Source organism: Melopsittacus undulatus, chromosome 11 (assembly GCF_012275295.1).
Source record: "Melopsittacus undulatus isolate bMelUnd1 chromosome 11, bMelUnd1.mat.Z, whole genome shotgun sequence".
NCBI lineage: Eukaryota > Metazoa > Chordata > Aves > Psittaciformes > Psittaculidae > Melopsittacus > Melopsittacus undulatus.
In genome coordinates, this window is record NC_047537.1 from 6,119,405 (window position 1) to 6,236,444 (window position 117,040).

General features: G+C 55.6%; 10 protein-coding genes and 1 long non-coding RNA gene across 16 annotated transcripts; 3 read left to right on the forward strand and 8 right to left on the reverse strand.

Moving 5' to 3' along the window:
• Positions 1–3,524: 3,524 nt before the first annotated feature.
• On the reverse strand, positions 3,525–8,257 carry TOR2A (torsin family 2 member A). Its single transcript, XM_034067987.1, has 5 exons — positions 8,103–8,257; positions 7,730–7,995; positions 5,553–5,728; positions 5,103–5,230; positions 3,525–4,530 (listed from the first exon to the last, which is right to left on the reverse strand). Exons 1-5 carry the CDS (start codon positions 8,239–8,241, stop codon positions 4,286–4,288), a joined length of 954 nt encoding a protein of 317 aa, XP_033923878.1. The 5' UTR covers positions 8,242–8,257; the 3' UTR covers positions 3,525–4,285.
• A 260-nt stretch (positions 8,258–8,517) lies between these two features.
• Positions 8,518–29,432, reverse strand: SH2D3C (SH2 domain containing 3C). 3 transcript variants are annotated; one of them, XM_034067615.1, is made up of 12 exons: positions 29,382–29,432; positions 26,579–27,191; positions 22,618–22,657; positions 14,492–14,620; positions 13,844–14,292; positions 12,218–12,342; positions 11,401–11,978; positions 11,107–11,222; positions 10,793–10,964; positions 9,976–10,087; positions 9,243–9,449; positions 8,518–9,142 (listed from the first exon to the last, which is right to left on the reverse strand). In XM_034067615.1, exons 1-12 carry the CDS (start codon positions 29,419–29,421, stop codon positions 8,967–8,969), a joined length of 2,757 nt encoding a protein of 918 aa, XP_033923506.1. In that variant the 5' UTR covers positions 29,422–29,432; the 3' UTR covers positions 8,518–8,966. The 3 variants fall into 3 exon arrangements, with proteins under 3 accessions (XP_033923506.1, XP_033923508.1, XP_033923509.1); XM_034067617.1 differs by lacking the exons at positions 26,579–27,191; positions 29,382–29,432 and adding an exon at positions 25,535–25,687; XM_034067618.1 differs by lacking the exons at positions 22,618–22,657; positions 26,579–27,191; positions 29,382–29,432 and adding an exon at positions 19,485–19,659.
• Positions 29,433–30,876: 1,444 nt separating this feature from the next.
• CDK9 (cyclin dependent kinase 9) lies at positions 30,877–37,344 on the forward strand. The gene is made up of 7 exons (XM_005146204.3): positions 30,877–31,052; positions 31,375–31,456; positions 32,206–32,296; positions 34,019–34,185; positions 34,340–34,511; positions 34,586–34,734; positions 35,860–37,344. Exons 1-7 carry the CDS (start codon positions 30,961–30,963, stop codon positions 36,223–36,225), a joined length of 1,119 nt encoding a protein of 372 aa, XP_005146261.1. The 5' UTR covers positions 30,877–30,960; the 3' UTR covers positions 36,226–37,344.
• Positions 37,345–37,949: 605 nt separating this feature from the next.
• On the forward strand, positions 37,950–42,137 carry FPGS (folylpolyglutamate synthase). The gene is made up of 15 exons (XM_034067821.1): positions 37,950–38,003; positions 38,678–38,806; positions 38,891–38,944; positions 39,033–39,097; positions 39,174–39,288; positions 39,381–39,458; positions 39,727–39,788; positions 39,875–39,977; positions 40,054–40,131; positions 40,208–40,352; positions 40,433–40,531; positions 40,648–40,798; positions 40,869–40,944; positions 41,165–41,234; positions 41,303–42,137. Exons 1-15 carry the CDS (start codon positions 37,992–37,994, stop codon positions 41,722–41,724), a joined length of 1,659 nt encoding a protein of 552 aa, XP_033923712.1. The 5' UTR covers positions 37,950–37,991; the 3' UTR covers positions 41,725–42,137.
• Positions 42,138–42,284: 147 nt separating this feature from the next.
• ENG (endoglin) lies at positions 42,285–53,346 on the reverse strand. Its single transcript, XM_034067822.1, has 15 exons — positions 53,205–53,346; positions 49,281–49,438; positions 47,118–47,252; positions 46,460–46,610; positions 46,169–46,325; positions 45,869–46,001; positions 45,482–45,656; positions 45,251–45,393; positions 44,988–45,125; positions 44,710–44,754; positions 44,191–44,301; positions 43,854–44,099; positions 43,623–43,686; positions 43,425–43,526; positions 42,285–42,538 (listed from the first exon to the last, which is right to left on the reverse strand). Exons 1-15 carry the CDS (start codon positions 53,260–53,262, stop codon positions 42,420–42,422), a joined length of 1,935 nt encoding a protein of 644 aa, XP_033923713.1. The 5' UTR covers positions 53,263–53,346; the 3' UTR covers positions 42,285–42,419.
• A 2,595-nt stretch (positions 53,347–55,941) lies between these two features.
• Positions 55,942–60,681, reverse strand: AK1 (adenylate kinase 1). Of its 3 annotated transcripts, none has more exons than XM_034067531.1 (7): positions 60,611–60,681; positions 59,085–59,127; positions 58,003–58,038; positions 57,325–57,488; positions 57,026–57,142; positions 56,436–56,627; positions 55,942–56,176 (listed from the first exon to the last, which is right to left on the reverse strand). In XM_034067531.1, exons 2-7 carry the CDS (start codon positions 59,092–59,094, stop codon positions 56,111–56,113), a joined length of 585 nt encoding a protein of 194 aa, XP_033923422.1. In that variant the 5' UTR covers positions 59,095–59,127; positions 60,611–60,681; the 3' UTR covers positions 55,942–56,110. The 3 variants fall into 3 exon arrangements, with proteins under 3 accessions (XP_033923422.1, XP_033923424.1, XP_033923423.1); XM_034067533.1 differs by lacking the exon at positions 60,611–60,681 and adding an exon at positions 59,482–59,507; XM_034067532.1 differs by lacking the exon at positions 60,611–60,681 and adding an exon at positions 59,342–59,412.
• Positions 60,682–61,326: 645 nt separating this feature from the next.
• On the reverse strand, positions 61,327–65,088 carry ST6GALNAC6 (ST6 N-acetylgalactosaminide alpha-2,6-sialyltransferase 6). Of its 2 annotated transcripts, none has more exons than XM_034067545.1 (7): positions 64,896–65,088; positions 64,443–64,574; positions 63,500–63,564; positions 63,209–63,388; positions 62,705–63,102; positions 62,455–62,562; positions 61,327–62,368 (listed from the first exon to the last, which is right to left on the reverse strand). In XM_034067545.1, exons 3-7 carry the CDS (start codon positions 63,512–63,514, stop codon positions 62,179–62,181), a joined length of 891 nt encoding a protein of 296 aa, XP_033923436.1. In that variant the 5' UTR covers positions 63,515–63,564; positions 64,443–64,574; positions 64,896–65,088; the 3' UTR covers positions 61,327–62,178. The 2 variants fall into 2 exon arrangements, with proteins under 2 accessions (XP_033923436.1, XP_033923437.1); XM_034067546.1 differs by having other exon boundaries at positions 64,833–65,088.
• Positions 65,089–65,784: 696 nt separating this feature from the next.
• ST6GALNAC4 (ST6 N-acetylgalactosaminide alpha-2,6-sialyltransferase 4) lies at positions 65,785–67,959 on the reverse strand. The gene is made up of 6 exons (XM_034067567.1): positions 67,941–67,959; positions 67,767–67,831; positions 67,365–67,535; positions 66,840–67,252; positions 66,598–66,705; positions 65,785–66,524 (listed from the first exon to the last, which is right to left on the reverse strand). The coding sequence occupies exons 2-6, from the start codon at positions 67,776–67,778 to the stop codon at positions 66,335–66,337; spliced, it is 894 nt and encodes a 297-aa protein (XP_033923458.1). The 5' UTR covers positions 67,779–67,831; positions 67,941–67,959; the 3' UTR covers positions 65,785–66,334.
• A 1,305-nt stretch (positions 67,960–69,264) lies between these two features.
• Positions 69,265–72,137, reverse strand: DPM2 (dolichyl-phosphate mannosyltransferase subunit 2, regulatory). Its single transcript, XM_031045890.2, has 4 exons — positions 72,100–72,137; positions 71,757–71,846; positions 69,934–70,036; positions 69,265–69,654 (listed from the first exon to the last, which is right to left on the reverse strand). Exons 1-4 carry the CDS (start codon positions 72,100–72,102, stop codon positions 69,596–69,598), a joined length of 255 nt encoding a protein of 84 aa, XP_030901750.1. The 5' UTR covers positions 72,103–72,137; the 3' UTR covers positions 69,265–69,595.
• Positions 72,138–72,574: 437 nt separating this feature from the next.
• EEIG1 (estrogen-induced osteoclastogenesis regulator 1) lies at positions 72,575–110,389 on the reverse strand. The gene is made up of 12 exons (XM_005145613.3): positions 110,292–110,389; positions 108,271–108,909; positions 88,771–88,891; positions 88,440–88,469; positions 84,873–84,989; positions 84,378–84,424; positions 81,633–81,796; positions 80,407–80,511; positions 79,978–80,167; positions 79,668–79,789; positions 78,530–78,599; positions 72,575–77,662 (listed from the first exon to the last, which is right to left on the reverse strand). Exons 2-12 carry the CDS (start codon positions 108,414–108,416, stop codon positions 77,617–77,619), a joined length of 1,158 nt encoding a protein of 385 aa, XP_005145670.1. The 5' UTR covers positions 108,417–108,909; positions 110,292–110,389; the 3' UTR covers positions 72,575–77,616.
• A 1,606-nt stretch (positions 110,390–111,995) lies between these two features.
• Positions 111,996–114,117, forward strand: LOC115945943 (uncharacterized). Its single transcript, XR_004080121.2, has 4 exons — positions 111,996–112,154; positions 112,261–112,323; positions 112,930–113,043; positions 113,501–114,117. It is a non-coding gene; the product is annotated as an uncharacterized lncRNA (long non-coding RNA).
• Positions 114,118–117,040: the final 2,923 nt, after the last annotated feature.

A 117,040-nucleotide genomic window follows, 5' to 3' on the forward strand; every position in this document is an offset into this window, starting at 1 on the left:
GGGATGGGAACAGTTGGGATGGAGGGAAGGGGGCAGCAGGGATGGAGGGATGGGAACAGCTGGGATGGATGGATGGGAACAGCCGGGATGGAGGGATGGGAACAGTCGGGATGGAGGGATGGGAACAGCCGGGATGGAGGGATGGGAACAGTCGGGATGGAGGGATGGGAACAGTCAGGATGGAGGGATGGGAACAGTTGGGATGGAGGGATGGGAACAGCCGGGATGGAGGGATGGGAACAGTCGGGATGGAGGGAAGGGAACAGTTGGGATGGAGGGATGGGACTTAGAATGGTTCTGGTGTCTGCAAGGGTATGGCAGGGTGAAAACCCAGAGGTCAAGGGGTTAAAGGTCAGAAAGTAATGAGGGTAAAAGGTAATGGGCAAAAAATGAGAGTGTCAATAGGTCACAGGGTCAAAGGTGACAAGGAGCAAAGGTCAAGGGTGACATAGGTCAAGGGTGACATAGGTCAAGAGGTGATGGGAGTCAATGGCTGGGAGGTCAAGGATTAAAAGATCACTGAGGTCAGAGGTCAAAAGGGTCATAGGTACCCGACAGAAAGGTCACAGGAGCAACAGTCACAGGTCAAAGTTCAAAAGGTCAATGGCCAAAGGTCATGGGGTATAGATCCCTCAGTTAAAAGATCACTGGGTGCTAAAGGCCAAACTGTCACAGGGTCAAAGATCAAAGGTTACAGGGTCAGAGGTAAAGGATTATAAGGACAAACATTTTGGGTCAGAGGTCAAAGGTCAATGGTCATGGGGCCCTTACACCTGATCCTATCCTAATGGCTCCTAATCCCTGTTCCCGAGGCAGAGCTCACACCCCCTGATCTGTGGGCACCCCACACCCCGCCCTGCCCCCCCCATCACCCCCTTCCCGGTCAGCACCACCCATGGAAACACCAACAGAGCCCCGGTGATGGGGGGCACACGCACCAGGACCCCCTGCACGCATGGCACGGGCACAGCGGGGCTGTCCCTGCAGCTCCGGTAATGGAGCTGAGCCCATGGAGGTTCATGAAGCCGTGTGGCTGGAGCAGCACCAGCCCCACCACATCAGCATGGCACCCGTCAGGCACCACTCCAGCACCAACATACCTGTGCTGTGCTGTGTCCCACACCACGGGGGTCAGTGGGACTGGGCCCCGGGCATCATCGCACCGGTACCCCACACCCTGCCCCTCACAGCCCCGATACCCCTCGGCTTCCATTGCCTCAGCCCTGAGCTCCCATCGGCCGGTGGGCTCCCCCCTCCTGATACTCCGGTGTTCCCCTTATCCCACTGCCCTGATCCCAATCCCCTGATCCCTCTCTCCCCATCCCGACCCCCTCATCCTGACCCCTTCATCCCAGTCACCTGATCCCACTCTCCTCATCCTAGTCCCTTTATCCATCCCGCTCTCCTCACCCCGATCCCTTTATCCCGATCCCCTGATCCCACTCTCCCCATCCCGATCCCCTCATCCCGATCCCTTTATCCCGATCACCTGATCCCACTCTCCCCATCCCGATACCTTCATCCCAATCCCTTTACCCCGATCCCCCGATCCCGCTCTCCTCATCCCGATCCCTTTATCCTGATCCCCCGATCCCACTCTTCCCATCCCGATACACTCATCCTGATCCTTTTATCCCGATCCCCTCATCCCACTCTCCTCATCCCGATCCCTCTCTCCCCATCCCGATCCCCTCATCCCGATCCCTTTATCCCGATCCCCTGATCCCACTCTCCCCATCCCGATACCTTCATCCCGATCCCTTTACCCCGATCCCCCGATCCCGCTCTCCTCATCCCGATCCCTTTATCCTGATCCCCCGATCCCACTCTTCCCATCCCGATACACTCATCCTGATCCTTTTATCCCGATCCCCTCATCCCACTCTCCTCATCCCGATCCCTCTCTCCCCATCCCGATCCCCTCATCCCGATCCCTTTACCCCGATCCCGATCCCCTCATCCCGATCCCTTTATCCCGATCCCCTGATCCCACTCTCCCCATCCCGATACCTTCATCCCGATCCCTTTACCCCGATCCCCCGATCCCGCTCTCCTCATCCCGATCCCTTTATCCTGATCCCCCGATCCCACTCTTCCCATCCCGATACACTCATCCTGATCCTTTTATCCCGATCCCCTCATCCCGCTCTCCTCATCCCGATCCCTCTCTCCCCATCCCGATCCCCTCATCCCGATCCCTTTACCCCGATCCCGCTCTCCTCATCCCGATCCCTTTACCCCGATCCCGCTCTCCTCATCCCGATGCTCCCACTGGTCCCACCATGACGCGCTCTTCCGCGGCATCACTTCGCCTGCATCCTCCCGCGTGACGTCACTTCAGCGCGCAACCAATGGCCGGCGTCCCCTCCCCTACATCCTGCTCACGGGCAGCACCCTCGGTTTAAAGTCCGGTGCGGGACGGAGCCGGTTCCTCGCACCGGTACCGTCCGGGGGCAGCGCGGTCCCTGCCCGCGGTGGTGGGGGTCAGGAGCAGGAGGTGCCGGGGCTGCCCCCGCTGCTGGGAACGCGGCCCCTCGGTACCCTCCAGGCTCGGGGAGCGCTGGTGCTGCCCTCGCTGCTCCCCAGCGTGTCCCCGGGCTTCACGCTCGGCTCTTTCCCTCTCTGCTCCCGTGGCCGATGGGAGGAAGCCTCCACCTTGCTGCTTGAGAGCCTGGATCCACACAGGGTAAAAGGTCCCCGGGATAAGGCCGCATCAGTGACACAGCTCCCAGCTGCTGCTGTGCCCGTGGGTTTAGCACCCGGAGATGTGCTCTGCAGTGGGTGAGAAGCGCTGTTGGCACTCAGAGCCCCCGTGTCCCTCCTGCACCAACGCCGGCTCCTCTGCAGAGGGCATCTCGCCCCCTTCTGCTGCTGCTGCTGTTGTCTCACCTCCTCGGTTACCAAACTGGAGAGCATCTGTCCCGTGCCACTAAATCCCCAAAGTCCCATTGCATCCAGCAGCTGTTCCCATGCAGCTGAAACCTTCCAAGTGAGGATTCCAGGTAAAGGATGGCTTAGTTCGTAAAGGATTCTATTTTAAAAATAGAAATTGATGACAGCTCTGGAAGAGGTGGAATTCTGGTGGTACCTAAACCACCAGCTCCCGGGCAGCGTTTGGGTGATGTCTAAAGTCACTGTCCCTGGAGCTGGAATGGTCTCAGCTGCTGGCAGCTCACTGCAGTCCAGGGCCTGAGCAGAGCACTGGGAACTGGGAAGTGTCCCTGTCCCCATCCCTTGGGTAGTTTATTCTTAGTGAAAGATTCTGGCTCCTCTGACCTCTTCTCCCATAACTGACTGCACAGAGCAGATTAAAACCAGGGGAAAGGCCAGTGGTGCTGTGCATCCCATGCTCTGCAGCATGGAGCACTGATCATCCTCCCTACTTTGTTCCCAGGTCCCCTGTTGGAAGTGGACACTGACCCAGCCAAAGCCTGCAAGATCTGACCATCAGAAGGGTGTGCAAGAGGTCAGCAGCTCCCAGCACCAGCTCTCAGCCTGCTGTACAAATCAGCACTGAATAAAAGTGATTTTCCAAGCCTTTATTGGCACCATGGGCTTCCCTGGAGGTAGGACTTAAGTTTCCATAGCTGGTAAAGCAAGTGAGAAGTCTTTGTTGCTGTTGTCCCGCTTTGCTGTGCGGAAAACCGTTGCACCTTAGGGGAAAGATGGACAAGGGGGTGTTGTCATCTACCCCCCCCACTTGCTCATGGTGAAGCTGGTCCCTATGAGCACCATTCACAGTGAAAGGAAGCTGGAAAGAAGCTGGCTCTAAGGCTTCCTTGACAAGAAACCATTGCTGCAATGCTGAAGGTGTTCACAGGCAGTGCTGCAGGAGTCAGCTCTGAGTCAGGCTGAGGCACAGCCACCCTTAAGAGGGTTTTAAAGCCTGTTAAAATGCTGTAGGAAAGAGATACTCTTCCATGGGCTCAGAATCTTGCTGTGTTGGGCATCAATAGCTGCCAGGAGAGGGGAGAGCTGCAAGTGGGTGCTGCTGGCCGGTGGACAAACCTCCCTGACACCCTCTTAGCATCATCCCCTTGTTGTCACAGATGTTTTGGGTGATGGATCCACCCTCACCTGGGCAAGGGTGCACCAGTAAAGTGCTTTAAATCACCTCACTTGCACTTGGTCCCACAGCTGCATCCTGGGGGCTGGAGGGATGAGTTTGGGAGGAGAATGCCAGGAGGGAACACAGAGCTCCCACTGCTCATCCTGCCAACCCCAGGCTCTGCTGCTTTGCAGCTCTGCAGCCATTCCCTATGGATCTGAGCTAGATCACCAAGGATTACAAGAAAAAGCTGATTCGAGAGGCCACTGTTTTGCAGCCTGTTGATGAGAATATTTTCTCCTCTTCTGGGAAGTAGGGAATGCTGTCAGCCACCTCCTGGACAACCCCCGGCCGCACTTCGAGGCCTTGCTGCACCAGTTCACTGACCACACACTGCTTCACGTGGTGGTGCTTCAGGGGGAGGAAGGGCACAACAAAATCAATGAGACTTTCATTGATGATCCCAGATTTCCAGAATCCACCTGCAAAAACAAAGGAAGAGACAGGTTTTACCTTCAGGGTCTCTGCAGCCCCTGGGGTTCAAAGAGCTGCTTTGAGTGAAGCCAAAATACTCTGCTGAAGGCAGATCTGCTTTAGGTTTGTATGAGGGGAGAGTTGCACCCATCAGTTGTCCCCCCCTTCATCCCCCAACACACTTGTTCTCCAGTAACTAGGAATTTAGCTTGGCTACTCTGAATTTAAGCTCTTCTCCCTGTGACAAGGGCAAAGCAAAGAGAACCAGGGCGGTGGGGATCACTACATCTTGGCTCACTTGGCTCAATGAGTGTGCTGTGCTGTTTGCCATCCCACAGCCACCTTGTGTCCAAAGAACTCTGCTGCACATGGCAACAGGTCTGCTGGCTTGGAAGACTGGGATATTCCTTCCCTTTGCCAGGAAACCTCCAGGGAATCGCAGTTCCCTTCCCTCAAAACCCCCTTGTCCCTTTCTGGCTGCCTAGGAAGTGGCAGATGGTGTCAGTGGCTGCCTGGAATGGGCCGGGCTCCCTCTGCCGGGCTCTGATCCCACAGGAAGGGCTCTGTGCCATGGACTCACTGTGAGGGTTGTCAAACACGGCTCTGGAGATGGCCGGCTCCAGGTCCTGCAGGCTGATCTCCTCCCGGTCCTTGCGGGCTTGCCACAGATCCAGTGTCATTGCATTGATCTGCTCTCCTCCGGCGTTGCTGCATGAGAAGGAGATGCTTGTTCAGTGTCTATCCAGGGAAAACGGTGCTGCAGGAGAGGTGGCACCTCACAGCCCCCAGCCTGCACGAGGGCAAGCCAGGATCTCCTGCTGCCTGCCCTAAAATGACTCCTGTAAAGGCAGCCAAGCAACAGGGACAGAAGAGCGTTTTCAGGCTCTCCAGGTCTGTATTCACAATGAAACTCTGTCTCTTGGTGCTCAGAGAAGGCAAAGCAGAACAAGTGTGTGCTCTGAAGGAGGTGTGAGCTCTGCCCAACACTGTGCTGGGAGGCCCCGAGACGCCACAGGGCAGCTTCTCTTACCTTATGAAGATGAAGATGGCTTTGCGGTAGTTGGTCCCATACACAACCCATGAGGGTCCCAAGAAGGGCAGGATCACGTCGATTAAACCTGGGTGCATCTTGTCCATCTCATCAAAGAGGAAGGCTGAGCGTCCACAACGTGTCAGGTTCCCTTGGATCCAGTTCTTCAGGCTTTCCTGGGAAAGATACCACCAAGCCATAAGGCAAGGAGATGCCAAAGGAAGTTCATGCTACCCCAGAGCCAAGGCCTGAGCTCCAGCAGAACTGAAGGTGTTGAAAACAGTGTGTTGTTGCACAGCACCACCTCCTCAGAGCAGGAACAGCCAGCACAATGCCTCCTGTATTGTGGGTTTCACACAGTGGCTGTTCCAGGCTTCATGAGCCCTTTGTAGATGTTTTATTATGGATTTAAAGCAGGAAGCAACAAACTAAAGCTGGGGATTTACTCCTACAGCTCCCTATGTTCTGCTCTTTCACTGAGCATCAGCACAACTCCCAGCTGCTGAGTGCTTTTAGCTGGCTCCTATCCTGGTGGAACACCATGACCCAGAAGAGTTCTGGCTCTTTAAAATGCTGGGGTTACTTCAATGTCGATGCCAGCCCACACAAACCCACTCATGTCATCTGTGGGCATGCATTTACCCGTAACAGGAGCGCTGCGCCCAGTATGGGGTTTGCCTTCTTAAAAGCAGTTCTTCAAGGATACAATACAACAAAGAACTCCAAATGACCAAGTGCTGTGCTGAGGCTTTGCCAGGTAACCTTCAGACTTTGATTTCCCCTTCTCAGCCTTAAGAGACAGAGTGGCACAGTCAAGAGCCTAGAGGTGCTGTTCAGGAGCTGCTCCCTGTGCAAGGAGGGGATTACAAGCCTCAGTGATACGCAGGCTTTGACAGCCATAGAGCTGTTGGGAAAGCAGGGGGAATTTTAGTGCCTTTCATCTAAGCAAAGCACTTCTGTCTGTGTGTTCAAAGGGCTGTGTAAATATTTAAGGAATGAGAACGCGATCAGGGCCAGTACTGCTGTGGGAAGATGAAAGTGATACCTCAGTGCTGGAGTGTATCACGGTTACTAGAGGACCCTTCAGCCAGTGTGTGGAGCCACTCACTTGGGGTTTGAGAGGGTGAAACAAAGAGCTTTTATTGCTGCTGTACTCCAGGAAACAGCCCAAGTGTGGATGCACCAAGGAGCAAGACATAACCTGAGAAAACCCAACCAAGCAGCGCTGTGCTAGAGGCATCCCTTACCTCGTACTGCTCTATGTGCAGCATCCCTTCCCTTGTACTGCTCTATGTGCAGCACCCCTTACCTCGTACTGCTCTATGTGCAGCATCCCTTACCTTGTACTGCTCTATGTGCAGCATCCCTTCCCTTGTACTGCTCTATGTGCAGCATCCCTTCCCTTGTACTGCTCTATGTGCAGCATCCCTTACCTTGTACTGCTCTATGTGCAGCATCCCTTACCTTGTACTGCTCTATGTGCAGCACTCCTTACCTCGTACTGCTCTATGTGCAGCATCCCTTCCCTTGTACTGCTCTATGTGCAGCACCCCTTACCTCGTACTGCTCTATGTGCAGCATCCCTTCCCTTGTACTGCTCTGTGTGCAGCACCCCTTACCTCGTACTGCTCTGTGTGCAGCACCCCTTACCTCGTACTGCTCTATGTGCAGCATCCCTTACCTTGTACTGCTCTATGTGCAGCACCCCTTACCTCGTACTGCTCTATGTGCAGCACCCCTTACCTTGTACTGCTCTATGTGCAGCACCCCTTACCTTGTACTGCTCTATGTGCAGCACCCCTTACCTTGTACTGCTCTATGTGCAGCACCCCTTACCTTGTACTGCTCTATGTGCAGCATCCCTTACCTTGTACTGCTCTATGTGCAGCACCCCTTACCTTGTACTGCTCTATGTGCAGCATCCCTTACCTTGTACTGCTCTATGTGCAGCACCCCTTACCTTGTACTGCTCTATGTGCAGCATCCCTTACCTTGTACTGCTCTATGTGCAGCACCCCTTACCTTGTACTGCTCTATGTGCAGCATCCCTTACCTTGTACTGCTCTATGTGCAGCACCCCTTACCTTGTACTGCTCTATGTGCAGCATCCCTTACCTTGTACTGCTCTATGTGCAGCATCCCTTACCTTGTACTGCTCTGTGTGCAGCACCCCTTACCTTGTACTGCTCTATGTGCTCAGCATGGGGGAAGTGCACGATCGGAGAGAACTGGTGCACGTAGGGGCTGCGGAGCCCTCCCTGGAACAGGTAGCGGACGAGCATGGAGCTCACGTAGGTTTTGCCGGTGCCGGTGGAGCCATGGAAGGACATCACCAGCGGCTTCGCCGGGCTCTGCTCCGCCAGGAACTGCCTCACCGCCCTCATCACCTGCTGCCGGGCCAGCGGCTGCCCCACCACGCTCACGGCCAGCTCGCACTCCAGACCTGCGCGAAGGCAAAGCAAGGCTCGGGGTGAGCTCCGTGACCGCAGCCCGGCACCGCCTCAGGAACACCCCTTAACCCCCCCGCAGCCCTGTCCCCCCCCCGCTGACCGCGCAGGTCGGGCCCGAAGCCGCACTCGCAGTCGCCCGAGAAGCCGCAGCGCAGAGCCCGCAGGTCCCAGGCGGCGGTGACGGCGGAGGCGGCGGCCGCCAGCAGCAGCAGGACCGGGACCGCCGCTGCCGGGGCCATGGCGGCCGCAGGCCCGCTGCGGCCCCGCCCGGACTACAGCTCCCGGCGTGCACCGCGAGGGGGCGTGGCCTACGACCAGGGGGCGTGGCCTGTGAGCGGGGGCGTGGTCTGGTCCACATTGCCCCGCCCCTTGCATCGGGATCCGCAGCCCCCGTTGCACCGGGCGCACCCAGCGCGGAGCCTCCGTGGCCAGCGGGGCTGGGGTCAGCACCGCAGAGCCCATCAGCGGCCCTGCCCCGGCACCTGCTCCTTTACATGACACCTCAGCACAGGGGGTCCCCGTGGGGAACAGCGTAAAAGTTTATTGTATGTAAGAACCGAACCCATGGGGTATGTACAGGTATTTACAGGACAACGGGTGAGCCTGACTATGTACAACGAGAGCTGTCCTTCACGAGTCTGTACAGCACGGAGCGACCACAGTGTATTTACAGGTGGGATCCAGTGGCTCTGGGTGGATGGGGATGGAAAGAAATGAAACCAAAGGGCGAGGTGAGGAGCGTGGGGTAGTCACAGACCTCATTGGGGCTGGATGGGGGCCTGCACACTGTCCTCATCCCTTGTCACATCCTGAGGAGGTGGATGGGAGATGGAAGGTGCCTCCTTTTCCTTCTCTGTGCTTCAGTATTGCTGGCCAGTGCCCCAGTGCCTTTCCAGGCCATCTCTCCTTGTGTCACATTCCTGGCCCCATCCCTCGCCCCATAGACCAGGCTGGGAGCTGGGGGTCACAGCTCACTGAAGCGCACAGCCGGCTCCAGCTTGTGGGACAGGGCAGTGAGGACCTTGTCAAACTTCTCATAGCGTTCGGCCTGGCTGCTCTCAGCCCCACGGCTGCCCCACAGCAGCCGCAGCTGGAACTCGGTGCTGAAAATCTCCAGCAGCTCCGCTCTGCCCTGGAAACCTGCAGAGAGAGAGAGTCAGTGCCTAGGGATAATGGGGAGCCCATGGGATGCTCCTGGGCTGGAGCAGAGGGACAGGAGCTCCGTGTCCCCATGGCTTACCCTGCAGCTTCACCTCCGCGTTGGTGTGGTAGAGCCCACCGTGGTGAGCCACCATCCGCGCTGCCTCCAGGTGAGCCATGACCACCTCCACGCCACTGTCGCTGGCCTCCCAGGGCTCGGGGTTGTCCGTGAGAGCCTCATCCCGCTCCAGGAGCGTCATGAGGGGCACGATGTGGGGAAAGGTGGTGTTGGTCAGCGGCGGCCCTTCTGTGGGGAGAGCCACAGTGAGGACCCCGTGCCCATGCATCCCTTCCCCATGGAGCCAGGCTGCTCCAGGGAGCGGATTGGAGGCTCAGCTATAGCACAGCAGCAGCTTTGGCTCCTTATTGCTGTGCCTGGGGCCATCGCTGGTTCAACACCAGCACCTCCCAGCTGGTGTGACAGGAGGGGAATGCTGCTGTCCCTGCTCTGTGTCTGTGCTTGCCAGGGCTGCGATGGGGAGCGGGGAGCAGGCCAGTGGAGAGATGCGGCTTTGCATCCTCCTGCCTCACTGCCCCATCCCCATGCGAGCGCAAGGGCTCGGCTCTGGGTTTGTTTGGTTAGGAAACACTTCCTTGGGAAGGAAGGAGCAACCGAGGCCAAACGGGCCCTGTGGGGGGTTCTGCGGCCACAGGGAAGTGTCTGGTGCTGTCTGGGAGAAGGGCAGAGCTCCCAAACACGTCCCCTCCACAGAGGCTGTGGATGAAGGGGGAAGGAGCAGGGGGATGGGAGACAAGGGAGCTCCTCCCTTTACCTTTCCCTTCATTCAGGCTCTTCAGGAATGGCTTCAGCTTCTTCTCGTAGAGGATCGCGCCCTCCGTGTGCCGCTGCCGCAGCACCATCCAGGTCTGCTCCAGCCGGGAGATCTGGAAGCACATGGGGCACATGGAAGGTGCTGGGGGCACCGAGCGTTGGGATCACAGGGTCCTCCCAGGGGTGCACAGCCCGGCCCTGGAGCTGTGCCCCCCCCATCCCTGCACAGCACCCGCTGCCCCCCGAAACAGGCACATCTCCAGCACCGAGGCTGGGGTCAGGATGTGTCCCCCCTGCCCGTGCCGCAGCACAGCAGCTTCACAGCGGCCTTGAAGATGAGAGGCAGGGAGGGGGCAGTTCCACCTCCTTTGTGCGGGCAGGAAGCAAAGGCTTCCCAGCTGGGCTCCATTTAAAAGTGGATTTTAATCTCCTTTCGTCTCGCAAAGGGAGCAGCGTGGCCCGGAGATGCTGCTGCCTTGAGACTGGTGTGCATTGTGCTGCAGGGCAGATTCATTTCCTCCCAGGAACACAGCCCAGCACTAAACAAAAAGCCCAACCGCTGACAAACAATCGGATCCCAGCGGGATTGGGCTGTGTGCTCTGCGGAGAGGACAGCTCTTCCCCTTCCCTGCTTGCATGGAATCAGAGCATCAACTGCTTTGGAAAGGGCCTTTAAGATCAAGTCCGGCCTTTACCCTGCCCTGGGTGTTTTCCCTTCTTCTCCCACCCCAATGGGTGATGGAGCCTGCAGGATGCGGGGGGCAGGATGTGTTATAGGCTGAGCCCAGGCTAAGAGGATGAAAGGAGCATCCCTGTACCTGTGTCATTTCCAGGGCGCTCATCACAGCCGCGAAGCTGAACATGTTCCCCATGGTGCTCTTGAGCTCGGCCGCCAGCTGGATGGTTTTGTGGAGCAGGGCTGCCCGCTCCTCCGTGCTGCCCGTGCAGCCCAGGATGTCCACGGCGATCATGATGGACATGGTGTGAAACCTGCCATGGGGTGGGACACAGAGCGGGGTCAGGGCAGGGGGAATGGGGATGCTCCAGGGCTCCTCCACCCCGTGGGGTGCAGAGGACCCCCCCGTGCCAAGGTGGGGGTGTCCTATGGGAGCTGTGCCATCCCCTGCAGTACCGTTCCAGCAGGTCAAGACGGAGCTGGTGGCCGTGGGGCAGGGTGAGCAGCTCCATGCCGGAGCTCACCCCCATCATCCGCTGCATCTCCGCTGTCACCCCCAGTATCCGTGCGACCTGGCAAGGAAGGGGAGAGCTGATGAGAGCTGTGTTAACTGAGGGGAGGCTGAAGCAGCCTCTTGCCCCAGCACAGCCTCTGCCTCAGAGCCCAGCAGGGATGCTCCATGCTCCAGGTGCATCCTGCAGCGATGGGAGGGCAGCAGTGTCCATTCCTCCCGCCTGGCCCTGGCCGTACCAGGCAGTCCACTTTGGTGATGTGTTTGGCCAACGTCTTCACATCCACCTCTGCCAGCAGCTCTTTGACCTTCTTGAGCACAGCCATCTCCAGAGGCTTGTTCTCCATAGGGATAAGCAGCGACTGGAAGGCTGCAGGGTTGAAGGAGGAGGTTGTTTCCATGGTGGGGGGCACAAAGCCCACATAGTCCAGCTCTCCCTTCAGCCTCTGCACCGCCTCTGCTTCCCTGGAGCCGTTCTCTATAGTCCCTCTGTGTCCTTCCTCCACCTTTAGCCTCTCCACATAGCTCTTTGTTGGGAGCTGCTTGGTGTCGTGAGCCGGCCGGTCCCTGCTCATGGGTGAGGTGGGATGGAGCTGGCAGTAGTGCCCCGTGTCCGGCTCGCTGTAGCTGTTCACAGAGGGAGAAGGGGAGGCACGGGCATAGCCATGGCACGGAGTCGAGTGGGAGCTGTGGGCAGGGTCTGGCAGGGCTTTGCTGCTGCTCCCCTGGCACAGCTGGGGCTCACTGGACCTTCTTATGACTGGAGAGGTTGGGGCAACTCCAGCTGCTTGGCAGGCGTGGGGCTTTAGCCGGGTAACTGGGGAGAGAGGAGGAGATGCTGGTACTGGATACACACATGTAGGGACCACGGCTGCAGCAGCCAGTCCCAGCCCCATCCCTCTGCCAGGACAGCTCTTTGCCAGGCACAGAACCAGGCATTGGGGCTTGTCTTTACAGCCAACACCATCCCCTCCCTAGGTGCCCACATCACACCTGTGCCAAGCCCAGCCTGACCCATGTCCCCCCATCCCCAGTGGGATGCAGGTTGATGCCTACCTGTGCTGTAGGCAGGTGATGCTGGGTTCTCAGAGATGGGGGACATCGGGGAGTGCAGGTCTTGGATCTGGTCCACACTGACGGCGCAGTTGCGAATGATGTCTCTGTGGTGGGGCAGGGACACGCTGGGGGGGGGCAGATGGGACAAGTTAGCTCCTGCAAACAGGGGCCAGGGGAGGGTTTGCTGCCCCATCACCTCCTTCCACAGACACCCATAATGAGCTGGACCCATAACAAGCTCAGCTGGAGCAAGTCCCTGCAGGCAGCTGGGAGCAGAAGGGATCAGTGCCTTTATAAAGCAGAGACAGCGCTGCCTTTGGGGAGCTTGGCTGTGTGGATCACTGGGAATGGATGTCCTGATGCTGAGGTACATGGGAAAGGATGGCTCCAGGGTGCTGTGGGGAAATGGCCCTAGGAAAGAAGTCTGGGGGTGGTTTTCTATGGTTGTGTTACAAGTGGTACCTGATGGATGCATTGCTTTGTTGCCACCAGAGAGCTGTGCTGGGGTGGTTTGGTGAGCTGCTGCTCTGACCCAAAGCTTAGGAGAGGTGGAAAGTGCCTGGAAGCTGGCCCTGGAGCCCAGCAGGCACCGATGGAGGTGCTGAGGTGCCTGGGCTGGTGCCATGCAGCACATGTGCACAAGCAGCTGCATAGTAAGAAGGTTTTGGGCCTGATGCAAACACTGTGTGTCAGTGGTGCTGCACAAGATGCTGTGCACAGGGAGGCATGGCAGGTAACTCACTGCCATGGGTGAGGACTGGGCTGCAGTGATGTGTTCAGCCTTGAGTGCTGAGCCTCTGTGGTGGGAGCAGGATGGGAGAGCAGTGCAGTGATAAGGGGTTTAGGGTGATGAGGACAGACTGATGGATCTGGGCCCTCCTGGAAGTCTGAGTGCTCTCCATTTCCCTGCCATAGCAGCCGTTTGCCTGTTTCCCACTGGTGTGTGCTCACCCTGCCCTTGGGCTGACAGGGATGGGCTGTGTCCCACGGGGGATGCAGGCACAGATGGGACCCCTCTGCCTGCTCTGTGTGAGGGTTTATGCGTGGCTCTGCCCCCCCAGCGAGGCTCTGAGCAGCCTGGGGCTGCCAAAAGCAAGCGATGCAGAGGGGATCTCCTCCACCTCCGAGGTTAACGTGAGCTGCTCAGCCCAGTGGAGGCTGTGATGTGGTGGCTGTGCAGACCCCCACCAGCACAGCTCCATTAATCTCCTCCTGCCCATCAGGCTTTCAGCTCTGCTGATGCAAATGCTGCAGCTGAATGGAAAGGGCTCTAAACCTAAAAGGGCCCTGCAAAAACCCAACCAACAAACGGCCCCTTGGTGGCTGTGACTGGCCCTCCCCTCACATCCGCCTGGGAAAGCTCAGCTCCCGGCATTGACAAGCCCTGACATGCTGTTAATCCTGGCCTGGGTGGTTGTAAAGCACTCTCTGGCTTCTGGCCTGGCATGCTAATGCCATGTCTGCTGTGGTAACTCAGTGGGGTTGGTACCCAGCGCTAGCTGGGTACTGCTTCTTATCCCAGTCTCTTTCCCATAACTGATCCCAAACCCCTGTCCATTGGGAGCATGGCTTCTTCTCTTTCCCGGGGGCTGGTCCTCTGCCCAGCTAAGCTGGGATGATGCTCACCTGCTCGGGCACCCCTCAGCTCTGGTGATCTTGTCTGCTGTCAGTCCATCAGTCATGGTGATGCTTCTCCTCTTGATGTGCCCCCCTTTCTGCGTGGCGGGGCTGTGGGCTCCCCCATGCTTCCCATTGCCCAGCCCATAGCTGGCTTCCAGGTAGCGCAGGGGGAAGGTGCGGTTGATGGGGCAGTAGATGATGGCCCCGCTCTGCTCCGAGATGGCTTTGCGGTTGCCCACGTAGAAGCGGACGAGGGCGGGCACGTTGTCAAAGCTCTCCTGCTCGAAGAGGTACTGGACACGGGCATGGCCCTCGCCAGGCTTCGCCGTCGCCTTGTTGATCTTGAAGTGGAGGGGCTCATTGCGCCAGCGGCACGTCAGCACATAGTCACCCAGGCTGGTGAGGGAGTCCCGGATGAGGAAGTCACCGTTCCTCTGCACCAGGCTCTCTGACACCTGGAAGGGGATAGAGCAGCTCCTCAGGCACAGCCACACTGGTGGATGCTCCATGAGGGTGGTACTTGGAGCATTGGCTTGTTCCCCTTTGCCCCTGGAAAACCAGGCTGCTCAGAGGCTTCCCATCAGGACACACTGGTTCTCTCCATGAGCAGCCCAAGCAAAGGATGCCCGGAGCCACCCACCTTACCCTGCTCACCTCCCGTGGGATGCGGCCGTGGTACCAAGCGTGGCTGCGCAGGTCAGTGCTGCTCAGCTTCAGCTCCTCTTCCAGCTCCTTGTGAAGCTTCTCCGGTGAGGAATCGAGGATGTATTTCTCCTTGGAGAACTGCACAGGGGAGAGGAGAGCATCAGCCAGTGTGGGGCTAGGGAAGGATGTAAGGACTATGGGACTCTCCATGGCACTGGTGATGCCATCTGCCAGGAGCAGACCTGTTCCTGGGAACAGGTAACCTGGAGCTGAGTGAGGATTGCTGCCTGTGGTGAGGGATGCAGGAGGGGTAATGTGCCTGTTAGTGGTCAGGGTCTCCTGGTGGATTGTCCCCATCACACTGCCCCTCTGCCCCAGCTCAGAGCTGAATGAGGCTGGGCAGCAGAAACCCTACCCCATCCCCTCCTCAAACACCTCCAGGGCAGAACCACTGTGGGAAGCATGTTTCCAGGAGGAGAGCTGTGTTATTCCCTGCCCTGTGCAACATCCACTGTGATCCCTCACCCAAAGGGTTAACTCGCTGTGTTTAGCCTGATGGTGGCATGAATAGTAATGACAAATGTAAAGGGAACCTTCTGCATCGAAATTAGCTTTTACCATCGCTACTGCACCTGAGCCTGGAGGATGCAATTTGCCCCCTCCTTTTCCCCCTGGAGAGATAAGGGATGGCGTCACATCTCCATTGGCCATGCTCCCTGCCTGATGCTTGGCCAGCATTCCCAGAGGGCAGCTGAGGATTCCTGCTTGCAGCACAGTGCTTGTTTAGAGGCAAGAATGGGTTTGGGGTGCACAAGAGGCTGGTTCCCCTGCTTGGCACAGCAGTTTTGAGCCGTGCTGTGGTGCCAACACCACTGCCTTGGACCGGGGAGCTTGGATCCCTATGTAGCCAATGCAGCATCCCAGTGGCTACTGGGATGTCCTGCTCCCATGAGCAGGGTGCCTTGGTGGCCTGGCTCCACTTCTGGTAGCAGTACCAATGTGAGGGAACACCAGAGGCTGGTTCCAAGCTCCTTGGCACTGGTTAGGGCAGGATGCTGGTGGCGTCTTGGAGGACAGACACAGGCTTGAAACCATGCTGGCACTGCTGGAGGAGCAGCCTGGCACTCACCGCCGGCCTTGCATGGAAGCTGGTGCCCCAGAGCACTGCAGGCTGCAGACCCATGGCAGTGCCTCAGACCTGACCGCTTTGCCCTGTGCCTCATCCTTACATCCCATGTCAATTCCTTTTGGCCTCTGCCAGTTGTGAGTAGGGGAGAGCAGAGAGCACTGCGCTGCTCTCCTGCCTTGTACCCACTGATCTGGGTGCTCCTGGGACCCCACTGAGCCCCTCAGCAGGACTCTGACCCCCACTCCCTCCCATCCCTGGGGAAGATGCTTCATTCCCTGTAGTAGCTGCATTCATCCGGCAGCAAAGCTGTCCTGGGACCCTGCTCCAGCCTGGGCACGGGAAGGAGTCTGCCAAGGGCCTGTGTAATGGATCATGCCCTCCAGGGCTTGCCCTCACCAGCCTGGACCTGTCCCTGCTCCTTCCCAACTCCTCTCAAGTCAAAAGGTGCTGGGACAGAGGCAGCAGCCTATGGGAACACCATGGACTGAACTCAGCCTTGTTCATCCAACTGTGTTCACAGTCCTTGTATGCAGGAGCCACAGGGACCTGAACCAGCAGACATGTGGCTTGTCCTCTCCTGACTGAGGGCTGTGGGGATCCAAGTGCTTTCTGCTGCTCTGGGGGCACCATGGAGACAAAGGCACTGAACCCCATTAGGAATGAATGGCAGCGGGTGGATGCTGCGAGGTCCGGTGCCTGTGGAGGGGCCAGGCCGAGCAGATGCCGTTTCCATGACAACCCCTCTCTGCCATCAGCAGCCCTGGCTCTGGAGCAGTGATGGGGAACCTCAGCTCACCCCAAACTGCGGTGAGGGACCCCCGGGACCCTGCCCTGCCTCTGCAGGCTAACACCAATGGAGCAGAGCCTGGAGCAGGGATTAGCGCCTGCTCTGCTCAGTGTTGTACATCTGGGTTTTCCCCCAAATCCTCCCCATGCAAATGTGCAGGATAACAAACACAAACCCAGCTGAGCGGCGCCCGGCGTCTCCAAGCCTGGATTTGGCATCCGTGCCAAGAGCCAGGTGCTAAGCTAGGGGAGTACAGGAGGTTTGGGGAGAGGATGGGATCACAGAATGGTCTGGATTGGAAAGGACCTTAACATCATCCACTTCCAACCCCCTGCACGTCCCGGAGCATCCTGCCTGTGTGCTGCCCGCTGGCTGGGTGCCGAGCTGTGGGTGCTGGCATGGCACAGCCCAGCTCAGTGCTGTCAGCAGTGTGTCAGCGGATGTCTGGGCTGAAAAGGGCACCGCTTGGCACGCTCTGCTGTGCCAAGAGGACATCCAAAGATGCATGGCCTGATGGGAGGTCTTGCATGCCAGTGGGATGGGTGAGGGGGAAAGCCTCAACTCCCACTAGCACCCAGCTGGAGTGTGTGGTGCTGCCCCCCTCGAGGCTTCTTCCATCTAAGTAGGAAGCAGTAGGGATTAGAGTGGTTCTCCGGACCAGACAAACCAGCTCAGGAGCTGCCACAGATGATGCCAAGCTCTGCTTGAGGAATCCCAACCAGCAGCCAAGCTGGCTTGGCTGGAGGAAGGAGAGCTCCTCCATTGTGCTCAGTGCCCTGATTCGCAGTCCTGGGGCTGGGGAATCCTCTGGTGCTGCCATGCAATGGGGGCAGCCCCAATGAGGAGGCAATTCCCAGGTCTCTCCATCCCTACCCACTTCTCTGGCTCTCCCTGCTGCTTGGCTATGGGTGGAAGTGCCTCCAGTCATAGCTGAGGGGCAAGGACTGGAACTAGCAGTGGAAAGCAAGAGCTGGAGGATGGAGGATGCTGTGGTATGAGTAAAACAGTGACTTGTCACTGTGCCTGGTGTGGAGGAGAGCTTCCAAAGCTGGCGTTTGGCTTTGCCTGCAAAGGTAACCTTATGGAACAGGAGGGATTTGCAGCTTCCCTGCTCTCTCCTCCCAGATCTGGAGGAGTGCAGCTGAGGATGAAGTCAGCTTGGAGAGCAAGGTGTACTCATACCCTCCCCTCCATGATAACATCTCACTAACCCCAGGGCACGGAGCGCATCTGCTCCTGCCCACCCGGTGCTGGGACCCTCGCTAGGGAATTCCCAACCCCTGCTCTGGCTGCCTGGGAAGCAGAACTGGGAGGAAATGGGAGTTAAGAAGCCCTTGGGAGCAGGGATATGGGGGAAAGCCCCACAACTGCATGAGGGGACTTCTCTGCTTCATTTGCACTTGGCAAAGGGTTACTGCAGTGAAGTATTTCAGTGCTGTGAGCCAGTCCATCCCCCTCATCTTGATACCTACATGGAAAAGAAATAACTTGTCTTCCAGTGACCCTGGGCATGTAAATGGCCTCTGAGAAAGCATCAGCCCATCTGTCCACCCCACTTGGGTACATCACATCTCCGTTATCCTCACTGACGGCTCAAAATCCTTGTCCTGGTATCCAAAACCCATCCTAGGCTGGTCCTGCTGACCCCCAGGGTCTTCTCTCCCCTTGTCTGTGCTCCTTTGTGGCAGCTCTGGAGCAATTATGTCTGGCTGGCAGGGGTGGGGTGCAGCTGGGGTTGATGGCTGGGAACATCTGGATGCTCCAAGGTGGGATAAGTGCCCCAGGTTGTGTGGTGGGGTGGTGGAGAGCACAGCTACCACTGCCCTGGGGGAGCTGGTCTCCGGTGCAGTGATGGGGTATGGGTACACACACATTTCCATCCATCTATATATTACTTATCTCACTCCAAGACGGCAGCAGCGGCTGCTGCTGCATCCCTTTTCGGAGCTGCTATTGGCCAGAAATGATGTCAGTGCTTCCCAGGCTGGGTGCACTGCCATTGGCGGTGAGCAGGGATGCGGCTGTCAGCTGGAAGCGCTCCAGTCATTCATGGGGACTTCAGTGTGTGTTTGCTGGGCACGCTTGGGCACAGATAGATGGTGAAAGATCTGGAGGAGCCAGGTGAGCACTCAGGGCTTCACTTTTAACTCTTTCTGGGGTCGGGATGGAGCGCCCTCCATCCCCTCTCGCATCCTTGTGGTGAGCCTGACACCCACTTGTCTCTGCCTTGTGCTGACAGCAGCTTGCTGAAACCCCTGCCATGTGCAGCCCAAGGGCTGCTGTGCTGGGGCACATCCTCCTGTAGCCTTTGAACAATCAGGAGAAGCTCTTCTGCTTTCCCTCTTTGCCCCCAATAGCGGTGGAAATCCCTGGCTTTACATTGAGATCAACTGCAACCATGACAAGACTTGAAATGCTGCTCTTGGGCTCTGTCTTACCCAACATAATCTCCAAGGCTCAGCACCTACCTCGCTCAGCAGGGGTACAGAATAACCCTGCCAGCTCTCTTGGCTGCCAGCTCCTTTCTAACTTGCAGTATGCTACAGCTCTTACTTCAGCCCAGAGCCTGCTTGGCTCTTGCAGCCTTAAAACACCTTTGCTCTTGAATTGAGTAAATGAGAGAACCAATTCCTAGCGCTGTGCAAATGCCAGCGTCCAAAAATAGGACACCTGCACTCATGCCCAGACAGCAGCGGTGCTGGGAGCACCCCAGGACGGGTGACGGATGCATCCCACCAGTCAGACCTGTGCAGTGCAGCACACACAGACACCCAGGCCAGGGAGCTGTGCGCTCACCTGCGCTCGGGTTCTGTGCGCTCAGTGATGCTCCCAGACCATGGCATCACTCGGGGGATGCTAACCGAGCTCTGCCAAGGGTGAGGGCTCCCTTCAGAAGTGCTCTGCGGGGGGAACCGGCGGCCCCGCTCCCATGGCTCGGAGGGGGCTGCGCTCTGCCCCGCGACCCCGCACTCGCTGCCCCCTGGCCCAGCGCTGGGGTCAGCGGGGCAGTGGGTTCGAACCCGCGTTCCCAGTGCTCCCATCCCGCCGTCCTTCCGCACGCTGCCCGGTGCCCGTCCCCCGCTCACCTGCACCTGCATGAAGGAGCCGCGGTAGAAGCAGCATGCGGCCGCCGACAGCGCGCTCCAGAGGCTGCACCGCTCCGTCATGGCGCGGCGCGCCCGGCCCGGGCTGCCCCGGCCCGGGCTGCACCTCCGCGGCCGCCGCCACCGCCGCCGGGCTTCAATTTCAGCCGCTTCCCCGATTACCTCATCCCTTGTCGGCAGCGGGAGGCGGGGCCCGAACCGCAGCTCCGCCCCGGAACGCCCCGCGGGGCCGCCCGCACCGGGCCCCGGGGAGCCGGTACCTCCGAAGGGAGCCGGTGTCCCCAAGGAGAGCCGGGTCCTCTGAGGGTGAACCGGGTCCTCTGAGGGGACCGGATACCCCTGAGGGGATCAGGGTCCTCTGAGTGGAACGGGTACCCTGGGGGGAACCAGCGTCCCTGAGGGGAACCGGGTCCTTAGAGGGCAGCAGACATCCCGGCTCCCTGCATCCTTAAGGGAACCAGCATCACTAAGGAGAACCAGCTCCTCTGAGGGGATCCAAGACCCCTGAAGGGAGCTGATTCCTCTGAGGGGACCCAGCTCCTCAGAGGGGATTCATCCCCCCGAGGGGTTTTGTCACCCCTTTGTCACCTCCCCATCCCAATCCGTCTGCTCTCCCCGGTGACACACACGGGTCAGGGACAGCCTCGTCCCCTCTTGCACCCCTTCCTGGTGATGTCCTTCTGAGGGACACCCCGGTGTGTGCCTCGCTGCGGGAAGCTGGCTGCCTGCTTCCCACATAGGCTATATCCGAGTTGTGTTTAATTAAAGCTCCGCTTTGGTTTAATTAAGGCCACGGTTTCATGTATGGGATGTGCGAGGCAGCACTGATGACTCAAAGCATCGCTCCAGTTCTCAATATCCCAGCCTGAACCCATTGCACACAGGCACGGGCAGGGGTCCCCCAGCACCCGCAATGAGCTCTGCACCCCCTTGTCCCGTCCCCTTCCAGGGCTGTCCTGCATTGGCACATGGATCCGGCCATGCCACCGGGGAGCTTTACCCTCCCATCCACAAGCACCCCGGTGCCTCCCGGTGTACCCTCACCTCAGGGGATGCTGTGAGCAGGGAGAGGCTTCCCTGCTGCCACAAAGAGCAGAACCCTGCAGCCTCCCCTCTCATTCATTCAGACGAGCTCCTCGCATCCCCAGGCAGGGAGGCAGCAGCCGGGGCTGACGGGAGACAGGTCCCGGAGCAGCCCCTCCGCGCAGAACAAAGGAAGCTCGGAGGCGCTCGCCGGGCCCCGCGCTGCCCCTGCTTTAGCAGCAGAGAGGAGGAGACAGGGAGCAGACGGGATCTGCAGCAGGACAGGGCTGGAAGGAGGCAGCGCGGAACACGGGGCACTGCGTGCTCAGTGCACCCACTGGGACAGGGTGCGAGCACGGGCTCCTCTCTTGCCTGGGGCTCAGGGACAGACCAGATGGCAGCGCACAAGGAGAGGCTGCTCCAACAGGATTCGATGGTGAATCATCCCCTTGCCAAGGCTTCTCCCCCGCGACGGGCTCTGTGGTTTCCTTCCAAGGCTCTCAGTGACGGAGCCACACGGGGTGATGCTCCCGGCTGCCCCTGTGCAGGGGAAGCTGGAAACCTCTGACTGCAGGGACATGGGACAGCTTTACCCACTGCTGCTCTCCCGAAGGGTAACACCAGGGCAGAGGTGGCTGGGTGGGATGTCCGCAAATGGAGCCAGGCGCATGGATCCCCCAGGCAGCTTGGAAACACCAACCCTCAGGCTATTATTCAAGCACGTTAATTACCAAGTGCTTATTGATCCCAGCTCCGGACCCTGCCTGGCTCCTGGTTGCACCTCTCCTCACAGCAGGCTTGGTGATGGGAGAGCTGACCCTGCCTGGTTTGTGGTTGTAGCTTGAGGGCTGATGTTTGGTGGTGCCTTTGTGCACATCTGGACCTTTGCTCTCAAGGGCTTTGCAGAACACCCTCTCCATCACTGTCTCTTTCCTCCCTGTCTTTGCCCCCTCTGCTTGTTTCCATCGCAGCCACAAAGCAGGGACCTATTCCAGTAGTGGGTCCCAGTTACAGCAGCCACCTTCCCAGCCAGCCCTGGGGCTGAATGCTGCGGGGTGCTGAGCACTCTGCAGCTGCACGGGCTCCCAGCCAAGCCCGGCGCCTGCAATCAGCCCAAGTGCCCCCATCATCCCGGTCACCCACACTCCAGCTAATTACTTATTTGACTGCAATAGCTGCTGTCACTGCAGCCATCACTTGCTTCCGTGACCGAAGGGAAGTGGTGAATAAATCACAGCCCACGGCCTGTGTCAACACCATGGGTGGGAAATAAAGGCCACCAAGCTTGGGTCTGGGATCTGCCTGGAGAGTAGGGAACACTCCTGGCTCACAGAACTCGGATCCCAAAAGCAAACCCATACCCATTGCTGATTCAGTGTATTAACAGCTGTAAAATGCACCCACCTCTGGGTGCACACACGGACAGGGCCACCTCAAGTCACTTCTCAACAACCACATCTGCCCAGCTCATTCCAGCCCCATGGGGTAACCGGACTCCGAAGGCTCCAGCCTCCCTCAAACAAGGCGATTGCATGGCAGCGACCACCGGAGCAGGTTTTCCATGCTCCATCCCCAAACCACGCAGCATCCCTGCCACCCTTCCTCTGCTCCCACCCGGCTCCCATTGTGCCAGCAGCCTCCTGCAAGAGGGCTGCTTCCCTCCAGAGCCAGGCGCCTCGCTAATGAATTTCTGGCCAGACATGAAGAGTCCTCAGGAATGTTAATAGTTTGCTGGAGGATAAGCAAGAGATTTGGAGAGATTTACACCGACTTTCATGTGACAGCCATGAAAGTGGCTCAAAACCTTCCGTTTCACTACGTGGAGGCAGAGGGAGGAGGCTGCCCCTGCGTCTGCAGTGTTCACAAGTGATGGGAACGTGACGCACAGGCAGGGTACCACACAGGGACCATGGATCCTCTGCCTGCATCAGCCTCACTGCTTCCAGCAGGGAATGTCTGCCAGGGTCAAAGAGAGAGCCCAGAATGGTGGGATGGGGATGCAGAGCTGAGCACTGTGCTGGTGTAGGACCCAACCAGCCCCTCTACCACTGTCACCCATAGGAGCAGGCTGTGATTGCACTCAGTGTCTTACCTTCACGTATTCGCTGCCGGACTCCAGGCCATCGTGGTGGCTGGAAAGAAGGGGAGAAATGGAAATACAGAAGTGAAGGGCAGTAATGGTGACAGTTAAGTCAAAGCAGTGGTGGCAGAGGTGTGGGGGTTTGTACCCCTTGTGCCATGGGGCTGAGAGCACGGGCATGGATTTAGGAGAGGTTCCCAGGTCCCAGCACTGTTCCTGCCCGTTCTCAGGGCAGGGCTTAACCTCCCTAATGCTATCAGGGAAGAATGAGGCCTTTTTAGGGGATCTTGCCCTAGATCTGCTTGGGACCATGTGAGCTGAGACCCAGCGGCCAGGCTGGGGTCCCCGCAGGTCACGGTGCAGGGAGTGCATGCCGAGGTGAGGGGCCCTGTGCCCTGTTCCCAGTGGCACAGGTCTGTTCCCAATAGGCTGCTGCTGGGACACAGCACCCAGACAGGAGCTTCTGACTGTTCCCTCTGCAACCCCATGGAAACAAAACCCCACTGAAACCAGGGTGAACTGCAGTGTCCTGGCTGAGACTGCAAGCTTTGCACACGGGCAATAGAAGCTCCCATTCTCCTTGGAGACCTGTTCACTCTTAGCTCTACTGACAACCACCACAACAACCCTGCTGATCCAGCAGCTTCTTTACCATCATTTCATGGGGACAGATGGCCCCTGCTCCTTCCTAGGCAGGAAGCAGATGCTGCTACTGCTTTTTGTGCTCTTGTAGGTTGAGGTATGTGTCTGTATGGATGAATCCAAAGGGAACAACACAGGAGAGAGGCTGTAACAGCCTGGGATGTGCTACCCAGAATGAAAGACAGAACTCCAGACGTCTTTAACCAGAATCCTGTATCTGTCACCTCTATAGTACCAAGCTGCAGCACAGACATCCCACTGCTTGCTGAGGTCAAGAGCACAGGTTCTCAGGCCCTGGGATGCCAGCACAAGCCTAAGAAAGAACCAAATCCCAGGTAACTACAACCCCAGGATCCCCCTTCCCTTCCAGAAGCAGCCTTGCTCCATCTGGTGCCTATAGCCATAGGATCCCTGCCTCACACTGGGATCTGCTGGGGCCCTGCACACAAACCCTTCCTGCAATCCACGCTGGTGCCATCCCTAGGGAGCAGAATTCCTCCTCTGTGGATCCCTCCAGGCTGGGGATGGTTCCTGGTGGCTCAGAAATCAGTCTGTGATTTCCAAAGGGAAGTGGGGACAGAGGAGGTGACCGTTGCCACGCTGGACATGCACTGGACATCACAGTGGGTCCTGCTGGAATCAGCATGAACCCCTTGGTGTGCCCAGCAGGACCCACTCCTCCCGTCCCATACTGGTGAACCCGCATCCCCATTGTCCAGCTTGGAATGGGATAAGGGGCCCGGTAATGGGCAGTGGGCCTGTTCCAGTGCTGCTCTGCAGCCTCTCATGGAGCCCCGGAGCCGCCTGGAGCTGCGAGAGCCGTGAGAAAAGCCGGCAGGAGGATGGGGGCCTCCGGGCAGGAAATCGAGAGCATGGGAGCAGCTGGGAGCCGCTGCGGAGGCCCCAGTGCCGGGGAAGGGCAGCAGCTGGGGCCGCAGCCCCCCCAGTGCTGCGCATTCCTGTAGGAAACGGCATTTTTGGGGGCAGCGAGCGCCTGGGAGAAATTCCAGGGCTGCCTCTGGAGCGCGGCCATGGCTGGGACACGGCACCGCGGCAGCGGCAATGGGGAGCGGGGCTTTGGATGCTCCTTTTGGGCTTGGGAAGGCAGCGCAGTGATTTACACATGTGCTGAGCTCCGGGCTGGATGCTGGGAGCAATCCAGGTTAATGGTGTGGGTCCAGCCCTGGTCTGCCTCATCCCTGCACACCGGTGCCTGAGAACCAGTTCTGGGCACTTGGTGCCTCAGTTTCCCCCTCTGCAGAGCTGCCTCATCCCGGGTTTTGGCTGGCAGGGCCCTGCAGGAAGCAGCGCTTCCCGTGCCCCATGCATGGAGGGAAATCAAATCACATCCGCTCTGTGACCTGCTGTGGGTCATCTCCCGTTAGTCACCATGTCCGTGTCGGCATCACGGCCACCACCTTGTTCTGAGCAGCTCCATGGGGTGGGTGCTGTTCCCTGTCCCATGGCAGTGCAACCGAGGGCCGGATCCTGCAGGGAGCATCCATGGGAGAGCCCTCCCTTGGGCATCCTGAGGCTGTGCTGTCTCTCATCCCCATCCTCCCCAGGCAAGCCAATATCCACCCCAGAGCCACCCTTGTCCCCCCCAAGCTGCTCTGGTCCCTCTGCACAGGCGTGCCCCGTGCTGGGAAGCTGGCCCCCGACATGGGCTGGCGGGGACAGAACGTCCCCATCCCCAGGGATGTGCCTGCAACAGGAGGAAGGGCTGGGGCGCGGCACTGTCCCGGTCCTGCTTCCGCCCGCCCCACAGCAGGGCCCGGCCATGGGGCTGGCTCCAGCAGGCGACTGCTCCCTAAGGCAGAGGTTTTGGGGGGCTCCAAGCAGAGCACAGAAGCACCCCTGATGCCAAGTCCTGCTCCCGTGCCTCAGTTTCCCTGGCAAACAGCACGGCTACACCCAGCACCAGATGACGCTAGAGGGCATTTGGCTATTGAGTTTTGGGGACTCAAGTCCAGAGCCAAGACACCCGGTGACCACACACACGTTCCCTGCTCCCAGCTCCCAGCCCGGTGACCCAAGTCACTTCTGGGGGAGCCCCAAGCACCCTCTATGGGGACCCTGTGCCACCGCTGGGTCTCTGTGCTCACAGAGGACGTGGCACCGCTGCAGCCCCCCCAGACCTCCATCCCCCCCAAACCTCCATCCCCCCCAGACCTCCATCCCCCCCAAGCCGTGCCCCTGGCAGCCGATGCAAACGTCCGAGCTTTGTGCTCGCCCCTTCCCCACCTCTCCCTGCCCGTCCCGTCGGGGTGCGGGGGGTGTCCCTCACCTGCCCTGTCCCAGCGCAGGGAATCTCCTGCCCACCGCTGTCATCACAGCCCCTGCTCCGGGATCGGGAGAAGCTCTCCCGGCCGCTCTCCTGCCTCGCACTGAGCGTTGGGAGCCGGGGCCGCGCAGGGCGGTGCGGACCCTCCTCCTCCTCCTTCCGGTCCCGGCCCTCCCTTCAGAATGTGCGGCCCGGCTCCCAGCGCTGTTCGTCCCGTCCGGGGCCTCACGGGCAGCCCGTGCTGGGGCATGGAGAGCTCAGCTCCGCGGTGGGATGGAGCGGGGGAACGGGAGGCGCTGGAGTGGGGATAGAGTCGGGTTTGGGAAGGGGTGATCCGTTGGGAGCTTGTTCTGGGGGGAGATCTGCAGTTGGTGCCTTCCCCCGTGCCCTCAGTGCCATACACGCTGCTGGGGACACTCGTGGTCCCTTGTGCCCAGACACCCCAGTGATGGGCAGGGGGTTATAAAAATCCTCTTGCTGATTCTGAGGTTAAAACCGTCCAAAAGATCCAACCCCATCTGTAAGTGCTGAGCCCCCAAATTCCCCCGAGGGTGGGAATTTGAAGGCGGGGATTTGTGCCTGGAGCTGGGGGTTTAATGGCAAGTGATGGAAACGGGGACAGGGCAGCTGGTTTTGGGGTAACCCCTGTGCCCTGAGAGAGGAAGCGGCACTCTGGGAAGGGGATAAAGATGGAAGGGATAAGGATGGAGGGGATGGAAGAGATGAGAGTGAGGGGTGGATGGGGCTGGGACAGTGCAGGTCTGAGCTCCTTGCAGCACATCCCAGCCCTGGAGCAGAGCCGCTGGCAGGACAAAGGGACACTGGGGCTGTGCGGGGCTCGGAGATGTTTCCACCCCATCCGGAAACGGGAGGGAGCAGAAATCCCACAGGAAACCTCACTCCCATGGAGCTGCTGACCTGGCCATGGTGTGGAGTGCTCCAGCAGTGCCAGCTGCATCCCTTCTGTGTCCCAGCCCCATACCCTTGCCCTGGGGGGGCAGAAAAGGGGTCCCATAGGAAAGCTGACCAAACCCAATGGGGCTGTACCTGTCTGAGGAGATCTCGCTGGGATGCTCTTGCCCCTTTTGATCCCCATCAGTGGTCCCCAATCCTGCTGCTGTATCAGGGGTCAGGGTTTGGCTGGGATTTGGATCCAGGCTCGGTGCCTCCATCCTGGGGCAGGAGATGCTCCCTGCAGGCTCCTGGTCCATCCTGGTCAGCACTGGAGTGTCCATAGGCTGAGCCTCTTCCTCTTCCTGCTCTGTTTGCCCAGCGGCTGAGGGTGAATCTGTGCCCGGATCAGGGGTGATGGACATCTTGGAGCAGGCGAGCGGGGGCTTGTTACTGGCAATCCCATTATCCCGGCAGCTCTGGCTACTCTTGGCTTTGCCCTGGCTCTTCCCTGCCTTGCCCAGGTTGAGCCTGGGCATGGTGCCCATGTGGCTGTACATGTCCGATGAGCGGGCATAGGGGCCGGGGCTCTTGGGCATGGTGTTGAGATCATCCTGGGTGCTGTCAAAGGGCTCCTCCAGGAAGCCATGGGAAGGAGGGAGACACGGCCCCAGGCTCTCAGCAGCCCTGGGGGCTACGGACACACGCCGGAGGGTGAAGGACCGGGGGATGCTGCTCAGGCTCCCAAAGCCTTTGAACTTGAAGAACTCTGGCAAGGAGAGGGGAGAGATGAATGCGGGGTTATTGCTGGCATGGTGTGATGGTGAGGTCCTGGGCTGGGGTGTGCATGGGGCACTGTGCCATGGTGCAGCCTGGTGCTAACCCCATTACACCCTGCATCTCCAGTCCCAGCCCAGCAGGACATCCCCATGGCCTTGGGTGGATGGGATGCTGGTTGGGGTGTCACTTAGGGAGCAAACAACCCGTGAGCCCTGGCAAATCCAACAGCAGCGTTTCCCTGTTGTAGAGGCAGAGGAAGAACCACCCAGCCCAGTGCCAGGAATGAGTCCAGATCTCTTCCTCCTGCCCCACCGCCTCTCTGCTTCCCACTGGGGACTCTGGGCAGGGCTGTACCCATCCCTGGAGCATCAGGGTAGCCCCTCAGTGCACATCCCCTGCCCTATATAGGGTGAAAGCATGGGACACACCACATCTCCCCAAGGGATGGGGGTCCATGTGTGTGTTCAAGGCCAGGTCGGATGGAGCTTTGAGCAGCCTGCTCTGGTGTGAGGTGTCCCTGCCTGTGGCAGGGGGTTGGAACTGGATGATTTAAAGGCTCTTTCCCACCCAAGCCGATCTGTGATGCTCTGCACGTCGGAGCAGGAACCGGCCATGACCGCGGCTGTGAGCAGGAGGTGATTTCCCCACTTCCTCACAGCCACCTGCAAGCACCGAGCTCTCACAGAGCAGGGTTTATACCCGCAGCAGGCGGGTTTCATGTCACACCTCGGCCCCGGCCCCGCTCTGTGTGTGCAGCCTGCACAAGGATGGTGGCACACGGGGTGATGCAGGCTCTGCAGGGCAGGGTTTCACTGCTGTGCTCCGGCTGCCTCGGGGGGGGTGCAATGATTGTGACACCCCGGGGCTCTGAAACCCTCTTCCCCTGCAGGCAGCACGAGTTTGCTGTGGCAGGAAGCAGCGCTGCGGCTGGGCTGTGTGAGGAGCTCACGGACTCACAGCTGACACCAGCCATGGGCTCTGCAGAGTATCCGCATAGACACACAGCGGCTGCATCAGCCAAAAAAGCGCTTTCATATGTTAGGAACCTCACGGCCTGAGTGAAGCTAAAGGCAAAACTGCTTTGGGTTGAGCATCCCGGCCGAGTCCGAGCATCCTCTGCAGGGGCTGCTCCCAGGGCTGCTGCGGGCTGGGAAAGGCAGCGCTGGGGACGTTTCCCACCTCCCACCATAAAGGCCGATCCCAGCTGCGATGGGGCCGTGGGTTTTGCCAGCGGAAGGGTCCCTGGGGAAGGCAGGGACCGGCCTCCCCCCAGCGCCAGCGCCGCGCAGGAATGCAGGGAGCAGCCCCGCGCTGGGAAGCGGGGTGAAGGCCACGGCTCCGGGGCTGTGAGAAAGAGCAGAGCTCGCTCCCGGTGGGTACCGGCGCTTCCTCCGGGAGCAGCCGCCAGGAATGCGCTCCCAGGCTCCCACCCGGTTCCTTTGTATGGGTCCTGGATGCCCCCGGCTTGCACCCCTGACGGTGCATCCCTTAGGATGTGATCTGGGGAGTGAAGACCTCCACCCCAAACCCCACTGTGCATTCCCCTGCGTGCATCCCGGCACCCAGCTCCTGAACCAACAGCACCTGAGCTCAGCCCCTGCGCTGGGGATGGAGACCCTCAAATACCCTCACCCCAATGAGCTTCCTAATGAGCGCAGAGCCTGTGTCAGCTCCTGATGTACCCAGCTTGGAGTGACACAGGGAGCATGTGAGCACACACACATTCACATTCACAAACTCATTCTCACACACTCAATCACTGTTTCACACATTCCCATTCACGTTCACACATTCTCACACATTCACACACACTATTACTGTTTCCCGCATTCACTCTCACACTCACATTCACACACACTCAATCACTGTTTCACACTCACATCCACTCTCACACACACCATCACTGTCTCACGTTCACATTCACTCTCACACATTCCCATTCACTCCATCTTGCTGCTGGGCAGCCGAGAGTGGGCACTGCAAATTTTGGACGCAAATGGACTTTTAGGTGGGAAAGCGAGGAGTGACAGCAATGCGGGTGGCACCGTTGTGATGCCCGTTCTCTGCAGAGGGGACGCAGCACCCACCCATCCCATGCCACCCATCCCATCCCGTCCCATCCCGTCCCCCCCATCCCACCCCATCCCATCTCATCCCATCCCATCCTCCAGCCACTCACTGAACTTCCTGAAGCCCGCTCGTTTCTGCCCCTCGGCCATGGCTGCGCCGCTCGGAGGCTCAGGGACCAGAGAGAGAAGTTTATAACTGTGAAACCTTCCCTGCCCGCCCCTCCCTTCCTGCCCACCCCAAGTCACTCATCGCTCCAGGGCACTTCCTCCCCACTGCTGTCATCATCTGCTCCTGGCCCTGCCCACCCTCCTCCTGCCCCACAGCCCTCGCAGTACAGGGGACACCTCTGGGACCCTGGTTTGGGGATGCCCGGCAGATGTGGGTACCCAAAACCCTCGGGTGACAGCCATAGAGGAGGGAGCCAGTCCTGCACGGGGGTGGTGGCCCCATGGAGGAGGGTACCAGCCCTACAGATGAGGGTGCCAGCCCTTATCAAGGGTGCACATTCTATGGATGAAGGTAACAGCCCTTGTTGAGGGTACCAGCACTTGTCAAGGATGCCAGCCCTATGGAGGAGGGTACAAGCCCTATGGAGGAGGGTACGAGCCCTATGGAGGAGGGTACGAGCCCTATGGAGGAGGGTACCAGCCCTATGGAGGAGGGTATGAGCCCTATGGAGGAGGGTAGGAGCCCTATGGATGAAGGTGCCAGCGCTATGGAGGAGGGTCCTGCCCTGCAGACAGGAGCCTGCCATGTGCATTTGGGGCTCAGCTCCTGCCCTCACTGTGCCCCATGTGGTGACACCAGATGCCATCACTGCCAATGGAAGCTGCCGTCACCAGCTCTTCTCTCATGCTGGGGGACCTTTGGGTGCCCCATATAGGTGTCTCCATGCAGGACAAAGTAGTCTAGGATCAGCAGGGATATGGTGTCTGTGTTGTCCCCCATTCCCAGGGCGTACCTGTTGGTCCCAGTGGCCAGGACACACATTACTGCCCTGGCCTTTGCTCCCTGTGCTCACAGCCTTGGCAGCGGTGCCAAACAGCCCCAGAACAACCTGTTCTGCACCCAAAAGCGGACACTGCTATGGGAAGGCTTCACCCCAGCCGCGGGTATCTCTGACAGCAAGGCAGCAACTCGGGGACCAGACCCCGGTGTCCTTGCCCGGTGCCCTCTCCCCATCCCGTGGTGCAGCGGCAGGAGAAGGATGCTGTTGTACCCCAGTGACATGGCTGGGGACAGCAGCACCAGTGTCCGCAAGGACTGGTGACAGGAGTGGGAGCACGGCGGTACTCCATGGGGATGGTGAGGCACGGACACGGCCACGGACACGGACACACGGACACGGACACGGACACACGGGCACGGACACGGACACGGACACGGACACACGGACACGGACACACGGACACGGACACACGGACACGGACACGGACACGGACACACGGACACGGACACACGGACACGGACACGGACACACGGACACGGACACACGGACACGGACACGGCCCCAGTGCGCGGGGCGGTGACAACATGGCGGCCGCCGCAGGACTACAAATCCCAGCATGCCCCGCGCGGGGCGGTGACGGTGCGTGCAGCGGAAGTGCCGCGGTGGCTGTGGTGGCTGTGGCGGAGCAAGGGGCGGTCGGACCCGGTGCGGTGCCGTGTGGTGCCGTGCTGCCGGCAGCATGGCCAAGCAGTACGATATGGTGGAGTGCCCGTTCTGCGATGAGGTGTCCAAGTACGAGAAGCTCGCCAAGATCGGCCAGGGCACCTTCGGGTGAGTGCTCCGCCGGGCCCCGCTCTCCGCCACCGGGCGCGGCCTGCCCCGGCCTCAGGCCTTGGCCCCTTCGGTTCGAGCCCTTCCCGCATCCCTCCCTCTGCCTCCCCGGACCCTCGTGTTCCCACCGTGGGGCTCTGCTCTGTGCCAGGATATGGCGGAGTTTACCCTGGATTCAGTCCGGGCATTGCCCCGTGTTCCTCGGGGGGACGTGGCTGTGTCGGGTACGGTGCTGTTTGTGGTGCTCGATTGGGATTGTTCCTGCTCAGGAGCCCTTGGTTCCTTCCTTGTGCTGCTCACGGGTTTGTTTGTGTCGGTACAGGGAGGTTTTCAAAGCCAAGCATCGTCAGACGGGCAAGAAGGTAGCGCTGAAGAAAGTGTTGATGGAGAACGAGAAGGAAGGGGTAAGTGTGTGAGCATGGCCGGGCTCCAAGTGGGGAGGTCGGGACTGGGGGGGAGTTAATATTTGGGAGGGCAAAAATGCACTTTCACTGTGTTCTTTGACAATATTCATGGCTGTAACGTGGGTGTGGGCAGGATCCCAGCCCTGTGCCCTTTTGCCTCCCCTACCTACACTGTGATAGTGTTGGTCCTTGTTGCCCAGCCAAGGTGCCCCTTTTGGCTACAAAGGCACGTGGCAGCAGTGTAGTGCAGTACCTGTGTGGTGACTGGGCTGCAAGGAGCTGTTGCAGTGATGCTGCTCACACGTTCCTCCTCCCCTGCCACCCCGAGCACAGGGCTCCACGCTGGCTGTTGCTTGTGGAGGAACTGGGTAGCGTGTGGGAGGCACGTGCTCAGGGGTGGGCAGAGATGGGGTAAGTTAACAGCTTAAATGGCACAGGCAGCAGCCGGGGAGGTTGGTCTGCAGCTGGAGCCAGGCTCTGCCGTGTCCTGTTGTGAACAGGCACCATGGAAACACCTCTGTCTCATGGCGGAATGTTCATCACCACTGGTGCCTGATGGTAAATAAACTTGGACAATCCTGGTGTTTGTGTTGTATTTTAAACCTCTCATTGCCCTTCAGTGACTTGTCGCAGTGGTGCTCAAACAGGTCCCAAGCCAAGCAGCTATGGTCATGTCTTTCCTGTTCTCTAGGCAGGGGTGCCCTGGTCTCCTGCATCTCTAATCCTTGTTCTCTCTTTCTCCTTTCCAGTTCCCCATCACAGCCTTGCGAGAGATTAAAATCCTCCAGCTGCTCAAACATGAGAACGTGGTGAACCTCATCGAAATCTGCAGGACCAAAGGTAGCTGGCAGGGTCTGCCTTGTGCTGGCTGCTGCCTTTGGTGCATCCCTTCTTTACTGTTGATCAGGCTGGTGTGTTGTGCTGGGAGCAGGGTCCTCCAGCTGAGCATGGGCTTCTGTTCCTGTCTGCGATGTTGGATGCTGCTACAGCTTGGCTGGGAAAGCTCTTTTCAGTCCTGCTAGGATATCCTTGTGCCATGGCAGTGAATGCTGCCCGTGTTGGAAAACTCCCCTTTAAATAAGCCACCACCGGAGCCACTTTGAAGCAGAGAGTTCTCAGCCAGAGCTGATCTTGTGGCTGTTCACAGGAGCTGGAGCTGGCTTACGATGGTTGGGTTTGTGGTAGCTCTGAGCTGAGACCCACTCAGCATCCTTCTGTAGGTGACAGTAACGTGCTGTGAGGGCTAGAGCTCCGGATGGGGCTGTTCTGAGCTGTTGTATCACACACAGTGCTCCTCCACTGCGTGGCTGGCATGTTCAGTGCTCCTGGTCTGGCTCTGTGTCAGTGATACTGCTTTAAAACATTGGCCAGTTTGAATATATCAGTCTCTTAGATACATTTTTACTGGAAAAATGCTTTTGAAAGTGGCAGCCGATGCTGACACCACAACAGCCAGTCAGGCACTGCACTTAAATAAACACCAAGGGGCTCGTGATTGAGTTTAAAGAGCCCGGTCACTGAACTGGGAAAAACCCCTGGCTCAGGACCAGGTATTGCAGTTACACCAGTACTCCACTGCGTGTAGGTTATTGTCTGAACAGGTAGGAGTGAAAACCAGTGACAGGTTAATCTGTAATTCATTGGGAGATTAAGTTGGGATGACTGTGCCTGCCAAACCCAAGGTAAATATTTTTGGAGACATACAAGTTGCATGTGTTTTGTTGGAATTCCACTTTTCATCCAAATCCACCTTGACCTTAGTTTCCAGTGAAGCAGAAACATTTGCTATTCTCAGACTCGAAGGCTTCAGACTGGGCTGTATCCATGTAAGGAATTGCAAACCCAGTGTGGCAGGCAGGGATGTGTTTCCATGGGGGCTGAGCTCAGGCATCCTTTTCTGGTTGGAGTTGCTCATCAGCAGGTTTTGCTGATTACAGCTGATGAAAATCAGCCTTTCTTTTTATAGTGTTTTGCACGTGTGCTCTAGGAACAAAATTGGAATCGGTTGCTTCGTGTGAGGTTTCCTGTTACTGTAAATTGCAGTTGGAACTGGAATTTTTCAGTCCCTTTGATCCAGATCAGTCTACGTAGATGCAGTTTGAGGTTGTGGAAAACCTCACTCTAATCTTATATTATAGAGAGTTTTTCTGTTTCTGCATTTCCCCTGGGGCTGTCTTTGCTGGTGCCTCCTCTATCCCTGATGCCATCAGTGATAATGCTTGCCTGGCAGCGAGGTGTGTGTGCATCTACCAGCCACAGCTTGCAGGGAGGAAACCCCACAGCCGTTACTGCACAGAACAAGCATAAAGTGAAGCTTTCAAAGGATGTCCTTTCCTTTCCTTGCCTGGCTGATGGCATTCACTGCTCATCCTCATCCCCTGTTCTTCTGTTGCTGGTTGTGCTGTCTCAGTGCTTCTCTTTAAGAAGGATCTTGAGGCTCTCTCTGGTTCGCTGTGTTCCTGTGCCCTGAGGTTTTGTCTGGTGAGCAGCAGGGTGGCTGGGGAGGAGCTGTGATGGGGTTAAGGGTCCCTTGCTGACAGTCCCTCTTTGCCTCTCCCATAGCTTCTCCCTACAACCGCTGCAAGGGCAGTATCTACCTTGTATTTGACTTCTGTGAGCACGATCTGGCTGGTCTCCTCAGCAATGCCCACGTCAAGTTCACACTCTCAGAGATCAAGAAAGTGATGCAGATGCTATTGAATGGACTTTACTACATCCACAGGAACAAGGTAATAGATCAGATCCATGCTCTCCATGGCTTTCCAAGGAGCACATGTCTTAGCACAGGCTGGAAGGGAGTCCAGAGTCCAAGTGCCCTCTAGCACTAGGTACCCAAGGAGGGGACCTTCATGGCTTAACCTTTTGGTGTCTGTCCTCGTGCAGATCTTGCACAGAGACATGAAGGCTGCGAATGTCCTGATCACACGGGATGGAGTCTTGAAGCTGGCAGACTTTGGGCTGGCTCGAGCCTTCAGCTTGGCTAAGAACAGCCAACCCAACCGCTACACCAACCGCGTGGTGACCCTGTGGTACCGGCCACCGGAGCTGCTCCTAGGTACGAGGTGCTGGGCTCCACTCTTCTCTGCCCTTCTCCTTCCCCCAGGTGACTAACACGGTGTCTCTGTTTAGGGGAGCGGGACTACGGCCCCCCCATTGACCTGTGGGGTGGAGGCTGCATCATGGCAGAGATGTGGACCCGCAGCCCCATCATGCAGGGGAACACGGAGCAGCACCAGCTCACCCTCATCAGCCAGCTTTGTGGGTCCATCACACCGGAGGTGAGGGCAAGAGCATGGGGAGGGAGGAGGGAAGTGGTGATGTGGGCAATGGGTGGGATCAGTCATCCCTGGGTCTCTTCCCTGAAGTCCCTAACCCTAACTCTGTATGCTGGCTGCTGCATGCTACCAGTGCTGCAGTGTGGCAGGGAGGCTGGGGAAGCTCCTGCACATGCTGTTTGCCTCCTGGTTGCTGGGTGCACTGTGCTTTCCTTGTGTAAGCTACAGCTGACACATTACCTGTGTTCAACCTCCTAAGGAAAAGAGAATGAACCTGGGCTTCCAGACCTCCTTTGGGAAGGGCAAGTCATGTCTTTGAGCACAGAGAAGATGCTGGCTGCTCCAGTGTGAAAGAGCAGAACATTACATGTAGGAATCTAGCCTGTGTTTGGGGGTTGTCTCTCAGACAAACACCCTCGGAATTCCTGATTAAAGAGGAGTGGGGGTTTTTGGTCACCTTGAAAAGCTTCTTGAATTCTGACTTGTGATTCGTGGCATCCATCAGCTTAGCCGGGTCTGAGTGCATAGCCCTTGCTCAGCTCCTTATTTAAGAGCAGCTTGTCCTGCCCTCTGGTGGGGACCGAGCTGAGGGCTCTCAGCCTGTCTTGTGCAGGCAGCTGCAGAGGCCTCGTGGTACATACATTATGTGCATACATTATCTGTGTACACTGAAGGCACGTTCTTTTGTATGTAGATACCTGCTGTGGTTGAGAGAAGTGCTCGTGATTGCCTCATGCTTTGCTTTGTAAGGATAAAAGGTGCCACATATATCCCAGTTGTTATTTAGCAATGAGTTTTGTCACTCAACCTTTCTGGATGTTGTAGCTGGTTTGAGCTGTGCTCTCCAGTAGCAGTTCAGTGGGAGAACCAGAACTCCTGGAGCATCCTGTGTGCCATTCCCACACCGGAAGGACGCTGTCCTGACTTGTCCATGCATCTCCAGGCTTTAGAGCACCTTTTAGTGCCTTCTTCATCCTGTGGGAACAAGATCTGCTGGCTTGGAAGTTATAAACTAGTGTTGTCTCAGCAGACCTTGCCCTGGTTTGCCTGAAGGGGTTCACATCAAGAATGACTTCTTCTCTCCCTAGCTGTATTGTCTCAATTCCCCTTTTTCCTGCCTTTTCCCAGGTTTGGCCTAACGTGGATAAGTACGAGCTATACGAGAAGCTGGATCTCCCCAAGGGCCAGAAGCGCAAGGTGAAGGACCGCCTCAAAGCCTACGTGAAGGACCCCTATGCACTTGATCTCATCGACAAGCTGCTGGTGCTGGATCCTGCCCAGCGGATCGACAGCGATGACGCACTCAACCACGACTTCTTCTGGTCAGACCCCATGCCCTCGGACCTCAAAAACATGCTGTCCACCCACAACCAGTCCATGTTCGAGTACCTGGCCCCGCCGCGCAGGAGGGGTGGGCACATGCCCCAGCAGCCACCTAACCAAGGCAGGAACCCGGCTGCCACCAACCAGACCGAGTTTGACAGGGTGTTCTGAGCAGGGGTGGTCCCCAGCAGGGTCCTGGCTGGGGGAATCCAAAGGTTCCTTTGAGCAGGGATTGTCCCAGTGAGGTCTCTGCCTGGGAAAGGACTTTCTTCAAGGTGAAGTGCCTTGAACCGAGCTCTGTCCTCTCCTCATGCAGCAGCTCAGCCACTGTGGAGCTGTGTGACTGGCAAGACTTGTGTCCCTGCAGCTTTGCACAGAGCCTGCATCCCCTCTTGCAGCAGCCGGTAGTGGTGATGTTAATCTTGCGGAGCCATCATTATGGACCTGGTGATGGAGAAAGTGACTCTGTTGGTGCTGAGGCTCCTGGCAAATGGTGCTGTGACCAGCAGGACTGGGGGTAGCTGCTGGGAGATGTTTCTGCTCTCTTGGTTGATAGTAGCTCCTCTCTTAGCTCCTCTATGGTGTATGTTCTGAACCCTGAAGCTTTGATGTAGGTCGAGGCAGGTGCTTCTGAGTCATGCAGAGCTGTCCTGGGGAAGGCAGCGTTGCTCTAGGCAGCATTACAAACTCACTGGAGTTGGGCTCCAGCCTAGTTTGGGTTTACTGGGTGAACTGGGGGTGGCTGGCAGAGCTTGTTCCATACAGCCATGATTTGCAGTGGGAATCACTGGGCTGTAGCAGCATGCAGTAGCTTCATTGCAGGCTGTCTGCTCTCCCCTGGAGCTCTTGGCTCCACTGTAGATCCAGGGCACTGTGATGGTGTGTGATCGATCACCTTCTGGACCCTTCTGGGACCAACTCAGTCCTTCCCAGCTCGCTGAGCACTTTGTCTTCCATGGCCATCAGCTGCAGATGGCTCACTGAGCCCCATGGATCCCAACCAGGTAATGTATGTGCCATGCAGGGGGTGATAACCTTTGCCATCCGGTGGGTTGTCCGTTAACCAGGCTAATGGCTAAAGCCACGTCGGTAGCTTAAGGTCTCAGGGGAGGTGAGCGGGCCGTTCTCAGGACACAGAGTGAGGCTGATCAGGGGTATGTACAAGGTAAATCTCTTCTTGTGGGGCTCTGATTGTGGGGGGGGGTGTGTGTGTGGGGTTTGGTTCTTTTGGCTAAACCGGGGTTGGTTTTAAGCAATAAGCCAGATGGCTTCAGCCGGTTGTGAATAAACATGATGCTGTCCAAAAGGGCTGGGTTTAACCTGTGTGTCACTGCCGCTGTGCTCAGCACCTCTGGCCCTGCTGAGGGCAGGCACCCAGTTTGGGGCTGGATGGGGGCATTGCCATGCTGGTGCCTTGCTCTGCCTGCCCCTCCCCCCCCCCCCCCCCCCCCCCCCCCAACTGGGGCGTCAGCGCTATCAGTGCTATGGGGGGTCAATGCTGCATGGGCAGAGGGGGTGCTGGGGGCACGGGGTGAGGGTGATGCTGCCGGGGCAGGGGCTCCCCCTTGAGCCCCAGTGCATGGTTGGGGGGTTTGGGGTCATTCCCCTGCACCCGCCCCTCCGCATGGCTCCGGCCCCCCCCAGAGGTCCCTCCATGGTGAGGATCGGAGCTTCCGGCTCCGTTATCCGGTGTCCATCACAAACGCGTCCTTGTCCCCCCCCCCCCAAGACGTGGCGCAAGCGCTGCCCGTTTCCAAGATGGCGGCGGGGGGTGTGTGTGGGGTGGGGGGGAGGTGGGCGTGGCCTCGGTGCGGCGGCGGCGCGGGGCGCGCGTGCCTTGGCGCGGCGGGATGGTGGCGCGGGGCGCGCGCGCGCTGCGCGGGGCTCTGCGGGGCGCGGGGCGGCGGTTCGGCACGCGGCCCGCGCGCGCCCCCGACATGGACTACCAGGTACGGGGGGGGGGGGGGGCGGGTACCGGGGGGCGGAGGGGGTACCGGGGTTTCCCAGGCCTGCGGGGGGGGAGGGGTCTCCACGCTGCTGTGGCTCCGGTACCGGCCTGCGCGGCTGCCCCTGCCCCGCCGCCCGTTGCGCACGCTCCCGGTCCGCAGCCCTGCGGCCCCCGTTGTGGCACAGGGCAGCCCCCGGCCTGCATCGCCGCGGGTGCCCCGAGCCTCTGCACCAGGGCCCCACTGCCGCACGCACAGTGCCGGGGCCGGGCCCATGTCCCCCCGGTCGCGGTGCTCGGTGCCACCTGTAGCGGCGGCACCGGTGCCCCACGTGCTCGTTATTGCCTCATCGGCGGCTCTGTTTAACCACGAGGGGGGCGGCACCGAGCACCGCCCGCGGCACCTTTGGGTGCTGTGGGTGCTGGTGCGGGGCCAACGCCGCCCAGGGAGGTGCGATCCCTCCCACCGATAAATGCGCCCATCCCCGTGGCATCGCGGCGCCGGTGCTGCCGGGGGGTGGGGGGGACACCATGGCGGAGATGCCGGAGGGGTGGCTGGCGGAGGACGCTGAACCCGATGGGGCGCTGCAGCAGGCGCGGGGCGGTGGGTGCAGGCCCGATGCTGCGGTGATGGGCGCCGCTCTAACCAGCCCTATGGCGGGGGGGGGATCGTTCCAGGATGCCATCCGGACCCTCAACACCCTCCAGACCAACGCCAGCTTCCTGGAGCAGGTGAAGCGGGAGCGTGGAGACCCCCAGGCCCAGCTGGAAGCCATGAGGGGCTTCTTGGAGAGGAGCGGGCTCAAGGTGAAGGGGGTACCCCCAGTGATGTGTGCCCCCCCCCCGTGCTGGCAGCCCTGGGGGTCTCACCGGGTGTTTGACCTCCGGCAGGTCGAGGACCTGGATCAATTGAACATCATCCACGTCACAGGGACGAAGGGCAAGGTGAGGCGGGGGGGGGGGTCACCATCATCTGTTCCCTTTGCTCCTGGCCCATTGGGACGGGGGGGGGGTTTAATCCTGCTCCCTGCAGGGCTCAGCGTGTGCCTTCACTGAGTGCATCCTCCGCAGCTACGGGCTGAGAACCGGCTTCTACAGGTGGGTAAGGGGGGTCAGGAGCGGTTTGGGGGGTGCTGGTGGTGCCGTAGTTGACTGTGTCCGTCCCCCCCTTCAGCTCCCCTCACCTGGTGCAGGTCCGAGAGCGCATCCGCATCAATGGGCAGCCCATCAGCAGGGAGCTCTTCAGCAAGTACTTCTGGCTTGTCTACAACCGGCTGGAGGAGACCAAGGTGGGGATGGGGGGGGGCTCCCACCCTTGGGCCCCCCCCCACATTGGGCCATGTGTCCCGTGCTGTCCCCTTACCCCCGCTGTGCCCAGCAGGACCCCGCAGATGGCAGCATGCCGGCGTACTTCCGCTTCCTCACCATCATGGCTTTCCATGTCTTCCTGCAGGAGAAGGTTAGGGGGGGATGGCACCCAGCTTGTGATGGGGCCATGGGGTTGGGGAGGATCCTTGTGGATGGGGGCAGATGGGGTCCAGCTCCATGTTGGGGCAGGACTTGCATCAGTTGTGCTGTAATGGGATGCTGTGCCAAGTGGATGGTTTCCCATGAGCAAGGCACGTGTTCAGGCATGGGTTTGCAGGGCAGTGATGCCTGCACCCCTGAATCCATGGGGACATGCACTGCTGGTGGCTCTGATGGCTTTGCTGTCCCTGTGTCCCCAGGTGGACCTGGCAGTGGTGGAGGTTGGCATTGGTGGTGCTTATGACTGCACTAACATCATCAGGTAGGAGCTGTGGGGCACAACCTGCCCTATGGCTGTCATCCCCATGGTGAAGGGGGCAGCATGGACACCACCGCACTGCATCCCAGGGCACCAGTGGTGTGCGGGGTCTCCTCCCTGGGCATCGACCACACCAGCATCCTGGGGGACACCATGGAGAAGATCGCCTGGCAGAAGGGAGGCATTTTTAAGGTACGGAGACCTCTCCATCCTGCTCTGTGTGTTCGGGGTGCGCTGCCCGTGGTGCTGAGCACCCCTGTGCCCACAGCCCGGCGTGCCGGCATTCACTGTGGCACAACCAGAGCGGCCACTGGAGGTGCTGAGGGACCGAGCGCAGGAGCGGGAGGTGAGCTGGGCAGCAGTGGGGTGGATGTGGGGCACCCCATAGTGGGGAGGGGGGGGCTCAGCCTCCTCTTCCCCAGTGTCCCCTCTACCTGTGCCCGGAGCTGGATGACTTTGAGGACCACGATGCTCTGGAGCTGGGGCTGGCAGGCTCCCACCAGCGCTGCAATGCTGCCCTGGCCCTGCAGTTAGCACGGACGTGGCTGCAGCGCCGCGGCTGCCGGGGTGAGGATGGGGGGCACAGGGATGGGGGGTCAGACCTTGCTGTGGGCCCCAGAACCTCAGCACAGCGCCCATCCCATCAGGTCTTGGGGAGCTGAAGGAGATGCCACCAAGCAGCAAGCTGACGGGGAGACCGGTGCCACTGGCACCTGCATTCAAACCCACCGATGCCATGATCCAAGGTGCAGTATGGACATGCCATACCCCCCATCTCATAGGGCTTTGGTGAGGGCCTGGCTGCCTGTCCCACATGTGCTCCCTATGGGGTCCTAGCCATGCCCTGTGCCCCCCACCCAAGGCCTGCGGGACACGGAGTGGCTTGGCCGGACCCAAGTGCTGCCCCATGGCCCCGTGACGTGGTACCTGGATGGGGCCCACACCACCAGCAGCATCCAGGCCTGCGTGCGATGGTTCCGCCAGGCTGCCCTCAGCCAGGACAAGCCCCACAAGTAAGTAGGGGGCACACGCACACAGGGGGGTCCCCATGGGGCACTGGTGACTCATCCTTTCCCACCACAGCGGCTCCGAGGTGCGAGTGCTGCTCTTCAATGCCACGGGGGACCGGGACACGGCAGCGCTGCTCAAGCTGCTGCTGGTGAGGATTTGGGGTGCAGGGAGGGGGTCACTGGGTTCTGTCTGTGCTGGGACCTGCTTCGGTGTCTGTGTGGGGAGCAGTGGGGTGGAGCTGATGCTCTGTGCTCCTGGTTGTGTCCCACCTCCATCCCTGGGTGCAAGGGGGGACTCGGATCACCCCCTCCCTGGACCCATGTTCCCTGGTCCCATGTATGGGTCCTGCAGGCTCCATGTCCCCACAGCCCTGCCACTTCGACTACGCCGTCTTCTGCCCCAACTTCACCCAAGTGACATCCGTGACCAGCAATGCAGGTGGGTGTTGGGGAGCCGGGGTCTGCTCCATCCCCGACTCCCCTAATCCCAAACCCCATCCCTTGCAGACCAGCAAAACTTCAATGTGACAGTGGAGAACGCGCTCACCCGCTGCCTGCAGAACCAGCAGACCTGGACACGGCTCCTGGAGGAGAAAGGGGGCCAGGACCCCTGGCTCCCAGCCCCACTGCGGGTTGGGGGGCTCCTGCAGCCGGCCCCTTCCCGAGGGACCCTGCTCCTCGTGCCCCCATCCCCGAGACCCCTCAATTCCCCATCCCTGGTGTTCCCCTGCCTGGCGCAGGCGCTGCGATGGGTGGCGCAGGGCCGGGACCCCCACCTGGCAGCACCCATGGGTGCTCACCCGCACCCTGCCGCCAGCAGTGGGGCTGTGCTGCTCCGGGAGGCGGCTGCCATCCGTGTCCTGGTCACTGGGAGCCTGCACTTGGTGGGGGGGGCCCTGCGGCTGCTGGACCCCACTTTGTCCCAGTGATGGGGGTACCCATTGGAACACCCCGAGGATGTTTAGAGGTGGTTGGGGGGTTCAGGGCACCCCCAACCCCATCCTGCCTTCACCCTTTTCACCCCAGTGCCTTTTGCCTGTGCCCCCATGGGGACATTGGCTATGGGGGGGGATGCTCATGGCCCCCAGCCCACCTCATTGGGAGGACCCCTCATTCTGGGGGTTGGCCCATGGTGTATGGGGGGGGGGGTGTGGTTTTGGGACACGGTAGTGGGGAGCCTCAGGCTGTTCTGAGCCCCCCCCGTCCCCCCCCCCATCAGAGTGGGACTAATTTAATGTAGGAGAGATTTTTATTATTATTAATAACAGTTTGTAACTTGGACGTGGAGCTGGGGGGGGGTCTGCCCATGGCCCCCCCATGCTCCCAATAAACCTCTTGCTGCTCCCAATGGTGCCTGCTGCCTGCTTGGGGGGTGCAGGAGGGCTGCAGGGCACGGCCTGGGGACACCCAGTGCTGCCTCCCCTGCCTGTCCCCATTTGATGGGGAGCCTTGGCGGGGGGGCTTTGGCAATAGCTGCTCTCTGCCTCCCCCCTCCCCAGCATGGGCTGCCCTTGGGGGGCCAAAGCATTCACTGAATGAGTAACGGAGGCCCCCACCAGGCTCGGCCTGAGATTTGGGGTAAAAAAACAGCTTAATGGGTCCCCCAGGTCTGTGCCCGGGGGGGTCAGGCCATGCTGCTGGTGGAGCAGGGGGTGCTCTGGGTGCTGCCGATGCTGTGATTGGTGCTGCTGCTCTCCGAGGCCGGGGCCGTGCTGGAGACCGGCTGCAGTTTGGAGATGGGACCTGGCTCACGCCAAGGGGAGAACAGGCTCAGGGGGCTGCTGGTGCCAAGGCTGCTCCCATGGCACCCGCCAGCCCCCAGGCATGGACACTCCTGGGTTGATCCCGTGAGGTGGGTATGGGCATGGTGACGGCAGGAGCAGGAGGGGTGGCAGGGGGGACCCCAGGGCAATAGGGTCCATATATATATATACACACTCTCTCTACATACACATGTGTACACTATATATAGTATACACTTATGCGTATATACACATATGCATAGATATATATATGCATATACATACAGAGTCTCAATATATACACTATATATAGTGTATATATTGTACATCGTATATACACGATATATATAGTGTACACACTATATATAGTGTATATATATATTGTATACTATATATACTCTATGTGTATATGTATATGTATGTATATGTGTACATGTATGTATAGGGTCCATATATATATACACACTCTACATACACATAGGTACACTATATATAGTATACACTTATGCATATATATATACACACATATATGCATATGCATGTAGAGTATCAATATATACACTATATATAGTGTATATAAACTAGATATACTCTGTGTATGTGTATATATATGTGTAAAAATACATACACATATATATGTATATATACACATATATATAGTGTGTGTATATATATGTGTGTATATATATCTATATATTAAAATATCCACCCTGAGAAGGGCTATTCCCCTATGGCATTGCCAAGAGGGCCATAAGGACGCTGGCAACACAGCAGCCTGGCCCCTGGGTACCGTGGCCATTCAGGACATAGACAACCCAGCAAAGGACATGTGTGTGCCCCCCCCCCCCATCCCACGATAGGGGTCCCCAGGGGTGATGGATACTCACGGGTATGCGAGTAGATGTACCAGAGCCCGGCAGTGAGGAGTGCACCGATGAGGAAGGCACCAAAGGTGATGCCCAGGACAGCAGCCAGCCCCAGCCCACGGTCTATGGTGGAGATAGAGCCATCAGCACCGTCACACTGCATGGGGGTCCCTTTCCACCCTATTCCCACCCCAGCCCCTTTCCCAGCCCCATACTCACTATTGGTCAGCCTCCAGCCGTCCTTCACCGTCACCTCCAGGACCTTCTCAAAGATGGTGTTGTTCTGTGAGGTGGAGGTTGGGGTGAGAAGGAGGACACCCGCACCCCTCCATGGGGCAAGGCTTTGGGAAGCAGGGATGCTGCTCCCACACAACGGGATGGGATCAACCCCTTGTGTCACCCCCACCGACGGTGGGACCAACGCGGCAGCATCCCAGGCCCGGGGGTTACCTGCAAGCCTGCCTTGCACTTGAGCGTGGCAGAGAAGGGGACGCGGCCGCCCTCGGGCACAACGTAGGTGAATCGGAAGCGCCAGACCTTCCTTCCGCGGGCGCTGGGGGGACCCTGCAGCACAGCCACCCCTGCGCTGCGAGCCTGCCCCCCCTGCAGCAGCAGCAGCGGCTCCCGGCCCGGCGCCGCCAGCCAGCACTCCTTCAGCTGCAGGTCTGCAGGGTGGTCCTCCCACCGCATGGATGCCTGTGTAGGGATGTGTAGTGAGCGGCACTGGAATGGGGAGGGATGGACCCGACCCCCCCCCTCCATCCCAGCCTGGTACTGAGCCGGGTACCTGCACGAACGCCTCCTTGTTGACCTCCAGCTCTGTCTGGGGGGCCTCGAAGGCGGCCGTGGGGAAGAGGCGCAGGAAGAGCTCCCGTGGGATCTTGCACTGGAAGGCTACCTGTGTGGGGATGCAGCACTGGGGTCACCCACAGCACCCGGCACCCAGCCCCTGCCACTGGCACTGTTATCTCATGATGAGATAGCAAAGAATAGCATAGACCACTATATCATATCCCCATGGATATCATAGAATATCCCCATGGATATCATAGAATATAATAGAATATTCCCAGAGATATCATGGCATCAGAGTGGAAAAGACCTTTCAGCTCGTCAAATCCAGCTGTTCCCCATCACTGCCAAGGCCACCACTAACCCATGGCATGGAAGGCCTCATCTGCTTGGTTTATGAACACTTCCAGGCATGGTGGGTGATTCCACCACTGCCCTGGTTATCCCATTCCAATGCCAAGGAAAATGGGGTCCAGCCCCAGACATCAGGTCCAGTGGCAAACCTGGCTCTTACCCGCACGCTCCGGAGCACTGCACCCTTGGCCAGGTTGAGGATGAGCTGTGAGAAGGGGAGGAAGGTTGGGTCAGATGAGTGGTCCTCAGTGCCAGGGTCTGTTGTCCCCAGTGGGATGGGTCCCACCACGGTGTGGGATGGGATGGGAGCCCATCCACACTCCCCCATCTCCACCAGCACACAGCTGCAGCAGCAAGACTCAGACCTGGTCTGCACAGGGATGTCTCCAGCCACCAAAAGCAATGAGGACCCAAAGAAGATGCCAACCCCTTCCTCACCTCGTTCTTGGCGTGCTCCCACCCCTCCAGCAAGGTGCCGCAGTGGCTCAGGGGGGTTCTCAGCATGAAGTGAGTGGCGTTCTTCTCTGCCTGGCAGCTGATGTCCCGCAGGGTGATGTTCACCACGTCCTTGATGGGCTGCAGGGAAGCACCCGGTGCTCACATTCAGTCTCACATGTTCACTCACACATGCGAGAGTGAGTTTGAGTGTGAATGTGTGAGACAAGGGTGCCAGCCCTCTGGGACCCCCCATCACCCCTCACCTCCAGATGGGACCTGGCAATGATGATCTCCATGGTTTCATCCGTGCACTTCCATGGCTGGAGCATCAGCAGCAGCACGTGGGGCAGTGAGTACGTGGTGGGGGACGGGGCTGTGGGTGTCACGGGCACCCTCCTGACCGCCTCTGTGCCATGGGGAGATGTGGGGATAAGCGGGGGCAGCGGGACCCCCCCCATCCCACCCTGCCATGGGGTGTGCCCATGGGGCCTCACCGTGGTCCTGGATCTCGAGGCTGACGCGGGTGCTGGCAGGGATGGTGGAGTAGGAGGCAATGATGCTGTAGTTCTTCTCAAAGGCTTTGGCAATGAGGCCCCGCTCCGAGTCGGGCAGGAGCTCCCCAGGGAGCAGCAGTGAGGAGATGGGAGCGATCTTGTAGCTCCCAGAGACCTAAGGACAGAGGGGGAACAGCACAGGGGAGCTGAGCAGGGATGGGCACGGCTGGGGATGCTCAGAGCAGGGGCAGCTTCTAGGATCATCCCCATTAGGATGGCTCACAGGGGCTGCCACCTCCCTATACCCAATGTCCCCAGTGCCACCCTCCCCATGCCATTGGCATCCCTTGATGGACACACACACACGCACATCCCACTCAGCCCTACCAGGAACTGGATGTGGCAGTTGTTGACAGAGAGGGACCAGGTGATGTTGGCCCAGCTCTGCAGGATGAGGATCTGGTTGCTCACAGCTCTCTCAGGACAGCTCAGGGTCAGGTTCACCTCCGTGATGGGGAAGCTGTGAAGCCACAAGATTCCCCCTTCCTGCATCAGCATTCCACAGTAGAGGCTCCCATACCCACCTTGGGATGCTGGTGCTCTGCCTATGAGCCACCTCACCCCTTCCCAAGCATCTCCAAGCGCCTCCCAGCCTCCCTGCCACCCCAGGGGGCCCATGTGTGGTACCCGGGCTCAGGCTGCAGACGGATGATGTGAGCAGCCCTGGTGCTCTGGGTGTCTCCTCGTGAGCATCCCTTCATCCCATGGAAGAACACCTCCGTCTCGAGGTGCAGTGTGGCATCAAAGCGCTCCTGGGGGATGCAGTCGGGGGGGCTGGCAGGGTCTATGGAAGCAAAGGGAGGAGTCACCAAACAGGGCTATGGGGTGGGGAGATGCTGAGGGCCGGGGCATTGTTCCCCATAGCATCTCCCTTAGGGCTTTGGAAGACCCCAGACCCCCTAAACCAGCCCCACAGACCTTCTCCAAGGCGGAGCTGCACCCAGCGGGGGTCCCGCAGCTCACTGTAGGATGTGATGCCCCCATAGGCATCCCGAGCCCAGGCCAGCAGCGGTCCCTCGCTGCTGGACACAGACAGTGCTGAGGTGATCCCCGTGTCCAGGCGGGCATCCTGCAGGGCAAGCACAGCCTGAGCTGGGGCAGGGGGAAGCACATCCCTCCCCAGCACCGGCTGCATGGGGCGAGCAGGGAAAGCCTCAGTGTGGAGGATGCAGCCGGTTGGGCATCCCTGGAGCCCTGGCTCCATCATGGCTGGGGTTGGGGTCACCACGATGAATGGGGGGTTCAGGGAGCAGCCGGCAGCATGCGGAGAGCTCGGCCTGCTTTATTATTAGCCACAAACAAAGCAGGAGGTTTATTTTGCTAACAAAGCTCTCGGCCCCAGCTCAGCTCTCTGGAGCCAAACCCATCCCTGACCTTCCTCCCTCCGGCCGGAGGAAACGGGAGCTTTTTCCAGCCCTATGCGTCATTCCCTGCCTGGCTGGCCTCGTGCTCAGGCGCGTCCCCCCTCCCTGGGGTACCACAAGCATTGTCTCCGGAGATAAGGGGACCCATCCAGGAACCACCCCCCCGCACCCCAATCCATCCCCCATCCCTGCCATGGGGATGTGGCACTCACGGTGCGGATGAGCAGGTCCGGGCATGGGGAGGTGATGGTGGCAGAGCAGCGGGAGCACACGAGGATGAGCACCACTGACCGGGTGCAGCCACCGGCTCGTGGTGCGACCGACACCTTCAGTGGGGAGGAAGGGGTCTGTGGGGAGAAGGGAGAGCATCACCACCATGGACACCGTCACCTCCCTGCCTGCCCCCCTGGACACCCCATCTCCCCTTGGGCTGGCTCCGAGCAGGGCACAGGATGAGGGATGTGGAGGTGCCACATGGCTGTGAGCCCACACTGGGGAAGCAAACAGCCCCTGGCTCCCCTGAGTGAGGGGTCAGAGCATCTTCACCTTGGGGACGGTGGCATCGCCACACTGGGGTCCAGGGCACCCCCACACTGGGATCTAGACACCCTCTCCTTATGGACTGGGGCATCCTTGTGTTAGGGACTGGGTAATCACTGTGCTGGGTACCAGTGTGTCATCCTGCTACGGACTGGGGTGTCCCCACACTACAGACTGACACCCTCACACCAGGGACTGAGGCATCCCTATACCAACAGCCAGAGCATCCTCACACCCAGGACTGGGCTGTCTCCACAGCAAAGACTTCATATCCCCATAGAGGGACTGGGGCATCCTCACCCTGTGCACCAGTGCATCCCCACTGTGTATCCCCCATCAAACACCAGCACATCCCCATCCCATGCACCAGAACATGCCCCTGCGGGTTTCCCCATTCCAGCACCGGGACACACGGGAGCACTGCCCAGCAGCCTCCTCTGCACATCCGGATGGGGAACCCAAAACACCACGCGCTAAATCTGGCAACTGCCGCCTGAATCACGGCTCACAAAGTGCTGAGCCAGGCGGTGGGCAGGGAAAACCAGGCTGGGAGCAGCCACCAGTGCCTTGGGATGTGGCCATGGCTGGGCTGGGATGCCTGTGTCCCCATGCTGGAGTGCCTGTGTCCCCATGCTGGGGTGCCCCTGTCCCCATGCTGGGGTGCCTGTGTCCCCATGCTGGGATGCCTGTGTCCCCATGCTAGGGTGCCTGTGTCCCCATGCTGGGGTGCCCAGGGTCCTCGGGTGCTGTTTTTCCTGCCCTGCTGCCGCCTTTTAGGTGATTATTTTCTATTTCTTTTCTTCTGCATCACGGGATCTGCTTATAGAAACCGGCTTCCAGTAATTCTTCTATAAGTGGAGCCGCGTCCCTGCCCGGCTCCCCCCGCAGGGCTGGGTGCCGCAGCCGTGACATCAGTGCTTGTCCCTGCCGCTGATGGGGACAACCTCAGGGCACAGCACACATTGGGATGGGGCAAAACGGGCCCTTGTCAAACCCCCCCCGACCAGCGGCTCCCAGCCCGGCTCCCTGGGAAAAGCAGAACTGGGAGGTGGCGGAGGGGGACGGACGGATGTGGCGCCAGGCAGGCCAGGGCTGTGTCTGCATTGGGTGCTATGGGAAGGGAGTGGGGCTGTGCTGCAGAGCAAACCCATGGGTGGGTGGAAACCCAACCAACAGCACCGGTGCCAGGCAGGGATGTTGGGCCCGGACTCATCTGAGAGATGCTCAGGGCACTGGCAGCTCGGTTATTGACTCTTTGACAGGACATGGTAACACTGACAGCCAGAGTTCTGCTTGCCTGGCTGCTTTTAAGTGATGTTCCTCCTTCGATCCATGCATCCCTATTTCCATCCCTCCATCTCTCCTTCCATCCCTCTATCCCTCCTTTCATCCCTCCCTCTATCCCTCCTTCAACCCCTCCTTCCATCCCTATTTCCATCCCTCCATCTCTCCTTCCATGCCTCTATCCCTCCTTTCATCTCTCTCTCCTCAGTGTGATCCCCACTCAGTGTCCATAGCTCTGTACTTTTAAGTGAAATAGGGGTTCCCAGATGTCCAGCACACGGATTGCTCTGGAATCATGGGCTGCTAAAGAAGTTGCCTCTAAAGACTTTTAACTCCCAGTGAGGCCAGAGACACCAGTGGCTGCATGGAGAAGGGAGGCTTGGACACCATGGAAGAGATGAATCTGGTTCTTCTCACTGCTTCTTAGTTCAAGGAAGCAGTTTTGAGAGCAGGGCCACCCTCCTTGGTGGGAACAGTGACGGGTGATGGTGCTGGGCTGACAATACCGGGGTGACAGCACCAAGGTGACAGCGCCAGCCCCATTTACTCACCTTGGACCACTCGACGCTGAGCACATGGACCTCATGGCCGGTGAGCAGGGAGCTGCTGCTCACGCAGCCCCGCGGCACGGTGCTGGTGGCGTAGGACAGGGCGATGGGCGGCTCCACCGGCACCGGCTGCAGGTCACAGCCCTCGGCTCTCCCGGGCTCTGTGCGGAAAACAGGAGCCATCAGTCCCCACTGCGGACGTGGGGTGACACGGGAAGGGGGGGGCCGCATTGCACGGCCCCAGCGCCGGCACAGCGCCCGAGGGACCATCTGCGACGTGTTTGCTCGGGGCTCATCCAGCGCTGCCAGGACCCCGAGTAATCACACTAATGACCCTGGGATCCGGGATGGAAAACTGCTGCGGCCCTGCCGCCTGCCAAAACTCGCGCCTGGCTGCCCCAGCGGTGGGGCGGTGGCGGAAGCCCCCCCCATATCCCTCTGTGCTGCAGGAAAGTGGGAAGCTCAGGTATGGAAATGGCTGTAAAGCTCATCCTCCGCAGGCGCCGAGGCGTGAGCTTTGCCCCATCCCGAACCCCCCGCGCGGCGCGTGAGTGAGCGGGGCCGGTGAGCGGCTGCCAAGGGAAATCCTGAGTGCAAGCAGCCGTTTGAAGGCCTGATCCTGTGTAAATCCGCATTTGCCTCGGCCATTTCCTCTGCTCCGGGCTGTCCTCGAGCTGGCCCCTGTGATGAGAGGTGTCCCAGGCATCCGTTTGCACCCACTGATGCCCCATTGAAGGATGAAGCCCTGGGGCTTCCCACAGGGAGATGGTGCCTTGGGTGCTGGGTTTGCTTTGCAGGTGGCCACTGAGCTCCATCCTGTCCCGTTCCATCCCTTCCCATCCAGGAGGTGTCTGGTCCTCGCACCAGGGCCACCCAGTGGGGATTGGAGGTGGAGGGTGTGATGCTCCTGGTTGTCCAAGCTTAGGGATGCAGCCGGCAAAGGGCCACTTGTACCATCACAGTGTCCCCATCCCATTGGGATGTTGTGGCTGTGGCCGCAGGGTCACGGTGCAGACCCCCCTGGTGACGCTGCCGCAGACCCACCTATTGTCCATCGCTTCCTCCCCCCCCAGCGCCACGGCCGCATCGGGAGGAAGATAAACAGCCGCTTATCTGAGCTCCGCAGCCTGCGTCCCTCTTCCCCTCCGCTCCTGCCCCGAGGCACCGGGCACCGGCGGGCAGAGGACGGGCAGCTCGTCACACCTCCGGCAGCATCCTGCGGGGAGGTCAGGCAGGGCCAGGGCCGGACCAGGGATGGTCCAAGCGGAGGGGATGCGGGGCATTGGTGCCAATGGGCACCAGCGGCATCAATCCCTGGGGAAGGCAGTGGGGCTCCAGCGCTATGTCCGGATCAGATAAGGGGGCGCAGCGGGGCCGCCCGGGGCGATCAGATAAGGGCACTGTTATTTTTGTACTCCAGGAAAAGGAAAAAAAAAAAAAGAACAAAAAAGAAAGAAAAGAAAATCCATTTTATGTTTTTCCAGCCGCCCTCTCCCTCGCTCTGTCGCGGCCGAGACCAAGGAGCAGGGATGGTCCCATTGCGGGTTAGGGGCCAGCGGGGGCATTCCAGGGTTTTCTGGGAGCGGATCAAAGGCTTTGGGCAAGGAACAACACCCGGGGCTGCCGGGATGGGGGGGGTGCGGGGCTGGGGTGGCTCCGGCGGCGCAGGATGCCCCGTGGGACGGGCAGCGCCACTCCGGCATCCCGGCATCCGGCTGTGCCGCCTCGGCACTTGTGTAACGAGCTGCCCGGCCTCAGCATGGGACAGGGATGGGATGGATCCTGCACTGTGAACCTGACGGGGGGGGAAGGGGGTGGTTGTCACTCTCTGTGACACCGCTGGCTCTTGGACCATGTGGAGGTGGCATCGGGGCTCAGGTGATGGGGTGGATGGGACCGGGGTCTGGGGCCGATGCAGACCACATCATTCCTGCCCCTCTCTAAGTGAGGCTCTCCCCAGGGGAAGGATGGGATGACCCAGCACAGTGCTCACCCTGCAGGGAGCAGCGACAGTCCCTGCCAGGGGGGGAGCACAGAGTTCCTGGTCTCTAGAAGCTGCTGTGTCCGTGAGACCCCCCAGCACTGCACCTGCATGGGTACCCCAGCCCCATGGTTCTCTATGGGGAAGGGGCAGCTGAGTGACAGGAGAGGAAGCTATGTGGCGTTTGTGGCACAGGTCAGGGACCATATGGCACAGCAACACAGGTCCAGGACTGTGTAACAACACTGTGTTATACACAGCTACATAGGATGGTGACCGTATGGCACAGCTAATAGGATGGGGACCATATGGCACAGCTACATAGGACAGGGACAGTATAGAACAACTACACAGGATGGGAACAATATGCCATATAGGATAGGAACCATATAGCGCAACTGCATAGGTGTGGGATGGTATGGCAAAGCTGAGTAGGACATGGTCTATATGGCAGAGTTACACAAGATAGGGACCGTACAGGCACAGTCACATAAGACAGGAACTATATGCCCCAGTTATGCAGGACAAGGACTGTATGGCACAGCTATGTAGGCAAAGGACCAGACAGCATCACTAGGACAAGGACTCCATTACACAGCTCCATAGGACAGGGACAGTATGCAATAGCCGCGTTGGATGGGGACTGTAAAGCAAAACTATGTAGAACAGGGACTATATAACATGGGTAGATAAAACAGGGACCGTATGGCACAGCTACTCAGGATGGGGGCCAAATAGCACAGCTACAGAGGACTTAGTCCATATAGCACAGCCACCTTAGTGCAAGGGCTGCACGGCACAGCCATGCAGGATAGAGACTGTATGGGACAAGTACAAAGCCCACGGACAGTACAGCACAGCTGCATAGGACAGAGATGACATTGCACAGCTGTGTGGGATGGGGACCAGATGGCACAGCTCCATGGTATAGGGACTGTACATCACAGATAGGGAGGACAGGGCCTCTATGTCACAACTACATAAGATGTGGACCATATGGCACAGCTATAGGATGGGACTGTATCGCACAGCTACACAGGACACAGACCTTATTGCACATACACATAAGATGGGGACCTCATGGCGCAGGACATGGACCATAGGGCACAGCTACAGAGGACACAGAACTTACTGTACACTACACAGGACCGAATGACACAGCTAAGGGGACACGACCCATACAGCACAGGGACCCCTGGCACAGTGACCAGCGGTGGCAGCAGGCAGGGAGCAGGCACCGATTCTGGCTGTAGGGACACCCAACCAGCACACATCGGCGCTGGCCACTGCGGTGCCTTGGAGGGACCGGCCCCGGCCTTCCCGGTTCCCCTTCCCTGCACCATGGGGTCACATCCCCGGTCCCCAGCTCCCTGCCCTCCAACCAGTGCGGGTGTCTCCGAGCACATCACCCTTTGGAATCCCCCCTATGGCTTCACAGGGACCTCGGGGTGGCTTTAGTGCTTCCCTGCCCAAACTGCTCCAGGGCCGGATGAGCCCCGAGCTCCATCCCCACGGCCCACACGGGGCTTTCCCACTCTTTACCCCAGCTCCAGGCAGTTTCCCCCCCTTCAACGATGTCGGGAAGCCACCAAAACCACCGAGACCCCCTTTGTGCCATTGCTTCGGCCGGGACACAGCAGCAGCACCTCCGACAGCTTCTGAGCGTGGTGACGCAGCCCGGATTTCGGGGGTCCCGGGGAGCAGCAGCGCTGCGCTCTGTGTGTGCGTCCCTCACCGTGGCTGGGGGGTTCGTCCCTCCTCACCCCTAGGTCTGCCCCCCAACCCTTCCCTCCCGTGAGGTCCCCAGCGGTGTCACCGCCCCCGACGGCACAGCCGGGACCCTTCAACCACGGGGACCGGCACTTCCCACTGGGAACCGGGTCCCGCTGCCAGCCGCAGGTCCCGTGCAGGGCTCCCATCCCGGTGCCCCCCCAGCCCCAACTCACCGGTGCGGCCGAGCAGGGCCAGCAGCAGCGGCAGGAGCGGGGCGGCGCGGGGGCCCATGTCCGCTGCGGCCGCTCCCGGGGAGCCAGCGCCGAGTGCCGGGCGGCGGCGGCGGCAGGAAACCGACTCCCTTCGGAGGAGGGTCCGCGGGCGGCGCGGCTCCGCGCCGGGAGGAAATGCCGCTGGCGGCAATGGGGCCGTGCCGGGGGGGGGGGGGGGGGGGCGGCGGAGCCTGCCCGCAAAGGGGAGGGGAGGAGGAGGGACGGACCGTAAACACCAACACCCCCCCCCGTGCCTCAGTTTCCCCGCAGCGCCGTGAGGGGCATCACCCCCGAGGATGCGCTGGGGATGGCACTGGCACAAGCTGGGGGACACCCCCTGGACTGGCACTGGGTGGGGTACAGGGGTGCACCCCCGCAATAGATACCCGTGGGTGCTGCTGCGTAGGGGGCTGCCCTGGGTGATGGGGATAGGGGCTGTCCCACGGCACCCCGACACTCAGCCCACACGGCTCCCAGCCAGCACCACAGTAGGGTCACCATGTCCCAGGCTGGTGGGTGCCCCAGGGCTCTGAACACCCACCCTGGGGCTATGCTGGAAATGGAGGGTCCATGGAGAGCAGTGCCTCCTGTCCTGCCTGTATCCTTGACCAGGCTGTGGCCAGGGACTGCCTGGACATCCCTGCCTGGACATCGCTGTCTGGGGCAGCTTTGGTGTTAGGAGGTCCCCTAGGACAGGGCAGCCTGGGTTCGGGGGGGCACAGTGAAGCACCACCGAGATGAGACCCACAGGGTGGCTGGGGGCACTCAGGGACCCATTTCTGCATCCCTGTCCCGATCCTCCCATGCATGTCAGTGGGTGCTGCCCAAGCTGAGAGCCCTCACCCGGCTCACGGCGAGGCTGGGACCCATCCTGGTGCTGAGGGTGGGCACAGACGGTCTCCATCCCGAGCCGGGGTCAGGGGCATGGGGACAATACCGGGACCAGCCAGGGAACCAGTGAGGCCTCTCCGCAGGGGCCAGGATGCCCCCGGCGATGTCCATGGCCCTGGGTGAGCAGTGGACACCTCCCATGACAGAGCACTGCCATCTCCTGGGGACCGCGGGGACGGGTGCTCACCCGGGGAGGAGGATGGGGACCAGGACCGGGCACCCGCAGCCCTCTCCCTGCAGGGCAATGAGCAAGAAGCCCTCGATGATGGACGCCGGGGTAATGATGGCTGCAGGGTGACAGACGGCCCAGTGGCTGTGGCAGTGCATGCAGACCTGTGTGCCCTGCATCCCCAGCACAGCATTTCCCCCCCATCACAGTTTACGGAGCAGCCTCAGGCTTTCCAGCGAGAGGAAAAGCATCTAAAACCCATCACCAAGCATGCAGCTCCCATGCTGGGGAGGAGAGCAGGGTGCTGAGCAACACAGCATCCCCCTACCATCCCCACCTGGGGAAACTGAGGCACGCTCACAGCACACCCAAAGAAGGATGGAGGCACAAGGGGCATGGGTTGTCCTCCTCCCCACTGCACGGCTTAGGGCTGTAGCATCCCAGCCTGCCTGCCCCACTGTCCCCTTGTCCCCACCGGCACGAGGCAGCCCCGGTCCTGGCTCAGCCATGCTGGCAGTGCCCCAGCTGCAGCCGGATGGCCGCATCCTTCCTGCCTCCCGCGGTGCCCCCGAGCCCTGCTGGTGGCTCCTGCACCCCCCCCATGCTCGGGGCTGACGTCGGGGCCGGGCGAGTTTGGGTTTGCTGCTTGGGGAATTGATGTTTTTCCCTGCTCGCTTCCTTCCTCCGCCCCGGCCCCGTGGCCTCGGCTGCCCCCAGCGCTGCCGCCTGCCCCCCGGCCCCCAGAGAGCCTGAAAGTGAGAGGAGGGGGGGCCCTGATGGGGTTGTGGTGCTGCTGCGTCTGGCACTTACAGATGGGCACAACCTTGTCCCCACTGCAGCCCCTCTGCGGTCTCATTGTGCCTGGGCAGCTCTGCAGTGCTGGGGAGCCCCCAAATCCAAGTCCCCCAAACCAGCACCTCCAAAAGCCTGCTAGGATCCTGCAATTCATTCCCCCTAAGTACCCTCACCCTATCCCACACTGAGCCTGGTGGCTGGGTGCAGCTGGGTGTCCCTAGTGCGTCCTTCAGCCCCTGGGGACAAGGCTGCATCCTTGGCTCAGAGATGGCACTGATGGCAATGGGTACCAGGGCAGGGAGCACCCCACTCCATGGCATTATGGTACCGCAGAACACCACACTGCAGCCACCACGTACCCCAAAACACCCTGACAGCCAAAAGAAACTAGGAAATGCCAAGGCATGAAAGTGATGGAATTCCCCATCCCATCATGGCTGGGCCTGAATCTGCTATCCCAGTGCCGCCAGAGCCGGGGGGAGAAGGGATGAGTGTGCAGGATATGGCTCAGATGCTGCCTGCAGCTCCAGGGACACACACACAGAGCACAGGGAGGTCCAGTGGTGGAACAGCATCAGGGTGAGTGGGCCCAGCTGTGGGACGTGGCCCTGTGCTCCCCGCAGGCCATGGATTGGGAAGCTGGGGCAAGTGGCCGGGATGCTCCCTCCCTTCCTCCAAGCACAGCATCCCACTGCCCCAGTGGCATAAACACCCGTTTCCTGCCCTTAATCAGCTCCAGAGGGGTTGGGGGCAGGATAAGGGGGGGAGAAGGGAAAAAAAACCCAACAACCTCTGGAAAGAAAAACTCATTTCCTGCGCCAGAAGAAAAGATAAAGTCTGGGCTCATTACAGGGAACTTTACTGGGGAGAGACGGGAAAGAGCCAAACACAATGTCCTTGAAATTTCCTCCGCGCGGCTCCGGCCACGAAAACAGGATAAAGCCGCTTCCGCTGTCTCTGCTGGAGCGTGCCGGGGGGAGCGGGGCCGGGGGGAGCGGGGCCGGGGGCTCCGCTACAGGGCGTCCAGGTGGGAGCAGACCTGCTGGAAGACCTCGTCCACGGAGCCCTCGGCGTTGAGCTGGGTACGGAGGGGGTCAGAGCTGGGGGCTCCCAGCAGGGACAACGCGAGTGGAGCTCTTCCAGGGATGGATGTGGCCGTGGGCAGGGAGAGTGGGGCTGATGTGGGGTGCGGGGCCATGCTTGGAGGGGGTCAGACCCACCCCAGATGAGCCAGGATTGAGTTTTCCTCACCATCCCCATCCATCGCTTCCCCTCCCCTGGGACCACACGCACCCATAGGGCTGCAGGGTGCTGGCATCAGCTGCATCCCTACTTACCTGGCGTACGATGCCTCTGCTCTTGTAGAAGGTGATGACAGGCTCGGTGGCCTTGTAGTAGGTCTCTAAACGCTTCTTTATGGTCTCCTCGTTGTCATCCACCCGCCCGCTGGTCTCACCCCTCTTCAGCAGGCGTTTCACCATCGTCTCCTTCCCTGCATCCACGTAGAGCAGCAGCGTGGGGGGGGCGATCTGCAAGCACAGAGCACACGGCTGTCACCATGGGTCTGCTCTGGGAGGTGGCTGTGGTGAGCACTGGGTCACAAACGTGTGTGTCCCCCCCCCATCCTCTGCATCTTCAGCATGGGTCTATGGGGACATCATTCTGGTGTCCCGGTGGAACCCAGATCCAGGCAGAGAGGGGAAAGGGACACCATAGCCAAGCACTGGATGTCTGCCATCACCATCACGCCAGCACTGTCAGGCCAAGGACCCCTTGAGAGATGTCCCCCATGCACTGTGCCCTGGTGTAGTGTCCCCAAGGCAGAGTGCCCAGTTTAGACCCTGTTGGATGGGATGGGGTCTTCACTGGGATGGAGAGGCCAGGCTCCCATTGGATGGAGTCCCTCTGCCATGGCATCAGCCCTCACCTTCTTCTCAAACTCCTCTCCCTGCTTCACCTCGCGGGGGTACCCATCGATGAGGAAGCCCTTGGACACGTCTGCTTTGGCCACCATGGCATCCCTCAGCATGTCCAGCACCGTGTCCTGGGGAGGGGAGGACAGAGCAGACATGGGACAACACACCCTGCACCCAGCACCCCAAATCCCTGCTGCAGACCCCCCTGTGGTGGCAGGGACAGAGGTGCCCCATGGCCATGAGATGATTATTACCATGGTATCTGGTGTCCCCAGAGCCACCCCTCCCTATGAGTGCCACCATGACTCACCAGAGGCACCAGCTCGCCCTTCTCCATGATGGCCTGCAGTGTCTTGCCCCGCTCGGAGCCCGAGCTGACCTCAGCCCGCAGCAGGTCCCCCGTGGAGAGGTGGGTATAGCCATACTTCTGCACGATCTTCTCACACTGGGTCCCCTTCCCCGAGCCAGGGCCACCTGCAAGTCACACAAGGGCCACACGTGCCCCAGGCCATGGGTAAGGAGCTGCAGGGGTACAGGGAGGCAGCAGCACAGCCTGATGAGATGGGTGAGATGAACATCCCAAGGCCAGCATCAGATGCACGAAGAGAACTGCTCCTGGGATGGGGGATGCCAAGTGCTTGGGGTTGGCACAGGCTGCTGGCAGTGTGGGTACCACCACTCTGATGGCATCCAGGGCATCACCGTCACCATAATACCCAGGGTACCATGACCCCATCAGCACACAGGACGTCACCAGCTCATGCAGGACCCAGGGCATCGCTGTCCCATTGGCACTTGGCCATCAACCATCCCATTGGCATTGAGGATGTCACTGATGCCTGATGGCACTCAGGACATCACCTCCCAAACTGTTTACTATCATATCACCCCACATGCTGCCACATCATGACCAGCTAGAGGTGCCCTCCTGGTCCCAGCAACCCTGACCCACCGTGGCCCCAGCGACAGGGCCCAGACACAGACTTACCCACCACGAAGATGATTTTGTGGTTCTTGAGTTTTTCTGGAGGAGATAAAGGGATAAAAAGAGCTATCAAAAGGCAGAAAGGCCACAGGGGAGCACAGCGTCCCCGGGCGTGCCAGATCCAGGACAGGCATCCCTAGGGATGAAGGGAACCGAGTCCAAAGTCCTGGTGCTGTGGTGCACACAGCAATCGCTGTGTGTCCCCATTGTCCTCATCCCCTGAGCAGGCTATGGCTGAGCACAAAGACCCGGTGGTGCTGCGGCCACGGGGCTGGAATCCCACTGCTGCTTGGTACCCTGGAGACAGTCACTGGGCACAGCTCTAGCATAGGTGGGGATGGCCACATCCATCCCTGTGGTCAGACTGTCACCCAATGGGGGGCTTGGCATGGCCACCTCCCAACAGCCCCTGATGGCAGCACTGGTCCTTGTGGCACAAAACCACCCTTGTGCCCTGGCAGCAGCAGGGCTCCACCTCCTGCAGGACCTGGCCACGGTGCTGGGTGATGCCAGGGGGAGGCAGGGCTAAAAATAAAGGCGAGACACTTTGGGGACACTTTCCCATCTCCTGATTACAGGCGGATGGAATTACAGCTCCTCCGGCACCCGGCGCTCCCCAGTGCTGGGGACCGAGCCAAGCGGCTGGCAGGGACATACTGAGGGGATGTGGGGCACGTAGAGGGCTGGAAGGACGTGGGGTGGACAGAGGGGAGGGAGGCAGGGAGGGGACACAGGGAAGGGTGTAAGGGAGGGATGAAAGGGACAAAGGGGATGGGTCCAAAGGGGACTGAAGCAGTGCGGGTAAAGGGAGTGAATACAGGGGGGGTGGAAGGGATGGATACAGGAGGATGTGGGCATGCAGAGGGGATGGATGCAGGAAGGACCAAGGGGATGGATGCAGGGGGTACCAAGGGGATGGATGCTGTGGGGGGTGGATGCAGGAGGGACCAAGGGAATGGATGCAGGGGGATGGCAATAAAGGCAACGGTGGGGGGCAAAGAGATGGATGCAACAGGGGCTGGAGACAACAGATGCAAAGCAGATGGATACAGCAGGGAAGGATGCAGAGGGAACAGAACACTCACCTGTCGACATGCTGTTGTGGTCCAGGCACAGGAGCACTTAAGGCTGCAAGGGAAGAGCAGGGTGAGCAACTCAACACACCGGGGACATGCAGGTCCCCATCTAGGGACACCAGGGGCCTCCTTTCCCTGCCCCACTGCTGCCCAGCTCCGTGGTCAAGGTGGGGGCCAGGTTTTGTGCCCCACACCAGCAGGGAGGGTGACCTGACCTCAGCCTCAGCCCTCAGACAGGGAGCTCTGCTCCCACATCCATCCCATACCTGGCTCCCGGCACCTGCCGCATCCGGCTGCGGTGAGGGCTTCCCTGTGCCGGCTGACGCGCGGTGACGTTACCGGCTTCCTCCCCTGCCCTCACCACATCCCAGTGCCCAGAGCACCCGCCCGGCAGCCAGGAACCCACCTGGGCTCACCGGCATCACCAGGACACCAGTGATGGACACAGCACCCGATGGACACAGCACCCCCCAGCGCGATGGTTTCTATGGGGGGATGCCTTAAGGGGGGGTCTGGCAGTGCCCCATTGCACCCCATCACCTCGGACACGGGGGTGGCCACCTGCCTGCCCGCACCCAGCCCCGCGGCACCCGACCTGCTTGGCCACAGCGTCACCCCAAACCGGCTGGATGAGGAGCTGGGATGGGGCATCCCAACAAGGTCGTCTTACAGCGGGAAAGGGCAGAGGCTAAGTATGGCCGGGATGAAACCGGCACCGGGTCACGTCCAGCTGCAGGCCCTGGCGTGGGGGCTGCATGGGGTTGTGGGGGGGTGCAGGACCCCCGGGGTTCGCTATTGTGGAGGGTGCTGAGCACCGACCTTGGGGGGGCCATAGGGGCTGGGGGCACCCCTGGCCCTTGGTGGGGACTCAGGGCTTGATCCAGCGCAGCTCTGCACCCATGGGTGCAGGGTGAGGACGATGTGGTCCCAAAGGGGTGCTGGGAGGGGGGTGTTGATGGGGGTGTGAAGCATGGCTCAGGACACCCCAACACAGCCCAGTGCAGGAGGCACCCCGGGGTGCTCCCAGCAATCCCAGCCCAACATCAGCTCCAACAGAGCCCTGCCTCACACCCAGCACCCACCCCCTCCCATCAGCACCCAGCTCCTGCCTCCCTGGGACCCCAAAGCCCAGCACCGAGCTTCTCCAGCACCCATGCAAGCCCCCAGCACCCATGCAATAGATCCAGCACCCCTATTAGACCCCCAATACCCATACAAGACCCTCAGCACATACGCAAGCCTTTCAGCACCCCTGAAAGCCCCCCCCCCCCAGCACCAATGCAATGGCTCCATCACCCCTGAAAGCCCCCGCACCATCCAAGCAGCAGCTCCAGCACCCATACAAGCCCCCCAGCACCCATACAAGCCCCCAGCATCCCCTGCACTCCCCGCCCCGTTCCCCATGGTGTTGCCAACCGGCATCCCCGGGCACCGGCCCCCCCCATGGCCCCGCTCCAGCGCCGGTGCCGCAGTGCCCCCCCCCCCCCCTCCCTCCCCTCCGCCGCTGATGGTAGGTCCGGGGGGCACGCACTGACCTCTGCGGGGCCGGGCGGGCAACGGCTCCGGTCCTGCCGGCCCCGGTACCGCTATATATAGACCGCGGCGCCGCGCTGCACGCCGGGAGCGGGCCCGGGCAGCCGCGGGCAGCAACGGGCAGAGCCGCTCCCCCCCCCGCAGCATTGGTGCGGCCCGCGGGGTCCTGCAGCGCAAACGGGGGCTATGGGGGGACCATAGGGGGGTATGGGAAGGGATGCGGACCCGCAGCACAGGGGGCTGTGATGCACAGAATGCACCCCCCCAATGCCTCAGTTTCCCCATCTGCGGGGGGAGCATCGGCCCTGGTGGGTTTGGGGATGCTGGGACCAGCACCGTGGGGGGGGAAAGCTGTCCCCATGCTCACCCCATCCCTCCACAGCACACCAGTTCCCACCTGCATCCGGCCAGAAGGGGAGCCCCAGGGGTGCAGTGCCCTTACCTGCCTTTCTTCATCCTCCTCCTCTATGGCTGCAGAGACCCCAACCTCTCGCCCTATGGGGTGACACGAGCTGAAGGGGGCTCAGCTGCCCCCTGCTCCAGGCAGGGCACTGGAGGGGATGGCTCATAGCTGGGGTCAGCTGGATGCTGGACATGGGTCCCTATGGGTCTCATTCCTGCCTCCTCCCAGGTGCCCAGGGCCAGCATCGCTGTGGGTCTGTGATGGCCCCACCAGCACCCACTGCCCAGCCCCAAACACCCATCCCGGAGCCAGGGCCCAAGAAAACAGACTGCAGAGATGTTTATTCCTGTACAAACCCTTACAAAACACGGGTGCCCCACGGCTTCCCTGGCACCGCATCCTCCAAAGCCCCAGCATGGATGGGGCAGAGCCAAGGGGAAACCAGGGCACAGAGCACAGCACCCAAGCTCACTGCACTGAGCTGCTTCCCACTCAGTGCTTCACCGATGGGGAATGAACAAACCCCCCTCTGGCTGGGGGTGCTGAGGGCACTGCAGCCCCCACCGGGTGCCACATCCAAAGGGTTCTTAAACAATGAGGATCCTGCTCATTCCTTTGGCCGGGAACCCCAAATACAAACCCTGGGACCAACAGGAACAAAAGAACTTCCCCCCCCCCTCCAAATCCCATTGCTCCATTAGAAAAGGTTTTGGCAGTGTGGGGCGCAGTGGGGCTGGGGGGTGCTGGGGCACCCATGGTGGCAGTGTCACCCCCACAAGGTCCCATTGAAAACTGTGGGGTGCTGCTGAGGGGAGGATGTGGTGGAACAGGATTGGGGTGATGGGGGCGGCAGAGGGGGGCTGAGCATCAAGAGGGTCCTGTCCCCCCCTCGAAACAGTCTGTGTGGAGGCCCCTAAAGTGATGCAACCCCAAAGGGACCTGCAACCCCCCTGTGTTCTCACAGGACCAGGACCATGTCCATGGAGGGGGGGAGCACCCCAAACCCAACACTCACCCCAAAAACCAGCTCAAACCTCAACACATCCCAGTGCGAGGAGCCACCGTGCACAGAGGCAACGGTCCCGTAAGAGGCACCCAATGCTTGGCTCCAACTGCTCCAAATGGGATGCAGGTGAATCCTCATCCATCCCAGCTCCAGAGGCAGCCCTAAGGCCACGTGGGGTGGGAGAAGGTGATGTTGTAGAGGCCGGCCCAGCTGGAGAAGACCCTTTTCTCAGTGATGAAGCGGTGGTGGTTGCCCTTGCGGCTCCGCTCGTTGTGGATGTAGGTCGTGCACTCATCGGGGCCCTTCGGCTCATAGTAGTGGTAGGGCAGGCGGCGCGGTGGGGGCCGGCGGCTGCGGGTTCGGATGGGGGGGAAAGCATGGGGTGAGCCCCACGGTGGGGACATGGGGCTGGGATAAGGGCTCGGGGGTCTCCTCACCCGCAGTAGTTGGGGGGCACCATGCCATAGACATGGACGGCATCGCAGAGCTCCACCGCGATCACCATGGTGAACCAGCCTGTGCTCAGCCACGACCGTGACTTCTCCCTGCGGAGGATGAGCATCATGGGAACAACAGCAGGGAGGTGATGGGGATACAGACCCCAACCCCATGGAGCAGCCCCAGGAGCCAGCTCTGCCCCAGGGACACGCTAAAGGGGGGGATGCGATGCAGGTGGTTCCCAGGTACCTGTCCTTCCCTGTCTCCCCCCGGAACAGGTCATCAAACTGCTTCATGCGGCCGGGGGACACCACATAGGCTGTCATGTTGGGGAAGGAGGTGCTGACGCGCTGGATGATCTTCAGGAGGCTCTTCTGCATCTTGGCAGGGGGTCCCCAGAAGATGAAGATGGTGTCGGGGGTCTTGTTGACGAACTCCTGTGGCCGCTTGAGCACGCGGTACAGGCTGGAATGGGCCACCACACGGAAGCTGGTCTTGTTGCCCACGTCGGCCTCGTAGCCAGTGGTGGGAGCATCATTCATGCGGATGGTGCATTCGGCCCCGTCGATGGCCGTGCCCAGGCGGGTGCCCAGGAGGTGGCTGGAGCTGGTGACGATGACGCATTGGTGGCAGTGGGCAGTGAGGGTCTGGTGGTGACAAACACTGTGACTCCAGGTGTCACAGCCCAGCAGGGAGGGATGGAGCTGGGGCAGGGGATAGGGCATCGCTGTGGATGTCACCCCCAGCTCCTACCTTGTTCCCACACACGGGCAGGTACCCGCTTTTCACCCCCCACTTCTTGAGGTCGGGGGGCCGGCGGGCTCTGCCCCGCAGGCGGCTGTAGGGGAACACCTCGCTCCCATTGCCGGAGCTGTAGATGATCAGCAACATGAGCAGGGCAAAGAGGACCCCCAGGGCTGCGGCGCGCTGGCTCTGCGGGCAGGGGGAGAGCATCAGCCGCTGCCCCCGGCCCTGCTCCCCACAGCATCTCCAGTGTCCACAGGGAGCCTCCCGGTGTCCATAGGGAGATGCTCTGGCACTCACCGTGCTGCCACTCATGTCTTTGTGCCGGCCTCAGTGCACTGCGATCGCCAGTGTCCCACCAGCACCTGCAAGGCACATGGTCACCCCTGCACTGGTCACTTGCCACCGTGCATGGGATGGCAGGGATATGGGATGAGCCACCAAGCAGGGCACCCAGTGGGACACCCGAGCACTGATACAGGGAAGGGAATGCCAATGGGCTCTGTGGTGTGGAGGAGCTCAGCGTGGCCACAGCTCATGCCAGGGAGATCCCTGCAGCGGGCTGGGATCCAGGGATGGATTATCCCCTCTGGCAGGCCCGAAGCCACTCAAACCCGCGGGTCAGCGTGGGTAAACCCGGTGCTTGTGTGGTAAATCCCATTAAACCAAGCACCGCAGAGGCTCAGACCACAGTGGGGAGGAACTGAGACCTGCCCAGCTCAGCTCAGGGCTGAGGCCCCGCATGGGCTCAGCTCAGCTCACGCATGGGCTCAATCCAACCAGAGCCAGCAGGGACCTCTCCAGCCCCAGGGTGCTCAGCCCTGGGGAGGTCCTGCTCCAACCTGCCCCCCCCGGGCTCACAGCCATGGGCTGACCCAGTTTATCCTGTCAGGTCCCGGTTACTGAGGCACAGCTGCTGGGAGCAACCAGGAATGAAAACCAATTGAAGCCTCTTCAGTAACTGCCCTGGGGGGGAGCAGGGATGGAAAATGATGCAGCAGCTCCTGGCTCCAGCCCCAGAGGGGCCCGCAGGGCTCTCGGGGCCGCTGTGGATGGCCGGAAGGTTCCAACCCGGGACAGCCTTGGTGTGTGGGTGCAGAGGGGCCTCGACGTGCACAGGCTGTGGGGGGCAGCACCGGGGCCCCTGCACCTGCATCTCTGCAGTGCTCTGTCCATGGGGGGACCCCACATGGGGGACCGCACATCGGGGACCCCACATCGGGGACCCCACTTCGGGCCTTACCTGGTCGAGGGGTCTCATCTGCGACGGGCAGCGCACGGCGCGGGGAGGGCGGCATCTCCTCCTCGGGCCCCGCAGGGGATGTTGAGGGGGGGTCGGGTCCTGTTTGACGCTGTCCGGGCTCACATCGCGGCTCTGCCGGGGAAGGGCTGATCCAGACCCGCTCCCCCCCCTGCACCCCCGACGTGCCGGGATCCCCCAGCCCCGGATGCGATCCCTGCCGATGCCCGGGAAGGGAAAACCCGCCCCGGAATGCGAATCCTCCCCCGCTTCCCGGTGCTCCCCCCACATCCCCGCACCCAATGGTGCAGCCCTCCCCCGGCGGCCCCGCTCTGCAGGAGCCGCGCAGACGTGGGCCTGTCCGCCCTCCATAACCCCCCATCCACCGCGCACCGGAGCCGTTCCACCCCTGCACCGGCGAAACGGGCCCGGAGAGGACGCAACGTATCCACCGACCGCTCCGCTCCGCAGTGCGCTGCGATGCTGCTGCTACCGGTGCCGGTACCGGTGATGCCGGTTCCGGTGATGCTGATGCTGGTACCGGTGATGCTTATACGGCTGGGCCGGAACCCAGGACCCAGGCAAGGTCCTAGCGCCGCCCGCCAGGATGTGGAGCTCCGCGGGGTCCTAGCGCCGCCCTCCCCGCGCCAGGCCCCGACGGGGCCGGTCGGGGTTTGCTCCCGCCCCTGCGGTCTGACCCGTCCCACCCCCGACGGCACCGGGGCGGGCACCGGCAGCACGTGGGTACTGACCCCTGCAGGGCCGCGGTGCTGGGATGCGGTGGGGCAGGGGAGGGCGCTCAGCACTGCCCCGGGGCCTGCAGGCCCTGTCCGGAGATCGGGGCTCGGCTGTGCAAGCGCGGCCCTTCCCTGTGTGCGGCTGTGGCAATGGGGCAGAGCCCCACGGATCTCGGGTCACGCTCTCCAGGTGACTCGATCCTCACTTGACCCCTGCTGAATGTGGCTCCCTCTGCCCTCCCCGGACACCTCCAGGCCCACCCAAACACATGGCACCTGTCAGGGGCTCCAAGAGCTGCAGTTGGGGTCAGGGCTGTGCACACCATGTCCTGGCAGGACCCAGGCCTCCACAAACACCCTCCCTGCAGGACAAAGATCACCCTGAACCCAGCACAGAATCCACCCCTGCTCAGCACCCATCTCCTGGTTGGGTTCCCAAATGGTCTCTGCCGTTGGCATTCGGCTCCTTCCTCCACACTCAGGCTCAGCTCTACCCCCTCGTCACCTTATTTATAGCCTGGCAGGGAGCAGGATGCTGGCAGCACAGAGAGCAGCTGCTGTCCCGTCCCCACGTCTTTCAGCCCTAAGGAGCACAGCACAAAGCACCATCGAGTTAAAACTGAGTTTAATGGCCACGTTTGCTTTGGTCTGAATCCAAGGGCACTTGTGATGAGGCAACTTCAAGCCCCCCCTGAGCTGTGTGTGACCCCAGGGCATCCAGTTAAGGGGATGCAGGGGACCACAGGGACCTGCCCTGGTGCAGAGCAGCAGAAGGCAGCAGGATGGGGGAGCCCTGCACCCCACATCAAGCACCAGGAAGCAGGGCATCAGTGGGGTGAGGAGCTCCATCGGCTCACGGCCCTGAGCTCTGCCGCTGTCATGCTGGAGCCCAGCAGCCTGAATGTTCCATCCTGCATTAAACATTCACCCCAGCAGAGCAGGTGGAAACCCTTTGTGGTCTCACTGGATCCATCGGAGAGGTGCTTGGTGCCAAAGGGGCTCTATGGGTCCAGCTCATGCCCCTGTGCATCAACATGGGGGGGTGGGGGGTGTCCCAGCCCACCCAGCAGCTGGAGGAACCAGCCCTGCTGCTATAGAGGCACTGGTGCAGCCAAGGCAAGTCACTGCAGGATGCTGCCTCGCCCCATGGCTCACTCCCTACCCGCCTGCCCAGGACGGGTGGGTGAAGGTGATGTTCTTGCTCTTGGCCCAGCGGGAGAAGATGGTTTTCTCGGTGATGAAGCGGTGCCCGGCGCGCTGGGCTCGCTCGTGCATCAGGTACATCCTGCACTCATCCAGCTTCCCCTGCTCGAAGTAGTGGTAGGGCACACTCGAGTGGTTCTTCTCCCTGTTGCGAGGGGATGGGGGTGTGGGACTCGGGGGGACGCTGGGTCACCCCATGCCCGCTGCTCCCCACGTACCTGCAGTAGCTGTCGCTGACCATGCCGAAGACACGGATCTGCTCGCACAGCTCCATAGCCAGGATCATGGTGAACCAGCCTGTGCTCAGGAAGGAGCCAGACTTCATCCTGCAAAGCACCGCGATGTGTGGGAGTGGATGGGATGGGGCTACCAGCCCAGCTGGGGTACGGGTGTCTGACGGGGGGACAACCGGTGCTATGGTGGGGGGACCCAACGGGGGCTCCGTGGGAGGTGGTGGTACCTGTTCTTGCCTGTCTCCTTCTGGAAGATGTTGTCACAATAGTTCATCTTCTCGTCGGTCAGGGTGTAGATCTGCAGGTGCGGGTACATCTGCATCACCTTCAGCAGCGCCTGGTAGGTGGAACCCCCCTTCTCCCTGCTCATCTTCCTCGCCGGCCCCCAGATGATGTACAGGGTGTCCCGGCACTGCTGGAAGAAGTAGCGCTGGTTCCTGAGGAGCAGGGGGACGCTGGTGTGTGACACCACACGCACGGTGCTGCGGGTGCCCACGTCCTGCTCGTAGCCGGCGGTGGGCGCGTGGTTCATGCGCAGGACACACTCCTCCCCATCGATGGCCTGGCCCAGGCGCGAGCCCAGCATCTGCCCCGAGCTGGAGACCATGGCACAGCGGCGGCACTGGGTCCGCTTCAGTGGCTGTGGGGAGATGAACCCATTGGCTCCCATTGCCTCCTGCAGCCCCTTCCGCTCTCATTAAGAAAGGGGAAACTGAGGCACGGTCGGGCCGAGCTGCCCCATCCCCGCTCACCTTCCCGTCAGGGACGCGGCTGTACCCCTGTAAGCGGGGGGCGGTGGATGCTGTGGGGCTGCCCCACTGCGCCGGGGGCCGGTAGCAGTCCCAGGGGCAGGCCTGGTTGCACAGCAGGACGTAGAGCACAGCACCCAGCGCCGCACACACCAGAGACAGGAAGAGCCGGGCCTGGAGCAGAGCGGGACAAGGAAGGTTCCTGCGGGCCCGGCCATGTGCCCCCTCCGTGCGTTGGATGCCGGGGGCTCCATGGGGCCGTGGGCAGGAGCAGACCCACGGGGATGGGCGTCGGGGCGCAGGGGGAGCTCCGGGTGCCCGCACCGAGCTCACTTCCTGCGGCAGCACCGGGGCTCACCCGGGCTCCGTCCCCGCCGGTGCCGTCGGGTCCCAGCGGGTACTCACCAGGGTCTTCATGCTCGGGGGGCACTGCGGGGCCCGGGCTCAGCACGAGGGTCGCGGCTCGCTCCCTGCGCACAGAGCGGGCTCAGCACCCCCGGTACCGGTACCCGAAGCGCGGGGTCCCCCCCGGGGCAGCCCCATCCGTGCCCCGGTGCCCCCGGTTCGGGCCGCACTCACCGCGCCGGGAGCCCCCGCGGCAGGGCCGCGGCCGCCGGGTCCCGCATCCCGCGGGGCAGCGCAGGGAGGGGCGGAGCCGAGCGGGCACTGCCGGGACCGGGACCGCCCCCCCCCCCCCCCCCCGCAGCCCAGCGCCGCCTCCGGCACCGGCACCGGCACCGGGACCCGTTCGCGGGTACCGGGACCGACCCCACTCGTGGGGGTACCGGGGGCAGCGCCTCACGTGCCCCGATGCGGACCCGGCCCCATCCGCTGTGCCCCCCGGTGCCCATCTCCGTTTCCCTCTGCCCCTCATCTGCCCTCTCAGGCTCCCCTCGCTTGGGGTCCCTGCTGTGAACCCCCTGTCCCTGAGCCCCTCCTCACCTGCGAGCACCATCAGCTCCCAGCCAAAGGGATCCGGAGCAGCTCAAACCAGCCCCTTGGTTCCCAGTCCCCACCTGATGCCCCCACCCTCAGCCCTTCTTGCCCCTGGACCATGCAAAGCGCTCCCGCAGAGAGGTGCCTGCTGCCCAGGGTGGGTGCTGGACTTTGTATCCTCCTCCTGTTGACACAGAAACATGAGAAGTAGCCTCAAAACTGGTCCCAGCCCTGCCCTTGGCAAGCTTGGAGCAGGACTGGAGATGAGGTGACAGGGGTGCAGCAGGGCTCTGACGCAGCAGGCGAACCTGGCGTGGGCAGACATGATCCCATCTTCCACCCTCTTGCCTCCTGCCCCAGCTCCCACCCGGCCTCATGGCCTGCACTGAGCCATGTCCAGGTGGAGAGGGGCTGGGAAGGGTTCCTCACCCTGCGGAGCAGCACCAACAGAGAGGCAAGGCAGGAGGGGTGGATGGAGGCCTGGCAGCCTCTGCAGGACAAACCTCCCGTGGAAGCTGAGCCTCTGCACCAAGCACCAGCTCCAGGCACGCACATGGGGTTAAAGCACAGCCAGGCTCAGCCCAAGGCACCTGGAGGCACCAGCATCACCCCTGGGCAGGACTGGAGGTGATGGACATGGTGCTGCCTGAGAAGGATCAGAGCACCCCAACCCTGCCCTCCCCTTGCTGGAGCTGCCCCATGGCACAAGGCTGGGTATGCCCAGGCCGGCCCAGCCAGGCTCTCTGATGTTCCCTGTCCCAGCACAGTGCTCACATGCCACACAAGTGGAAGCTGTCCCTGCTCGTGGCACAGGATTGGAGCTGGATGGGCTTTAAGTTCCCTTTCATCCAAACCCTTCTCGGATTCTATGATCAGCTCTTCCAGCAGGCAAATGGAGAATTCAAACTTGCCTTTTCCATGCCCAAGGTCTCATTTCTTTCCCCTCAAACACCATTAAGAAACCTCCCAAACCATAGGTGAACATTTAATAAGGACACAGGAGGAACACACTGGACCCAACAAGAGCAGCGGGTAAGGATCACCCAGAGGCTGGAGCAGAGGGTGGATGTCAGCCCCCAGCCACTGCAGCCCAGAGCACAGCCCCAGCTTGCAGCAGGTCCCTCACAGCAGGGCTCTGGTCCCTCTCTCGATGAGCCCTGAATGTCAGGATTGGTTCCTTTGGTCAGTACAGTGTAAACGGGTTTGTCTCTGCAGGAAGGAGGGTTTGGTGCTGAGCACTGTCTGCTCGGGGCTGTGGGCAAAGTCTTTTCTTGGCTCTGGCCCCTTCTCACCCCCCTTCAGTCCGATTTCTTGGCAGGTTTCCTGTTCTTCCACATCACAACCGTTATAAAAATACCTGCAATGAGAAAGAGATCAGATTGAGCCAGGAAACGTCGAATTACAAACATCTAATTGAAACCCTAATGAGAAACAGGACCCGAGCAGCGCGAGCGAGACAGCTCCTCTGTGCAGGGGCTCAAACAGCCCATGTTATACACCCAGGCACCAGCCCCCAGAGCCTGTGCCAGCAGTGGCCACAGGGAGCATGGCACAAGTGTCACAGAGGCCCCAAGCAGCCCTCTCCTCTCTTCCTAATTTAGCAGCTTCTAATTAGAACAAGAGGAACGACACTCACCTATAAATAACAGCAGCAGCAGCCCGGCCACCACGGGGATGAGAACCGCGTACTCCCTGGGCAAGAAGTACTGGTGGATGCTGTGGTCGCTGTCGATGAAGGGCTGCAGGGCACAGAGAGGGCTGTCAGGAGGGGGCACAGCACCAGGGCCAGGCCCCAGCACCTGCAATCTCGTGGTTTCCAATGCAGGGTGGAAGCAAGCAGGAGATAGGTAGAAATAGGGCTCTCAGACCAGCCCATGGCTGAGGAGGCTGCAGCGTTCAGCAGCTGGGAAGGGGGCAGTGACATGAGGGCCATAACCCCAGGCTGGGCTCAGCTGCCATCCTGCTCGGTGCTGAGCACAGTGAATCCCAGGGCTCTGTGCCCTGTAGAAAGAAGCTGATCCTGGCTCTGGTTCATGGTGATCCCGCCAGGATCCACTGGAAGGCTTCGGACGCTAGAGAGCAGTGTAAGGATTCCTGCAGGGCAGCGAGGACACGGACCCGCTCCCGCAGCCACCAACAGCAACACAGCGGGAGCAGAGCAAGCAGGGGCAGGAGGGAACTCAAACCGGTCGGAGGTTGGAGGAGAAGCTGCCAGGAGCCATCAGCCAGAGCTGCACCGGCCTCTCACAAGATGTCTCTTTCCAGCAAGAAAATCATTCATGAGGTTGGACCAGATGATCCTCTGGGTGCAACCTGGTGTTCCCTGATTCTAAATGAACCTGAAATGGATGAACCTCACAGGCTCAGAACCACTTTTCCAGAGCTCTACATTCATAGAATCATAGAATAGTTAGGGTTGGAAAGGACCTTCAGATCATCCAGTTCCAACCCCCCTGCCATGGGCAGGGACACCTCACACTAAACCATATCACCCAAGGCTTCATCCAACCTGGCCTTGAACACTGCCAGGGATGGAGCATTCACAACCTCCCTGGGCAACCCATTCCAGTGCCTCACCACCCTAACAGGAAAGAATTTCTTCCTTATATCCAGTCTAAACCTCTGCTGTTTAAGTTTCAACCTGTTACCCCTTGTCCTATCACTACAGTCCCTAATGAATAGTCCCTCACCAGCATCCCTGTAGGCCCCCTTCAGATACTGGAAGCTGCTATGAGGTCTCCATGCAGCCTTCTCTTCTCCAGGCTGAACAGCCCCAACTTTCTCAGCCTGTCTTCATATGAAAGGTGCTCCAGTCCCTGAGCATCCTCATGGCCCTCGTCTGGACTTGTTCCAACAGTTCCATATCCTCTTTCTGTTGAGGACACCAGAACTGCACACAATGCTCCAAGTGAGGTCTCACAAGAGCACAGGGGCAGGATCACCTCCTTCGACCTGCTGGTCATGTTCCCTTTGATGCAGCCCAGGATACGGTTGCTTTCTGGGCTGCAAGCACACACTGAAGCTGGCTCATGTTAAGTTTCCCATTGACCAACACCCCCAAGGCCTTCCCCACAGACCTGCTCTGAATCTCTCCCCTGCCCAAACTCTTCTCCCCAGGCTCTTGGTACAAGTGATCTCTTTCTATATTTACCACTTCTAATTCCCTTCAGAACCAGCAACCTGTGGGACTACAAAAGCAGACACCAACAGCATCACCTCCAGAGGGACCAGGCTGCAGCTCTGACAGCTCACATGAGCTTTGTATCTTACCCTGGCTGGGTCAGCCTGGTTCAGAGCAGCAGGGCAGGCACACCCAGAGGGGGCCAGAAACAGAGGAAGCTCTGCCCTGAACGTTCCAACCAGGAAGCCGGCAAGCAGAGCCCCAACAGGAGCACATCAGCCCCTAAGCCGGGCCTGGGGGGTGAAGAGCCCGGCTTGCAGCCGCCATGAGCCCCGTACCAGTGCGATGATCCAGAGGGTGTAGTACACGAAGAGGAGGGCGCTGAAGGCGACCAAGCCGAATCCAACCACCTGGTCTGTTGCTGTGGCCTGCGGAGGGACAAGCACTCATTGCGGATCCGCACGGAGCGGCTCCGATGGGCACCGGCAGAACCTGGGGACGGGAGAGCCTCGGCAGCACCGACACCGCGAGGGCAACGGCCGAGACCCGCTGCTCCTCCCCACCACCGGCTCCGCTGAGCTACCGGTGCTCACGGAGCTCCGGAGGAGCCCGGTTCCCCCCGGCCGGGCCCGGGTCCCCTCACGTCGCCCCATGAAGCAGAGCGGAACCGCCCGCACTCACCATGGCGACCGGCGGCCTCCCTCCCAGAGAGCCCCGCCCTTCCGGGGGCTGCACCAATCAGCGTGCAGAACGCCGGCCGTGCCCGCCCCTCGGAGGCCAATCAGCGAGGCTGGCGCGGAGCATGACGGGAGTTGTAGTCCCCGGCGGAGCTGGCCCCGTCGCCGGGAGGCACCGGCGCATGTCCGGATGCTCGTGCTGCCCGTGCTGCCCTGTCCCACCGTGGTACCGGGTACAGCGGGGTCGGCCAGGGGACAGGAACACCTCCACAGCAACACGCTGTGCTGGTGTCAGCTATGGACCCAAAGGGCTCAAACCCAGCTCCAACAGCCGAGGTACTCAGGTCCTGTATCCCAACCACCGAGGCGATGCTGGAAGGCAAAGACAAACCCAATCCCAACCAGCCCTAACCTCCCCTGTTTCCTTAGCAGGTACCTTGGTATATTTAAAGCAAGAAAGGAAGAGAGCAGAAGCAGTGTGAAGTACCAAAACCCCTTTATTTCCCCCCCAAACCATAACAACATTTGACATTATATTGATTTTCCTCATATATTTGTTATTTCTCTACGTTAGGAACCAGATACAGAAAATACAAACACGATCTCTGTTGAATCAAAGACGGCACAGCATTCCGTTAGAAAAAAACAAAGAAACAAAACCCAAAACTAGAGGAGCAAGATAAAAACGATGAAAAATAGTCATTCCCTCCAGCCCAAACTCTCCAAGAATCATCATCATCATCATCAAAATAGAGCAGTGGAAGTAGCTTCTCTTTCTAAACGCACTTTAAGAAACAAAGTTAGAGCTTTTTTCTCTTTAGATTTCAAAGTAAAAAAATGTTAAACTATCTCTTTTGTTTTTCTTCTTTATTTTCAAGCCATTTTGGAAGTTTGCATAGACCCATTCATTCCCTTTCCAAAAATATCAGCCATCTCTCTATAGAATCTGATAGAAATCAAGTGCGCGCCTCCGCTGAACAGCACTGAGCTCCATTGGCTTCCAAGAAAATAAACCGACATCTCCCCTTTCCCCCCCACAAAAATACGGGCTCTACCATTATTCCTTATGTTTGAGACAAGTTCCGAGGCTCAGCCGCATCCAAATTCCTTGTTACTTCCCAGTTTCCCATGTCCGCTCCCTTCCTGATGGGCAGGGGTGATGCAACATGGAGAGGGCATCAGGCTCGGGAGGGAAGTGAGGGGGAATTTGGGGCTCACACCCCAGCGAGGAAGTGGCTCTTTAAGGACAAACGCCTGCGACCAGGCAGCGTTTGTAGGTCCTTGCGCCTTGGGGACCAGCCTTGTCCACAGGGCTGTCACCGGAGCAAGAGGTGATGGGGTAAAGGAGGGTGAATCTGCAGCTCCCGGGTAAGGCAGTGAGGAGGGGAGCGAAGGAGGGGGGTCCCCCTCTCCAGGAGGGGTGTTTTAACCTACGTGCTCTAAGCGTACCTGGAGTGAGGTTTTCCCAGAGGTTCACAACACGTCGCACGTGCAGAGTCCAGCTGCAGGTGCCAGTGGGTTCAAAAGAAACAGCGACGACAACAATAAATAAGAAGTTCACCCCCCTCCTATGGAGATGAGACTGAAACGGGTGCTCTGCAGGGCTTGGGACCCTCTATACACTGAAGCAAGCGTTTAAAAAGGGCTTATTTGTAAGGAGGATGAGGAGGGGGAGAGATCACGCACCTGCTGCCCCAAGTGACAGGACAGCACGAGGGCCCCCATTTAAAGTGCTGGCCATACAAAAGATGATGGAGGAACAACATCCTTCTCCTCCCCCCTTTTTTCCCCCTCCCCCCCATCACAATTTCCAATTGAAAGCCATCTCCTTCACCAAGTCACAGCTAAGCCTGTTCTTATGGACATTCACTCAGTTTAGATTGGTTTAAAAAGAAAAGAAAGTTAGTAAACCAAAAAAAGTTATCATGAATTTCTCAACTCTTTGCAATCGGCTTCCACCAACTAAAGGTCCAGGAACTGGTTGAGCAGAGCCCACACATCTCACCCGGCCTCCAGTCCAAAGCAGAGGCCAGCTCTGCTCTCTGGATCAGCCAGGCAGGAGCAGCCCTGCTCACCAGCATCACAGACCGTAGGGATGCAGAGTCTTGCCAATAAGGTCCTTTTAGTTTAAGCCACCTCTGAATCCCCTGAGAAGGGGAATGATGTGGGGAAGAGCATCCTCCCCCTTCAACCCCCTCCCCAGGAATAAAATATCAATGAAACAATAATGCAAGTCAAAAAAACCACCAGCCTGCTGGGTTGATTAAAAAAAAAACAAAACTCAATAAACTTCACAACAAAAAAGAAAACCCCAAAGAAAACCAACCAGAGGTTTGGGTCTGAAACCGATGCACTGCTTCAATGCTCAAAGTCCACTGAGGAACAGAGGGCAAGCGATGCCACACGGAGAAAAGTGCTTGTGAGATGCAGCTTCCCGAGGTGGCAGCGAGTCTGCAGGACAAGGGATCCCACTGCCAGCACCACGGCCTCCATGCCCACCAATGGGCACTGCAGTGGGAGCTCTGTGTGGGATCCAGGAATAGGAACAGAGTGCTCCTTCCTCCCTCTGGGTGCCACAGCCCTGGCTGTGCTGCACCAGGCTGAACGGCTACGGCTGCTTTCTAATTCAAAACCAAGGGTAGGAGAGCTAAAAAGCTACATAAAGACCAGGATCTGTGGAGTCAATAACGTGGAGACAAGGAACAGACACCCCATGAGACAGTTATCAAAACCCACAAGCGGTGATGTGCCACGCCACTGGAGAAGAAGGCAGAGATGTGCCCAGGTTGGCCACAGCTATGGGATGGAGCAGGCTATGCCTCTGCCAGCCTGGGAAGATGAGACCAGCTTTCTGGAAAGCTCAACTGCTTCTCCTTTTGCTTTGCTGGGAAGAGATTCCTCCCTCTGTGTGTCCCACTGGTGATTTCATGACAGGCCGAGCTGCCAGCACCTCGGAGCAGCTGACTCTTGCCAATGGAGCCCAGGAGAAAGCCAACCGCTCTGACAGCCAGTGCCATTGTTCTCCATGGGAACAGAAGCAGAGCAGCACAAGTGAGCTGGGTTTTGGCCTCTTTCCTGGCTTATGTTTGCTCCTTTTATGTCCTGGTTGGACCTGATTCCCCCCACAAGGGGCTTTGCTGGCCCCTGGGGAGCAGCCGGGGCTCTGTGCTATGGAGCAGCTCCACAGGCAGGCTGAACACCCATTGCTGGCTGAGCCTGCTGCTGCCCTCACCCTGGCCAGAGCAGAGGGTCAGGCCAGGCCTGGCTTTCTGGCAAAGCCCCAGGGAGAGAGAAAAGCGAGTGGTCCTCCCCTTCCTGCAGACACACAGCACCCCAGGAGCAGGGCAGGATGCTCACCAGCCTGCAAGCAAGTGCCAAACCTACCCAGACTGAATGAAGAGATCACCATTAAGAACCTTCAGCAAATGTGAAAGAGCTTTTGTTCTAGACAGACTCAAAAGATCCGATACTTCTTCCCTACATTAAACCAAAGCAAGGTGTTGTCTGTACCCCCTCCTTACCCTAATCCAAATTTAATTCCCTTTGAAGGGAAAGGGTGAAAAAAGATCCATATCCTACATGTGGTCTGTCCAAATGCAGAAAGAAACCTCTTGACTCAAAGAGAGAAACTGTCAAATCACAGTGAGCAGCTGTATAGCTTTGCCACCCTGCCTAGCACACTCCCATGCAGCCATCCTTAGCTAGCAGGGCAGAAACTATAAATCAGGTCCTTTCATTCCTTGTTTCTCATTCTGCCAAATTCCCTTTTCCAGTAGCTCATCTGCATGCATTGTGGCTACAGAGACCATAGCTCACCCTTTTTACTTTCCCATTAAGAAAAGGCTTTCCAATAGCTAAGAATTGGAACAACAACGTGATCAGTTACAAGTTTCTCCTCACTGAATGGGACAAGTGTGTGCACACACACGTGTGTCAGAGGAGGGCACGTTCCCAGCCGTGCCCAAGAGGGTGCCATTGCTCCGAGTGCACCACAGTCCACTGGCAAAAGAGGAAAGGGCACTACAAGGAAATAGCTTCTCAGCTGAGAGTCTCTGTACAGGAAGGGCTGCAAGCACAGCCCCTGGCTGGACTTTGCCTACATCCTTATCTGCAGATCAGCTGCCAGGAGAATCTAAGTGAGAGCTGAAAGGGACCAACCAACATCTCTGCCACACACTGCAAGGAAAAGAGGCAACTCAAGCATCAACCAACGGCAGGAACCAAACCCAAAGAGGAACAATTGAAAGATCAACCAGAGAACAGTTTGAAGCCTTGTCAGAAGAGTTCACTCGCCACAGAGCAGGTAAGAACGGCTGCCGTGGCTAACACAGCAGAAGACACCCATCCTACCTGTGAAGGCAGAGACAGTGGCTTCTCCCCAGCCCCAGAAAGAACCAGCACAGGCACAGATCCCCACTGACAGGGCAAGAAAGGCCAACCAACAGCAATTCCCTCCCCGGAGCAGGCCAAGAGAGGCAATTGTTAATCACCACCACAACAGAGAGACCACCACAGTCAACTGCACCCTGCCCTGGCCCAGGGGAGAGCTATCAGATAGCCAGATTCTTTTCACAGTTCAAGAAGGGCACTTCCCTTCCTGAGCCTAAAATAACAACAAAAAAAGAAGAAAACAACAAAAAAAAGAGGCTTTGTATTCCAAGCTCCAACAGTGATGATTTGCTGGCTCAGTGCAGCAAACAGGGATCACACTCCTGGAACACCAAGTAGAAGCCTCTTCCAGGTAAAATCTGGAACCTCTAAAGTGCTCCTGCTAATGCTAACAGATGAACACTGCCCTTCCATGCCCAGCAGTGGAAGGGTGTAATGCAGTTAGTGGTATAACAGCATTAGCATTTAACTGTTATTAACTCCCATCTGGATCGTGGTAGTTTTCTGAAATGCACTTTTGGGAAGTATTTCCTATGAGACAAGAGGATGTTTGGGGATTTGAGGGCAGGAAGGTGAAGTGTACACCATAGCATACCTTGTTCCGTAAAAACCGTTGCCTTGGAAGGTGATGTTCCCTTGCACAGTCAATGGGATAAAGCATCCTGCAAGTGGCCATTTCACCGTGTCACCCACAAGCAGCTCTCGGTTTGGTTACAACGGTTTCCCCCTCTCCCCCAGTGGTTTCAAGAGTTCACAGTGGTATAAACCCAATGCTTTGGGGAGACAGAAGATGAGAAGTCCCCTGCTGCAAGTGAATGGGTGGAGTGAGGGATGCACACGAGCAACATCCTCTAGGACTAAGGATAAGCCCAACAGACACCTTACATCCGAACAGAAACAGGGGGAAGGCAGGCACTGGAAGAACTGGGAAGTGGAGAAGGGTAATGCCAACTCAGGAAAAAGTGCATGATCTGGAGTGGTCTCGGAGTAGTTCTGCAGTGCAAATGTATGGGGAGGGGTGTGGAGAAATCCCTTCTGGAATGCTGCATGAAGAGAGGTAAAGGTTGGCATCCATGTGGCAGCGGACTGGGTAGGGGGCCTGTTTCCAGCAGCTCTACCCTGTTCTTCACATTTAGTGGGTTTCAATCACCACTGGCTCGTAAACTCCAGATGAGACCCTAGGGAGGCAGCGGGGAAGAAGGGGAGAAAGCCAGGTTATTTCCCCCAGTCACTTGAAGTTGTTATTCAGAGCTCTGAATTCGTTATTCAGAGCTCTGTTCACTAACATCACCCTCTAACCCCACACCAAAGACTGAGAACAAGGAGTTAGTCTGGCCAGGAGTCAAAGCTCATAACACAAACCAGACAGCTACGTGGCAAGCTGACACCAGAGCAATTGAAAGAGCTGGGTGTAACGCATGAATCCTAAAGGACAGAGGAAAAGGGGGAGTATCCTGCGCAAAGAGCCAGTGTTCCTGGCTTTGCTGTGCTCCCCTATTTGTCACCAATTTGACAGATCTTTGTGTTACTGTTATTGTCTGGGTGGTTTCTTAACCTCAAAAGGTGTTGTAAAGATTCAGGCTCAACCAGCCAAGACACTGCACTAAGAGCAAGAAAAAGCTGTGTTTGTTCACAAGTCTTTCCCAAGAATAAGCCCTTAACCACGATGGAGGAGGCAAGGAAAGGGGACAATAAAGCAGATGCTGCAGTTTTGCTGCAGGCCAGCAGGAGGCAAAGCTCCCTGTGGGCACAGCAGCAAACAGGAACCAGCCTCTACCATTTTGTCCTCTCACTCCTTACTTCTGTTCCTGGATCTAACAACTAGGAGCACATTATCCCTCCTAGCTCCGGCTGAGAACTGCATTCATAACCCAGTGGAGCTGGAATCTGTCACCAAAGGGATCCCAGGGGTGTTAATGTGGGAATAAAGCCACCACGTAGCACATGATGTTTAGAAATCTCTCCTGTAGCAAAGGGTGAAAGTTTCCTGGGTACAAAGAGCCAAGCAATCCCTCTGGAGCCCCTGTCTGCCATTGGAAGCATACCTGTTTCCCAGCTGAATACCGCTCAATGTAGTTGTTCCATCTCTGCTTACAAACAGCCTCAGGTTACTGTCTGTGGATAAAAAATGAAGTAAAACATCAAAATCCAGAAGTACCAATGGCTGCCAGGTGCTCCCCTCCCAGACACATTACACAGCATGGGAACAAGTGGGTTTCTGTGCATACATAGTGTTCCCACAGTAATAGAGCCTCTGGGAACTCCTCTGCTTGCTCTGAAAGGGAGCCTCATGTACAAATCAACCAGAGTGTTAAGCTTTGGAAGAGTAAATGCAGGACATTAATTCAGTGATACTCCTCCAGCTGCTTCTTTGAAGGCAATTCCATTGATCCAAGCTGTGGACCAGCTTAAACACATCTGAATGGATGAGATGTGGGACCTCATCCTGCTTTTGTAGGCCCACTGGAGGAGAAACTCAGCCTGTTCTGCCCATGAGAGGTGGCTACATTCAGTCTAGTTTTAACTCAGGCTAAGGGAGGTGTAAATCCACATATGATTAGAGTGTTGCCATGTGCACTGATTCAAGGTGACTAATGGTAACTATACAAGCATGAATAATAAGCTGGGCTCAAGTTTAAAACTTACCAAAAACCTCAACAAGATGAAAGAAACTAAACCGGAAAATTCAAACAAATGCAGTGATATTTCTTATGAATAGATGTGGCTGCAGTGGAGAAGCCCCCTATTTAGGCTCTCAGACCTGATGACCAGCACACTGTGACACATCTTTCTTCCCATCCCTTCGTAGAGATGGGCTCTTTCCCCTCCAGTTGTGCTCTCCTACTTTAATAAATACCCTTGGGCTGACCCTGGACGAAGGCCACGGGAGCAGTACAGACAGCTGATGTAACTGATTTACCGCACTGAAGAACCAGTGTTTTTCCGCTCTCATCCTTTCTGTTTGAGCTCTGCTGTATTGTGTAGAACAGCAGCAAGTGCTGTTTGCTAATGGATGTGCAGCTCTTCATATGGTTTGTTTGTTTACCATAGAAACATGCAGCAAGCACTGAAAGCAAACTGCTCCCCAAAAGGGGAGTCCGTAGCAGATCAGATCTGGCTGTAAAAGCTTGTGAGCCTTGCTAAAGGAACAGCCCAGACATCCCCGTTGAGACCTCCTCTCACCTTCAGTATTGCTGACATCTGTGAAGTCCTGACTCTGCATTATTTTCTCCACTATATCATCAGCATCGATCCTGGTGTCATCCACTCGTGTTGGGTGACTCTCCACTGAATCCTTTTTCCTCCTACGGAGAGGAAATAAAGGGAAAACTTACTCAGCTTTTCAAGACACAGACTTTCATTTATTGTCAAGCTTCTCTTGGCAATAACCTCTTTCTCAGCAACTACAATCCAATCTACTACTATCTGAAGACAAATGAGCAGATTGTGCCTCAGCTTCCCAGAGAAAGGGCTTTGCTCCACAGTTACTCACCGGGAGGGTCTATCCAGCAGGATGGCTGGCCTAGGGGGGCGAGGTGGCTTCTCCAGCTTGTGGTCCCGCTCTCCTTCAGGGCACTCCACTGTCATGCTCAGCCCCCCAGATGCACTGCTGCTGGTGGAGGTGTTCCGGCGATGGGTCAAGTCAGACATACTCGAAGAGCGGGAGTGCTCTGTGCTGTAACCTGCAAACACACATGGATTACAGCACAGTTAATAGGCAGGACAGCTTCAGAGCAGCATTTCTGCTCCCATGTACAGAGGTTTCGACATGCATCTATGAGCTCATCTGCAGAGACTAAACAGGAGACTGGTATTAGAGCAGGGTGAGAGAGTTGGCAGCAAATCATTCTCACAAGAGCTCACTGCAGGGAAGAAAGTGGATGGGGCCAGTGCTGGCAGAGCAGTGTGGATCAATAGTTACCAGAGATCTTGGACTGCTGGCTGGCGTAGCTGGAGTTCCGCGAGTGCCCTGAGTGGAAGACTTCCTCTGGGCTGGATAGGTTCTGATCCGGTTCTTCTGGGACACCTGCCAAGGAACAACAGGGCACTCTGCTTACAAGGTATCCAAGCCAGCACATTGGACTGCAGGGATGCTAGAACAAGGAAAGGGCAAGCCTGCTGGCAGAGCCCTGCTGTACAGGCTAGCACAGAGCTTAGAAGGAGCTGGGCAGCAGGGAAAACAACAATGAGCTTCTCTGGCAAGTTTAACACGAATTCCAGCATCCAGCGTTCGCATTTACAAGCATCTCTGGGGGCTTAAAGGATCTAGAAGGGCAGGTAGTGTGTGAAGCCATCCATAGTTAAAAGCACTAAGTTAAAACCAAGAAAACACCAAATGGTTGCTGGTAGTGAAGTATTATAACCTCTATTTGTGTGCTTCGCCTGTTACTACCTTTCCCCTTCTATTACCATTACTATTCCCCTTCTATCACTTTCTTAATTACTTGTGAAAGAGCCCATGCCATCTAAATCACATCTGAATTTGATGGAGAAACCTCAGCATAACCTCTGCTCCTTCGCCATCACCTCTGCTTGTCTCTCATGCAGGAAGCATATCAAGAAGTGCACAAGGATAACACGTTAGCCAGTTTCAGAAGAGCACTTGCACAGTGTGCTAAGTCACTGAGGTAATGAGCCTGGAGTGCTATTTTGGTGCAGTGTGTCTGCCTGCACTCCAAATGTACTAGGAAGGGAAAAAAAGCTACGTGAAAATGCAGTGCCCTTGAAAACAGGCTCATAGAGAAGCCGAAGAACCCTGCATCAGCAGCTGGAACAAGGCCATCAGACCTCAAACCAACCTCTAAAACCTTCAGAGGAACTTTTCTAGACAATAAGTCTGAGCAACAGAAGAGCTGAGAGGAGAACAACATTAAGTGTCTTTGAACACAATGAAAGCAGGATGAGTGCCATTATTAAATCCCCAGCAAAAAGAACAAATTGCTTTATCTCCACCAACAAATATGCAAACACTAATCCTTCCTCTCCTCAGCTACACTTCATGGATGGTTTTGTTTTTCTTCCTGAGCAGAGGGGTGAGGAAAACATGAAAAAAATAAAGAGTTTCTGTGCTTGTAACTGTGGGGAAAAGGACAAAAGAGTGTCCAGACACAGCCGAGCGTTGCATGGCTCCAGGACAGACATTCATACCCGAGCTGAGAATGGCAGCTCTTGGCTTGGTCTGACGCAAGGAGCCAATCGTGGCTGAACCGCTGCTGCTGCTGCTGCTGCTCGTGGTTCCCTCGCCCTTACAGGTCAGCTGCAGGGAAGAGTCCTGTCCCGGTATGGTGATGGATTTGGCAGTGGAGGGAGGCCTGGAATCACAAGTGAAGGAGGTTACAGACAGGCAGGGACTGGGAATCACCCCATCCCACCAGCAATTCCCACTCTACTAACAAGAGCATTCCCCCGCTTGCTCCTACCCTTTGTGATGGGGGAAGCTGGCAGCTCTCTGTGACTAGTGTGACACTGGATTTCACATTTCTACATGCAAGGCTCAGGTCTCCCCTACCTCCCACTGCATGTGGAGTGCATTACAAGAAAAAGCAAGTTACTGGCTTAATTTAAGGCAAAAAGAGGCCAATCAATTCAATCATTTGTAAGGACAACAGGCTCAGAGCCTGTGCTATCCTCCAGAGCTGCCCTTTCCCCCAGCACGTGTCCAGTGGCCAGTTGGCTTCCCAAACAGGAACCAGTTTGCTGTTGTTCAGCTCTCAATTCCAGCACCCTTTCATTACACCTTTTTGACTTGGGTCAGAAAACAACTTTTTATCCCAGCAACCCCATCGCCCTGTGAGAGCACATTTACAATGAGCAAATAACCTTTCCTTTTTTTCAACTGATGATTAAACTCCTTTGCAGTGAAAATGAAGTGTTTTTCCAGCTGTCAAAATCATTTTTCCTGGTTATTCTGTGTGCTCCCAACATCCCTTTGTAAATGCTGACTGCAAGTGCCTGGAGCCCCCTCCCTTCCTCCAGAAGTGTTTTTGGGTGGAAGCCACAGCATGTGCAGTGTGGCAAAGTGAATATTCCTGCTGGAGCCTTAACTTCCCTCTAGCCTGAAGTCTGAACTGGAACTAATGGATCATATTATGCCTTTTAAGTGAGGAGTGAGAAAGAAAAACTCCTGTTTGCCTCACTTGGAGCTCTGAGAAGATGCTACATGAGAGGATCTTGGCAGCATTTTGGGAGAAAGAATAAAGCACTCAGAGTGCTTTATGGGCAGCCAAATAGCTTTAAAGGTTTCAGGAAACCCATAGCATGCCTTCACAAGGAAAAAACCCTCCCTAATCATGTTCTTAGTGATTTACATGCACCAAGGTATTTGGGGACTTTGCTTGGCAGGTTAATGAGGCCTTTACAGTGTTAATGAAGTAACTGTTCCTGTGGCAGATGTCGGAGCAGGCTCTGGGTCTCAGCTCAAGGCTGCTCTGCCCCCTCCACAACACCCAGGAGGAGAAGGTTCATGTGAGCACTGCAGAAAGTCGGTGCTCGGAAGTGATTTCCCAGCACAGTTTAATTCCTGCCTAATCCTCTAATGAGTGCCATTTATCAAAAGCTCTCCTGATCAAGGGCTATTCTACACGCAAAGCTTCCATTTCCAGACAGTTGCACATCGTCAACATGTAAGGAAAAAATGGAAATGACTGGAAAAAGCCTTTAAGAAAATTAGGAGGTTTAACTTTCACACTGAGCCTACTTATATTAAATGGATATTCATACCCAATTCGGTATCATTTTCAGGCACTTTTAACAGTGGGACTTGCTTCCACAGTGGAGGAGCAACAGTTACTTGTGTCAGACATATTATTGCCAGTCATCCTAGTACCCTAGATTTAAAACATCTGTTACCGCTAAAAAGTTATGGTTTAAGAGATCCAAAACTTCTTTATTACACTTCCTTCTGAGGCAGAAACTCTGCAGAACCAGATGACACTGCACTTCGGGGCTGAACACTGCAGTGCTATGAAAAGCCATTCACAAAATCAACCCACCCCAAATCATGCAGCATTTTACAACAAGAATGTAACTTGATTTATACACTTCAAGCTAGCTCCTAAAATTAGACCTTTGAGCCCAGAATAACACAGCTACAAGAGATGGCCTCAAGGTAAAGCTTTCTTCTCTCATAGTGTTGGGAGTCAACACAGTCTATCAGTGTATAGCAGTCCTGCTGTGTACAGTCACACACCTTACACAGCTTGGGCTGTGAGTCTTGCCATGCTATAGTGCAGTGTAATGTCAGATGTTGCTGGTATATTTGTTAACAGATCCTCCATCAGTTCCATAAGCAACAAAACTGCTTCATAGCTTAACTGTACTTATTCTTTCCTACCATGAGGTATTAACAAGTACACAACTGCAATTTCTCTGCTAACTAAGACAAACTATGAACCTGGGTTCCTATACGAAAAAAAGGAGAATTAAAATGTTTCAGCCTTGTAGTATTGTTGTTTCAATCTGAGCTCCTTATCCTGTGAGATATGTGCTGAAGCGTGTCCTTTTCCAAGCCTGTTTTCTTCGTTGACCTTTCCCTTCTAGGAGGTCAGGGAAACCAGCCCCAGAGCTATGAGAAATTCTATCCTTTAGGCAAAACATGAAGTTTGTCATCAACAGCCACTGGTTTCTAAAACCTAACTGATACCAGCAGAGAAAATACTGTGCACAACCAATAACCAAGCTGGGAGAACCACAGCAGAGACAAAGATTAACAGCACAGGCTGGCTGTGCTATTTAACAACTCAGACCACCAGGTTCAAGCTTTCCTCTGTACTTCCCAATATCAATCAAGGGCATCTTTTCCCCCTCCCTATCAATTTTAGTCTCCAGCAAGGAACTGCGAAAGAACCAGATGTGCTGGTCTGCCCAGCATGGGATGAGCACCCAGAAACTCACGTTTTGAAGCAGGGGTCCCCTGACAGCAGGGACATTCCAATCGTGACCTGGAGAGGTGAACAAGGCACATCATTAACCATGCTGCAGTGAGCTCCTCACTTCACAACAGGCAGGAGGTCAAGGGCTAGGTGTAAAGATTAGCAGGACCTAGCTCCTTTCCAAAGGAAATCAGCTTCAGGGATTTAGGAAGGTATTTCCCTCCCTGTCCCATATTACTGGCATCAGTAACTCTCATTTGCAATGGTTCAGCAGGATACCAGCCTCAGAACTTGTTTCCCCCCTCCTGCTCATGGTTTCTTTGATGACAAAGAATGTATCGAGGATCATGGCTTGGCCAAATGGATGCCAAACTATCAAAGGGCAACTCTGATAATGAGAAGCTTCCCAAGTCAGACTAGCAGCATAAAAGGCTAAATCCTGTCTTTGTACATAATGCAGAGCCTCCTCTCAGGCCTGGCACTGCAACTGAGTAGTAGGATTTCGCTATGGCAGTACCTTTAGGATGGAGTTGTCCTGTCGGGTGTTCTTAGTATCGTATCCTTCCAGCAAGCAACAACGCACAGTGGATCCAGAGCCCGCAAACTCTGCCAGATTGAGATCAGCAAAGCCCAGCTGTAGCCAAGAACACAATGGAGGGGAAGGGGAGAGAACAAAATATATTCAATAAAGGGATTTGTGGTGTCACACAGACCAAAGGAAGAGAGAGCATCGGTGAGTAAGGGCAGAAGCAGGAGCCAGTGCACAAAGAGTTGTGGCTGTGAAGCCCCCAACTCTTGAATGAGCAGGATCACATTCCTAATCCCAAACCACATTGGAGGCCTTCAGGAAGTCAGCTCCATGTGGAGGAAAGACACAGAGCAGTGGTGCTGGCCAGGACAGTGTTAACCAGCCCGTAGCCGTTGCATAACCAAGGACATGGAAGGCACTAGGTCAACGATGTGGAAAAAACAGAATCACACATACACAAACATAATAAGGCACTCTTTGTATTGGGCCATCCCAGAATGCAGTGGAGCATGTGAACCAGGAGATGAAAGGATATTGTTACAGAGGAAAGTGACACCGTCCTGCAAAACAAACCTGAGCCTTGGAGCAGAGCAGGCTGCAAACCCAGAGCCATGCAGCAGTGTGTGTCCCACTCTGTCCTGGAGCAAAGGTTCCTCAACACTGCTAGGATTTAACTGGGAAGTGGTATGTTTGACAGGCAGAAGGGAAGAGGTATTTGGAGAGATTTAGTTGTGAGCTCTCTAGACCTCCTCTAACAAAGGGGAGCAAATAGGGAAGGTGAATAGGGAATGTTGAAGAGGACAGGCAAATTCAAAGAGGGTACCTATCTACGCCTCTAAAGACGAACACAAGGAAGAGTACTTTTGTGTTTCTGCTCTGATTGCTGGTGTATTAAGACAGTGCTTCAAACAAAAAATTACAGCTTCTTTTAAACAGAGCTTTAGCAACAGAAGTCAGTTGTGTTTCATCTAATCTGATCAGGAACAGATGCTGTACCCCGTATCTGGCCAAGCCATCCAAGCATGGAAACTGCGTCACTTCAACTTACAGGTCACCTTCCATGAGAACACAGAAGGGAGGTGGAGAAGCAGCTTGCACCTAGCTGCTACTCTGTACATTGCAGTGCATTTCCCCTGCCCTGGTGCTGACAGCTGGATGGCACAACAGGGAGCCCCAACCAGTAGCACTGTCCTAAAGAAATGTGGTGCTGTCAACTGTGGAAGCTGACAGGGAGTCAGAGCACAAACCACAGTCACTGCTGCATGAACCCTGGCTCCCACTGCTCCAAGTCAGAATCTAAACCACAGCCTGCACAAGATACGTGACCCAAGGGGAGACAGTTGCAGGATTAGCGTAGCTGCTTCCTCCATCCCATTCTCAAAGGGGAGCAAGAGCTGATGGCAAAGAAAGAATAGAGTGTAGGATACAGCAGGAACCACAAGGCAAATAAACCCCCAAACCCTAACTTTTCTCCTTCTTTTCTCTGTTCATAAGAATTCCCTTAATGCAAGTGTTTCTCCAGTCGTTCCTGACTCCTCTAGCCCAGGATGCTGCTTGCTGAGTATTGCCTGATAAGGAAGAAGACAACCCCAAACCAGTGAATTTATCTCTGAGATAAATGAGAGGAGAAAGCCACAGAGGGAGCTGCAATCCATCACTGTGACAAAACTGGAGGACAGAGGAGACATGGCACAAACAACAGGGCACAGGAGAGACCCAGATCCCTCTTCACCACAGCACTAACTTCTCAGTGATCACCATCAGAGGACAGAGGGTGGGAGAAGCCTCCAGCCACCCATACGGTGTGCTGAGGTCAGAAGCTCTTCTCAGGAAGCAGACTCCCAGTATATAGAGGAAGGATCCCTTAACAAAAGGATGTTTTCAGATGTAACCTTTCCGAATAGCTTCCTCAGTTTTCCAGCCTGCTGATGGTGTTTCTTCCAGCTCAGGGAAAGAGTTTCCGCTTGATCAATCCTTCCTGTTGGCTTCCTCTTTGTGACCCCTGACACTGAAGTGACATTAACGTCAAAGCAAAAGGTGCACGAGTGGATGGAAACTGTCTTGAGCACAAACAGCTCCATCACTCTCAGTCCCTGCTGAAGGGGGACCAGGTAAAGAGGCATTCATAAGCTGCATCTTCCTCTACATCTGCTGCCACTACTGGAGGAGTTTTCAGCTGAATGAATGTAGTTTAAAAAGGTGAGGACTTGTTCAGAATGGGAATACAGATGCAGGGGCATAACGTTATGCTAGAAACACCGGGAATCCCAAGTTAGTTCTGCCACAGGGGCCTGCCTGGAATAAGCCTGGTCAAGACTGCAATGCTTAATCCCTGGTCTGGTGTGACATCCCTTGTTTCTGAGCTGCTGAAGTGCTTGGGTTGTCTTCTGTTGAGTTCTAGGAGAACACAACTGCCTTCTACAGAGCAGACTAAGCATGAGATGGGTACTTGAGATCTGGTCTCCCTTGCTGGGCTGGAGCAATAAGGACTCCTTCAAAAAGGCACTAAACACAACTGGAGACTGAGTAAACAGGCAGTAGGTTAGAACATGGCCTGAATAAGAGCCCAGGTTAAGTCCACCATGGAGACATGCCTTCAGGCTTTAATTCTGTTTGCAAATCCTGGGGGACACTTGAGGCAGGACACTATGGCAGGAACAGGCTGATGCATTTACTTTGTCTCAGAGAAACATCTGCAGAATGGAGGAATAACCTCCCCCTCAGTGAGAGCTTAGTGAAAGAGAAACTGATGGCCCCAGAGACGACGACCTGACCAGCAACTAAAAAGGAACAGTGTGGGCAGCACCACTGCCCTCTATCATGCATTGTGGTTCACCCTTCAAAGCCAGTTACCTCTGGGGTGTCAGGAAGGGTATTGATTAGAAGAAGCTCTAACAAGGATGTGCGTGACCTGAACATCTGTTTATTAGAAACCAGCAGCAGTGACTCATTTTCAAACAAACATGGTTTTGAGCTCTGTGTGAGCTCCATTTCTAAGCCAACATTGTCTCTTGATCCAGCACACAGAGAAGGGGGTGTCCCATTGTCTCTCCCATAGCACAAGCAAGGAAACGGTGGGGAGCAAACCAAAACTAACATCCCTGCTGAAGTGTTTGCTTTTTGCCTCCGTGTCTCCTGTGCTTTGGAAGGCAGTGATTCTGCTGTAGGTTTCTGCCTGCACACAAGGCAGCGAGGTGCCTACCCCAGCCGCAGCTCCCTGCTGTGTTGTGGAGAACAGAACTGGAGTCTCTGTTTATTAGCAAGACGCTGCCAGAAGGCAGAGAGTTCACATCTGACTCAGAACTTCCCCAAAGTTTGAGGACATGCAGATCATCTTCCCAGCCCCCTTCTCAAATCCACATCCAGTGCAATCTGGATCCTGTCCCAGCATGTCCACTTTTTGGGAAATCGCTTAACTCAGGCTTCAACTAAGAACTAATGACCATGTCCTCTGATTGCTTCACTCAGCAGCCACTGGTTTCTAATGGGTGTAAAGCACTAACAGAAGACAAGACCATCATAGCTCTGCCACATTTGCCCTTTCTGTGTTCTTACCTTTGAGTAGGTTTTTCCGCCCTTCAGCTCCTATAACAGGAGACAAAACAAACAGGAAAAGCAACTATTAAATGTGCAGGGGAAACAGGGGGAAAGTCATTACTCAATCCTGGAATTTGCTCTCAGGATTTCACAAACCTCTGTCTCACATGGGTTACCACCACCCTCATCACTCCCACCCTCCATCAAACACCCTTGCTTGTGTTCAAGTCACATCCTGGCCCAAACACACCCCTGTCCAGGCAATTCTTCTTGCTGCCAAGAAGCAGGTAGTGCCCAACACCATTACTCTGGTGGTACGACCTGCCAGAAGCAGAAGGGAGATGCTCACCTTCCGGACAGACACTCGGCAGATGCAGGGGTCCAGGAGTCCTGTGGCTGGGTTGGCACTCATTTTACACACAAAGGTGAATTTCTTCTTCCAGCGGACACAGTTTTCCTGCACTTCCTCTCTGTGAGAAAGCAAAAAGAAAACAGTCTTCAAATAAAGGCACAAACCAAATCAATCCTCATTATTAAGTATCTGTTTTTAATGACCAGCAATCTGGCTTGTTAAGTTTGTCTACAACAGAGCTTTGTCCACACCACCTCAAACTGCACCACACAAAGGTGTTATAATCACAACAAGCTTCTCACTAGTCAATGCAGGTAAAATCCACCCAGGTTCCAGGAAAGGCTCATCACCTCATCAACAGAATTTGCCTTTAAAACTCTCACAAGCTCACTGACATTTCCTGCTCAGCTGGTTTAGTGCAGTCATTGCTCAGCCTCTGTAACTGAACTGGGCTGAAGGTTTGCAAGCTTATCTTCCTGATGTGCCTGTTTTGTACAGTGAATGTGCTGTGTGTCCTGGACAGCTTGGCCTTCCCAGCAGCCATCCTGCTTCTCATGCTGGGACTAAGTCAGTGAGGACAGCCAGCATGAAGGAGGACAAAAACACACGTGGGAATGCTCCTGGGTGCCTGCAGACAGAATCACACCAAGCAAACGCTGTGCTTCAAATCACACAGGGGTTTCAGACCATAAAGCAGTGTAAACCAGGAAGAGGTGGTTTTGCTTGCACAGCTTCTGAGCAGCCTACCTAGACCCCCAGGGTGAGTGGAGAAGCACATGGCTCCAGCTTAGCCTGAGCACACAGGAGGAGAAGAAGCCACCTTCCTCAGGTATAGGGCTGGCTTCCGCAGAGCCCTCAGGGGAAGCTGGATTTCAGCCTCCCAAGGAGCCTGGAAAGGAGGTGTGTGGGTCCTTCAACAGGGCTCTGGTTCCTCTGCAGGACATGACCTGTTTATGGCTCAGAGCTTGACCTTCAGCCTATTCAGTTCTCAAAGTGTTGAGGCTGGGGAGGGAAGGCACTGCTGACAGCTGTGAGCTGGCAAGTTTGCATCTTGCTCTTATCTCTCCTCTTTGCACAGGACAAAGGGGCAAAGGCAACTGATAAACTGTTTGCTTTAGCAGGGAAAGGGAGGTTTCCCACCATCTGACACAGGGCATGCCAGAGATTGGTGGCAAAGGGGAGAACGATCAGTCTTGGCACTGCCTTAACTCTCCTTCTGGGAAGGAAGGGCCAAAAGCCAGAGCACAGCCCAACAAGCCCTTCTGCAACCCCGAGTGAGCCCAACAGGCCACATACCAGGGACCTGGGAGGTCCCTGCTAGTCCTCTGAGCTGTATTGTGGGACCTGAATGTGCTGGCCAAGGCAAATGCAGAGAGCAGAAAAGCTGACAAATAACTGAAACCTGTACTTGCCTGTAGTGCAGATAAGGGCTGATCACCCCTGTTTAAAAACATGGGAAAACAGAGGGCAGCAATTCCTGCCAGGAAGTGAACCTAAACTCCTTTCAGACAGAACTAAGGCTGGCTATTGAAGTCACTGAAAAGTGAGACATCAGAGTGCCGAAAGTACCTTTGGTTCTGGGATTAGTTCAAGAGGAGAGCTGGTTCTCATTGCTTCACTCAACTCCAGCTCATTCAGACAGGAGACAAAACACTTCCAGAGGGATTAAAAAGGCTTTGCCTTTAATAAAATATTTGCCCAGCCAGGCAAATTAGGCAAGTGAAATTTCAGTTGTGAGGTGTCTTAAACCTGACTTAATAGCAGGTATCTCAAATGACCTAAAGGAAGGAAAACTCGGATACAGATGAAACAAGGAATTTGACAGAATAGGAAAATGCTTTGGGAATACATGTACTTCAGAGGCATAAGGAAGTTATAGGGGACGCAGTAAACACAGAATATTTTAGCACTACTTGTCTTTAAAAAGGAATGAATTCAGAGCAGCTTCCAGTATCTGAAGTGGGCTATAAGGATGCTGGAGAGGGACTCTTCATCAGGGACTGTAGTGACAGGACATGGGGTGATGGGTTTGAACTGAAACAGGGGAGGTTCGGGTTAGAAATAAGGGATAAGCTCTTTACTGTGAGGGTGCTGAGGCGCTGGCACAGGGTGCCCAGAGCAGTGGTGAATGCTCCATCCCTGGCAGTGTTCAAGGCCAGGTTGGACAGAGCCTTGGGCAACACAGTCTAGTGTGAGGTGTCCCTGCCCATAGCATGGGGCTGGAAGTGGATGATGTTAAGGTTCTTTCCAACCCAAACCAGCCTGGGATTCTATGATTTTCTATAGAGCGAGGCCAAGTGACCGATGTTCAGCTCAGACAGGTCCAACAGCACACTGCTGCAAACCCGGCTCACAGCTCCTGCTCCGGTCACCAGTGACTATTTCAGTGCCCAAGCTCCAGCTCCTGAACACCCATCACACACACCCGGCTGCCCACAGCTGCTGCAGGAGCAAGAACTGCTCCATGGTGCGAGTTTCCTTACTCAGGACTTCTGCTCCTGTTACAATGCAGCTATGATGAAGCATCTGCTAAGTGCTGCCAAGTCCAATGAGGGCTAATTACTTTACAACCAAAAGTGCTGATGAGCAATAAGAGCTCCTTCAGAGTAATCTGCTGTTAGCATAAGCGCCCCTAACAGACACACTGCTTTTACTAAGGCTGTATGTTGGCTCTCCAGAACTGCTGTAGATACCACACGGTGCAAGGGATTAGGAAAAGGATTTCGGGGGGAGTTATGTTACCCACAGCACCACAAACACGAACACGAGCTGCAGGTGCACTTGTAGCTTGGGGCTCATAGCTTCGGAATAATCTGTGTAGGGTGGAAAGGCGTTCACAAGTTAAAATGCAGAGCTGCTTTCCGGTCACAAGTGCTATAATCATACAAAAGTGACTTTTCAACTTTCTTTCTCACTTTAAAGTGTGGCTTTAAAGCGAGTTTAAAGACATAAAGGTGAGGGCTGGGTCTGTATCGTTAGACAAGCAACCAACAGTACTATTGCTTCCAATCAAACACTAAAATATCAGTTCCACATGCCCAAAAGATGGCTTGTGGGAAGCGATGGGCTTTGTGTGTCCACCTCCCATCAAGCCATGGTTAGATGGGAACCAGAGAACACTAAAATAGGGAAACCCTGGATGAGGAGCAGTTTTGTGTTTGGCCCCTGAATATTCTCTGATGTACAATTAGGAACCATCACACCCAAACCCAAAACACATAAGCAGCGTGGAGAGGGCTTTGCTGAGAGGCGTTTTCCTTCCATCCTAATCACAAGGCAGCTAAAAGCAAAGCAGAAACTAACAGCTTTAAACCACAAAATGGCTAATTTTAAACGTTCCTCTGCATTTGGAGAGCCAGAAATAGAGCAGCCCCAAGCCTGGTACAAGGTGTCAGCTCAACGGGTCTGCAGAAGTTTTATTTTTAAGAAGCTGCCTGTACCACTTTGCTGAGATTCCCAGAAGGTTGAATCCCTGCCAAGCTCAGCTTTGCCCTCTTCTGACTCCAGACTTATTCAAAGCTGTGTAATTACTCTTCCAGACCTAAATATACCTCCTCAGAATAAACCGATGCAACCCTGCAGCAGCTTTTGTGAGCACTGAGGTCCACAAAGAGCTTCTCAGGGTCTTCCAACCCTGCAGCTGCTCATCTATCTCCATCCAGCTCCTTGAGCAGCCAGAAGGGACAGTTCATTGTATTCCCAGCCACCATCTATCCCTCAAGAGAGGGTTTACCAGAAAAAAGAGCAATTGGATGATGTTTCACCATGGCATGGTACGAATCCAAGTAATGGGAATGATGCACAGCACCGACCCACCAGTTTACCTACTGGTAAAGCAAGCAGCAATGTGCTCAGTGAAGCCACCAAGGCCTCTTTGGGTGCAGATCTCACACATGAGATCTTACTGCAGCTCTGGAGACAGGCAGAGAAATAGGCAATGAACAGATTTAAGAGATCTGTTTACCAACTGTGATTTTAGTGCCACGGACAGAGTAGCACTGTTACAGAAAGCCAGAGAGCTCACTGTGAACACAAGTTAGCTTCAGCAAACACTCCTTGACAAAGGCCACAGATATGACCTATGCTATCTTGGGCTACCATAGGCCTCTCTCCCACATGAAAACCCATCTAATGTAACACCAGAACAGAGATTAAAACTTCTATTTACAGACACAAAGCCGAGTTATGCCCAACTGGGTATCACACTTCAAACATACAACCCGCAGCAATGCTTTGCTGAAGCATTTAGGAAAGCAGATGTTTCTCTCTTACTTTATGGCAGTACTCACACATAAGACAGTTAAGAGTAAGAAGCATTCTAAAAAGGCCACAGGCTTACTGGGAGGGCAAGAACACAAATAGCTTTCTAATGCTTTCAGCAGAGCAATGTGTGTCAGTGTGATGCTTCACGCACGGGAGCAGATGTGGGAAAACCTCAGGCTAAAGGAGACAGTATATAGATAAGCACACACAAAGAGTTGCTTATTCAGGTCTCCTCCTCCTCATCTCTATGCAAAGGGAAAGGGAGGGCAAGCTTTCCAGTTCCTGATGCCCAATCCACACGGTCACTTGTCCACATGCTTGGAAGATGTGGATCTGTGTCTGCCCCTTCAAGCAGAACTAATCCTCCTGCCTGCTCGCAGCACCCTCCTCACATCGGGAGTGAGCCACCACCGAAGCAGCATCTCCATCTGATAAGCAGAAGAAAGATAACACCGTTTTAAAGAGGCCAGCAAGCCAGCTCCCAGCTCAGATTCATTTCAGCGCAAGGGACTGAAAAGCAGCCCTCAAAGGGACCCTGACACATAGCAGCAGTGAGTGCTGTGAGTGGGTCCTTTTGGGGAGGGAGGTAACACAACCTGCCCTCAATCACACAGCAGGGGGAGAAGGAAAGAAAATACAGTTATTTCAGCAGACTGCATCTGAAGGGCATCTTCTTTACCCTGCTCTGCTTTCAGCTGCAGAGACCCATCATTAAGACAGCCCCAGCACTTCTGAAGGCTGAATTAGAGCAGGATCGCTGACACTCCCTCAGCTTGGCAAGATCTGGAACAATCCTGCATTATGCTCTGCAGAAGACAGTTACTATTTTAACCAGGTTATCTAGTGCAAAGCCGGAGGAGAGACCTTTGACAAGGGCAAGTCCCTGAAAAACCTCTTTTAAAACTGACTTTTTGTGATGCTGGACCAGTAACTGGTATTCACAGCACACCAGAATTGATACCATGTTACTAACACAGCAGGTCCCACTGTAGACAGAGGGCCTAATCACTGCCTGTATAGCACAGAAAATACGAAGTTGTGTGAACATCTATACAGAACAGAAAGGGAGCCTTCATTTAACCATTAGCTGGTTTAGCTATATGAGCCAGAACCTGTGGGTATCCCCAAATAACGGGCTCAGGACAGGGCACTTCACTGCAGCACACCTATTATTACAGACAACTACAGCTCTGAGGCTTTGCCATCCAGGTTCCTGGCAAGGAAAATGAGAGAAATGAGCAGTGAGCAAGCTGCACCATGGACAGACAGCAAACCAGGCAGCAGTCTGGGAACACACCATGATAATAAAAGCTTAGGGCTGCTGTCTATTTTATCATGTCATCAAGCTCATGCAGGCCAAACACAGGTAGAAGGAAAACACGATGAGCAATAGGCACTGGGAAGCTCAGTGGAAATGTATCCCAAGAATGAGAGGTGACACTCCATATTCCTTATGCCCCATCCTTGGCAGTGTTCAAGGCCAGGTTGGATGGGGCTTGGAGCAACCTGCTTTAGTGGAAGGTGTCCCTTGCCCATGGCAGGGGTTGGAACTGGATGAGCTTTAAGGTACCTTCCAACATAAACCAGGCTGGGATTCTATGATTCCTTGGGGAACACCATACAGGATCACAAACCCCCATCTAGATACATAAAGCCAAGGTAGTTTAACCTGGAGGTGCAAAATGCTTTACATCAAGCTTTACATGAAGGGGTTTTGCCTTCCCTGAGTAGAACAGAAAGGGCTGCAAGTAGCTCCCAACAATAAAGTCACTCTGTTTTGACTGGGCTGACATCACTGACCAGAACAAGTGCCAACCCGAAGAGCTGGACGTCTCCCCCACTGCAAACAACCCCGTATTCTGCAGCTGACAAGTGCTGGTTGTTGGGAAGTAGACATTAGCAGTTATGATGGAAAAATGGCTCAGAGAGAGATGATGCAGACTGTGTTACTGAGAGAACTAAGCGAGCCTTTGTCATCTGAAACAAGTCTCATGGGGATGTTTCACTGCAAGTGTTTTAAACAAGGGTTCAGCAGTAAGGTCATCACATCTACCACCTACTCCCAGTTTGACTTCTAAATTCCCAGCAAACCTATTCCAAAGGCCCATGGTGGAGCAAGACACTTACCCACACCTCCCTTTTGGCATCAGTGTACACCTATCACTTTAGTTCTTCATTTACACCAATGGGGAGATACAGATGGGCTCCCTAAGTGCCACATTTGAACACCAGTGTTTTTAGAGTGAAGCATTCCCACACCCCAGCATGTTTCTGGAGGAGAAGGGCATGCTCCAACACTTCTGGAGGGCTTCACCATGCTTGTTCAGTTCTGCCACACACCAGGCAATAGACATACATCCACTCCTGCTGTTTGCTGGCAGGTGAGGAGATGAGGGAAGAGTGAACATGGAAGGAAGAGTAAGGAAACGTCAGCTCAGGAAACCAGATTCCACTTATGCAGTTCACAGCAGAGCCTGCACAATCCCTGTTTCACCGGAGACAAATGCAGGAAAAAGGATTAACAGCAATTGTCCAGGAAAGAAAAGCTCATGGAAGAAACTTCAGGCACAGCTGAGAAATCAAGGTAAGGAGCAGAGAAGCCTGCTTCACTGGGGGACAAGGGGCAATGACACAGCACCAAGTATGTGAAAGGCAAAGGAACTGGAGCAAAACCAACCAGGCGAGTGTGAAACAAAAAACAGGATACACAGAGTGATTTAGAAATCCTCCTTAGGAATAAGCTGGTATCTAGCAGGCAAGCAATTAACTTTTGATGGCTTTAACCTTATTTCCAGACGCCTGTTTCTATAGAAGCACAGCTTTTGAACTGCGTGTTACACTTCCCTCCAAGGCAGTGATCAGTCTTGATCAATGTTCACCCGTACAAGCCAGGGAGCAACAGTACTTACTGGAGAATGGGGATGGCAGTCAGTCAATCACCAGGAGAAAAGCCTCCAGCATCAGCATTCCTAGTTGTGTATTAACAGCTTCTCTGAAAGGCAGTAATGCAGTTATGCCTGGACTCCAGTCACGTGCATCCAGACATGTGTCTTTTATAGGTGACAGACATGAGATCCTGCACCTCATGCACAATGTCCCATAGGAAAGAGCTTTCCAGTGCAGTCCATCCCGTGTACTCCAGCATAGCCACACTCTCCAGTCCATCCAGAGCTTCTAAAACCTAACACTGGGTGTTATTGTAATATAGATATTTCGAACCATTCCTTGTATCTAAATCTTGAAGCCTTTCACAGCTCTTCCTAACATGAACTATGTTAAAAATACTATAAGAACAAATGGAAGTGATTAAACACCAGCATGCAGCTGGTGACCGAGTGCTGCAGCAGAAATTGCATAGTGAAATAAAAACTGTACCAAATGGTGAAAGAAAGCCCCAGAAAAGTGACCTTTTCAAACTTAAGCTATAGAACAAGTCAGATGAGTTTGGGAAGGGTGGAGCAGAGAGAAGGCAAGGGGAAATAATTCTAACAGGCTCAGCCGTGGAGCAGCAAGGGATGTGTACACGGCACTACACGGACAGGACATGCTCAGCAGAGCCAGGCTGCTTTGAGGGATTTCCAATTCATGTTCTGTCATCTCCAAGCAGAGAAGAAAAGCTGGACACGAGGAAAACAAGGACAAGAAGGGACTGTAACAGCGAGTGCTATGCAATCCATCTACTGTTACACACTGTGCTGAAGGCAGACCAACCCGAAGCAGCACACATCCAAGGACTCCTTGCCACATCTACAGAGCACAAGCTCTTTTTGGTTGGAGGCCAGGGCCATGTGCCAGGAGCAAAAACATCACAGGCAAAGAACTACCAAACTCCTTAAGTGTAAAGGAAGGAATAACTGGGGGGATGACTCAGTTGCTGCAATACAAGTCTGTAATAACGTGCATATTGAACACTGAAAGACGTATTTGCTTTTTTTGAACTCTGATCATGCACTGAGTCACCACATCAACTCCTACCTCTATTGTTCCCATAGACTACGCTGGAGCTGGATTAGCCAAGAGCAAACTAAGTGCCAGGCTGCCAAGCCCGTCACCCAGGCCTTCCTCTTATAAGGCAATTCACAAGGATTTCAGTTACAGAAGACACAAGCACAGTTCTGCACTGCAGATTTCACCTGAGGCTGCCCAGGTCAGCCACCAGCTCCTGCATTCAGGTTGCTGCATGTTGGTGTCGCGCTCTCCAACTTGTCTCAGATGCTATTCCTTTTCTTCCCGTGGTTGCAGATGTGTTGTTCCTCTTGCTCCTGTGATTGTTCTGTGCTGCAGAAGGCTGGGTTCCCTTGCAGTTCATGGAATCACAGAATGGTTTGGGTTGGAAAGGACCTTAAGATCATCCAGTTCCAGCCCCCTGCCATGAGCAGGGATGCCTCACACTAAACCATATCACCCGAGGCTCTGTCCAGCCTGGCCTTGAACACTGCCAGGGATGGAGCATTTACCACAATGAAGAACTTGTCTAACTCTGGAAAAAAATACCTTTCAGATCTGATTTTCCACAACTATGACCACTGAACAATCAAATGTGCTCTATTGATAAAGCAGGCATGGTGGCAACTTAACTAAGAAGAGCTCTTACCTATGGCATCCAGCTGGAGCTCGAGAGGATGAGCAGTGCCAAGCTGAGAGACCTTCCCATTACTAAGGGATGGAGGGCACAGAGGAAGGGGATGTTCAGGCCCATTAAGTCAACAGCACAGTAAAAACCACAGAAGCTAAGAGGGAAAACCCCCCTGACTCCCAGGGCCTGTTCACCCATTGGACAAATAACTGTTCAAACTTCCCCAGTGGTTCTAACAGGGGAACTAAAGCTTCAGAAGGTCCCAAACACTTCAGAAAACCTCTAAGGTTTGTTCCATGCAGATGCTTCAAGATTAAAGTAGATTAACCCATGATGTTTCAGAGTCAATACGTACATCTATCACACTGAGAAAGCCTCTACACTTCTGTCAAGACTGTAGATGCAAAACGAAGATTCAGTGATTAGATGTTGCTGATGTATTTATAAACTTCCTTCATCCCCTAAATGTTAGCTGGCATCTGAGAGACTCCAAATTTGCCTTTTGCTGCCTAAATTTAAACGCCTAGTAAAGAAAGACAGCAATGTCAACTCCACCAAGGAGAAATCTGATAATATCCCTACCACGCAGGGTGCAAGGCATGGCTACTACTCCATGACGCAAGAAAGCTGTGTTTGTAAACAAGATGCTCTTATAAAACCCTACCTTTCAAAACAAGAAAATCCACACAGGATGAGAAGGATCAAGACATGGTCAACTCCATACCTGGGATGGTATATCTGTAAAATGAGAAGCCTGAGGGGAATTGCCACAAGACTCCAAACAGCATCCCTAGCACAAGTGATATACACAGAGACAGATCTTTTTGCCTCTAAGGCAGATTTATGACACATGAAGACATATTGATGCCAAGGTAGTTAAATGACATTTTTTGCCAATATAAATCCTCTCTCAATGGGGAGAGTTTGCCAATAGGGCTGTACCAGAGAAGTCTTTACAGTGCAAATTAACCTGCACACGAGGCCAAGTTCATTTCTGGAGTAATTTCATTAATACTGTGTGATGTAACATCACTGCAATTTGGCTTGAGTACGTTGAAGAGCCCTTCAGTAAATAAGCTGCCTGAAGTCAACCCTGGTGCTAAAAGTAGGTTTAGTTACCCAAGAGGTAACACCCTGCCATGCTCAGACGTGTTCAGCTATGAGTCACTTCTATACAGTATACATTGAGTCAAAAGCGATCTAATAGTGCAGGAGAAAGCCCTATATAGCAGCTTTTTCATTTCATTATGAACACAGGTGCTTTATGATGATTCCTTTATAAAGGCACTGTTGAGCAGTGCAAACCAGGTCACTGGTTTTAGGGACAAGCAGCAGACACATTCTCCCTGTAGCTCCATCCCCTCCATCGATCTCTCTTGCTCTTGGCTTGTATCAGCAAAAAGACCACTCAGCAGAAGAGGTTTGCCAATTAGAAGAGGCTGCTGAGTAAAGCTGCTGCCCCCTGACTCATCACCATGCTGGTGGTGACAGGCTGGGGTTTCTAAACCCTGCCTGGCCCACACTCCCTCCCCTCTGCCCCGGTGCTGGAGTGTGTCAGAGCTGGTGCTATGCCGGCGCCAGCAGAAGGGAAGAGGAAAGGGTCTGGGACACAGCAGTTAGAGTTGCTTTTGCTCCTCAGACAAATGCAGTTCTCCCAGACAGACCAATATCTTGTGATGCAACCTGCCCTAACCAGAGAAAGGTACTTGGATAAATTCCTTTTTGGTTAAAAGCACAACATGCAGCAGCAGTCAGTGCTGGTTAAGCCCCAATGAGGAGTCAGCCCAGGCTCCCGCTGCTCTGGTGCCAGCAGTGGGTTTGTGAGGAGCAGAGTTTTTACCTCCTCTGTGGCTGTCACTACGAGCTGTATTCAGACACATTCCCTTGATTGTCCCCTACTTGGAGATGTGTAAGCAATGCTTCTGCAGGGAAGACAACATGCAGCTTTGTTTTGAAAGAGCAGACAAGCTTCAATGGAAAGCAGGAAAAGCCATTGCTATGAACCTCCATCAGAAATGGACTTTAAAGAGCACCATGGCCAGAGTGTGATCAGCCAGTCCCTGTACGGCAGAAAAGGGGTCTTCAACAAAGCAGAAAGGCAGCAAATGTGAAAAACAGTTATAGGAAACACACCCCTCCACAACACAGTCTCCCCTGTGGCAAGGAGCACTGCAGGATACTGAAAGTATAAGATGTGCAGCACTGCACTTGAAAGGAATACAACATTTATGCAGATGCAATTGCCTGGTGTTCCCGAAGAATGAGAGAAACCATAACAGGCCTCTGGCAGAAGCCAGGAAAAGAGCTTTCCTACAGAGGGGTTAGTGCATAATTAATGTGTAACAGAGGCAAGCAAACTGCCTCTGAACAGCCCTTATTGCTTAACCTGGAAACAGGACACAGCACTAGCTGGAGCTGACCTGGTGCAGCAAGTCTGCGTCAAAGAGTGACTGCTAACGCTCCGTTCCAGGGCAATGGAGCATCAAGAGATCTGGAAAGACTGCTGAATTATAAATATCCATCATTCCTCCCTCATTCTCTGACACGCAGGCAGAGCCTGGGCGATGATGGGAAGCACAGGAACTAGCAACAGAAACAGAAAAAGCATGATGGAAACACAACCAAGCTGGCAACCCTGTCCCCAGCCAGCAGTGAACAAAACCCCACTGAGACCCAACCTCACCTCTGCTGTTCCAAGCATGGATAAAACCTGAAAGAGCCAAGGAAAAATTTATTCTCCGAGTTTTTCCAGTCAAGCTTTTCCTTCTCCCACTCCAGGCCATTTGCAGCTTTATTTTGATGAGCAATATTATCCCTTAGGAACTGGAAACTGAAGTGACTGGACAGAGAAGGCAGCAACTGGAAACCTTCTGCAGGGTTTGCTCTGGCCTCCCCATTTCATACCCTCACACTCACAACTCCCATTTCAGGAGGAACGGAGACTCCAGCAGCAGGCAGGAGCTCAGGAAGGCATGTGCTGAGCAGTCCTTCATGTGCAGCTGGCTGAGGAAGACTCTGTCAATCATTAGCTCAATATCTGTCAGGGAAACATCTTGCTGCAGTCATTTCATACAAAGGTTTATTCTGAGGCAAAATGGAGATATGAGACTACCCTAAATTGAAACCTGAGGCCACATTCTATTGGGTTCCTATGTGCTTTTCCATTGCAAAGCCAGACTGGAGCTTGGTCATTCCTTAAAGGTGCTAAACAAGACCTTTAATTTCATTTTCTATATTGAGTACACTGAACAGCCTCACTGAGGCAAACACTCAGCTCTAGAAAGTGGCAATCCCCAAACAACTAATGGTAGAAAGCTCTTTTCATTTCAAAGAGCACATTTCAGGCTTGGAAATTACCAACCACATGTAGGGTGATGGTTTCTGTAGGTCTCTAAAGCTACAGTTTATCAGTGCTGCAGCTTTCTAGAGCTTCCAGGACAGTAAATCCATATACACTCTTCCTTCCTCCCATGTAAGCACGCTCAGTGCTTTCAGGCTGAACAGATAGGACTAATTTCTTATTCAGAATATAGCACATGGCTGTAAAAGTATTTTTAGCTTCAGCCCCATCTCCTACTACAACACGGGACCTCCTTCAAGGCCTTCTCTCACCAATGAACTGTGATAAACTCATTCAAAGGAAAGGCATAATCCTGCTCTCCTGCCAGCTCAGCTACTTTCTATCCGCAGGGAAGGCATCCGTTAGACAGCCTGTATATGCTATTGCTTATCGAGAACATCCTGTCTTCCACACTTGCCTCCTCCCAATCCTCCATTCTTCATGCGCTTCCTCTTCGTGTTCTTCTTCATCCCTGTAACCTCATCCCATTTCCTCACTCCTTTCCTCATCTCAACCTCACTGACTGAGCTACATGGGAGAAGCACGTGAAAATGACATCCATGAAGATCAGCAATTCTGAACCATGAAGAACAATTCCCTTTCTTGCTCACCAGATTAAAAATACCCCAAACAAGAAGGCTGTTCATGCAGTGAACACAGGCACAACTGTTTGTCCGGTGGGAAGTGCCTTTCAAATCCAAGCTGCGTCCCACTGTATGGTACCAGAGAGATCCTGATGCCAAGTCCAGTGTTGCAATAGCAATGTATAGCACATCTCCCAGCAAGTGCACTTGGCATAACATGAATAAACTGCAAGAAAAGACAGCCTCTCATCCTGCAGGGTCAGCAGCTGGTTTTGGGGTAGGGTAACACATCAGCCATGTGAAATGACACCTGAAATAATCACCTTTATATCACTGATTACTGATAGAGAATTAAAAAGCAGATCCAGGGGGTTTGGACTAGATGATCTTTCGAGGTCCCTTCCAACCCTTGGGATTCTGTGACCCAAGCGTTGGTCCAAGACACTCCTAAAGGCTCCTATTTTACTACAAGTCACAGCTATAAAATAATTCCTGAGCCATTTCAGAGCAGAGCTGGCAGCCCACAGAGGATGCAGAACATATCCTGTTTGAAAAAGGGAGGCCTCATACAGAGCCACATCCGTCTGTCCTTGCACAGATGAAACCCTACAGAGCCAAGCACAGGTGGATGCTGCAAGAGCTCACCATCCCATTCTGTGAGGCTTGCCCTGATGTGAGGCAGGTTTCTGATCTGAGGTCTCCTTACATGCTACCAGATGTAGCTTCCTGTAATAAAACAGGAAATAAATCTGTACCTACCTCATTTATCCAGAAACTGGTACCAGAACAACTTGCCACTGGCAACTTATGGCCTATTAAAATACCAACCACTGTGCAGCGAAGACCACAGGCTCCCAGAGGCATGCATGAATGCCTCAGAAATACAGCTGCAAAGCTAGAATCAACACTGATGGCAGTGCAAGAGCACAGAGAATAAACAGACTGGAAGCCATTTAGGTTTTCTCCTGTACTTCAGGAATAAACACATCTAAAAAGGAGGGAGGGAACCCTCTCCTACCTACCTTTGTCCTCAGCTAGAGCTGATGGTATTGCCACCCTGCAAACCAAATGGACCACATGGCCCCAGTTTCAGTGTAGAACATTAATTTCCAACAAGTCATTTTTTGAGCCAAGAGCTGCTTAAGTCACACAGATAAGGCTGTTACTAAGAATTAGCTCTTCAGAATCAGGGATGAGAGGGGGAGTTTGTAAAGCTGGCTGTATCCAAACATATTTACTGATGCTGTACACACAGCCTATCAGTTACAGGGCTTTACATTACAGCTGCTGGTCAACAAAGCAGCTCCTGCCTGAGCAGCAGCAGGCAGAACAGCAATCAGAGCATGAACAGAGACTGTGTTTTACTCAACAGGATACAGCCCCCATGGCAGGAAAGTTTTAATGTCATTCTGTCTTGTGACAGGCTCCGACACGGTGACCAGTGACAGGAAGAGGCAAGTCTGGCACGAAGCAAATCAACCCACCCCAAAGCTCCTGCAGTCAGACCCTGCAGGTGAAGCAGCCCAGAAAAAGCAGTAGAAATGCTCTGCAAACTCAAACTGCAGCTTAAGAGTGTTTGTGCTGCGGATCTTGCAGTGCTGTATCACTTCTGCACCTTTTTCCAACACCCTCACCTTGCACAGATTAAACCTCACCCACTGCTTCTGCTGTCATTACTTTTACCTACATTTAGCTACCCCTTTTCTCATTTTTGCTGTTTAGTTTCTCTGTGTTTGGCTCTGAATGCAAGCAATGCAGGTACTATGCCTTAACATTATCTGGAAATAGGTTATGTTTTATTGCACATCGTTTCTAGAGGCTGCATTCAAACGCCTTCTCCATTAAACACCCCCAGGACACTCCTGTGGCTGCAGCCAGGAAAGAAGGATGCTGGCACATGAAGCTGCTCCAGAGCATTAAAACTCACTCTTGATCTGTATATTAACAATAGATGTACACATAGGGAAAGTCTATGTTTTCAGACACATTTGCAACAAAAGCACTTTTAAAATATGTTATCACACCAAGTGCTCAGCAGATGTTGCACTAAAGCACTAAAGACAAGCATACATTGTCCTAAGATATGGAACTGGGAGGATGGTTAGAGCCACAACCATTTCTTCCTCTTGCAATCCCACTCAAATAAAGATGCAGAACTCAGCCAGGGATCTTCTCCTTTCACTACTGCTAGTTTTCTTCCCTCTTGGGGATGCTGACTCTAGAAGAAACTATTTAGTTACCTAACCTTTGTTTTACGGCAGACAGTGGTGAAGATTTAGATCTCAGCTGGGCTGAATCAGTCCTTTAGTCTCCAATTAATGATTTTCCAGTCTGAAAGAGACAACCGTGGGGAACCTGAAGGGTCCTGTAACACCTGAAACAGTGACTATTTATGTAAAGACAGTGAATTAGTCGATTTCTAACTCTCACCATTGAGAGCCACAATTTGCAGGTGGTACAAACTGCACCTCCCTTCACAAAGGTTTCTCAGTCACCAGCTGTATGTTAGTAGGACAAGGCTTCTCCCCTTTTATTTGTCTTACAGAAATCAAAGAGCTGTGTACACCAAGTGATGGTTTGCATCCTGCCAGCAGAGGAAAGCAAGTAGCTTTAGGTCTGTACCTACATGAGGATGACAAAGCCACACTTACGCAAAAGCCGACCTTAGTCCCCAAGGAGTTATCAGTGTGAGGTGCCTCCCCAAATATCAGCATTTCCTTTGGCTCTCTGGATGCAGCTTTACACCAATAAAAAGGAAAAAGGCAGTGCAGGAAGTGGCCTTTCACACTTACTCAATTAAACATTTGAAGTTTAAGAATATTCTCAGTTCAGGCTCCAGCACCCAAATACTTCAAGATTAGACCACCCTAAGAGGGGTCAGCCCTTCCCAGCTGGAGCCTGCATGCAGGCAGCTGGTGAGATGCAGGAGATAAGCCAATTCTTTGTTTCAAAGTGGTACAGGAGTGCCAGGATCAGAAAAGCAAGATGAAATGCCACATGCACTGGGAAAAGCATGATCCCAAAGGAAATACAGTCTGAGATGCCTTTAGAAGAATGAGGAAGGTGGGAAATGCCCTTAAAGTCACTCAACTCATGCAAAACAATCTTTCCTCTACAGTCAGCCAGGGGCTTTCAGAGTACAATCCCTTCCTTGAAATCCAGGAATACCAGAGTGCTGGCACAATAACAGAACAATGTAGGATGAAGTGTCAGGAGTCTGTGGACAACACCTGGCTTTCCACTGCCTTCACATCACACAGCAGCAGCACTCGCTGCCAGCACTCAGCCAGAAATCAATCAGTGCCAAGGTAAAGAGCATCTGGCTGTCACTCAGCATTATCTGACACCATGGGCAGAAGGGGAGGGAATTTAATCAAGTCTTCCTCTTCTGTTATACCCAAAGATGTACATGTGCATACTACGTCAGCCTGTAGCTTCAGGCTCTCATTTGGACATCCAGGCTCCCGCCTGTGATGAGCCAAGGATCCAAAGCCTCCCAGTGAGCTTCTCATATCATCTCTCTAGGAATAAAAGATACCCCCCACCAAAAACCCTTCAAACTGGTCCAACACGAAGCAGCCCATCTGCTTCCCAAAAACGGTTGCCATGAATACATCCCTGCTGCTCTGTGCCTGCTATTTTTAAAGCTACTTGGGAGGCAGCTGAATTCACTAGTGGTTGTGCTATTTCAGTATCTAGATTAATGCTATTCAAGGAATATATTGGGGAAATACAGCACCTGCCTGGCCTATACCTGCCTCAGATGCATTTTCGGGAGACCAAGCTCTGCAATCCAACAGCAGGGTGATAAACCCACAGACAATAGCCATTTTTCACACAGAGCACTGTAAACTGAATTGCATCTTATCCCCAGAAGCCCCACTGGAGCTTTACAAAGGGAGGGAAAAGGACAAGCAGAAGGATATTGCAAAAGCAACTTCAGTCACAAATATGCCCATGGTTTAATGCAAGGCCTGAGCACAGCAAGTGGGGGGAAGAAGGGTTGCCAGCCTGCAAGACAGAAAGAAACTAAACAAGGAAACCCCAAAGCTGAATGTACTGACAGGACCTGGACCTTTTCCAGAGTGCCTCAAATTCCTAAGAGAGTTAAGCCTTAATGCATTTCAGGCAGGTTTCCCTGTAGCCAGGCTGCTTTGTCCCAGTCTGGGCAGCGGAAGTGTGAGTAACTCCCAGTCCTGGCCAGGTACATGCAACCCAGGTTGCAGTGGACTTGGGACTGGGATGGGCTGATGGAAGCTGGCAGTACAGTCTCCCACTTCATAGGTCAAATCAATCTGGTGCCACTCAGCAACACACTGAATAGATCAGATCCCCACCTCTCATCACAGACATGCACAAGCTGCTAAGTAATTGTAAATAACCTGAAAAATCTGTCTCTGGAGATCCTTATTTTATCAGACTCTTCTTTACACATCATAGGTCACTTAATCCAGAGAAAACTGATATAGTGTGTCCTATGAAGGGCTCCTACACCTACCTCTGCCCTCTCCACTTACAGACTCCAAACGTCACAGGACACCTTGTGAGATCAATTCTCTGCAAACTCATGGGCAGATATATGTACTGGTCTTCTTAACCACAGCTGCACACCTTCTGTTGCCACAGACAGCAGAAGAAGCCCAAAGTTGATTGCAGAGCAAACACCAGACTCTTTTTTTACATAAGCAGCTCCCATAAGATGACCTGAAAGACATTCCACAACCTCAAACACAATCAGTTGTGGAACTGATCGATTTCAGAGAAACAATCACAGATCCTAAATAATGTACAGACTTCTAACACAACACAGACAAAACATCTCCTCTTTAATCCTTCCCCAGATTCAAAGAGTATCATAAAGGTCATGGAAATGACCAGGGGAGCACAGAGCAGAGCCAAGACATCATCTGGGAGCCTCTCCACACAGTAACTCATCTCCTCAGCATTCCTGGATATTCATCCCTCCTGAAGTTTCTCTAACTGCAACAGGGGAAAATATTTGGAAGAGGTCAAACAACTCAATACCATTGAGACCTGTAACTTTGTAGGCAGGAACAGGTTTCCATGTGCTTTCAGTTAGAGTACAGACAGGTTAGGGGAAAGGCAGCAAACCCAACAGCCTACTTCCCCTTTGCTCGTTTATAAGCAGTCAAGGCGGTTGAGAGCAATGTATGTGTTTGGTTTGAATTACAGACAGTTTCACTGCTGGAACACATCTGCAACACACCGTGCTGAGTGAACTGCTGAACTCCAGCCAGCTCACAAACAACCCAATGCTGGCAGCAGCAGCAAACCCCACTGATGGCTCCTAGAAGCTGCTTCTAGGGACAATAAGGAGAAGGAGATGGATATTTCTCAGCATTGGCTTTTCTCGAGACACCCTCCAGTTCAACTCAGTTTATTATGGCTCCAGGAAGCAGAGGGGTTAATTTCTTTCCAAGTTCACATACTGTTTGAATTCCTTAGATAAGCTGCTTCCACCAAAGCAAGGATCTAGCCTCAGGGGAGAACACTGTAAGGAAAAGCTCTTTTGACAGATTTTCTTCAAAAGAGAAATTAATTCAAAGTCCATTTTTGGAGGTCGGCTCATGGCCACAGCTTCAGATGGGGTTGCACTGTGCCTCTCGAAGAAAAACTAAGCTTTGAGCAAAGCCCCACCACTTCTATGTGCAAGACACAAATGTTTTAGGCTTGCACAACAAAAATCTTCTCTCCTGAAAAGAGAAAGCTCTGTTTGCAGCACCACAAAGAGGAAAAAAAGGCCAAAGGAGAGTTTAACTCTGGGATAAAGCGGTTAACAGCTAGCACAAACTACTCCTGTCCCTTTAAAACTGAGCAGTCACTGAGAAAAGCAAAAAAAACGAGTTTTGAAAGCCACTGAAGGCTTCCTTCACATCTTGAGGCAGAAAGTAAGCAAGTCTGGGCTGTTCTGGAATTTGTGTTTGCATACTGCTGGTGATAATCTATGTGCATAGCTGGAAACAAAACAAGGTTTTATTAGCAATTAGTAGCAGGAGGGGGGGACAGACCTGCCTGAAGCAGGCAGAGCAATGCCAATACCTGATGGAAGAACAACACTGTACAGCGTGCAGCAGAAGGATCCCAATGTGGCAGATCGCATATAGGAGAAAACAGTGCATCTCTAGACTTGGGAGATGCAATGGCATCAGTTCAAGCAGATAAACTGTGTCTTTAACCCTGACAACTTTGACTCCAGGCAGCAGTTTTCCCTTGCACAGCAATTTGCAATGCAAAGCAAGCCACTTCTGCTCTTACCAAGAAGAGAAATTCAGAATCAAAGGAGGAAAGCAAAGTTGGGATGGGTTGATTTGCTTAGATACAGTTTTCTACAGAGCTGAGTTTCAAGTCAGGCATGAAAGCAACAAAGCACAGGGTCTGAAAGAGAGTGTGAGAACTTGGGCAAGGACAAGGGGGGGAAGATAGGATTTCATAAAAAATAAACCCCAGTCCCTTTCAGGGGAGCAACTCCTGCTCCCTCTCCATGTCTCTGAAAAATGCAGTCCAGCTCTGATCAGCCAACACCACCACCACCAAGGTTCAGAGCTCTCCAGCTATGTACTGTGAGAACGATGTGGCATGTGGGGCCCTACAACACATCTATTAAAATTCCATCAAGGGGTAGGCAAGTGGTAGCCACATGCTAAAGCACTCAAGTAAAGAATAACCAGGGGAAGGAGGACAGCCAGGAAGCGAGTGTGCAAGCAGCTTCTTACCTGGTGGATAAGCTAGCAAAGTCTCCTCCGTCTAGCAGCCTGATTTTGCAGAACAGAACCCCATTGACGAAGGGGACAGCAGTCAGCTCTTCTAGAGTGAAGCTTGTCTGAAACTTGAATTTCTTCTTTTTCATCAGGAAAGCCATGGGCAAATTCAGCGTGGCAAGCCCAGGAATCCCAAACAAGATGAGGGAGGAGCGGCTCAAAACACACACACAGACAAGCAGAGAAAGAGCACTCGTTCCAGGAATGCAAGCAGGGAGTAAATTCCAGTTCAGTTACAACGACGGCCCAGTTTCAAACACACAATCCTCTTCTCTTTGGTGGTCGGATCTGGCTGTGGGATCATCGCCACGGCAGGCTTCAGGTGAGGAGGAAGAGGTCAGATTAAATCTCTGCAACATCTCCAAGGGAAAAGGGAGGGAGAGAAGTCAATCTCAGCTCCAGACCAGCAGGAGCTGTCCCAGTTAGAGACTGCAGTGCTCTGTCTTCAGCACAACCCCTCCAGAAAGCATCTCTTCTCAGAGATCATCTTGAGTCTCCAAAGAAGCCTTAAGTCTGTGGACAGCACATTCAGAGAGCTTCCAGTTTCTATCTCCTCCTCTTGTGCAACTCCTTGGTACAGGTCTTCGGGTCAGCCTTTGGGAGGGAAATGAGTAAATTAGTCCCAGCCAGTCTCGGGCTCCTCCTCCTCCTCTAAAACCTGTTTGGATGGGTAATATTCACTCCAGACTCATACCATTCTTAAGAGGTATGGCCCCAATTAGCCTGGCCCCAACATCCTCTTCCCCCTTTTTGCCTAGAGCAAGCTTCACTGTTGTCATCCCATTGTAATTTCTGTTTTGCAAAGCAGCTAATAAAAATCTGCTCTATTTTCACCCATCATCTTTAGAAGCAGTTGACAGAGCAAGGTTGGTCTAACACGATTAAGCAAAAGCCATCTCAAGAAACACAAAAATCTGTTCCTTTTCTGTATTTCCAACCAGCCCCGAGTGTCAGACTTGAATCTTATAACTGGAGAAAGAGGAGAGGGGAGAGAAAGCAGCAGTCTGCTCCAGATTACACAGCGTAACAACCGAATCAGGTCATCTGGCTGTCCAATAGACAGGCCCACCGAGTCTGCTGCCTTCCCCCAGCACCAGGTCCACACCAAGCCGTGCCCTGAAAGGGCAGTTTTGGGGCTGGAGATGGTAATTTCATCACACATTTACACAACACCGAAGCCAGGGAGGCAAGACCTGAATAGCCTCCAAAGGGATGAGGTTGTGAACACCAGGCAGTAAACAATCCGTGCCAGTATGAAAAATTAGTGACTGCAAACCAAGGCAGGCAAAGCTCCTGCTGCCTGCAGGGGTGTGTGGTTAAAGCCCCTCTCCTGCCTGGGCAGCAGACTGGTGGCTGCTCTGCACCACCATGAGCTGTACCTGCCCTGAGCTGCTGCTGGGTCTCAACCTGCCCTCCAGCCGCCTGGATCTAACCCCTCAGGTCTCAGCCCACCTCTGGGCTCCGTGGATCATACACTGGGCTGCAGAGAGCTCACAGCCTGCAGCCTGGCACCCCTGGGCCATGTCCTGAGATGTGGTCAGGTCTCAGCTTGCTTTCTAAGCCATGCAGTGAACAGTGGCCAGGTCTCAGCCTGCCTCTGGGCTCCGTGGACCACACACCAGGCTGCACCCAGGTCTCAGCTTCTACCCCAGCCCCAGGGGCCATGCACTAAGCCATGGCCAGTTCTCAGCCCAGCTATGAGCCTATGAGCCATGCACTGAGCTGCAGCCAGATCTCAGACCCATTCCAACCCATGCACTGAACTGCAGCCAGGTCTCAGACCCATTCCAACCCATGCACTGAACTGCAGCCAGGTCTCAGACCCATTCCAGCCCATGCACCGAGCTGCAGCCAGGTCTCAGACCCATTCCAACCCATGCACCGAGCTGCAGCCAGGTCTCGGCTCCTCTCCCAGTCCCCAATCACGAGCTGCCCTAGGGGAGGTCTTAGCCCACTTCCCGGCCCCTTCCACCGACCTGCGGCCCGGTCCCGGCCCGGTGCCTGCCCGGCCCTGCTCCTGCCCTCTCCTCACGGCCGCCGCCGCTGCTCCCCGCCACAGCCGCTTCTGCTAGAGCTACGCCAAATGCGCCCGCTACGTCAACGCCGCAGGCAGACCAAAGCAACGCAAAGCCACCAGGACGCTTCGAGAATACCACTCCGACACTACGTAACCCCTCCCTCCTCCCCAGGGAGGGAGACGAGTACCACGAGAGCGGCACCGTCTGATTGGACCAGCGGCAAGGAGGTGGACGAGAGGAGCAGGGCTCTGATTGGCTGCTGTGGCACGGGGCGGGGAACAGAGCCCGGTGATTGGAGAGGAGGCTGTCGGTTGGGGTAAGCCCCGCCTCCCGACTGAGGGTGGGCGGGAAGCGGGTGGTAATGGGTCCGCCCCGGTGCCGCCTCAGAGGGTTGGTGCTGCCATGGCTGCTGCGGGGCCGGTGGTGGGGCTGCGGGCAGCGGGTCCTTGGGCTTCCCACCGGCCCGGGGTGTCCCATAGCCCCAGCTGGCACTGCAGGGTGCGGGGCTGGCTGCGGGGAGGGCAGGCTGGGCTGAGGTGATGGGAGAGGCGGCTCTGACAGACGGGCTCTGTGTCCTCCCTCAGCGCCTCCGGGTGCCACAGAGCGGGTTAGGGGGTTAGGCTGAGCAGGAGGGAGGCCTTGGCACCGCACGGGCAGCATGGGCAGGGGCTGACCCTGAGATGTGGCAGCCAAACACATCTCATCAGCAATGCTCCCTGTTATTAGGAGCTGCTGTTGGGATCCCCGGTCAGGCAGGATTCCAGTGTTTAAAGGCCATCGGAACAAAATGTCTCTCCTCATCCCGGAGGAGTTCGCAATCATCAACGTGATTTGCCTGGGTTTTAAGTTAGGGATGTGCCTGGGAGTCTCTGTGGCAGAGAAGTTGAGGCTCCTATGGGAGGGCCTTTTCCCAGAGATGGTTTGCTGGTGTCTGGCAAAGCTTGGATGGAAGCCTGGGAATCCTCTTTGCCAGGCTTTGATGCCCTGCTCTTTGCCTTTCATCTTTGGCATCTCTGCAGACAATATCAGAGCTATCAAAGAACTCTACCGCAACGTGAGCCTTAAGACTGCTGGGAAAAGTACAGGGCTACATCCCTTGTCTGAAAGTTAAAAACTGCATGAAGCCAATTGCTTTGTGATGATTTGTATTTGTTATGAGGCCGGGTTAAGCAGATAGACAGGCTTTGGGGCTGGGAGCACATTTCATACTGGGGAAGGCATCACAGCCTTCCCATACAACAGCGTTTGTGGAGGCTGCTTATAAAGGTAGGGCCTGAATCATTAAATCCATTGGTATCTGGAGACATTGCTAGAGATGAGCTGGGTTTTTATTGCTTTCTGTTTCTCAGTTTATTGGGATAGAGCCCAGCCTACTAAATATTTACTATTCGCCAAGCTGGGATGCTGAATGCTGGAAGAAGCTGAGGAATCCAGCCTGGTCCTCACATATCCCATTCCCTGAGCACACTCTGCCACACGTGTCCATCTTTCCCTCCCATCACTAGCAAAAGGACAAATGAGCCCTGTGTTTGTGCTGTGGGAGGAGGCTGTGTGTTATCTGGGATGATTCACCCTGATAAATAACCTCCTCGGAGGCCTGCTCTTGTTTATAGCAACAGCCCCAAATGCTGAAGATGACAGAGATTTTCATCCGTGCTCTTCTCATGCATATTTACTTGGCAGTTTTATCAGAACCATCTCAAGCAAACCTCAGTGTTTTTATGATTAATTGACTAATGGTAAAAATAAAGGCGTTTGGAGAGGTGCCCAGCGAGCTGCTGAGCAGTGTGTAATATAGCAACCGGAGCCGGAGTCTCAGGGGTATGGATATTTTCCTAACAAACGCAGTCTCATGACTTCGTGATTAAATCTTTATGAGTCTGAAATTCACCCTGTTGATTTTCTTTTTTCTCTGTTTATGCTGCAGGATTGTTTCTGGGAAAATCCACATTGGTTTAAAGGGACAGTGCTCCTTCTGCTCCCAGAGCAAGTGAGTCACTCAGCCCCATAGCACAGGGCATCCCCATCTGTCCATCATCCCACTGGCTTTATATGACTTTCCAATCCATCCACTAAGGAGCTGTGTGTGGATGGGAACAGGGCACTGACATATAGGTTCTCCTTACCCCAGGCTCAAATGCTGTTGATTTCTCCTCTACCTCAGCCCCACTGTTCCCACCTCACCTCCGCTCTGTGAACCTCAGCTCCATGCTCTCCCTGACCTAAGCCTTTCCTGATGCTGCTCTCCAGTTGCTGCTACCACTTCCTCAGTTTTTGCTGGCTCAGGGCAGTATTTTATCAGGCTGGGATAGTTTTATCAGCCTGGGCTCTGCACTGAAGCCTGAGCTTCACCTCTGCTGTCATTGGAGGAGTGTGTCACACCAGCCAGGGGCTGGGATCTCTGCTCTGCTCACCTTGGGGCTGTGAGTGTGCAGGACCAGAGATGGTTTTTCTTGCCTCCTCTCTTTGAGGATTGATATAAAGCAGCAGGGGTAGAAATAAGGCAAGAAGAATTTGAAAGGGACAAAACACAATGAGGTGAAGCAAGATTCTGTAATGCACTTGGTGAGCCATTAAATCCTCTCTCTTATCCCAGGGGAATCCCAGATCCACAAGCAAATCATCAAGCCCTGCAAACTACATCATCAGCATCTTCCTCTGGAAAACATCATCATGTTAATCCATTTGTCCTGGCAGCCAGATGATTGAGGTTTGAAAACTAAATGACACACGTTTGCTGCAACAGCATAAACACAATAATGGCTCTCTTCCATTACACTTGTAACCTGGTTATAATGGCTTTAATGAGCTTTCAGCCTCGTCAGCCAAAAAGGAAGATTATCACCTGTTGCTTTATATTATAACGTGTCATTTGTGCTGCTGGTGGCTGCGTACCTGCAGTCACCCACTGCATGGGGTGCCCATGGTGGGTGGGTGCCTATCCCAAAGCTGGGGGGCTCCCAAAACGGGGCAGGACATGGCAGTGTTGTGAGGTACCTGTCCCCATTACACAGGATTATCCTACGGTGTGGAGTTACTCCAACCATGTGTCTTCCTAGCTTAACTTAATAACAGGCTGTGAGCTCTACTTTGATGTGCTCCTGTTTTTCACTAGTTCCATATTTAACTGAACTCATCATCATAAACTGGAACTGTTTCACTTTCAGTGCCAGGCTGGGCTTCCTGTTGGACTGGCAAAGGACACACCTGCCCAGTGGGTTTCTGCTGGGATGGGGGATCCTGTTATCAACCGGGACAAAGGGAGCACAGGAATCTGGAGCTGGTGGATTCCTTTCCCCAAACATGTGGCCAGACCTGTAAATCCAGCTGCCTGGTTTTTTCTGTTTACTGGTTTCCATCTCTGCTCCAGTATGTCCTGGGAATGTGCGGCAGGACTCTCCGCTTCTTCCTGGGAAGCCTGTGGGTGGAACTGGAGCTGGTTTGCCCCTTCCAAAACCTGCCTCAAGGCTTCTTGTGTTTATTAAACATCATCCCGTGTCTGTATCCTGGGTATTGTCTTTAGTGCTCTGCTGGCCATGGGCTCTCGCACTGGTTCTGTGCTTCTGGCTGTGCCCCACAAGTGCTGCTGTTACCCCAAACACAGCAGAAACAACTGTTAGTTGTGGTTCCACTCGACAAGGCAACCTCTAATTTGGGATCCCAGCAACAGAATAACAGAAACTGTCCCTGCTGGGGCTGGGCCTTTGCCGTGGGTTAATAACCTTGCAGGGCCGGGACCCAAGGGCTCGCAAAAACTCAGAGGGGAGGTTGAAATGAGCTCTTAGGCAGAAGCTGTTCCCTGTGAGGGTGCTGAGGCACTGGCACAGGGTGCCCAGAGAAGCTGTGGCTGCCCCATCCCTGGCAGTGCTCAAGGCCAGGTTGGACACAGGGGCTTGGAGCATCCTGCTCCAGTGGAAGGGGTCCCTGCCTGTGGCAAGGGGTTGGAGCTGGATGAACTTTAAGGTCCCTTCAACCCAAACCATTCAATAACTCTAATATTAAACACTTCAATTTTCATACTCAACAGACCACACGTGCTGACAGTACCTGCTGGCAATAACCTCGTAGATGGCAACAGGAAAAAGACAGAAAAGCCCCAGAAGAATGCTTTGCCAAAACAGGCTTGACAAACTTTAAAGACACGCTGGAGGAGGTGGAGGTAATTTGGGTGAGCATTAGGTGATTTCATCCTGTCCCTCGGCAGGGATCTGCTCCATGACTGTGATGTAGCTATGGCAGCATGCTGCACTTGTGGGATTCTCAGCTGTTTATGTGTGGTTTTCTTAGGAAATAAAGTTCAAACCTATCCCTTTGCTTATAATTAAAGAATTATTTTTTTTTCTTGTGCCTGCCCATTCAGTTCTGTAATGAACTCATCCCAACAAGAGACGTGAGATCTGCACATCTCAGTGTCCTCTGCCTGTGTTTTCAGAAGCAGAGGGACCCAGTTTGTGTTCCTGGGCGTAGAACCACAGCCTGGTTCGGGTTGGAAGGGACCTTGAAGCTCATCCAGTTCCAACCCCTTGCCACGGGCAGGGGCACCTTCGACTAGAGCAGGTTTCTGTGGGTACCCGTGTTCCCCCATCACTGGGCTCTGCCCGTTGAACTTCTCCCTTTCCAGGCTCTCAGTCCTGAAGAGATTCATCAGTGAGAGGAAGAAGCAGGATCACAGAAGGTCTGGAGGACCAGGGTCATTTCATCCTGCCCGGGCCCTGCAGGGCTTTGCTGCAGCTCAGGATCCCCTGAGGCCCCCTTGCCCCGTTGCACAGTGCCATCTCCTGGAGAGCCGTGCCTGAGCTGCACACAGATCTGCTACTGAAGCAGCAAGTGGTGCTGCAGCTAGAGGTGCTGCCTCTGCCGCAGGGGTTATCTCCGACCCACCGAGGGTCTCTTCCTCACCGAACCTCTTCCTCCAGCAGGTACAAAGGAAGCTGCTCGTTGCCTGGCTGCTTGCTCTTACCTCCGCGGTACCCTGTGACAGAGCATCCTTGCTGTGGATGCCAAACGCAATCCTCTAGGCACAAAAAAGAACAGTAAGAGAGCACAGATGAATGTGTTTAGATGTTACTCCTTAGCTTTTGTTCAGCTTAGGCACCAGTTTCCGGTTGTACACGATGTGCATATGTTCACCCTGTACCTGTTTCTCCTGGTTGTAACTTTAAGGGACACTTTTCTCCCTCCTCAGATTTGATGACCTGGGCATGAGCAACAACCAAGCCCCTCATCACAGGGCTCACCCTGTATTTAAAACATTGCTACATCTTTTTTAATCACACAAAAACGTGTATGGGGAACTTGTGCTGAATGCTGCTGCCTTGAGTAAGCTCTATTTTTAACCTGAAAAGACAAGGAAAATGGGTGGTTCCAAGAGCCACAGGTTTTAGTCCCATGAAACACAGCTTAAGTGCTTAGTCACTGAAAAAATGCACTCTGCAACCGAAAGCCGAAGGCTGCTGCTTCATGCATCATTTTAGGCTGTTGTGGCATCTTCTGAGCAGTTGGTTCAGTAAGCTGTGCTACCCAAGAGAATAACCAGTGCTCCAAGGTAAGGCTTAGAAGCTGCTGTTTGTAAAGACCATAATTAGCTAAATACAAGGCCATAAAGTTCACAAAGGAGACAAAAAACTACCCTGACCTGTGGCTGTTCACAGCTTGGGCCTTTTCTCTGTGTTGCAAACCTCACAAACTCCCTTTTGCCAATGAACTGAAGCAGCCTGTTTACCAAAACAGTGTTTCTTTTAATTAAAATTCATATCTGGAAAGGAGAAATGACACAAATGAGGTAAATCAACACGGGGAACAGGAGGTTTCACTCGGAAAATGAAGTTGAATTGAGCAATTGATTTGATTCCACGAAGTCTGAGAGGAAGAGTCTGGTGAGTGTTACTCGTGGGGCTGACTCACTGAGATGTCAGTGCCAAAGGGCTGGGAGTCTTCAGGGCCTAAACCCTTCTCACTGCACTGTCCCATCCTGCCCCACCAGATTGCAGAGGAGAGGCGATGAGGAAAGGTCAGCAACAGGCAGCAGCTCTAATCAGGGGTCCCCATCAGCATTCCCTCATAAAAGGCTGTGTAAAGGTTTCATTTGATAGTGCAAATTCACTTCCTCTTCGGTCCTTGCTCATCTCCCAGCCCTAAAGGAGACTTAATAGCAAGCAAATAACAGCTCTGAAGAAGTTCCATTTCAAAGTTAATATCTGGCAAGGAACAAGCTCATTAAATGTGACACACTTTGCAAAGGAGAAGGAGTTTTGCTTCTTTGTCTTTTTTCTTTTCCTTTGTCGTTTGCTTCCACGCATTTTTAATCTCAAAAGTTTATGAAGTTACTGCAGGTTTGCAAGAATCACATTGACTGTCCTGTGAAATGAAGCTTTCTCACTGAGGACCTCTCAAAGTGGCTGTTAGGATGATTTACACGATATCACAGTAAGGAAATCGTGAGGTGAACTCCTTGCCACTGAAGCAACTAACAAAGAGCTGTACTGGCTTCCAGGTACAGAACAACCTTCACCACCAGCAGCAGAACCAAGTCACGCTCCAAAGTTCACCTAATTCAGTCAGTGCCTCACAAATTCCTAAAGGCTGGGGATTCCTGCAAGGCTGAGGCTCTGCAGTCCAGGTCCACTTTGATGGATGAAGGCATTATGGAGTGACAGAGATGGAGCTTTACCTGCTACACCCACCCGAGAGAAACTCACCCAGGCTCT

What these genes read in the sequence shown, in the direction of transcription:
- TOR2A (XM_034067987.1), bottom strand. Translation starts at nt 8,241, where the DNA reads ATGGCCCCGGCAGCGGCGGTCCCGGTCCTGCTGCTGCTGGCGGCCGCC. An exon ending in CTTCGGGCCCGACCTGCGCG is followed by an intron (nt 7,996 to 8,102) that starts GTCAGCGGGGGG and finishes GCCTTCGCGCAG; the next exon opens with GTCTGGAGTGCGAGCTGGCC. An exon ending in CGTGTTTGACAACCCTCACA is followed by an intron (nt 4,531 to 5,102) that starts GTGAGTCCATGG and finishes TTGTTTTTGCAG; the next exon opens with GTGGATTCTGGAAATCTGGG.
- ST6GALNAC6 (XM_034067545.1), bottom strand. An exon ending in TGCCCGTGTGTGGGAACAAG is followed by an intron (nt 63,103 to 63,208) that starts GTAGGAGCTGGG and finishes TGTCACCACCAG; the next exon opens with ACCCTCACTGCCCACTGCCA. An exon ending in GGGGAGACAGGGAAGGACAG is followed by an intron (nt 62,563 to 62,704) that starts GTACCTGGGAAC and finishes CATCCTCCGCAG; the next exon opens with GGAGAAGTCACGGTCGTGGC.
- AK1 (XM_034067531.1), bottom strand. An exon ending in CAAAATCATCTTCGTGGTGG is followed by an intron (nt 57,489 to 58,002) that starts GTAAGTCTGTGT and finishes TGTGACTTGCAG; the next exon opens with GTGGCCCTGGCTCGGGGAAG. An exon ending in GAGAGGAGTTTGAGAAGAAG is followed by an intron (nt 56,628 to 57,025) that starts GTGAGGGCTGAT and finishes CTGTGCTTGCAG; the next exon opens with ATCGCCCCCCCCACGCTGCT.
- ST6GALNAC4 (XM_034067567.1), bottom strand. An exon ending in GCCGCGTCCCTGACGGGAAG is followed by an intron (nt 67,253 to 67,364) that starts GTGAGCGGGGAT and finishes ATCTCCCCACAG; the next exon opens with CCACTGAAGCGGACCCAGTG. An exon ending in GTCAGCGACAGCTACTGCAG is followed by an intron (nt 66,525 to 66,597) that starts GTACGTGGGGAG and finishes CCCTCGCAACAG; the next exon opens with GGAGAAGAACCACTCGAGTG.
- DPM2 (XM_031045890.2), bottom strand. An exon ending in CCCTCTGGATCATCGCACTG is followed by an intron (nt 70,037 to 71,756) that starts GTACGGGGCTCA and finishes TGTGCCCTGCAG; the next exon opens with CCCTTCATCGACAGCGACCA. An exon ending in GCTGCTGCTGTTATTTATAG is followed by an intron (nt 69,655 to 69,933) that starts GTGAGTGTCGTT and finishes TTCTCATTGCAG; the next exon opens with GTATTTTTATAACGGTTGTG.
- CDK9 (XM_005146204.3), top strand. Translation starts at nt 30,961, where the DNA reads ATGGCCAAGCAGTACGATATGGTGGAGTGCCCGTTCTGCGATGAGGTG. An exon ending in CGAAATCTGCAGGACCAAAG is followed by an intron (nt 32,297 to 34,018) that starts GTAGCTGGCAGG and finishes CCTCTCCCATAG; the next exon opens with CTTCTCCCTACAACCGCTGC. An exon ending in ACTACATCCACAGGAACAAG is followed by an intron (nt 34,186 to 34,339) that starts GTAATAGATCAG and finishes GTCCTCGTGCAG; the next exon opens with ATCTTGCACAGAGACATGAA.
- ENG (XM_034067822.1), bottom strand. Translation starts at nt 53,262, where the DNA reads ATGGGCCCCCGCGCCGCCCCGCTCCTGCCGCTGCTGCTGGCCCTGCTC. An exon ending in CCTCGAGATCCAGGACCACG is followed by an intron (nt 45,394 to 45,481) that starts GTGAGGCCCCAT and finishes CCCATGGCACAG; the next exon opens with AGGCGGTCAGGAGGGTGCCC. An exon ending in TTGCCAGGTCCCATCTGGAG is followed by an intron (nt 45,126 to 45,250) that starts GTGAGGGGTGAT and finishes GCTTCCCTGCAG; the next exon opens with CCCATCAAGGACGTGGTGAA.
- FPGS (XM_034067821.1), top strand. An exon ending in CACCGATGCCATGATCCAAG is followed by an intron (nt 40,532 to 40,647) that starts GTGCAGTATGGA and finishes CCCCCACCCAAG; the next exon opens with GCCTGCGGGACACGGAGTGG. An exon ending in ATCCGTGACCAGCAATGCAG is followed by an intron (nt 41,235 to 41,302) that starts GTGGGTGTTGGG and finishes CATCCCTTGCAG; the next exon opens with ACCAGCAAAACTTCAATGTG.
- EEIG1 (XM_005145613.3), bottom strand. Translation starts at nt 108,416, where the DNA reads ATGGCTTTCCTGATGAAAAAGAAGAAATTCAAGTTTCAGACAAGCTTC. An exon ending in AGGACAACTCCATCCTAAAG is followed by an intron (nt 84,425 to 84,872) that starts GTACTGCCATAG and finishes TCACCTCTCCAG; the next exon opens with GTCACGATTGGAATGTCCCT. An exon ending in AGCTGCCATTCTCAGCTCGG is followed by an intron (nt 80,512 to 81,632) that starts GTATGAATGTCT and finishes GTTCCTTGGCAG; the next exon opens with GTGTCCCAGAAGAACCGGAT.
- SH2D3C (XM_034067615.1), bottom strand. Translation starts at nt 29,421, where the DNA reads ATGGCCGAGGGGCAGAAACGAGCGGGCTTCAGGAAGTTCA. An exon ending in AGCGGGCTTCAGGAAGTTCA is followed by an intron (nt 27,192 to 29,381) that starts GTGAGTGGCTGG and finishes TCTCCTTGCCAG; the next exon opens with AGTTCTTCAAGTTCAAAGGC. An exon ending in GAGCCTGAATGAAGGGAAAG is followed by an intron (nt 9,450 to 9,975) that starts GTAAAGGGAGGA and finishes CTCTCCCCACAG; the next exon opens with AAGGGCCGCCGCTGACCAAC.